General features: G+C 43.6%; 4 protein-coding genes across 6 annotated transcripts; 3 read left to right on the top strand and 1 right to left on the bottom strand.

Moving 5' to 3' along the window:
• The first annotated feature begins 12,645 nt into the window (after window positions 1-12,645).
• LOC115343408 (octopamine receptor-like) lies at window positions 12,646-27,212 on the top strand. 2 transcript variants are annotated; one of them, XM_030019300.2, is made up of 7 exons: window positions 12,646-13,023; window positions 13,733-13,941; window positions 18,241-18,324; window positions 18,920-19,041; window positions 19,165-19,453; window positions 24,824-25,000; window positions 26,093-27,212. In XM_030019300.2, the coding sequence occupies exons 4-7, from the start codon at window positions 19,023-19,025 to the stop codon at window positions 26,766-26,768; spliced, it is 1,161 nt and encodes a 386-aa protein (XP_029875160.1). In that variant the 5' UTR covers window positions 12,646-13,023; window positions 13,733-13,941; window positions 18,241-18,324; window positions 18,920-19,022; the 3' UTR covers window positions 26,769-27,212. The 2 variants fall into 2 exon arrangements, with proteins under 2 accessions (XP_029875160.1, XP_029875172.1); XM_030019312.2 differs by lacking the exon at window positions 18,241-18,324.
• A 3,627-nt stretch (window positions 27,213-30,839) lies between these two features.
• Window positions 30,840-75,259, bottom strand: EIF2AK3 (eukaryotic translation initiation factor 2 alpha kinase 3). 2 transcript variants are annotated; one of them, XM_030019279.2, is made up of 17 exons: window positions 74,891-75,259; window positions 68,183-68,312; window positions 53,096-53,290; window positions 51,011-51,141; window positions 48,708-48,942; window positions 48,277-48,439; window positions 46,814-46,951; window positions 46,181-46,303; window positions 45,363-45,583; window positions 44,904-45,016; window positions 43,719-43,841; window positions 42,310-42,459; window positions 40,523-41,288; window positions 35,842-36,009; window positions 35,176-35,277; window positions 32,750-32,812; window positions 30,840-31,659 (listed from the first exon to the last, which is right to left on the bottom strand). In XM_030019279.2, exons 1-17 carry the CDS (start codon window positions 75,154-75,156, stop codon window positions 31,483-31,485), a joined length of 3,264 nt encoding a protein of 1,087 aa, XP_029875139.1. In that variant the 5' UTR covers window positions 75,157-75,259; the 3' UTR covers window positions 30,840-31,482. The 2 variants fall into 2 exon arrangements, with proteins under 2 accessions (XP_029875139.1, XP_029875149.1); XM_030019289.2 differs by lacking the exon at window positions 74,891-75,259 and adding an exon at window positions 68,780-68,889.
• Window positions 75,260-82,204: 6,945 nt separating this feature from the next.
• On the top strand, window positions 82,205-98,641 carry RPIA (ribose 5-phosphate isomerase A). Its single transcript, XM_030016518.2, has 9 exons — window positions 82,205-82,475; window positions 87,005-87,065; window positions 88,998-89,053; window positions 92,133-92,192; window positions 92,809-92,873; window positions 93,216-93,284; window positions 93,806-93,947; window positions 95,173-95,272; window positions 97,441-98,641. The coding sequence occupies exons 1-9, from the start codon at window positions 82,293-82,295 to the stop codon at window positions 97,536-97,538; spliced, it is 834 nt and encodes a 277-aa protein (XP_029872378.1). The 5' UTR covers window positions 82,205-82,292; the 3' UTR covers window positions 97,539-98,641.
• Window positions 98,642-120,097: 21,456 nt separating this feature from the next.
• Window positions 120,098-137,556, top strand: SUCLG1 (succinate-CoA ligase GDP/ADP-forming subunit alpha). The gene is made up of 9 exons (XM_030019174.2): window positions 120,098-120,254; window positions 128,453-128,556; window positions 129,454-129,570; window positions 130,091-130,303; window positions 130,392-130,449; window positions 132,763-132,846; window positions 133,502-133,653; window positions 134,140-134,328; window positions 135,343-137,556. Exons 1-9 carry the CDS (start codon window positions 120,203-120,205, stop codon window positions 135,367-135,369), a joined length of 996 nt encoding a protein of 331 aa, XP_029875034.1. The 5' UTR covers window positions 120,098-120,202; the 3' UTR covers window positions 135,370-137,556.
• The last annotated feature ends 5,523 nt before the right edge of the window (window positions 137,557-143,079 follow it).

The raw sequence follows: 143,079 nt of genomic DNA, 5'->3' as shown, positions 1-143,079 counted from the left end.
GTAACGGAGAGAGAAGTCCTGCTTAACTCACTCTCAAATAGAAGAGAGCTAAGAAAGTCTTCCTGAAATTGCCTGGGCTGCATCCAGCTTCTCAGTTTGCCGCAGCGAGGGCAGATAACGGCTGCCCAGTCCTCTGACAGAGGATGCAGATGTACAAAGCAAATGTACAAGAACAAAACCTACGCTACAGAGACTGAGCTGGGTACCTCACAGCTTCAGAAGTACCATGAACTCAGGCAAACATCACCATGCAAACTGCTTTTTCAGCTAAGGAGACTTTTTAATGAGCTTGAGGAAGCTGAGATAAAGCAACCCCCCAGGTCCTCTTCCAAACTAAGCTCTGCTTATACCGGTCTTGCTGAACTTCAAGCACTCTGGTGTTCAGCCCAGTGAGAGGAGGGAAGGGCCCTCAGTGCAGAGCTGTGATTTCTTTGGGTTGGCTCTCCTGACTTTGAACGGGGGGAGTTGCACAGCCCGAGTGATAAAATGCAGGGAGCAAAGCTTTCCTACAGGTAGTGCTAGCAGTTAGACTTACACTTGACAGTGCCTCTCACTGATGTCCCGGCGAGCCTGAAGGTCACTCTGTCCTTAATATGCTTTTGTGGGTGTGCCTGATTTGGGAAATGCCAGCTTTGTGGCTATGGATCGTGTCACTTTAGATCTAAGGGGTGAATGACAACTTCATCATAATAATCAGAAAAGGGTAGTTTTGCGAAGAAAAGAAAAGGTGTCAGAACATCTTATAACCTGTGTCCTTGTTTATATCTGGTTCCTTTTCTATATTCAGATTTTACTTCTCTAACTTGATTAAAACTGATTCAGTAAAACTGCTAACATAAGAAGTCTGGATATCAATTCTTTGAATCCAACCTATATTTATCTAGCATGAATCATCTTTATCTAGCATAAGTCAGTGTCAAATAAACCACCATAGCCTGCCTTGTATGAAGGAATATTGTCCCTGTCTTTTGCATTGTCTAGCTGGATTAAAAGGGGATATCTCTGTAACCACCTTTGGAGATAGAAGAGGGGTACCTCTCACCAGCGACTGAGCACCTCTCTTCTGCCAGTGCCTGATCTTCCCCTCTCTCCAACTGAGCTATCTGTGAGAGCTTTCTAGGCATTTCAGTCAAAATTGCCAAGTCATCTTAAATGTAGCTGACAGGTCTGTATCTAGCAGCTGATTTTTGACTAAAATCGATATTAGAGTGTGGACACAGGCAGTCCTCTGGCGAACCAGCAAGAGATGTGGGGACAGGAACATGGGGCGCTGATCCTGTGCAACCCAACAAGGGCATCGCTCCCTTGGTGCCTCTGCTGTGAATACGGGCACAGCCTTTAGGCAAATACCTCCTTTGAGCAATAAAAGAGGCTTTATTTAGATCCTGATCTAGCAGCTACACTGGACATTGGAGCAGATCCATTGACAAAGATGGAGTTAAAGTGCAGCTTTGGCAGAATTTAAGCATTTAAGTACAATAGACCAAGTATTAAAACAAGCAGCCAAAACATAAAGAGGCCCAAGCACCTGAGATGCCACAGACACCTGTCCCAGGGAATTTCTACCAGGAAAACTTGCTTAGAAACCTAAAATCCTCCTACGTGTGCCTAGAAGAGCCCACGTCATGGCTTCAGGTAAACACCTAGCTACTTACTTATCTCTAGACTGATGCTGTCTGGGAATTAATAAATAAGGCAAGTCTGCACTTAAAACCTTTCCGAATCACACACAGCATGGTTAGGGTGCACAGAGAGGAGGGAGCAGCTGACTTTTGGGTAATAATAGTAAGAATTTAGTTCAACAAGGAGCAGTGCAAAGTCCTGCACCTGGGGAGGAGCAACTCTGTGCACCAATATATGCTGGAGGATATCCAGCTGAAAAGCAGCTTGGCAGAAAAGGATCTGGGGGTCCTGGTGATCACCAAGTTGAACATGAGCCAGCAATGTGCACTTGCGGCCAAGAAGATGGGAAGCTTTCTGTTGTGTGCAGATGACAGGATTTGAGTGTAGTGCAACCACAGAGCTAATACAGACACTAAATCATATAGACTTTTACTCCAGCACTCTGCTTTCCAAAGGATGGGAACAGAATTCATGGAAGAAAGCAGAAAAGGAGGAATATTTCTCCTTTTTTATAGACATCATAACTTTTGCTCTGTAATGTTGAATCCCGATTTCCCATGAAAGCAGTCCTTTGACTGAAAATATAACATAGCCACCCTACTCTTATTAAGCACAGAGTTTTCTTAGTGCATGCACACACATATCCATAAATATATATCACATCTTTGAATGCTCCATCTTAGATATGTCAGTGATAGAAACTAAAACACGAAAAGCACATAAAATGGAAATGGGAGAAAAGTGCATATTCTCTCATTAAGATGACAAAGGTGTTCAGCAGAATTGAAGATTTCCAAACTCTATTAAGATCAGATTTGCAGACCTGAAGCCAGCCATGAAAAATAGAATAACCAAAAAGTTGGTAAACCTATGTTTTAGTATTCCAGATCAGGCAGTGGAAAGCAGATTATTATTATTATTATTATTATTATTATTATTATTATTATTATTGTGAAAGGAGGTCTTTCGGGGTCCTTAGGACTCAGTCCGACACAGTTGTCAACAGAAATACATTTTTGGACTTTGTTCATAAGTTATTGGCTAGATAATTTGTGTTATAGATCCACACAGAGACAGCACCTGGTGCATTGCTTTATGTGAATGGCTAGGAGAGATTTATGGAGCTGGAAGATCGGGGGAAAGGGGAAAAAAAAAAGCAAATACAAGAAAGCAAAGAGATGATACAGAGATCTGCAGGGCAGGTGGAGTTCACTAGCAGGGCATTGTCGTTCCCCCCCCACCACCACCAGTTTCTGTTGTCCTCATCAATGATATTGTAAGTTTTTCATTCCCTTCTCCACTTTCTTTATATTTGTTCCTGAAAAGGATAGGGTTTTGATGAGATAGATAGATTTTTGTCCTGCTCCTGAAGAGCCATGTGTTCCAGCTCACAGTAGTTCATCTTCTTAGCAGACAAGATGTATTATTCTCTATTCAGCCTCTTTTATATCATAACTTACCAAATGAAGTTTCCCTCTCTCCTGCTCTTCTGAGACCCAGCAGATACCAGTGCGCAGTGGCAGAAGGCACAGCTGGGCATCCCAGCAGAGGTGCCAGGAGCTGCTGCTGCACTCCACGCAAGCTCTTAACAAGTACCAACATGTGCAATAATTCTTGCTGGCTCCCAAACAGTTTCATTTTTTATCTTCCTTCACTGACCTTGCATTTAAATTCTAGCCCTTCTCTTGCCATCCTGATTTTATGACCAAGTAAGATTCACACATCGTACAAAAAAAATCCTTGGAGTATAATATCTAATTTCCAACACATGCTCCTTTAATCTCCCCAGGGCTTACTTACCTTTGGAGCAAAATACCATTGCCAGAGTTTGATTCCCCATCGCAGTGAAGCAGCATGTTTCTCATCCTGCTAGTTTAAACACATCCTCATTTCTACAAACACTTCCACAGATATTCAGATCAGGTGTGTATTCTCAGCACAACCATGGGCAATTATCCCACAATTTCCGGTGGAACAGCAACGCTTTGACTGCTCTGTTCAACTTTCCACCCATGGAGCTGCAAGGCATATTACAGCATTAGTTAAGCTTAAAAAGACAAGTGATGGTATGTTTTTTATATGTGAATGCTCTATGGACTTAGCATCACCAAGTTACTGAAGTTAGTAAAAGTTTCTTCTATACTGGCAAGGGAATTAAGTTATGCAGCTCTAAAGTATTTTGTAACTCTAAGTGTGATTTTATTGAGAAGTACTGGAGGGGGAAATCATGTTCTTAATTTAAAAAAAAATGAACATGTGCTGCAAAAAATTGTGTGTAGATCAGGCTTTAAGGTTTGTAAATATTTTGAGATCCTCAGGTGAAAATCCATATTAAAATGTGAAATATCAACCTTGCCAGATAATATTTTATTCTTCAGCCATGAATCACATCAGTAAACAAGTCTCTCCTGGATTTGAGATAAAATGCCTGGGAAAAAAGATTATTAATTTTCTGTTGCTGTGCTCTTCAGCATAAGGTAGTCTACGTTATGTTTGTATTTATGTCCGTTCCACTTGATCTGGGTGGGCAGTGATAAGATTTGAAAGGAGATATTCAATTAAAGCTAAAAATAAACCACAGTTATATTTGCCCAATGACAAAAACGTAACGCAGCTGTTTGTAGAGGAGAGCACAATATCTCAATGCAGCATAGGATGCTCCGAGATTTAAACAGTCTAGAGCCAAAAAAGCATCATGCCTAGTTCTTTTACTTTCCACAATTTCCCTGTCTACCTGAGTATTTCTTCCTGATTTGTAATTTTCTACCGTGAATCTTCTCTGAAGATCAGGCACCACCATGCTGACATCACCCAGCGAGATAAAGTCTTTGCTCTAGGCATGTCAGAAGGAGCTGGTGGAGTGGAAGCACACACATTTCACAGCTCAGCAGCCAGCCTTGGCTCGAACCGTGCTGGGAAATGCCGTGCATGCGAATGAGACCGAGTGCTGCGCTCCGGGGATGGGAAATTAAAACAGCGAGGGGATGCATTTTCAAATGGGATTGTAAAATCAAAATGAGAATGGCTCTTGTTGGACCAGACAGGTCCTGGCACCAGGATCTGTGGCAGCAAATCAGTGCCACGAAAGCTGAGGAAGAGCACTTCAGAAACACTGTGTTTCAGAAATACACCGCCCACCTCGCCATGAAGGGATGAGTTTCTTCGAAGTTCTCCAGCATTTCAGAAGCAACTTTGATTTTTTCTTTATTTATTTGATTTTAAAAGCTTACCTATACCAGATTCATCATGTCTAATGCCCTGAGACTGAGACGTACTCTTTTGGCCCCATCTTCTACCCAGCCCAATGCACTTCTCTTTGGCTCTGCTCTGCCCCGACACATGTAGTCCCAGGGCAGAGGACAAGCTGTGCTGTACTACCTAGCGGGACCCCCATCTTCCAGTGAGGTCTGCAAGGAAATAAAATGCATTTACTGTGCAGCACTGTCTGCAGCCACGTGAGAAGGTGCACCCTGGTGAGGATGTCCGGGGTCTCACCACGGTCTACTGGAAACGCTCCTCCCCACCACCTGGTCCAGGGCAGGGCTTTCAGGCATCAGGAGGTGGCCATGAAGATGTAATCCAGAGAGGGGTCCACTTTTTGTTTTAAAGCAGAAGGCCCAAGTTATGTTTTCACAGCCCTTTATTTTAGATGCAAGGCTAAATTTGACTTCCTGGATTAGAACTGGACAGCCTGATTGAGGCAGGGCAACCCCAGAGAAGAACTCAGCTTGTGTTTGTGCTACAAGCGTAGTTTGTGGTCCCATTCGGCATGCTTCCCAAGCTCTATCCGGGGCGGGAAGTTCAAGTTATGATAGCAGAGACTCAGTAGGAGCAGGTCTGGGCTTTGGTTTCTGTGGCTGCCGCAGCAAAAGGGGGCATGAGAAGAAAGCCATTCCCAGGGAATGGTTGTGTTCAAGACATTGCTGTCCTTAGGTGTTGCCAAACGCGGGTGTCTCTTCTTCCACTTGGACAATGCTCTGTTTCTTCATGTCTTCTGGGCTGTACAAACCATAACGCCCTGCAATGGGGATTGCCGTTGAAAGCACTAGATTGCCTTTTGGTGGTTTATCTTCTGCAATGTTTCCAGCACACAATAATCTCAGATGCCCAGTGAAATCTTCCTCCCAACTTCTCCCAATTACTCAGCCTAATCCTTGCCAGCCTGTAATCAAGCCAAGCAGCCTTGTGAGACACTAATGTGTTTCGTGGTTGTAGTTTGCTTGCCAGCATTTATGACATTTGGAAAGACAGTGGTGAGTCATGCGAGACAAATGGTTAGTGCCATCTATTTTTTTATGTATGTATATAATTAGATTTTGCAGCATGAAGGAAAACAGCCCCTGTCCAGCTTGTCAGGAAAACAATAAAAAGGGAAAAGAAAATTTGCTTTGGCAACTTTTTTCAGCCTGTCAGGTGGTTTTGATGATAAGTTTCTTAGGTGCCTTTTTTTCCCCGAGTTATAAAATAAATTCAGCACTGTTGCTAGCAGTACATAATAGAGCCGTGAAACAGAATTGTTGGAAGCAAGTAAAAAAATGGCAGCTATTCAAATAGATACTGCCTCCTGATACAGTGTGTAGGATATACTGTCTTTTTTCCTCTGGTGTTTTTTTCTGTGGGCGTTTAGTGCTCTCCTCTCTCTCAGGACACTGTTTTACGTATCGCCGTGCCCACTGGTGGTCTTTTCTTCCAAGGTCAACGAAAGCCTTTGCAACTCCCCTTGGTGGTCTCTGCAGCAGATCTCTAGTGTCTGCTCAGTGGGATTTCTGACTAGATTTATGTTTTTCTCTCTCCCTCACATCAGACATGGTCTAATAGTTAACACACAGAACTGAGGGGTTTTGTTTCAGACCATGGTGTTGAGTCATTATGCAGTTTCTGGCGAGCAACGGAGGCTTTCAAAAACGTCCACTCATTTCTGATGACTCAGTTTGAGCTTCTTCATACCTCTTGGGCTTGAATTTTCTGAAGGTCTTTGAGAACTCAAAGCACACACAAGACTTAGTTACACAACCCTGCTGCAAACCCAGCCAAGGTATCCCAATCTGGATGCTTAGGAACGGAGGTACCCATAATTAGAGAGCACTTTGGGGATTTGTCTGTCTTACTCACTGGGTTTCGGTTTATTCCTCATTAACATAAGCATAAAAATACCAAGGCTCCTTCTTGACAATGGGGTTTTGTTTGCAAAACAGAGTTATCCTCAGGTGAAAGTGCAGTGGTGTAAACAAGGGAAAGGAGTGTGCCCATGTTGAAAACCTGACCATCTGATAACTAGGACATGCCCTTTTACAGGCAAACCCATTTTGCTTAGAAGTACCATCAAATTTCTGGAGAAATCTCCCACACAAATACAAGGCATCTGCCCAGCAGCTACAAGGAGATAAACAAGCCACTTCAGAGATGTGAGCAAGCAATTTCATTAGAATATATAGCAGATGCATGCACACTTCAATGCAAGCTAACCAAAGTTCACAGAAAGTCTCCTGATACGTAACAGCTGCTCCTATTGTAAAAATCTTGATTGCTTTCATGTAAACTCAGGGCTATTTTCCTGCCAATCTTCGATACCTCTATTTGAATTATAGGATATCTCAGGCATAACTATGGCTATTGGATTATCAGTCAGTGTGAAAGGACTGTGATCTGACAGCATTAGATCTACTGTCGCTCTATGGGATAAAATGCCCAAGGTCTCCTCAAGGTGTGATGAAGGTTCAGCTGAAGCTGTTCACTCCTTGTGAAGTAAAGTCTGTGTGTGGCTGAGCTGAAAAGAAGGCATAACAAATAATTCAAACGTTGAAGCAGGAGAGCGTTCAGGAACTGTCACCATTGTAAGTCATGGGCAGTGCTATGTGAACATGCTTTTGCAGCTTAGAAGCCTCAAACTCCTCTGTAGCTCAAGGGAAAATCATAACTGAGCAGAATTTGGACACGTAACTCCATGTATAAATTAAATTGGTTCAGTAGCTACAGCCTTGCAGTTGAGGGGTTGTGAGCAGACGAATGGGGAGAGTGACCACAGGTCCTTCTGGAAACTGCGCTTTGCTTGTTTGTACCAATGCGAAACCCATTTAGAATAACAGAATAGGGATTTTGAAACTCATTTTCATGAACAAGCAGCTACCAAGGATACACTGTCCTCTCCACGTGAGTCACACAGGCTATACTTTTGGAGTTCCCCTGCAAAACTGCCCTCTTCTTTGCCCTGATCTCTATTGCAGCTGTCTAATCCTGCTCTTTGTCAGAGATTATGTTTGCATCCTCAACACCAAGAAGGACTGAGATAGATCAGCGCTTGGATGGGAGACTTCTACCCCATTTTAGAGTTTGGTTTTGGAAGTTTTCAAATTACAACTGCTCTTCTTTCTCTCCAAATGGGATTTATCCAATGACCCCAAATGGCCCCATAAGAACAAAACCATTGAGCAATTCCATAAAAACCTCCTGATGCTTACAAACACTTGCTGCCTTGAGGCAGTTTAAATTTTGAGGATTGCTCTTCTTTTATTCTTTCTACAATTCCATAACTATATATTCATCTTCCTGCCTTGAATTAATGGGGGCTGTGATAACAAATGTCTGATAAACACTGTCCCAGGCTCCAGTAATGTCCCTGGATTTCAGTAGGAATGTTTTGGGGATTTCTAGTTTCCTTGAAAACCAGGAGGAACCTGATTTTTCAACAGAATGGCATAGGCTATGGTTCAGCTAGGGCATGAACAAAGACATGGAGGTGTTTGCAGAAGTGTATCAACAGAAACATTACTGGAAGCCAAATGTGGAAGGCCAGTGGGAGTATCTGTATTATTTACTTCCAGAATATAAATTAGATACAATTGAGACAGGAAAAATTAGGAGTGTACATCCCCTACACAGCAACTGGAGAAAAGTGAGACCAATTTTGGGGTCAGAGGGGCAAGTGGAAGCTGCATAGAACAGCTGAGCTGAATGCCTGCAGCAGGCAATAAGAGTAATCCCTCGGTGTTCATTTTAGGAGTGAATATATCAAGGTAGAAGGATTACAAATCCCACCTGAAGAGAAAATATAAATATATGGGGTCTGATGAGGGAAAATTGAAAGGGAAATTGTCAGATAGAATTCATCAAGTACAAGAAATGTCTCAAACACAACGGCACAGAAGATATTAAAAAAGCACAATCTGTGAGCACAGCAGGTATCGTGTGTCAAAGGAACTTCATTGCTTCAGCTGATGACTAACACCATTCATACAGAAATCAAGCATAGCATGCCAATGCAACCTGACAGAAAGCTCATCTCAGAGGCAGCTGCCTCTGATCCGTAGTGCTGCTAGAAAAGCAGTGGTTAGCAAGCGTCTTTGGTGGCTTCTGTTCAGAAACCCTGTCAATCAGCGGAGTTATTAAAGAGTTATTTAATGGTAGAGACAACTGGTTGTACAGTTTCACACCTGGCTAAATCAAGACAGACAGGGAAGCAAATGCTCAGTTCTTCCTTCTACCTTTCATGCAGCTGCCCTAAGAAAGGTGCTGAACATGGGGCAGTACCATCAGGACAGGCTCCCCCTCAAAAGACAGAGGAAGAGAAAACACAAAACCAAACCTGCCACTCCTATGGGCCTGTATTTACCCAATGCCATGTGATTTACAGGCCTTTTTATTCTCTTTATTCTCTGTGCATTTGGCAAATCTCCTTGTGTGATGGGGTTATCATATGTCATGGCTATCCTCACTGGCAAAGCCTTGATGTCTAAACCCCACTGTTTCCTTGTATCCTTCCACCTGGCAGCATAACACATTCGTCTGAGATCCTTCCCCCCTTCCCAGGGGTTTTAACAATGCTTTCCAAGTGGGTACCAAGTGTAAATGAAGCCTCAAAGCGTTTCTAAGTATTCCACACCCTGTACCCTCTTATTTAGCAGTTTAAGGAGATTTGTTGCATTCTACCTTTGGCTGTACCTCGGTGCCTGCATGAACACAGCTCTACTACTGTTCAGATTTTCTGAGATCAAGCTGCTTTTGATACGCAAAAGACTCTAGGTTGTGCATTTCCTATTACTCTTCTTGCTGCCAAGATCAGAAAGTCAATTAAATTCTATTTTTCCTCACTTCTCCCTTTCCAGATAACATTGAATATAATGTAAAAACAAAACTCCAGCAACCCATGAGACGATATCCTAGAAATTCCTGCTTGACAATATCTTAGAAATTCCACTAAATATTAAACCGTGCCATGTTTTTTGATGGTTTGTGACATGCTGACAGGTGATATCGATCACGGATGACATTAATACGAGTGGTTGACACAGCATTTGCAGCACTTTGTCCAAACCACGTTCTTCTTCTTGCTGTTATCCATCTTCTCGGTCAGTTTTTTGGGGGGGAGGGGATCGGTGCTATTACGCCTGAAGAGCTGCAGGCCTTTATTATTACCCTCTACTCTGTCAAAACTCTATTATTTGAGTCCGACAGCCTGCCTAGGTCACAGGAAGATAAAGAAAGCCCCAAGCAGAGGACAGTCGCGATGGCGGAGCGAGGCCGATCCGGTCCCTGCGCTGCGGGAGGGGCAGCGCGACCCGTCGGTACCATGGACAGCGGCAGCTGCCCCCCTCCAGCCACCCCCCGCCCACCGTAATGAGCAATTAACTCTAATTTAGGGACAGAGCTGAGCTCTTTCGGGGTTTTTTTGGGACTGGTTTTGCCCTATAAAGTCAAGGGAAATGCAGGAGGAGGAAAAGCGTGCTTTGGGAAGGTTCTTTAAAAAGAGAGATGAAGTAGGCGTTACTTAAAATTACAAGATTTTTCTTGTTTCTGTATTTATAGAGATAAAATATGCATGTATATATACAAATATCTATTTATATATGTATAAAATTGTAATGTATTATATATAAACACATATTGCATATATTATAAAATTTAATATATACACATTATAAATAATAGATATTATATGTAATATATACTCTATGTTATAAAATTTATATATGTATATGGACTTGTATTTATATGATATATTATATAATTTATTACATAATATATAGGTGTATATTATGTGTTGTGTCTAATGTATAATATATATCATAATTTATAATTTTATATATAATATATATATAATTTCATACTATTTGTCGATATTTTGTGGGCAGCACTGGAGAATTTACAGAGTTTGGTACAAGCTTTTTAATAAAACCCTCAACCCCTCAATTATTTTTATTATAACTTCTTCCCCTTTGTTTATCTTCCCTGGTCAGGTGCTCCCATTTGGCTCAATGGCATTAACGGTGTGAGGAAGAAGGTCAGAAAGTGGCTTCAAGAGTTTGGCTTGCAATGAGGGTTGGTGAACAGTGCACAAAAACTTTTCTTCAGGTTTGAAAATTTTTCTTTTTGATCAGAAATAAAATATTTTTATCAGATTCCAAGTTTTATAAAAGCCTTTAATTTTTTAAATTAAATGTAAATTAGAAGATAATTTTAAACACAATAATGTTAATGTATTTTACACAGAAGTTGCCAAAACTGACTTTTTTAGAAATACACAGAACTTTATGTTGACTAAAGCAAGGAAATCTGTCTAGATTCACAAAATACTCTGACACATCCAAAGCTTATTTCTCCATCTCTATAGAAAATATTTTATACAACTTTATTAAAGAAAATACAGAGATGAGATTGTGTTTGGCTGTGATACAAATAGTTTGTTTCTTTCTTTCTTTCTTTCTTTCTTTCTTTCTTTCCATTTCTGGAGTCAAAAAACATCATTTAAAGTAGATCTTATTATTTTCAAAGGGTAATCTGCTATTTCTGAAGCATATGATACAAAATGTTCCAAACATGCTCATCCATCACAGTTTGATTGTTAATGTCAAACACAAGTTTGAAACAAGTTAATTTCAAACACAAGTTTGAAACCTGAAAGGCCAATGGCCAGCCAAGAGCTGAGCTGTTCCAGGGAAAGGACAATAAATCTGGGTTTCTTTATTTTCCACCAACCCTCCTCAAGACATTTTCTCTCCAGACTCATTGAGAAAATGCTCCAAGGACATTTTTCCTGATAGGTCCAAAACCTTAGTGATTGTCTTTGGAAAACTGGTGGGAAAGGAGGACTTTTTGGTGATAGCAAGCAAGAGTTGATGGATTTGGGGGGGGATTTGGGGGGTTGGTTTAGGACAGGAGCTATGGACAGGGTTTACACACTCCCAGCTTCACATGTGACACTCATCCAAGCTCTCAAAGAACCAGAATTTTTTACCTTTTCTTGCCAAGTTCATTTTCTGCCAGACCATTTTGCTGAATCACCTCCCCGAGGAGTCCAAGAGGTGCCAGTTACTCCCTCAAGCCCAGACCTGCACCTGGAAGGAGGACATCTCCTTTCCAAGCAGCCAGTTTAATCATAGAATCATAGAAACATTTCGGTTGGAAAAGACCTTTAAGATCATCGAGTCCAACCATCAACCCAACACCACCATGCCCACTAAACCATGTCCTGAAGTGCCTCGTCTACGTGTTTTTTGAACACCTCGAGGGATGGTGGCTCCACCACTTCCCTGGGCAGCCTGTTCCAATGCCTGACAATCCTTTCAGTAAAGAAATTTTTCCTAATATCCAATCTAAACCTCCTCTGGTACAACTTGAGGCCATTTCCTCTCATCCTATCACTAGTTACTTGATAGGAGAGACCAGTACCCACCTCACTACAACCTCCTTTCAGGTAGTTGTAGAGAGTGATAAGGTCTCCCCTCAGCCTCCTTTTCTCCAGAACTTAGCCAGGTTTCCCCCAGGGACATGCCTAAACAACCCAGTGCCCATTTTCCACCCTCGCCAGCTCTGCTCTAAAACCCAACAGCTGCCATCCCATCCCACCACCCCATCGCACCACCTCATCCCTCCATCCCATCCCACCATCCCATCCCACCATCCCATCCCATCCCATCATCCCATCCCATCATCCCATCCCACCATCCCACTGCACTATCCTATCCCATCCCACCATCCCATTGCACCGAGCCCGACTCAGCCTCCCCGGCAAGGCAAAGAGGGGCTGGGCAGGTAACATCTCACCAACGCTGAAGCTAACAGGGTCCTCTTTAGTTAAAGTCTGGGATTTTTTAGCATTTTGGTTCAGTTTATGAACAAAGCACCCCTTTGCTTTTAGCAACAGGGAAGCCAATCCGATTGAATGCCTCCTTTTTTTTTTTTTTTTTTTTTTTTTTTTTTGTTTTGTTATTTTGTTATCCCGTTGTGCGCTCGCCGCGCCCGTGCAGCCGCTGTGTGTTATAGGAAGGACTGGTTTGAAGGCAGAAACAAAGCACCGTTTCCACGGGGAGCCAGGACCCCCCGGGGGGGCTGGATGAACCTTCTCCCGGCTGGGAGCGGGACTGAGGAGCGGAGCGGCTGCAACGGCCCCCCCCCCTGCTGCCGGTAAGTACGGCCGCCGGTATCCCCCTCCCCATCCCCGGGCAGGGCTGACCCCCCACACCCCCGTAGGTCCATCCCACCCCCCCTTCCCAGGCAGGTCCTGCTCACTCCGGGCACTACTCCCCCCCAAAGTGACACCCCCCCCCCCCCAAACACTGCTTTTCCCCAGGCAGGGCTCCCCCCGTTCCTTCCCTACCTCCGAGACAGACCCCCATCCCGGGCAGGACCCCCCCAGCCTCTTCCCATGCAGTGTGTCCCTCGGCTCCAGGCTGGTGCGGGGGGGGGGGGAAGGGGGAATGTGCCCTTCAGCATCATTGGCATTTTGCCCTCCCTGGAATTGGGGGATTTTGCCCCCCCCCCCCCCCGGGGGTTGGGATTTTTGACCCCCCGGTGGGTGGGATTTGGCACCCCAGCGCTGGGGTTTTGCACCTTAGGGGTTGGGGGTTTTGCAAGCCAAGGGTTGGGGATTTTTGCCCCCCTCTTGCCCCGGGGGGGCTGGGGTTTGGCACCCCGGCTCAGTCACCCCCCTAACGCCAACGGGCACCCCCACATTTGAGGCAGGGGTTTAACTTTGCCTTGAGTTTTAATGCTGCGCTCAGGCTTCCGTCTCTCCTCGCTCCTCGGAGAGGTGGTTGCAACAGACTTGCTTTTGCTGCGGAAGAGCGTGCAGTTCTGCTGGGGGGACATCTCAAAGGGCTGTGCTGGCTCATAGGTGCGGGTCCGCCATCCTGCACTGGGACAGAAACCATCAGCCTCGCACAGCCGGACTGGGAGCAGCTCCATGGGATGGGATCTGGGAGCCCTGCGAGCTCGCCTCAGTCCCTTGGACCCTGCTGCTGGGAAAAGCACCGTGCAGCCAGCTCAGCGGTACTGCCGAGCTGCTCCAAGCCGGCTGGCTGCGTTCAACGGTCAGTTTTGAAGGTAAGGATCGCACCTTGGCCTCTGCTGGGTTTCCAGACCTGGGGCTGGTTAGCTGTTGGAAAGGTTGTAGGAGTTGTTCTGCGCTGATTTGGGGGTGGAAAGAAACTGTGCCCTGAGAAATGCTGCCCTTCAAACGGGAAAGTTGGCTGGAGGAAGAGAGAGAGAGAGAAGGAAAGTCAGTGCAAAGGCTTTCTTGCTGCGTGGCCTCCTTGAATTCATGTTTTACAGGTGGAAGCATCCCCAGGGATGTTCCTCCTCTTTATCACGGCACAGCAGCCTTGCAGAGCAATGCACTGTTTGACAAATTACTGAGCTGCTGCCGCCTCGGCTCGCGGCAGAGGGGAGGAGGGAAATGTGTTTTGAGGTCCTGGGGCAGGTACGGTTGCATGCTGCCGTACTCTGATTCGTACTCGGTTTAGTAGAGGAGCAGAGTCTGGCAGCAAATATATTTCCAATTTTCATAATTCCTCTCAGATTTTAAAGTGCAGTCAGCCTTGAGATTGCAGAGCTTTTTTTTCCTCCCCTGTCATCAAAAGATGCCATTTAATGATGAAATTAACCTTTTACTTGGGATTTGTCTGCTGAATAAACTAGGTCAAACTTTCTGTATATTAAAGGAAAACTACTGAAATGATGGGGTTGCTTCACTCAGGTAGACTGAGAGCAGAACCTAGCCCATCAATTTTTGAAGGGAAGCAAAACTGTGATGTCCAAATGAGAACAATGCAAACCCTAAGGCATCTGAGATCCCCAGGGAATCTGGTATGATCCCACACCATGGTACAAATGGGCATTTATCCCATTGATTTAAGAAGGCTCCTTACAGGAAAGGCTGAAAGACTGATGTTAAAGAAAGACACTGTGCTGTATCAGCAGCATAACCACACGAGCTGCTGCAGCTCATAGGAGAACTTAAAAGCTCCAATATTTAAGTTGTGGAAGTACATCCCTGGGAAGGATGGCACACCCTGCTTTGTCCCAGAGATTTCCACAGAGATTGTATCACCCCCTGCTTTCCTGTATTAACAATTCTCCAGATGGTTCAGGAGTAGAACCTCTTCGCTTAGATAAGTTGCTGGCTGCCCAGTGAAAGGCAAAAAGGATGACGGACATCAACCTTGGGTGCTTGGCTGTGACACAGACTGCGGATGAGCTGCCAGGGACTCTCTGCCTGGGGATCCTTGAAAAGGAGCCAGGAGCAGCAGGACTCTGTTATCTGCACCCTGAATTAGACTTCAGGGCTCAAACCTGAAGTTTCAAGCATCCATCATCCCTTCTTTTTGTTGCCGGAGGAATGACGGATGTCAAATGAGCGGAGTCTCATTTCCAGCCCCTCAGCCTCTCTTTGTGTTGACCAAAAACCAGTATGACCAAGAGAGGGTTTCTCTAATGTTTCGTGAGCGTGGACACATTTGATGCCTGTATTTGTGCGTTGTTGTGTCGTGCTCCTAGATGTATCCTGCATTAAGCAACCTGCCGTTACTTTTCCACTTGGTAAGACCTTTTAACCCAGGCTGGTGGCTGAGGTGGTACTTGAGTAGCATAGAGAGCTTGCAAAGATGGACTCTAATAGCTGTGTCCTAATTCTACCTAAAGTTTGAGTGCAGTGTGTGTTCAGAGATCAGTACCAGAGCCACGCTGTGTAAGTAATGATATGCTTTAATCAGAGTTGTACTAACACTGATACATAGTTAACAACTGTGTAAGCACAGTCATTGTTTGCAGGAGAAGGAAGATGTGACTGCTAAATCTTCTTGTTTCAGTGTTACATCTAAAAAACCCAAATAACGAATCCAGCATTCTCATCTATGATTATTCAAGGCCGTAGACCAAAAATTTGACATTGATTTTTTTGAACCTTAAGACCTGATTTTTTTAAACTTTAAAATTCGACATTTTTTTTTTAAACCATTGATTTTTCATTAACCTGTTTTTTGCTGTTCATGTCTTGGGAGCCTATCTTAACGCTGCACGCTCTTCTGGGAGAACATAGGGCTGACTGGGTGGTGTTCATGTGCTTAAACTGGTTAGGGAGTCAACTCGAGGTGGAAATCAGAGGCAGTTTCCATACCTTGGAGAGGCTCCAGAGGTGTGAGGACACCGGCATCTCCCAGCAAGTATGGGAGATGGTGGATGTCCAGATGAGCTGGAGGATGGACGCGGACCATGTAACGGACCTTGCAGCGGCAGGTTCTGCAACTTGGCTGGCTGTGCGGCCAGGCGTTGTCACCACCTGGTTTTGCCAGCCAGCAGTCACTGTGCCATCTGTGCGGACCACGTCGGGAGGAGAACGGGCTGAACAATTTTTCTGCCAGAAAGTGTGGTTGCGTTGAAATCAAATTGTTCCGCAGGAGTTCTTCCAGTTTGATGACATCCTCGGCGGGGTTGTTAGAAAGAATGGCGTAGATTATCCTCTTTCCCGTCAATAACGTGAGAGCCGGAGACAGGACTTTTTATTTTATTCTTATGGGCTGACATCAGGATGTGAAATGTTGTCCAAGGAACATTTTCATTAAGACTGATGTACTTAAGACACCCTGTAGACTTTTAGCAGCGCCTGCTCAGGGGCTTGCCACAGAGCTTGATGTCCAGCAAACCTGCTTGTTGTCAGTGCTGGAGGAGCAGGAGAGCTTCAGATCTCAGCCAGCAAGTCCCAGCTCCGGTGAGGAGGGGCAAAGGAACAGCTTTCCTTCTTAATTTTTTCTAGACAGCCTTAGTTATTTCTTGATTTTTGTTTTTTAACCTGTAAGAAAGGAAACCACTAAATCCAGCAAGTAAACAGAAGTCAAGGGAGGGAGCTGAGGATTTTGAAGGATGAGTGGGTGCATGTAATACATGATTACATCCAAGGAAAAGGTCAGTATTGCTTTTACAAAAGGCAGCCCAGCCACACAATCATACGGGAGTGCTTGAAAGAAGTCAGCAAGTATGTGGATGAGAAGCACCTAGTTGGTGTAGTCTGCCTGCATTTCTGAAAGGGTTTCAATATGGTCCCTCACGGCGGGGGCTTTTAAGGAAACTTAAAAGTCCTGAGTTAAGAAGGAAGCTCCTTGTGTGAATAAATACTTGTCTAAAAGGTGAAACGCAGGGGGGAAGTGGATGGTGTTACCATGTGGAAGAGAGGTCAGCAATGCTCTTTCCAGGGACAGGGGCTGGGATATGTAGGGTTCAATACATCTCTAGCTGGAAAAGCTGTGAATCGTGAAGTGGTGATATTTGCAAGTGAAACAAAGTTTAATCAGGGCATGAAGGATAAGGCCTGACTTAAAGAATTGCAGAGAAGCTTTCATGAGGCTCGGTGAGCATTAAAATGGCAGAATAAATTCGACTGTGAAGTGATGGAGTTTGGGGAACATGGAGAGAACCTAATTTCCTCCTTTCATCCTATTTTCCTATCTAAAGCAGCGGGCTCTGAGCTGACTGTTACTGCTGAGGAACGAGCTCTTTGCATGGCGATAGGCAGCTCTGTGGAAAGGTCAGCTCAGTGCTAAGTGCCAATCAAAAGCAGCAAACCACATTAGGGATTGTTATGAAAGGGAAGCAGGACAAGAGAACATCATTATGCCCTTATATAAATCCACAGTGCATTTTCCTTTCAGAAATTGCAGCTTTGGTCCATCTCAGAGGCTCAGGAGAACAGGAGGGATGGTCAGGAGTCCTCGATCGCTTCTGTACAAGGAATGAGCAAGGCTCCTCAGCCTGATCAAGAGACGACAAGGGGGCTGGGGATGTGACAGATTAAAGAGCCCACCAGTGGCATTGAGAGAGTGGATGGGGACTGCTTGTGTGATGTCTCTTCCAATACAAGGACCAGAGGCCATCAAATGAAACTAGCTGGTGACAGGCTCAAAACAAGCAAAAAGAAGTGTTTCTTTGCACGGCGCATAGCTAAGCTGTGGAAGTTGTTGCTATAGGAGGTCATGGATGCTAAAATTTTGTGTGGGCCAAAGGGGAAGCAGGACAATGTCACGATATAGAAGTTCTTGAAACCATCTGCAGAAGTAATTCTGGATCATGGGCTGCTGGAAGGAAAAACAGACATTGGGGACAGACTACATGCTGTCTTGTTCTTTTAATCCTCTTAAGGCAAAGTTTGGCCACCGTGAGATAAGGCATGCTGGACTATATGGATGTTTATCCTGACCCATTCTCATGCTGCACTCAGTAGTGATGCCCTGGAGATGTGGGATTTACCTAAGGGTACTGTGGAAGCAGAGCCCAGTCACAGGACCAGTGGTGGTAATCAAATATAACGATTTGATGTCTGGAAATATTTCTATAATTTTCTTTTCCCCACAGGTTTTGTCTTTGTGTTCCCATTAGCCACATCAGTGCATTTTGAACTGCCGGAATTTTTGCAGCACATCATTCCCACCTTCCCAGGTACCCGTGACACCGCTCAAAGTCTGGGAACCGTGGACTGTGGACACAAGCACGTGAATTTCCTTGACTTGAAGTCCCCAATTGCGGAGTTGGGAGCATCCTCTCCCAGCTGGGCACAGAAGGGGACATAAATCCGAGGTCACTGCTGCACCTGAGACACCTCAATTACTTGCTTACTTGCTCCTTGTGTGGTTGCTGGCAGCTCTGCATGGCCATTCAGACTGTGGGATGGAGCTGCCCACCATGGGAGTAAAAAGCTCTTAACTTCAGAGCCTAAAAAAGTACCAGGGCAGAGCATATACTGAATAGTGGGGTTATGGAAGCAGCCAGCCTGGGCAAGCAGCCTCATCTGGTCTGTGGGTGGCAAAGATGATAATGAGAATACAGAATCATAGAACAGTTTGGGTTGGAAGGGACCTTAAAGATCATCTGGCTCCAACCCCCATATTTTGTGAACAGGGCATGCTCTGCAGTGGGGTTTAGCAAAGCTGCTTTAATTTTGGATTTCAGCTGCTTGCTTGTCCTCTCTCTGCTCTCAGGGCTTTTGTCTTTTTTTTGTATCAAGCTTCACCTGATGATGCATTTTCGTTCACAGGAGTGCTTCTAATTGCCATGAAGGACTTCAGCCAGTACCGCATATTAATCCTCACCCTCAGGATTTCAGACACTTCTAACAGACTGATAACCATGGGACAGTGATGGCACAGACACAGCAGGGTGTGTGGATTTTTCTTGAAGTAAAAGAAGCATAAACATTATTTCTGTACTTCCTTTCATAGACCTACAAGTCACGTGCATTAAAGTCCTTCTTTATTTTTTTCCCCCTTTCCTCTTTTTCAGATTTTAACGGTGGGAAGATGCTGATGGACAAAAATGAATCTTGGTTCTCTAATTTCTCCTCTGCTGCCTCCTCCTTTGTGAAAGGAGGTGGCAGCTGGGCAGGGATCGGCCTCCACGAGGTGGTCGTCGGGCTGATACTAACCATCATTGACTTGATCACGCTCCTGGGAAATACAATAGTCTTCATCTGCCCGGTGGTGGAAAAGAGGCTGCGCACCGTCACCTATATGTTTATCATGTCCTTAGCCATGGCAGACTTCCTTGTAGCCTGCCTGGTCATGCCCTTTAGGTAAGAAGTGCTTGAAAGGTAAGGTCAGACAGTGGTGTGAGAGTGCAACGTCATTTCTCCCTTCTTTGAGCAGGGCTGGCTAGAAGTTCACGTGCTGTGCTTAAGGCTGGGCTTTCCAAAGAGCTTAACTGTGCGTCGGTCATTTTATGTGCTTCTGTGCCTCAGTTTCCCTACCCTTTATAATGGGTCCGCTTATAATGAATGGAAAGAGACTTCCCAAGGGTATTTTTCCTGTTGGCTGCATAGGGACCCTGGCTGCTGGTCTGAACTAGCTATCCAGCATCTCGGGTGGCTCCGGTGCGATGAGTCCCCTCTTCCAGGACTAGTTCTGCGTTGCACACAGGGCCGACGTGGTTGCTAGATGATTTTGCACGCTCTGAGCGTTTGGGGAATGTGAGATGAGGACTGCCACTGGTGTGTCAGCACTAAGTGCAATGACTGCATTGGTCCTGCTAACTTTTCAAAGGTAGAGCAAATCACGGAGTATATTTTTTCCCCCATTTTTCTTAGTCAGGAATGACTATTGAGATCAGTGGATTTAAATTCTGTGCTTTCGATTTTACACTTCTTTAACCTTTTCTTTTATTTTCTGGTAGTGGGAGGGAAAAGTAAAATAGTTCCTTACTAGCATAAGAAAATGGATGATCTCATATTGCTGAACTTGACAGGCAGAGATGTTATTCTTCATATTCTTGGTGAAACACAGAATTTTGATTGCTTCTTCCAGTTCAGACAACATACCAGTGGAGTTCATGGGGAAAGCTGGTGACCTTGCAAAATAAATGTTTTGCTTGCATAAACAGACTAGAAGAACTGCAGTCTGCAGTGGGATAACAAATGGGATTCGCTGCCTTTGGGGAATTGTTTTGCCCCTATTACCTGACTGCATTGCACACCGATAACTGGCAGTGTTGACATGGGGACAAAGGCCATTTCCCCTCTCTCTGTGTAAATGTAAGGGTTTTATTTTAGTATAAGTAGGGTAATTTAGGATCCCCCTATATTTAATGGAGGAAGAGGCGCTTCAGACGGCAGTTGTCCCTGCATGAGGTTTATATTTACAGGAGCTTCACTACCTGGCTAAAACATAGTAAAACAAACCCAGAAACCAGTTTACTTGTAGGTTCTGTCTGTCTTGTGCTGCAAAAGGGCCAGAGGTTTGTGTAAAATGGGGGGCTGCACCCTATTTAGCATTCCTGGAGCAATATTAAGCAGCTGAACTCTTTTCACATTCTGTGCTTCAGTTCTCACAGGGCTGCCTACGCTTTTGAATTTGGCACCGAAAGATATTTTTCCAACAAGCACTTACAAACTGAGTTATAAGTTTAGTGTCAGGTGAAAAAAAAGCAGTTAATGACGCCCTTTAAGAAATGTTACTGCCAATTTCAATTCTAAGCTCGGTGAATTTTTAAGTTCAGGTTCTGAAATCATCCATCTGTATTCACCTGTCTCTCCCCTCCACCTGGTGCTACAAATACCTGCCCGAAGGGCTTGGATTGCAGCTCAGTTGAGGATGATCTAACCTCTCCTACCCTTTTAAAGCCGGTGGGAATGAGGGTAGTGACTTAACCAGGAGATTTGTATCGCTGATAGTGGGGGTTTTGCTCTGTGTTGGAGAAAGACGGGATTGTGGAAGCGGCTCTTTGCCAGGCAGGGGTGGAAAGGGTCTCCAGGTCGGCTGATCTTGTTCCCTGAGGATCACCAGTGGGTGTTTGGGTGAGGACCCGGCTGACGTGGCTGCAGCAGTCTGGCTCTCCGCTTCCTTCCCCATTTCCAGTTACCAGGCTAAACTGGGCTGGAGCTGGGCTGCAACTGGTGATGGTGGAGTCTGCAGGGCCTGAGCTGGGCTTGCCTGCAAAACAACGTGGCTCCCCCTGCCCTACCCAGAGGGGATACAAAAATGATCCGTATGCTCCTGTCAACAGCAGCACCCACTAATTTTTCCCAAGAGAAGCTCTGACGTTTCCCAGTGCATGGATGAGGTCACTGCAATAAAATGGGGCAGACAATTTCAGCCTCCTAGAAAGAGAAAAAGAGTGTGTCAATCACCAAAGATTAGCTAAAGCAACAATCTTTCTGCTACCTGGCATTTCCCTGGGCTATTTTTTTTCCTTTCCATGTTCTTGTTAAGCCCAGAAATGAGAGGTTTTCATCCCAGTTCAACCCGGGTGTCTCAAGGGCTCCTCTCTGGGAATGCACAGCATCACCTGCTCTTCCACCCATTCCAACCATCCCTCCAGGAGATCACCTTCTTCATTACCCCAGTCGAACCCAGGAACGGCAGCACCCCATTTGCTCAAAGAAGACAAAAGCTGAACAATTTCTGCTTTGGAGTGAGTTCCAGCTGATAATCTCTACCACTGCTTCCTCTCTGATTTTGTCTGTTGTCTACTTGATGACTCCTCTGGTGTCTCCACGTTCTGCTCGTGCTTGGCAATATCCTCGATTTCTTTTCTTCTAAATGGAGTTTGGGCATTTCTAGTTACCCAGCATCCTCGTTACTTCTGCCTCTCACCTACTGACATGGTATTTGCAATCTGGGCAATGGGAGGGAGAGGCAGCAAAGAGCGAAGGCAGGTGGGTGTCTTGGCAGCTGTAATTTCCCCCGTAAGATTGGTAGCGTTCCCCAAAACTGGAGTAAGACATCTTCCTTGGCAAGGGGAAAAAGGGAATTTGGCACTAGGTTTTGCTCAGTTAGGAACACAAAGGGGAAGGAAATTGGTCAATTCCTACTTCTAGGCTCCCAGGAAGGTATGGAAGGAATGAGAAGAAGCAGATGAAAATATGTTTCATTGGGAAATCTGTCTGTGGCTTCTCATGCCCAACAAGAAAGGAGAAGAAGGGCACAATAAGGATGAGGAGGGGACCACAGCTGTAAAGAATATGAGGGGAAAGATCATAGAATCATAGAGTAGTTTGGGTTGGAGGGGAACTTTAAAGGTCATCTAGTCCAACCCCCCTGCCATGAGCAGGGACATCTTCAACTCGATCAGGTTGCTCAGAGCCCCGTCCAGCCTGACCTGGAATGTTTCCAGGGATGGGGCATCGACCACCTCTCTGGGCAACCTGTGCCAGGATTTCACCATCGTAAGACATTTCTTCCTTATGTCTAGTCTGAATCTGCCCTCTTTTAGTTTAAAACCATTACCCCTTGTCTTATCAAAGGATGGTAGAGGGGGGGGAAGTCCTTCCATGGAAACCAATGGATTTGCTATGCAGCCAGAGAGAAAACAGCCCACCTAGGAGAGTGATGTCTTATTTCACAAAAAAAAAAAAACAAAAACAAAAAAAAAATTACGAAGGTGACCAAAGAGCAGAGCACGACTGATGCTTTGTGCCCCTCCTGGATGTCCTGGTGTTGCCTGGTGTGAAGACTTGCCAGCTCTTGGTGGGCCACGTGGTGAGGAACGGACCCTGCCAGCTCCATTGGGCGTTGTTTGGCCCTGCTGATGGAGTAACTGTTGTTTCACATCTTTCCCACTGTTTTGACTTCCTATCTATGTTGCTCTTTTGAATTTCAGTTTGCTCCTCAGTTGGCAAGTTAGCACACGCCAAAGAGAAGGGAAAGAAATTATCTTAGGAGCCAGTTTGGCTCAGGAAAATGTGATAGAAAGGAAAGACAAGGTTGTTGCCTGGTCCCTTAATTTCATAAGAGTAAGACTTCTGTTTCGTTCCTGGTTTGGTTTGTTTGCAGGAGCAGTTCAGCTGTGCCTAGCTTGTCGTCCGGGTACTCCAGCCAACCCAGTCATTTCCAGGCTGAATATTTCCAGCTACTCTTTTCTTTTGCAAGCATAAGTAAAACACAGAGGTGACCGCTTCTGCTCATACTCTGCGTTCCTTTGGGCTTTTATTATTCCTTTTGAACTAGCATCATTTCCAAGCTGCAGAGACCTTTTACATCAGAGGGGAGGGAACAGGTATCCTCTCCCCTGCACTGTGAGAACATCTGCTAGGTCGGGTGCATCCCACCAGACGCGTGCTGAGGAGAGCTAGGTACCCGCTCCGCTGGGATCCGTGTGCGGGGATGTTCACGACAGCAGCATGGTCTACTTCTGGAAGGCCACGGTGCTCACACCACAGGCTTTGCAGCAACTCTGGGGTTAAGGAAGGCTCCTGAGGAGTGGCAACAAGGCACCCAAGTCCGTTACTGGACCCGTGCTTCAACTTCTACATGTCTTGTTTCCCCATCTGAGAAAGAGCCCTGAAACCTGTCCATGTGTGCGCAGTGGGACCCTCCATGCTGCCCGTGTGGAGGCCACCACGGCGTAGGGACAGGTTCTGCTGTAGATTAAGGGTTGCTTGAATTTTTTGCGTAGCATCCCGCATAACAAAAAGCTGCCGAGGGCTGGGGCCCTTCAGCAGCACTGTACCCACCTACAGCAGTTGTCGCGCTCTGTAACAACTTTCACAAGCCCTTTTAATGAGTTGTTGCTAATTAGATGCAGAGCAGGCGTTGGTTTCTGACTCCTCGGACATCAGGTTGACTCCTTCTGCCGTTGCCGCACGGCAGAGCCCACCGGAGCACACTGCAGTGCAGCAGCCCTATTTTCACTGTATTTGACCAGCAACCTGTGAGGCTAGAGGATAATTAAAGCTTTGCAGGACTAGGTAGTTACTCAGCCTTTCGCATCAAATTCCCACACAGTGGTTATTTCAGCAGCACCCCAGGAGTCGCAGAAAGCTGTTGAAAGAAAGGGGAAGCGCACAGCATCTAATTGAATGCTATAGAAACAAGCATCGGCCTTCCTACAGCTGCCATATGTTCCTTCCTTTGCTGCTCACTTCTTACAGGTCCCTCTGGACTTTGTTAGAAATAATTTTGGCATAATGTCTGCTCTTTGCTGGTGTGTTTACCTTGCTGAGGCATTCGTGAGCTACATAACGTACAAGCCATATAGGCTTCCTCCTAGGATTTTTATTTTTTTTAACCAAGAGTTGAAATCCTCTAGTTTTGAAGCACGAGACCAGGTGAAAAGTGAGTTTCTTGGAGGAGGGCTCCTCTTCCATGCTGCAGGAATTGGGGAGAAATCATAAAAATTTGTGCTGCATGGAGCACTGGAAAAAGCTGTGATAAACAAAGCTGTGCAGATGTAAATTTGGGGAGCTTTGTGGGGCAAAGCACTTCTATCGAGGCACCTGCTTATAACAGAGTGCAGGCAAGAAGCATAGGTTTGGTCTTCTTCAGCCATGTCCCACCTGTGGGTTATTGCCGTGGGTTGCACTTTGAGGATGAAACCCTGCTGTCTAACTGAGCTGTATGCCCATCTTTAGTCCCTCCGTGTTAAAATGTGATGTTACCACAGCGAAGTCTTGAAAAAATGCATAAGATCGGTCCTTCTAGCTTTGATCTCCACCCGTTTTCTCTCGCAGTATCATTTACGAGGTGACGGGGATGTGGTTGTTTGGGAAGCTGTTCTGCAAAGTCTGGATCTCTTTTGACGTCATGTTCTGCACCGCATCCATTGTCACGCTGTGCTTCATTAGCCTGGACAGATACTGCTCCGTGGTGACCCCGTACCACTATTCAAGAAGGATGTCCCGTGGCAGGTGAGTGGAGTTGCTCCTCACTTTGGGTCCCTCCAAATTTTTCCTTGGCCATGGTCTATATTGTCTCGGGACCAAATGAGCTATTGACAGTTGCTGCCCAAAAGCAGAGCGATGTGGCAAAAGGATCTTCGCACCATTTAAAACTTTGCAGACAATTTTTAATGTGGTGCAGGAGAAATCGAGAATGCAGCTGAGCTGGTTTGATGGTGCTCCTGGGAAAGCACCTTTTGAGCTAAGGATAGATCAAAATGGGGTAGAAACCAGTGATGTGGGCTGACTTGTACCTACAACTTCTGCCCTTTGCAGGAATTTCATGGGACTTTTCCCAAGGACTAGGGGAAATGACACCCAGAAGAATGCATGTAGTGGTAGTCTTCCCCTTCTTAAATTCACAATGTTTTCCGAAGCGATATTCATGGGGGAAATGCGGAGAAAACAGGACGAGTTTCTAAGCTCCTGTCAAGGTTTCACGTGAAATGTCGCAATGAGGACTGCAGGGTGGGGAAAGTTGTCTGAGGGTGGGCAGAGAGGACGCTGCAGCTGCAGGGTGCTTTAGGAGGTGGTTTCAGGCTCTTTTGGGGATGTTCTTCCCACTGCAACCCTTGCTGCGTACGATTTGTGGAGCGCAGGCAGTCGCCGAACCGAGGAGGGGGCTGCGCAGCATGCCGTGTCGCAGAGCAAGTGCTGCAGTGGTACTGAGCATCTAGTATCCACCAGCTCCAGCCCGATCGCTCCTCAGAGGGTAGCGGCCAGATATTAAAGCTGAAACCAAACAGAAAAATCTACATGCTGTTGTTTTAAGTATTAATGAAAATCCTCTGTAAAGCCTTTCCTCCTCTTTCTTCAGTCAGCTCTGAGCATCCCTTACGCTGACGCCAATTTTGTAAACCGCAGACCCAATTACCCAGTTGTTAGAGATATTCATGTATGGACTTAATTGTACCCCAGCTTATTCCCTTCTCCAAGCCCTGCGGGACTGCTGAGCAGCGATATCCCACACGGGTTACCATGGGGATCGAATCGTACTGGATGTTCTCAACTCTAAAAATTACTCAGACCCTCTCTCCCCGCCCCGTCTCTTTCCTTTCGCAGATGCATCGTGATGACCTGCATGGTCTGGGTGTATTCCTCCCTCATTTCCTTCCTTCCCGTCATGCAAGGCTGGAACGAGATCCCCGGGGTGGACTTTGATGCAGGCAGAGAATGCATCTTTGTCACCAACTGGATTTTTGCCATTGTGGCTTCCGCTCTGGCATTTTTTGTCCCCTTCATGGTCATGTGCAGCATGTACTTCTTCATCTACCGAGCTTCGCGGCTCAAGGCCACTCGTATCATGTCTCAGACCCTGGAGATTCACTACCACCCCAACAGCAAGCGGCAGAACCATCTGCAGCTGGAGAACAAGGCCACGCGGACCATTAGCATTATCATTTCAGTCTTTGTGCTGTGCTGGCTGCCCTACTTTGTCCTGAATGTCTGGCTCGCTGCCAGAGGCACCGACTCCACCAGCACGGTCTTGGTTGACACCTTCAAGATCATCACTTGGTTAGGGTATTGCAACTCCACCATCAACCCTATGCTCTACGCTTTCCTGAACCGGGACTTCCAACGGGCCCTGAAGAAGCTGCTCATTTGCAGGCACAGGTCTCAGGTGGACATTGGAGAAGACATGGTTTCCATAGCCACGTTTTCCAAGACTGCTCCAGACCTAGAATATAGCGTTACGGTGCCAGTGCCTAATGGTGCCCTAAAGGGCAAACCCAAATAATCGGGATTCAGAATCAGTTGCTGGAGGTGGTGGTACAGAAAGTGCCAGAGCACATCCTAATGGAAAAATAATGGGTAGGAAAATCAGGGAAGGACGAGTTGGAGTATTACAGGTGGGGGCATAGGACAAAGATGCATTTCTTCTTCTTCCACAGTTTTACGGACAAGGAACTTTGATATTTTAGGGGCAATTTGTTATAACTAATGGAGCTAATTCCTTCCTGGGTAATTATTTTTTTAATGAGCATTTCCTAAGACAAAATCAACCTTCAAGCTGGGGGGGGGGGGGGAAAAAAAAAAAAAAAAAATCAGTGTGATAATGTGAACTTGTCTTTGTGTACATCCTGGTGATCTACAACATAAGGTGGGACAGTATTTCTTTCTTATCAAGCCACTGTAGCTCTCATCTTGCAGCTTACATTACAAATTTGACCAGTTTTGGTAACTCCACCTGTCAATCTGTGTATGGGAGTTAGGTGGGATGTGGTCAAAGAGCGGAGGTCACTTCTTTGCAAAGGCACCACTCTGCGGTCTGGGCTGTTGCTCAGGGTTCAACTCACTTGCTTCTGAAATATCGAGAGGTTCAGAGCTTTCAGTGGCTTTCCATGAACCATCTGTGAGTCTCCTTATTAATTCTGGAAGGGAATATCCTATGTGGCAGACCTCAGGAGACGAGCAAGACTTGCTCTAACACTGAGAGCACCTAGTGCCCAGGGGGTTCAAAGGGGGCTACAGGTGACCAACACCAGCCAAAGAGGGGCTGTGAAGAGGAATTATTACTTGTGTGTTTTGCGCTGTGATGTCTATGCCTTGATGCTAGGAGCGTAGCTATAGAGTATTGCTGGACCACACAGCCATAAAAAAAAAAAGATGATAAATAGGAATGATTATTTCTACCACTCCCAAGTGCTTGTCCGGACTTCAACCAGCATCAAAGAGCACCGGCTCCCCTCAGGAGGGCCATGGAGTAGCTCACTGAAGGATTACCCTGAAAAGGCAGGACTGCTCCCAAACATCTCTGCAGCATCGTAACAGTGAGTAAAAGGAGGAGCTGAGCCCCCAGGACCACAGCTTTTCTGTAGCAGGGTCATGCGAGGGCTGGTGACCGCTCAGGCAACAGCCATCGCTTCCCCCGGCACGGTTCTGGTGGGATCTCACGCTGGTTTACATGGGACAGTCACTGTGCTCAGAGCCTGCTCTTAGATCGGTCTTCTATGGACATGACACGCTTCAAGGATGGTTTCTAAAATAGCTTTTTCCGAGTGCTCAGTCAGCTACTGGGGACAGGCAAGGCTTCTGCAGCCTGGGAAGCAGAGCAAACACAGCAGAAAGATATCCAGGCTAACATTTAATGCTAAAACTACTGGACTGAAGCACTCAGAAGGGTTAAGAATGTCACTTTGTTAATAAATTAAAAAAAAGGGGAGGGTTAGTAAAAGTCCCGAGTCCTTCTGCTCTTCCAGCTCAAAGGTAGCAGAGGATTGTCCTCAGAGGCATAGCAAAAAGCAATTAGCTACTACCTGGAGCAGGTCAGCTACTGAAGACACTGGTACAAGGGTCTGAAGTTCTCTCTCAGGAGCCTGGTAGAAGAAACAGCTCTGACCTGGAGTTGCAACACTGGTACTCCTGTCAAATGACTCTTCATGGAGTGGGTTAGGTCTCCCAGCTCCTATGACTCCAGTAACACAGAAGCAGTAAGGAGAATAACTACACAATCCTGCCCTTACTGGGGCGGGGGGGGAAGCATTTCAGTCCAGTGGGCACAAAGGTGGCCAGGGCAGGATTCTTGCTTCTGCCACCCAGTTCATTTTGATAAAACAGGACAAGGAACTGTGTTTCAGCCCCAAGAGCTACGGGAGAGGGAGCTGAGGGATAGGCAACATCCTCTGCAAGAACAGGCTAGGACCGCAGTGCTGTGCGGCGCAGCAGAGCCTGAGACCAGCGCTCCCTTTTGCAGGGCTGTAAGCTGGCAGCTCTGCTAGCCTCCGTATTCAGGTGTTCCTCTGCAAAAAAAAGTTGGCAGGAAGGTACACACTGATTTTCGTGGCCGCAGGAAGACCTGAGACAGTCAGATAGTTGTTAAACTAACAGAAGGCAAATAAACTTGTCTATGAGCCATCAGATGTTCCTGCCACCAGGGCTGTCGGGTAAAGACTGGGATCTCACAGACAAGGTGGAAAGCTGCTGCTGTCATCCGTACAGAGCGGAGAAAAGCCTGCCTTCACTGCTTTCCCTTCCAGGATGTGAGCACAGAGCAAATGCACATTAGACCAAAGGCCTTTGGTCTTTCAGTCATGTTTGACCATTTGGTCTGAGTTGACCGAAGAACATCCTCCAGCAGAAGGACAGGGATAGAACATGGAAGTGTAGTATAATTAAAACGTGACTTAAAGAAGGAAAACAACACGGGAGGTGCATCCCTCTGGTTAGCCTGGTTCTGAAGAGCTGGTAAAATAGTCCTGGAGCTGATGGGGGTGTTGAAGCCCAGGTGGATACTTCATAGCACAAAGAAGTGTCCTCTTCCCCACTGGTGGGGCACAGCAAGTGGAGCTGCCAGAGGCAAGGAAATGAGTGCTTGAAGGCATGACCTGAGGTCAGAAGAAAACCTCTCTGGTTAAAGACTTTCTTAGTCAAACCCTGGAGCAAAAAGGAGCAAAGACAGCGGCAACACACTCCAGCATCCAGTGCTAAGAGAAGCAAAGACTCACTGACACAGGCAGTTAAGAGCTGAGCGTGGCCAGGTGCTTTTGTGGCTGGGCATGCACCACACAGGGTAGGATTCATACATGCCTTTGAGGATAACTGTAACACCCCTGAATACGTAGACACACCTACTGTGAACACGTATGCCATTTTTGGTAATGAAATGCTGCAGGGCCCTTGGAATAGGCTGCTACTTACATTCAGCACAGATATACAGCAAGTTAAAAATACCTTATTCTTAATTTCCTGTGCTCCACCTGTAATCGCTGAACTGGCAGGGAAGCTAGAGAGGCTTCAAACGTGGCCATTTAACCGTGCATTTATAGCTGATGCTAACAGGGAAATCCAAGGCAAGAGGATGCATTTAATTGTCTTCTGTTTTAACCCAGCTAAGCTCAATAAAGTTCTGTTTCTGACCAAATATTCACTGCAGCATTCTGGCTTCAACTGGACAAGCCGGTATCTAGGCGAGTTATCCAAGAGCAGAAGGAAGACAATCTTTGTAATCCACTTTTGCTTTATCATAAGGCTGCAGAGTGTCAGCTGGTTTAATTGCCAATCATAGTGTCACACCACAGTGCAGTGATCCCCAGAAGGATCTGAATCCAGCATCTTTTCTAAAAACTGATTTCAGAGCCTACAACTTCAGAAATTTAAGCCTGTAAAACGGGAAAACGCATTTATGCAAAACCAGTTCTAACAGTGTAAGAATTATCCCTTCAAGACTTCCCTCCCTGTTAACAGTTGAGATTGCCTCCATAATCCACTCAGTTTAGAAGAGCTCAGTTCCCTTCTTTCTTCAGATAGTATCTCACTTCCAAGCAGCATACGCATCTTTGCATCACCACGTGCGCTGTGGCAAGTACGAGACAGGAAAGCAAAGCAAGTTACAGAAACGCAGTGCACGTCCTCCCGTTCCAACTGTACAAGGCTGCCATCTGCAGCCTGCGCTGATGCAGGCTTTGAACAGAAGCAACTACTATTTTTTTTTTTTTTATAAATAAAAAAGTTTATTAAATCATTTAGACTTGAAAGAAGTCACAATAATTAATGCACTCAACAATTATAGCAAGTGCATTCTGTACACCACCAACCCAAATGGATTGATTCTGTATTTTATAAATAAAAATTAACATATTTACAATGAGAAATAAAAGCATGGCATTAGGCAGTTAAATTAGCAGATTACACAAATGCCTACCAGTTGATTTTTTTAAAAAGTACAAATCTACAAGATTACATACGACACGTATGACTTCATTAGGTTTAAATTTTCAGAATCACAACATTTTCGTACATAATTTTTACTATGGCTCTTCCAACCACTGCCTATAAAACCCCCTTTTTTAATGGCAAAAAGCTCCTTTTCTTTCTCTACAGGTTTATCTGTATAAAATGCATTCCCTAAGATCTACTTTAGTGCAGAAGTATGAAATGATTTCCTCTAATGACTGGCTATGGAGAGTGACAGTATGTACAACTGTGGTACTTTTTTGCTTTAAAAATAGTGCAGATTCCCAGTTTACCCACCAGGGACAAAAATGGAGTCATAGTTCATTTCAAAATCATCTTAATTTCACCAAAGAGCAAGTGATCCAGATAGATACTCACTAGGCTTAGAGACTGTAATTTGCTCTACAAAAATACAGTATTTTAATTCTATTTACATGTTACAGATCTCTCACTTACCCAGCAAGCTGACATTTACAAGCTTCTAAAAAACCCAATAAACCCAAAAAACCGATAATGGAGCACAGCATTGGTAAGCACAGTAGCTGAACCCATCCACCTAGGAGAGCTAAGGTAAGAAAAATGGAATGTGAAAAGTGTGGTTACTGGCTTTCGTTGGCTGTCAAAGTAAATGAAAATCTGTCCAACACGTCTTATACATTAAACATGGCAAAAAAAGTTTAAGTAAACTATTTCCAAGATAGACATTCTGCATCATAGGATCCTTCTGCTGAACAATCCCTGTAAAACCTGCCGAGTGGAAGAAGTCATCCTGAGGATAGTTATTTGCTTGGTTGTCTGGAATGCTTATTTCCTGATAAACTCATTGTCCGTGACCTCTGCCTAAGCACTGGTTTTGGTGGGAGTTCCAAGTCTTCAAATACAGGATTTTCGATGATTGCTGCAGCCTCTGGTCTTTCAGTGGGACTTGGAGAAAGCATGTCCTTCACCATGGTGTACTAAAAGAAAACAAGTGTTACATGAACCAGTTCATAAATTCTTTCTTATTTAATGTTCTGACTTCAATTGTGGCTGTATGAACAAGTGGAAAATGTCCCCAGCTGCTTTCTAAGTAATTCGGGTATTACTGCTTTGGCACAGCAGCTAGAATTGCATTAAATATTTGAAAATGTATCACTGTGCATCTGTTAGACTGTCTTTACTGTCAAGGACTCCAATCAATTTGGCAAGTCAAGTCTGACCGAGGATTCAATAGAGTTATAAAACCTTTACATTATTTGCAATGAAAAAGTTTTTAAAACATGTGAAGTAATTTATGAGTAATTTTTAGCTCCATGTTTAAGCTGCCATGTTTTAAACCACGCAATAATTCTTCACGGTGAATTAGACCTTCTCCTTTAAATATACAGGTAGTATGAATATTTGTCTCAAATTTAATCAGAATTAGTGTCCTGCTCCAGCTGAGTACAGCACATCACATTCCCCCAGGCAGCCTACAGCTGTGAAGCAAGAAAGGCTATTCTCCTTTAGCTGCTGGTCTAAAATTACCATGAACACCTGAAAACATCTCAGCTTGGAGGTTTTGTACATCACCTCCTCTTCATCTGCAACTGTACCACTTTAAAGATCTGACTAGTAAGAACACAGCACAGTTTGCTTATATGGTTTCCCACTTGAGAGATCCAGTTCTGGAGTAAGATCCCATGCGGCCATGGTGCTACCTGCAGTCCAGTCTCCCCTTTACCTGTCTAGAACTCTGCGCTTTCTCTTTGTGAATATGGATTTGCTGCAAGAAATCACGTCAGGATGTATGTGAAATGAGGGACTGCAAGTGACAAAGGGAAGCCAGGTAATATTGTATAGTTACTGCAGGTAAACTGTGTGACAAAAAGTTACCATCATCCACATTATTGTAATGTTATAGCTTTGAAATGTAGAAAAGTACAGGGATAGAGAAATGCATCTTAACACAAAAGGTACTTTTTTTTTTTCCCCTCCATTTTTACCTGCAAAGCAATTGGAAAGCAAAGAAAAAAAGCTACAATTATTAAAGAAAAAGCTACAATTAACAGCATCAGATATATTTACCTCTTGTGCATATTTCTGAGTGAACAATGGTGGAAACTTCAAATTTCTAACATCGCTTAAGGTCTGCAAAAATATTAAGAAACACATGTAACTTTTCCAAAATACCATTCTTTGGTAGTATTACTCTATTACTCTTCGAAAAATATGCAAACTATGCAAACAAATAAGCCTGATGGAAAAAAATACCTGGTTTAAAGTCTTGCTTTAGTGGTTAAAAATCACAACATACTTAAATGAGCAAGTTGCTGCTTTCCTAGGTATACAGACTGCAATAGGAGTCATGGTACAAGAATTCTGATCTCTGAAGTTTTAAGTCAGCCAGATACACAAACGTACTTTCTCACTTTGGCTCAACAAAGTCAACACATCTGTGTACCACCCATAATCCCCCAGATCATCTACACCAGTATTAAGACACATGAAATGACTGGCTCTGTCTTAACAGCGTAAGCACTAGTCTTTATTTAACGTCTATGGACTAAGGAGCCTATTTAATAGCAGTTCCGAAAGCAGCTCATGTTGTGTATTTCTGCGTCCTCACAAGGTAACTGGTCTCCTTTAGTGTTTCTTCCATAACAAGCACACTGGCTCCATCTAGTGACAGTAATTTTCCCATGTTCAGGCACACAATTATTTGCAGCAGGCTACCTTATGAATTTAAGTTCTGTAATTGCCAGCAACCCATGACCCATTTTAGCATGTTTTTAGCGCAATATTTAGCACTTAATTTCTTTTAGGAAGACACTCCTTTTGCAAAAGTTTGAGCACAAAATATAAGAATTCTAAAATTAAAACAAGATTCAATTCACTATCACTCCACTGAAAGTATAAACTGACCAGTTAATAGTGATGGGCAATAGTGAAACTCCTGTTCAAGAGAACTGAGTTTTATGACAATAAAATGCTTCAAAAAAGTGTTCTTCTCTATCAATTCAGTCTGCATTTAGTGATCTGTTTTCAAACATCTAATTTGGAAATAAATTGCACTGCCATAGACTGACTGCTAACAGCCTGACACAGAGGCAGGGCTCACACTCCTCATCCTCTGGGGGTTGTTCCAGCCCTTTGTCACAGAGTCCTAGAATTTGCTGGGTTACCTGGTCAGGCAGAGCATGTTTTGCTTCAGCAAGAAGTGCTAATGCTTGCTGTGCATGCTGATGCCTACGAAAACTTCAGTGTAAGAACTTGGAAACAACTACTAAAGTAGGTAAACTCCAGAACTTGACAATAAAGGGGTGGGGCTTTCTTTTGATTTTATCAAAAAGAGTGGTATGAAAAATCACAGGAAGTTAGGGGACTCTTTTTACCCTCTTATGAAGTAAAGCATCAGAGTTAGATGCAATTTAGGATTCACTCTGATTACTTGCTTTGCTTCTACGCTTAGGACAGAAACTGGAAGGGCAAAGCTTATAATCACTGCTGCAGGAGATCTTAAGAATCCAGGATAACTCTTTAGCAGCTATGTGTCTCAGTAAAACAGATTCTATTTAGGGAAACTGAAACTGGTTTCAGTGCAAGGGGTTCAAATTAAGCACTGTCATTCCTCCTCTAGACTACGCCCTTATGTACCATAAAAAGTCAGTGCATTTTAAGCAAGAGAATGCAATACCAGCATAGGTGAAACATTTGGTCAGGCGGCATTCATGGTGTGGTTCAAGTTGCTTCTTACATCTCTGCTAAAAGGAATCCATCTTCACATGAGAATTTAAACGCCCCAAACACACATAAATGATAAACACAAGCTATAATGACTCCTTCTTTCCTGCATAGGCCACTGGTCACCATATACAAGAGGAAAAACCTTTCTGGCTGTAGTCCCTGTTCTCTATGAACTTGTTCCTCAGCAAGATGGATCTTAGGTGCATTTTAACAGCAAGGAAGAGTCGTAATGCACCATCAAACCTCCCAAATTCACATTTGATGCAATGAGGGTCATCAATTACTGGGAAAATTGTGCTTGAAGTCAAGTGAGACTCACAGCTAAGAATTACTATAGGAAAAGGAAAGCGATTTTTCACTAAATGCTTTAGGTAAAGAAGCACTGCAGATGCAAATGAAGGAAGAAATCATAAAAATGCACAGCATGGTTCCAACTCTTGAACGAAAACCAAGCTGGCAGGCTTAAAGTCACAAGCTATATTTGTTGCTTGAGTTCTTGGATATCCTAGTTCAATAGTTTCTCTTACTTGGCTTGACAACAGAGGAGCTTTGTAAAGAAATTAAGGCCTCAATTCAACCGCACACATTAGGAAGACTGCAATTTATTTTCAATGATTCAGGGGGTCTGTACAAGGCTGATAAAGAAGTTGTGCTCCTAATTGCAAGGCTTTTTCAAAACTGAAAAGAACCTCTTGCAAGTGTTTCACCAAGCAAATAGCTATTTTAAACAAATGATCAAACTGAGGATAATCCAATACCATACATACCCTGACTCTCTCCATCTGTGTGCTGAAAGGGTAAAGCAGCTCAAAGAGAATCAGTCCCAGAGAAAAGATATCCACTTTGTGTGAATAGGTGTTCCCACAGATCTGAAAATTCAAAATGAGGGTTAGGTCAATCAAGCTACTCACTGTATGTAATTATGTACAACGTAAACAACGCCCTTTCAAGTCAACATATGGAAGTGATTAGCCCTGTGCAGAGCTGAAAACTACAGGACAGGCACATTGGCAAACTTCATCAAACGAGCATGGGTGAGCAAGGTCCTGAACCTCAGCTCCTCTTTGCAGACCCAACTTCAAAGCAAAATGTTTCAACTTGCTTAAACAACATGCACAACAGTGTGTCCTTGCTCAATTAACTTGAATATTATACAGTTATCTTTCTACTACATTAAAAGCATGATAAATGAATGCATCTAAGTACAAATCATTAGCCACTTTTTTGCTATAATAAATAAATATATATATATGTATATTAAAAAATATTAATTTTGGAATTCAATTTAGCTCAAAACTCTACTTTGGTGATAAAGAATTTAAGTAACTTGATTGCACCAATTTACTAGAAAGAGTGCCTGATCTTTGAGCTCCTGGGAATTCAGGCATCTTCCAGGCACTGCCAGATACAGCTGTAGAGCAGAGAGCACAAACCTGTTCTGGGCTCATGTAGAGTTTGGTCCCTACTTGTCCTGTGTGCCTGGCATAAGCTGGCATTGGGGTAAGTACTGATTCCTCCTCCTCATCTTGGTCCATAGCAGTTACCAGTCCAAAATCCCCAACCTTTACTATGTCATCCATTGTGAAAAATATATTGGAAGGCTAAGAAAACAAACAGGTGAAAAGAAAAAAACCACATAAGTAATAAACAAGTCTCTGTGTTTCAGTAAACACAACACTTTGTTCTAACTCAGATAAACCACGCTGTCAAGGCTAAAAACACTCATTAAACATCAGGTTAGCAGAACCAGCTAAGAATCTTAGCTCTTCAGGAAAAAGAAATTACTCCTGCATTAAACAGTCTCCCTTCCTGAAACTCAAACTGCTCATTTCTTGTCATCCAGTAGAGGTTTACTAGCACTACATAGGTCTGCTAAGTAACACAGACAAAAGTCAGCAGCTGTTGGGAACAGCACAGCTAAGTTATCCAATTCTCCATCACATGGCAAATTCACACCAGATGCTGGAGTTCTGACTCCTAGTCTTTTTTATTCTAATCTCTGAGTACTAAACTCATTCACCATATTATTAACCGGCATGTAGCACATCATCTTAATGTTAAGTTATAGATACATCAGAAGTCTGGGAACAAGATCTGCTTTTCAGTTGGTACTGTGCAGTTTAACTGTGGGAACAGCTGTTTGCATAACAGAATTAAAAGTTTATTTTTGACAGAAGTTTAAGAACTTTGCAATTCACAAGAGCAGCACCAGTGACCATTTGGCTTAACTCTCCTTTTGCTTGTTTGCCATGTACCGCCATCCTTGGCTTAACCTACTGACAAAAAGCTGGAACTGAGATGCCCCCTCGCTAAAGGTACCTATCTCAGATGGTTTTTCAAGCGATTTGCATCTCTTGATAGAATACCTGGCTGATAGAATAGCACACAGCAAGCGAATGATTATTTCTTTCAAACATAGCCCAGTATAAACCAGACCAGTAGTACTGCTCCACCTCAGTTACAAATACAGACAGACACAAAGTTTTGGGGGAAGAACAGACTGATCCTGCAAGGGGGAAGAAGCAGCAGTATTATGTACAGGGAGAGGGCTGACGCATGGTAAAGAGGCAGGTGGTGCTGGGCAAGCTCCTCTCAGAGCTTCTGGACCTTCAAGGGTGGGAGAACATGGTCCATGCTTTGTTGACGTAAGTCCTGGAACAGGAGGAAGCAGACAGATAAAGGGCAATATTTTTCCACAAGATTAAAGGACTACAAAGCTGACTTTCAAATAAGTCCACCCGACTTCCTCATTTAAGGACAAACCCACTCTGTGCAAGAGAGAAAGAAGACAGAAAAAAGGCTTCTTGTTTTTTTTTTAAGCAACGGACAGCTCTGAGATAAGCACTACAGAAACAGTTAGATATAACTTGTTAGTTCCACAGTGCCCACATCCTGCCTCTAAAACTGCCTTCTGAGCCAGGTCTTATCTCCTGCTATATTTTCCTGTAACGAACGTCACGCCCTTTGGAGTCACTGCTCATTTAGTGCACAAAAACTACTACCCTGTAAACCAACAGCGTCTCCAGGCTCTCTCTGAAGCATTTATATGGCACCTACCCTCTGATTGCACACCCACGTTGTCAAAAATCTCTGTATCAGATTTTTAATGCTCAAGGCACAAACGTCTCCATTAGGGATTTGTATCCCATTGCCTTGATCTCCATTCCCCTCCTCCTCCAATAAACATACAAGAAGTCAAGAAGATCTGTCTTGCTTTACAGAGCAAAACGCTTCTTAACAGAAAGTTTTATTTCTTGTACTTCTCTGGCTGAAAACAGACTGTCTCTGAATGGGCTGGTGTATAGTTTCTACAAATTAAGGAGAATGGCCTCTCTGCTATCGGAAACTGTCAGCAAAAATAAACCATCAAGTCCACATTCGGAAAGAGGAAGTCTAAGGCAGATGCACAGTTTTGATTTAAATCAGAAGAATACAACCACTCTCTAGTTTAGTTATCTTGCCACTTGCACAAAGAAATTTCTCTCCAGATTCTTCAATCAGAATTCCCATTTTCTTCACAGATATGAATAAGCCACTCACACATCTGGAAGACCACTGTTTAATTCAATTAATGCTGCAAAATGTTTCTAAGACTGTTCTTGCAGTTCTATGGAACTCAATTTCTTTTAAGCTGTCAAGCATGACCGACAACTTATCCTGGGAATAACAGTAAATTCACTTCACAGACAGACTTCTGTTTCTGTACTTGATTTTCTCCAAAAGAATTTGAACTGTGACCTATTCACTTGCCTACCTAAATTCCTGCCACCTTGCCATTATGGTATCTCTGATTAGTAGGAGCCTCATCAATGCATCTCAGTGGGCACTGTTGATATAAAATATTTAAAAGATCTTCTTGAATCTTTTAATATGCATGCATACAAATTTATTTTCACATAGGTCAATGAGTTTTTGCTGGTACCAATGGGAGCAAGAACTGGCCTCTGCTATCAGGTAGCTCTGCCTCTAGCAAAGAAAACATCTTTGCAGGTTATTTGCTTATTAGTGCTGGCACGAACTTAGAGTTGTATGACCAGTCTCTTGGACAAATTACAAGATTAGGTGAGATATGTTCCTAGGAGCTTCTGAAAGTTACAGAAAAACATTAAATATATTGGCTGTTGTTTTGACCAGATTAACACGTAACAGACAAATAAACTTCCAGGATGCAAGAATAACATCTATACACGCATGGGAAGTTTTCTGAAGCAGGAAGTTGTTCGTTCAGGGACAGCCTTTCCAAGTTGTTTATACCAAGTAAACAAAATGAAATCTCTTGTTCAAATTGCTGCCAATATTGAATTTTTAAGATGTTCCAACAAAACGCTACACAACTGCTGATTAAGACTAATACAGCTTTAAGGGAAGATCTACATAAGCTTTACTGAACAGTGATCTCAGTAAAGACTGTAGAGAGTTACAACTGACAGTATTGTTAAGAAAGGTTATTAATTAACATGTCTAGCAACATATTAGTATAGGGATTTAATTCCTTTTCTGGTCAGTTTCTCAAGCACTTAAGATTTTTCAGATAATTGGTTCAAGGTAATTGCTTAATGGTGATGGGAAAGAAAAGACTTGGATGGGTTCATGAGTTTTTCCAACTTTGACATATCCCTTCACTGTTGCTGAATTTGAGTCCCCTTTTACTGCCACATCTGAGATGGCATTTTCATCTTTTGTTTCTACTGATACCAAATGATTACCATCCGAGAAGCTACAACAATGGTTATAATCATTTCAGTATTTAACTCCATTGAGGTAGGTATTAATGCCTCCTCAAATAAGCAAAGAGAAACAGGAACTGCCTCTCCACTGTTTGGCAAAAGCAATCCATTTCTCAAAGCTTATAATACTAAGACTAACTTCACCTGGGCTCTTTAATTAAATTCTGGTATTTGGTAACACATACTGACACTTCAGTGCTAAAAGTTCCAGCAATATTAGGCACTAACATAGTATCAGAAGCAAAAATGAAAGAAAAGCTACAAAAAGTTACTCCTGACTTCAGTTAACGTTAAACGCCAGGAGGTGAAAATCAACATCCAGACAGTTAAGACTGGGAAAGGTATCAGATGTTAAAAAATTATGAATTCTTCAGAAAGCTACATTGTGATAGTTGGCACTGACTTGGAATTCAACAGTTTACATTTCAATCCTAGAGCAGTAATAACTTAATTTTTACTTCCTCCAACCAGGAGTAATGCCACCGCTCCTAGGCAGTATTGCTATAGAAAGAAGGAAAATACCAGAATTAGAATCATAGAACCATTTAGGTTGGAAAAGACCTTTAAGATCATCAATTCCACCCGTAAACGTAACACTGCCAATTATCTGCTTAACTTGAAACTGTAGAACAGGATCCAAAATAGCTTTCTCTGCCACACAGTTCAGCAATGAACAACCCTGTATAAAGAACCTGAATTAAAAATGCCATAAAACAAATGCAACTGATCTGTGCCAGGTGCAAGAAGTCTTGCTGTAAGAAAAACTTTAATTGCAATAATAAATGATTAATGTTTATTTCCTGGAGCACTGTACTTCCAGATTATTGTAGATATGTTAACTCAGCTTTTTTAACACGCATGTTGAGGTCACTGATAAGAGTCAACTATTTTAGCAGGATTTGTCTCCAGTGCCATATTACTGCCCCCCACAAAAAAATTTTACCTGTATCCACACACTCATGATCTGTCAGTTTGAAGCAGAACTTGACACTGAGCTAAAACAGCCTGGCACTGCTGTATTAGGAGCAGCCAAATTTGGGATTGCTGATGCTCAAGTTTGTAATGCAGTGGAGGGACAGTTACCCTGTGATGACATTTGAGTCAGTCCACGTGTTTCAGGAGTTTTACAGCACCAGAGACTTTTGTATGATACTTTGGGCACAAATAAATCAAGTTACGATAGCTCCAAAGATAATCTCACGGTACTAAACCAGAAAAAATTTGCCTATAAGACACAGCCAGTGAGATAACTAACCAGTTACAACCAGAATTTGGAAAGCTCAGGTATTCAGTGATGATCATGCCAATAAATAAATTAAAAAAAAAAAAAAAAAAAAACCCAAACAAAAAACCAACACATTTCCTACAGTAAACTAAGAATACAAACCTTGAGATCCCTGTGCATTAATCCTTTGCTATGCAGAAAGTCAACTGCTTCAGCTATCTGCAGAAATATCTGCAGACACTCTGTCCTTTCCCTCTCCTCTATCATGCATCTTCTGCTCATCCAGTCTTTAAGGTTCTCTTTCCGGCAGAGCTGCATCTGGATGTAAAGATACACCTTTGGAGAGGTGGGCTTGACTTTTTCTGCAGTATTTTTAGAAAGGTCCAGGCTTAAACTTGTTGGCCTTGGTGGAGAAACAGAGAGGGGACTTCCTGAAGCAGACTTCTTGTTATCAGATTCCTTTGTACTTTTTGCCTTATCCTCAGAAAGACTCTCATCATGCGAAACATCAGCTTTATCCTCCTTACTAGAAGCATTTCCACAACCAGAATCCTCAAACACAATAGAAGAGGAGGTCCCTTCCCTCAGGTGTACAACAGGAACAGCTGAAGAGCAAATTTCCAAGGAGTGATCCAGCTCGTTATTGTTGATAGTACTGTCTTCTACATCACAGCCTGTAAGGACGCTGTCCTGAAGGTTTAATAGCGGATCTTCTGACTGGTTGTCCCTGTTGTCCATGGCAGAAAATTCCAGAGGAGAAAACTGGCTTCCGGATGAATCGGACTGACCACAGGGTATTCCCACGGACCTTACCCTCTCTGATGAAGTGGCAATAACTTCAATGTGCTCCTTTGTAGAAAATGGCTCTGTTCTGATCTTAAATGATGGGACATCCATCGGACTGGGTGAACTGAGTGGCCAATCAGTGCTAGAAGAACAAAATCAGAAGATCAATACTACAGAACTTCATTCCACCAGAAATGCATTTTCAGAAGCCCAGGTTTTAACAACTGCTATCTCTGAGAACCATGTCATACCATAATCGTAAATGACTACCCAAGTGTGGGAATCACTAATAACCAGGATTTAGCATCCATTTTTCTTAGCAAGGATGATGTTTTCTCACTGAGACAAGAGTGTTGATAAAAGGAAAATTTAGCAAGCTCTACTGCCTGGATTCCCAATGTGCAATCAGGCTCATCTTCAGCTTGAAAAAATTCAGTCCTTTAGAACAGGCATTGCAATAACTATTTAAAGTGCCTTGGAAGAATTACAGCTGTGAAATGGTAATTTGATGCCTGAAATATAAAGGTCGCTGTATTCGAAAAATTGTTAGGCATGTTAAGATGTTATTATGAGACCACTAAATAGTCTTGTATTAGGCCTCATTCTTTAAATGCTAACATACACCCACTTTTTCCTTTCTCTTAACATCCTCTAACTCCTTTATCTAATTTTCCATTTTTAATCTACTTCTACCAAGCTTTATAAATCGTCACTCTGATTATCCCTCACATATTTCTGCTGAAATAAATTCATTGAAGCATTGCAGTACTGAATCAGATCCATCTAAACCAAGACAACAAAGAGGAGAAAAGCAGTGGAAAGGAACAAAGAGGACAAAGATGCCAAAGTTTAAAATTGAATCACAGTAGCAATGCTCCAACCTTCCAACCACCCAAAGATTCAATTACAGAAGTTAAATTAAGAAGTACAAGATGCTTCCTAAGTGAAAGAAGGACCTTAACACAACAGAGGACTCAAAAATCAAGAGACGCCACGCACAAGTGTGATACATTTTTACCTTGTTCAATTGAAAAGTTGACAGGCTAAGTTAATAACCATCACTTTCCTACATAGTCTCTCCATCTTCCTGGATCATCTACCAGTTCTCCCATTCTGTTGATGTACAATCTCAAATTCAGTTGTTAAAAAAAACCACGAGTTACCTTTCATCTTTTAACCACTGTTCATCCATCTTTTCCTGCCATCTCTCAGGTGGAGCTTCCAGCCATGCATTAAAATACCGAACAATACCTGGATGCTCAAGTTTAGCTAACGCTTTGACTTCCCGCATCACCTTTTCACGAGCCAGCTCCCTACAATTTGGGGTGAGGAGAACGACAGAGACATGGTCACATAAAGCAACAGCATAGTACAGAAATTTCTGCAAAGGAATTTAATCAAAGCTAGCCCAGTATAAACCAGGCCAGTAGTATTGCTCTTCACAACAAAAGACAGATATGTCTTAAATTCCCCAGAGTAACTCCTTTAGGTTAGAAGTGTGGAGGAGCAGTACGTGCTCATAAAGGCTAAGTATTTAGTTATCCCTTTTCTAATAATTACAGGCAGCAAACTGAGAAGAAAAGGTTCATCTTGCTCTCAACTGTTTACAAGGATAGAAAAAAGACCACTAACAGCAATATTCTACAGGGATGTAGAAGACACTGACACAAAAGAAGACAGACAGTAATACCTTAGTATTTCTTTTTTAATTGGCATAATGTAAGGAGACTGCGTAAATACTATCTCCATTCTATGGACAGGAAAGCAGGTAGCCTGGTATGTTATTGAAGTAAATAATCTCTCTTCATATGACCGTAACTGGATCAAATGAAGTCAGATGGTTTTATTTAATGGGTTTGAAGATGCTTGAAAAAGAAGAATTTAGGCTACCTTAAATGTCTGAACAAAACCTTTAATCTTAAATAGTCACGCTTATTTAACACATTAAAAAAAATAGTAATTCTAGATTTCATAGCTTTACCCCCTCCCTCTACTGGCCTGCCTGTTGCTGTTCTAACTTGAGATTTCCAGAAGCAGTGTCTCCCATCTCCCACTAAAAGGAACTGCTGCAAGCTCTGTGTAGGGTAATTCAGCAGCATGGCTTGACCACCTATGACTGAAAGAAAAGGTAGGGGTTGTGGGACCAGAAAATGAAACAAATGGACAAATGGAGTCAGAAAAGCTGGTGAAGGAGAGAGAAAAGAAAGAGAAGGTGGAGTAGGAGAGGTAAGGAGAGGAAGGAGAGAGGCAAATTAACAGCGCTACAAATAACTGGTCCTGTTATCAAAGGCTCTATTCATCAAGGAAATCAAAGGAGTTCCCATGTAGCCGCAGCATCCTCACGAGGGTCCTGCTATGCAAGTATTTTAGCCAAGCAGGTCACCCTTCTGCTGCGATTACATATGCCAAATTCTTGATGCCAAAACTAAGTCAGCCCCCCCATTAAAAAGTACGTCATTCATCCTAATGTGGTATCTGAGAAATCAGTTCAGGAACAGATGGTTCAGTGTAGGATGGGATCCCACCATTCAATTCATTACTCCTCCTATATTGCAACAAGCCCATTCATTACCTGTTAGGTAAACGGATACGTTTGATAGCATAGTTGCAGTCATCCACTTTATTTCTGGCTTCAAAAACTACTCCAAAACCTCCACGACCTAGACACTGAATTGGTTCAAAATCTGTCAGGTATCTGGGAGGAGAAGGGTGTGAGGAAGGGACAGAAGAATGGAGGGAGGATAGAGGAGAAAAATGCATTAGTATTGATAGAAAAATAAAGTCATTTAAAAGATAAAGTCATTTATGACTAAGAGTAAAATATTTCTGTACAGGCAAAACACAATGAACAACTCAAAGCGTTTCTTATCTTTTTTCCCTGCTTACCCACTGAGGCAATCAGATGGTTACCTATTTATGAAATGGACAGTTGCTGATTATGCAGTGTGTATCACAACCCAGCAAGATCCATTATGCATGCACACAACAAACTGAGGAAGTTTTTCAGAATATCAGGTTGCATGCTTACTGGATCATGGACCTTGAATCTGCAGCCCAAGTTTCTATACCCAAACTAGGTGGTGACAGCTAAGTATTTTCTAAGTCATGATTTGCCTTTAACCCCACCCCAAATAACTACTTTTGCAACTAGTCCCTCTAAGCATCCCTTCCGAAACATCACCGTTCTTAAATCTCACTATCTTACTCTTCCTCATTTTAAATACTCTAGTTCTTACTTTCAGGGAGTTACAAATGTACAGGAAATAGTCACATTTTCTTCAGAGTATCATGATATGACCCTACACACCCTTCTGTCTTAACCAACTCCTTCATAACAGCAACAAAGGTTTGTTCCAAATATAGTCTGCTTTTTCTGCAGAGTATATAAAACATCATCAGTTTCCATCTGCAATTGCCTTTCTCTGCTTTAATCCATAAACACAGAAACAGAGGGAGTAAAGACTGATTAAGACCTTCAAGAATCAATCTTCCATTTCACTTATCAGCAGGAAATACGAGAGCAACGTTCCTGATCACAGGTATCCTGTAGACTCTCCAAGACTGCTTAGACTAATCGTAACTGCAATCTCCCGTCAGTAATGGGGTGACAGGGTTATTTGTGTCAGCTGCCAATTATCCTGCGAAATCAGAGGACTAGGACAGGTAAGAACAAGTGAACACCTACTTCTTCCTCCAGATAGTATTAGTTGTCACACTGACTGAAAAGCCTGTACATGTTGCGTTGAACTGAGCTCACCTTGACACGTATCCAGAGTTCTTGACATCACTCCAGTTGCTGTCTTTAACATCTCCACAAGTGGGCTCATATTTACTATCAGTCTGACACTGTGTTTCAGATTCCTTCCGCAGCTAACAAAGGTTACCAAAACAAGAACAAAAACCAAACAAACAAAAAAATTCAACTCCTTGAGTACTTGAGACCAGTTTGTACCCCTAGATATGACATTCAATAATTTCAGTGTAAGTATCTCCAAAGATGTCAGATACGGTTGAAGCAGTCTAATCTGCTTGTTGAAGCAGTCAAGCAAATTGTACATGGCAGCTGACAGCCTTCACAGATAGGTTAAAGAATAAATTTAGACTTTTGATTTTGTTATCTCATTAGTTATTAACTTATTAATACTACTCATTGCAGACTCAAAACCGAAAGAAAAGGCTAGAATAATACCTTCTGTATTCAGAAAAAAATACTTACTCTGCTGTAAGGATGGGGATGGAAGAGTTTGCGTACAATAAAAGTTGTGGCCACAATGCAAAATATAATGGTGCCAACAATTTCTTTCCACCAGTGAAGCAGAAGAACAGGATCTTTTTTGCGAATGTTTTTGTAATTTGTATCATCAAAAAATCTGACAGTGATCTGGGTGCTACGTTTATTTCTCTCTCTTTTGTAGTAGGGTAAGTAATAACCATTATCTGTGTATAAAAGACAGAAAGAGGGCATGGGTTTACTTGCAGGTAATTATAAAACAATTTTGTCTTCTCATTAATAGGTTTCCTCAAGAGACCCATGGTATTTTTGTTTGCATGCCCCATGATTTTAAATGGCACATAAGCAAATTCAGTTCATCAAGGTTGTGGACTCCATGGCAGCTAGGCCTCCCATCAAAGTTTACTACTTCAGAAGGCCTGGCCACTGATAGCTTTAAACCAGAGTATCTTCCGTATGGAAAACTTTATACCTCCAGGCTGAGTCTCTAGCACTGTTAGCAAATTCTGAAAAAAGTAATTCACAAGCTTTTTCCGCTCGGACCAACTATCAGTGGCAATGGCAGTACACACAATACCTCTGCAGTAGGAATTTCTGGCACTCAGAAGTGCTTTGTGTGGCACTAATTGTACATACACCACAATTTGGAAATCCTAGTTTGGGCAATAATTTCCCAGTTCATTAAATGTTAAAAAAATACACATATTTAAGATCAAACATATGGCCTTTTATTGAATTTCACAGATAATAAATGGGCAAACCTAGCTATTTGAAACAGTTCAAAATTTGGAACTTCCACCTACCATATGGATACTGCAGAACTGAAAGTGCTCCATTACTGTACTCTTCATGAGAATACTTGTCATTGCTGAGACACTTATCAAACTCATCAGACCCCACCAACACTGGAGTCCTGGAAGGAGAATCTAAGCATACAAATGACACAATTTTCTGAGCTGAACTGTTATAAAAATTCTGTTCTTGTATTAATTTAATGAGAACTCCAATTGCATAATCTTAGAAAAGGTCTCTTGGACCAGATCATGAGAACCGAAATTAATCCAAGGAAACATTAAGAAGGCTATTTTAAGGTAACAGTTACTTAACACCTCTCCCCCTTGCCAAAATACTAGTTTTGGACAAGTCAATTCACTCATATTCACATCACTGCAAAAAACTACTTTTTTTTGAAAAATTTGATTTAGAAGACCCAACATTTCATTACTAAAAAAGACCCTGTCAAATCCATACTAAAAGAAAGCAGACATTAAACATTTAATTAGAAAAAAAATAAACAATTAATAAAGCACAGAGATAGTTCCTGAACTGGTTTACAGCTGGAAACATTAGACTAGTTTGAAACATATTGGAAATCAGAAAGATGTCCTGTCTTTTCAGAGCTAAGACAGTAAATGAAACTCTGAATTGTTACTTACGGATTAAAGGTTTCCATTTGATTTTGGGGAGAGGAATAATTGCATTATCGTTCCTGGATTCCAGAGCCTTTGGGTTGGTTGGGAATTTCTCAGAAATTCTGACTGATGACTGAAGATACAACTGGCCCCTGTACATACCTAAGTAATAAACCAGAGAGCGCATCAGTCTTAAGATTTCATTCTCTTCACTCCTGAATAAAATTGCCCAGTTAAAATACATGGTTAAAAACATTTCCGAAAATGTTTCTTTATATTCTGAGAATCTGAGATACTGATTCTGATTGCTAGGCTGGACGAATTCCAGTAATATGTTCCCTCTGTTCTACAAAAGCAAGAGACCAGGACATCTCATTCTCACTGTTGGAGAGCTGGTGCTACAGAAAAATGCCAGCAGTTTTTAAGAGCTATAAAGAGCTTGGGCTTTGCATAGGTAAGACTTCTTTCAAACTTCCTACCCTTGTTAATGCTGGTACAGATTACTCCTCAACAGCCATTACCAGGAAGGCTGGAACAATCTGGCTTCTTCCTAGTGTAATTCTTTATCTGTGTAACCACTAACAGGAAAGCTACAAGGTGTAAAGACTTATAGAAAAAGGCTAAGGCAAACAAAGTCTTAGAAAACCAAAGCACGTTTACCTCCCAGAGACAGACAGACAGCTGAGAGGAAGAAGGACCTGGGACCACTCTATTTCAAATTGTCACAAACCACATCAAATGAATTCTGACAGCTGGATGAAAACTTAGTCACATAAAATCTTAACTGAAATTTCTTCATGGTAAGTTACCATAATCAGTGTAGAGGAAAAAATGAATGCGACAAATTAGCGTGCTGGAGGGAGATCTTGCTTATTGCTTATAGAGCAGTAAGACTGCCTTGTTAACTATAAACCTATGTTTAAAAGTTTCAAGACTTGCAATCATCTCCAATGTACTGAAACTACAAAGCAGTGAACGTTTCAGAATCAAAATGGGAAAGATTTATGGTTTTGAAATGTTTTGGGTTTGAAAAATAAAAGGAAAAAAAAAAAAATCAATCTTTTAACTATCACTGTTTAGGCTAAACAGTCATAGATACTAAATTCTGCCATAGCCAAAGGCATGCTGTACCTTTTGTAATTGTCAGAATTTCTAAGATGGGTACACAGAACTCTGACTGTGAATGACAACAGCAAAGATGACCAGAGCAGGCTAGGAAGAGATGAGAACATATCTCTACCTTTTCAAAGTCTTTAAATCAAGTCAAGGTGCCTTTTTAGGATATATGTTATTGAAGCCTCAATTTTGGGGCTTTATAAAGCAATGCGGGTTGAATTTAACAGCTTTCATTATGCAGAATATCAGACTGGACATGTTAGGGCTCCTCTTAACTGTAATCTACCAGTACAGAAAGATCTGCTTTATTATGACCTCAACAAAGAAAAGAATAACATTTACTACAGAAAATGCTGCAGTCGGTGTCTCACCCAAATAGACACTGGATTCTGTGGCCCCTCTGGCAGCTTCCACAAGATCTTCCTCATCTTCCAATACTTCATTGTTCGCAGTATAACTTGTGTCATCAAATAGACTGATTGGAATGACTTTGCCATCCTTAACCAGCCATGCAGAAGCAATTGGAGTGCAAAACTGAAGAAGAGAGAGGTAACTGGAAAATTAATGTTGCATTAACTAGATATTATGTAAGAATAATGCTAAACAACGTGCTTAAATTCCTTGGTTTAGTTTTTGTAACAGATGTAGCAGCTCAAAGTCAGAACTTCAGTTAAAAAAACCCTACAAGTAGATGTGTGCTTCTTTACAAAGACAGCACGTGAAACCCAAGATGAAAGATATCATCTATGATGCTGCAAAACTTCTACTTTTGTAACATTTAATATTCTGTCTTTTCCCCTACCTGGTATTCCCATTCCAGATGTCCTCCTTGTTTGTTAAAAGCCATCACCTTCCAGTCAGCTACTGAGACCTTTATCACTGTATCTTTCATCATGGCTTCCTGCTCATCCACATCCGAAATAATTTTTGTTTCTTCCTTGTTCATATTTGATTTAAAATTGCTCTCAATATATCCTGCTCTAGTTTCAATATCTGGGACATAGCGCAGCTCAAAGTGACCAACGCTGAAATTCCACCTTAAAGAAAAAGAGAAAAACTTTATAGAAACAACTTACATATTCCAAGGAAGTCCCAAATCCCTTGTCCAGAAGATTCTTAAACTGAATTACCTATATTTGGCCCACACTTTCACAGTAAACTCTCAGATTGTCAGATGAACACAACTGTACCAGGAGGGGGAGTGCTACACCAGAATACAAACCAAACAAGCTGAGAAATCTTATCAACATGATGATGGGCGAGTTGAGAAAACAACTAGTGAAGTAGGGCCAATGGCATTAGAGGTTTAGTATATGGACAGGACAATTAAAATCATCAAGTAGTACAGCTGTGTCTGTTTAGTAGGAAAACGTTATTTAGCTGATGAAAGCAACAAGTATAAAACATTTAGGAAGCAGCATTCTACACAAGACATGTATCTCCATTAATAAAGCGGATTTAATTTGAGAGGGAGGGACAATGCCTTTTTTTTTTTTCCCCCCCCCCCCCTTTTTTTTAATCCCACACACAACCTAACACAGAATTTCTTTGACTGGTACTTCATGAAACCAGGACTGCTCATGTCCCATAGGTTAACACCAAAAAAAGACAACTGAATAAGTAACACAGAGTTGTCTTGCAGAGCCAAAAGCTCTTTGATTTTTGTAAACCAACAAATTAGAGCAGAAACTGAAAATCATTTTCAGAAAGATAAAGAATAATTATTTTCTTTTTTCCATGACATAGACCAATGCTCTAGAGAAGATACAGATGGGAAAGGATTGCAAGTTTGTGTCTTCAACAGCAAGAAGGGGGAAAACATTTCCTGAGCAGTATGTTTGGTACCCAAAGTTCCTTAGGACCAGTTTGGCAACCACCAGGAGCCCAAACTGTCTCCTTAAAGAATTTACAACCTTATGGTAAAAGTTTGGCATATTTTATATACTCAGTTGATCTATTAAAAATTTTTCTTTCTCTGGATTAAAAACCCAGATCTACCCTGTAAACTCCACAGCAGCCATACCGCATCACCAGGAAAGCACCTCTGTTTCTGACTACAAAGACAGGAGGATTCTGGTGCACAAGATGCCATACTATGTTTTTGAAAGAGATGTATGAAAGAAAAAGCATGTGTTTATGACATACCTCTCCCTGCCAATATCAGTCTCCAAGAACCACGGAACCCAAGATTTCTCTTTTCAGACATCTGATCTGCTAATCTATTGGAGTTTTAATTAGGTTATCTCTGATACACTACGGATGCACAACCTGTCAAATCCTGCTGTAAACAGAAGAGGGAGCAGGGGAACAGGGAATAACTAGTTCTCCACTAAATTGTTGGGACATTATTGTATCTATGTATGGCAACCAGTCTTTTAGACTTGTATTTTATGAAGTGGGCGTTGTTTGGGGTTTTTTTTAGTAGAATACATGTCTGTATTTTTATAGAAATCTTGATGTATTAAAACTTCAATGTGACAGCATTATGAAAGTCACAGACTGAACCAGTTTCTACAGCTTGTAAAGAACAGACCACCTACGTTATGAAATGAACAAAGTAGATTTAAGAATAGGACTTATAAAAAAATAAGACTGAAGACGTTTTAAAATATCAACTTAAAATGAAAGCTAAAGACATCAAGTATGAAAAAAACCAGTGACAGTTACCATGAGTAGGTAAAGAACTTAAAAGTGAATCAGTAGGTCATAAGAAGACTTTTAAACTGTCTCCCTTTGTACAAAAACCAACAGTTGGAACAAACATTAGTGACATTTGCCTTGTGCAGTAGAGCAGTGACAAACTCTTTTGACGTATGCAAGGACAAGGAAAACAATTTTCATTTGATTTAGAGGGAATATATATACGTGCACATCTTTTCTGTCTAATCATCTATAAAACTGAAGTTCAAGACATTTTTCAAAAGCACTGAAGAGCAAAGGGGTTAGATCCTAGCCAATAGTCTGATGCATTCCTTTGGTTAACAATCTAAACTCCCTTGTGCAATTCCTAGACTAATGAGAGTAAAAAGAAGGTAAAACCCTTAAAACGTTACATATTAAGAACTTATCTCTATTGGATTGTTTCTGAACAATTCTGATGCTTACTTTTCATTGCCACTGCGTGGTCCAACAGCACGGACTGTTTTCTGGGTTCGGTGTAATAGGAGTGTCTCTTCCTGTTCTGTTTCATCGTCATCCCACCGGCGACAGCCCATAGCTGAGCAGATGTACTTCACCTAAGGGACAAGGCAAGAGACTTGCACATGCTTTGAAGACAAACAAATGTAATCAACAGCAATATTCAAAGCTAACAATCCTTACAACATATTTTTGGCTCACAGGCTATTTGGAGCTCCGTGATTTTAGATGCTCAACTTGAGGGACGTTGAAAAGCCTGGTTTAAGAGATAAGGACTTTTCAGAACTCGAATTTTCAAAAGATTCTAGTAAGTCTACAGTTTGGGCTATTTTGACTACCTTTTGACTGTATTTTGCACGTATGCCTACTTCCAACAGAAAGAAATCTTAACTCTCTCTTTTCCCACCATTTCTATGGACATCGAGAGAACATTCCTGCAAGACCCACAGCATAATTCTGCTTTCGTGCCATATTTGTCTCAGCATAACTCTATTAGCTTCAAATGAAGTACTATCGATTTATACAAAATAGTGCAGAGCCTTCCACCTTTGCCTTGTCAGCTATTAAAGGGGAAAGAAGACCTTATTTAACTCTCACAGTGACACAGACTTTGCAAGAGTCCCGATCTCAAACAGAATTTGGATTATATGGGCAATTGTATTTTGAAAAGGGAATTGAACACACTTTCAGAAAGTCTGAATCAACATCATACTACCAAAGACAACAGACTGCCCAAACTCTTAACGAGGAAGAGTAAGGCACTATTTTCTGTATGAAGCACCTTTGCTACTGTGAGCATAAGCCAGGAATCAAAGCAGAAACCAAAATTTCCACTTCCTGAACACTGGGGGAGGAGCAGTCTGTTGGTACATAGTGCCCTCTGCTATCAATGAGGAAATCAAAATTATTTCATGAACTCTTGTTTTGGATCTATGCTCTTTATCACTACTGACTACTCTACACCATGCCATAGAAGTGTTCTACATTAAAATGTATGGTCAAAATGAAAAAACTGATTTTGTGGAAAACAAACATTGGAAGTTTAAAATTCTGAAACTTTTTAACTTGTTTTGAAATGCACCAACGTTTCTGATTTAGCAAATGTCTGTTCTTCACTACACAAAGTTTCTACAAGCATTTTAATGACATCTGACACTAACAAGGGGGAGAGAGATGTGAATTCTAGGACTCAATGCAATTAATTCCTGTGCTTTTTCCAGCCTTTTTTTCTTCCATGTTTTTTCAAAATATACAACTTTTAACCAATGGATTTTGGAAGAAAAATACGTTCTGAACTAGTCAGATAGCAAGTAGTTTTCAACTTAAGTTTTGCATATGACTTTAAAATGTAAGGAGAACTTCTAGGAGATAGTAAACTCACTGAACACAACTACAAGTCTTAAACTTTTGCATATGTTGAATGTTTTTCTTGTTTTCAACCAGCTATCTCTCATTAGTTGTGAAAAATCTGAAATTAGTTGTGAAAAAAGTGTATCACCTAAAGCCTTCTTTGATATGCAGTAAGCTGAACAGCAAAGTTCAAGCAGAGCTATATGATCAAGCTGAACTCCTCTCCCAGCTCAGTAGAGAAAGGGGTCATCCCTCTTTTTTCCCCCCTCACTCACCTCTGGTCACAACCGCCCCGTCCCTTCCCTTGTGCTAGCTCTGGCACTCCCCAACCCCTTGCTGAGCTGGCTACAGCTAACCCAGCACAAAACTAATCCAATAAAAAGTGAACAGTTTTCTGTTGGGTTAGCAAGTTGAATCAGCTTAGCAAAGTGTGAGACAAGTGTTAAAGCCAGCACAGGGGATACAGCAGGAGCTCACAGGCAGGAGAAGATTGCAGTGGGGGCTCAGCCATACCATCTAACTGCACCAGCTGTTAGCCTTACTCCAGCCCGCTGTAGCTGTTGCCCAGGAAGCTCAGATTCTGCTCTTTTGTGCCACGCAGTTGTACACTTGAGCTGTACTGCAGTTTAAATCTCAAGAGCAACCTATTTGCACGACAGTGCTTGAAACACACACCCAGAAGGCAACTTTTCAGGCTCTTACCTTCCCTGAGTATGAGCTCAGCCCATAGGTCGTCAAAGACTTTCCCCCAACTAAGACAACGTCCTCGCCAAATTTGTAGGATGACTCGAGAAGAGATTCAACTGTGAAAGGAACTGCTTCCATGCTCTCTCGATCCCGATCCCACTGGAAAAGGTCCCCATCCAAGGAAGGGATTATCATCTTATTTCCAAATACCTAAAATAATTGAATTGAAGGTTAGCTACCATTTAACCACAATTTTATCAAAACACACAGATCACAAATGGAAACAGAAATGCTGTATAAACAAGTACAGTGCATTATATTCCAGTATCCTATTTTATGGTTTTGTATCCCAGAGTCTTATTTTTCAAAGTTATACTGAAGACAGAAAACTTTCAGGCATTCAAATCAAATCCGTATTTCAGTATTCTTAACTAAAAAACAGTTCAGCATGTGACACTTCATCCACTTTAAGCAAAATATTTTAAAGCTCAATCAGTTGATAGATTAGTGTTAATCCAAACTGTAGAAAATATAATACTGGGAGAAGCATTCTTGAAGAGACAGTCACTGGTTAAAGTGCAAGTTTTGCAGATAATTTGTGGTAGTTTCAAGACAGTGGCATTGTAGGTAAAGTTCTACTTCATTTTTTTTTTTTCTGGAGCTAGTTTACTGCTAAACACAGAATCAATCACTGTCTCTAGATCAGAAGACTGAATTCAGTTTTAAAAGAAAAGCTGAGGCTCTTTTGCAATTAGTGACTACTCCAGAACATCTACTGTCCTGTAAAGCAGAGAGCGCAATTATCACTGAGATCAGAGCTCACATTTCACCTTTGCCTTCCCAGACAGTTAAATCTAACTTCTCCTCCCCAGAATTTCTTACGTTTTAGTATACCATTCCTTTAAAATTTGCCTGGCTTTTTGTTTAAACACGTAAGTTAAAAAAAAAAAAAAAAAAAATCTTCACCAGGATATGGCATTTCATCCATTAACACTGAGATTTTCAAGGAGATCCTAGTTCGGAAGTATGAGTCATTGTCAATGAGTACTAAGGGACTTATTAAGAAACTCATTATCAGCATGATAGACCATAACTAATACTGTGGAGCCACAGTGGCTGTGCCCATCAAGAACAGTGAGAAACTGTAGTCCACATAATCTTAGCTTTTGAGGATATGGATTAACATGGAAGATTTTAATGCTTTTTCAGAACCTCTGTCCATTTGGGCAGTATCCTACAACATAATTACATTAAATTCAGACACTTTACACATTAGGATTTAAAGACTACTTCTGGTACATGTATACTAGCCACTTCAAACAAAGTGTTCCTGCTCAGACTCTAAGGCACAGATGTGTATTACGAAGCCACACAAAAGATCCAGAAGGTTTCTGGTTATTATTTCTGGAACCACTGTGAGGATCTGAAACCACTTCTCCTTCATAATTAAAATTCTCTATAACATGAGACTTTTTATTATTACTAATTGGGTCACAGACAAGCAAACAGCATTAAGCAAAGTTGGGATTCACCTAAACAGGAAGGGAAAGACAGATCTTGTAAATGCGTGCATGTCATGACTGTTTGACACACCTCATTCAAAGAGAAAATTTAGGTGAGTTACCCAACAATGCTGGTGACTTTTTTAAGATCCCTAAAGGATCCAACACTGATGGTTTCTGGCTTTGAAAAGCCTCATGATGACTGACAATTAAAATAAAAACTCCTCTCAGGAGCACAATGTGTAATTGAAGGGATGATAAAAGTAAACCGCCGAGAGTAGCTGTGAAGTGCTTTACAAAGCAAAATGAGGTATGTTCTTTCCCTCCCAGATATTCACCTTATGGCAAAACAGGCCAAACATCGTGGAAGAAACATTGCATGAGATCTGTGATGCACAAGAAATGTTGCATTATGGCCTGCCATTGGGCAGGAAACATACAAACACACACAGGTCTATACATATGCTTACAGAAATAAACAAAAAAAAAAAGCAAAAATTTTATTTTGCAGGGAGGGGTCATTTGTAGAAATCACCTGATCAGTGGAAAAATAAAGTAAATAAGGTTTACATAAACACTCATATTCAAAGCAGCCTTGTGATCTTGAGAAACAAAGGCATGCAGATTTTGGAAAACACCTTTTTAAAAACAAAAGATGCCAGTGCCAAAGTTGCAGCTGTAACCATGTTAGAGTATCCTGTTAAAACATTCAGCACAGAAAAGTAATATCATAAAATGTTTTTGTAATATATAATTTCAGAAATGCATAATAATTTTGATGACAACTTTTAGACTGTGCAGCTGTTACTTTGCATTAATAAATCCTCTCTAAGGTTTCTTCCTGCACGTGGTCCAGATACCTGTAAGTAGTTTGGAGGCCCACGTTCACTTCCAGCAATATGAGATATTCCATATATAAATAAGAATGAACAGCAAAGGTTCTTTTTACAAGCAGTTTTCCAAGTATACAAAAGCCAAACCAGCTCCTGTACTACTGTTTCAGTACACAGAGCCCAAGCCCGGCAAACCTAGCCATCAACAGACTTCAAGTCAGATCCTGAAGAAATTCTACTGGCCATCAGTCAGCTGAATTCATATAGCATGATCAAACTACATGTGTGCCACTGGCAGCTAGACAGCCACTTGCAAGTTCAGACTTTCAGATACACTTGCTGGAATCCACAACCACAATGGCTTTGTAACGCAGCATGCTCCAAGGGCTGCAGACCATCCCATCGGTTTGTGGAGACAGGAGGCAGCGGTGCAAACTGCCCAGGAATCACTGCTGAGCAAGGGGGACTCTCGGTGGGTAACTCTGCAAGCTCCGGGGACAGCATAACACACATCACCTTAAGTGTTTCCCTTGTCCTGAAGCTCTTGCTCCAGGGCCTGAGTAGGAAATTTTCCACTAGCAAACAACAGACAAAATCTTGGCCATTTCTGGGAACCACACGCCCAAATTCCCAACACGCATGAAGCTCACTCAGCAACACGCACTTGTATACTCCCAAGATACGGGTCAAATCAGGTCATGGCTTGTGTGCCTTCAAAAATTCCCCAACGGTGGGGCACTGTCTGCTCATTGGTCCCCATAAGCTGCAGAGGACAGACGAGACTGTTTCGGTCATCTCTGCTGATCACCTGCCCGTGCTCCCAACCTTGAGGTTGCCTACAGGAGCAGCATGACCTGCGTGACATTGGGAAAGAAAGGCTGAGAAAAGACACAACTGCTGCCGGTGAACACATCAGGAAAAGGAGCACAGGCAGCAGAAAGAGCTATTGCATTCAAGGACAATGCCAGAGTACAAGCAGATGGGGTAAACTGACCATAAGTAAGTGCAAGCCAGACATTTAGGCTACTAACCATCACAAACATGGTATTTCACAACAGAAACTGGGAGGGGGGGGGGGGGAGGAAAAAAAAAAAATCACCGTCTTTTAAGATGAATCTATCTATAAATGGGATTACATGACATAGTGCTGACAAGGGACTGCACCTGATTACCACAAAGGTCGTCTTTTACTAAAATAGCTTTATTTGAAGAATGGGGCAGGTATGCAAATGTGCATACTTGCAGGTGCCCACATACACATGTAACAAAAGGCATTTGTGTCCACTTGTGCTGACATCTTTTAAAAGAGCAGTTTAGCCAGAGGCTTTAGAAGGACATTAATAATAACAACTCCTATACGAGTTATGCAGCTCATTCTCTAGTACATCAGTAGCAGCAAAGGGACTTTCCTTGAAAGTACTAGCAAGGAGCATCGGCATGCAGCTCAGGTAAAGGAATGACATCACCCTGTATCTCAAAAGCATTACCTCATCTCCTAATCCAAGGAGTGAGTCACCCAGGCAGTCAGCTGCAAATCTCTTGGCACAGAAAATGTAGGTTACCACGATGCACTTACACATTCCTCTGATCTGTCAATGTAAATAGCTATTTGTTCAGCTTCACTGGTCAGCAATATGGCACATAATTGTTAAGTGGCTTGTCTTTCAGAAGTAACACTTAAAACCCCCCCCCACATTAACTATCGAGCCCTAAATGAGACGCTGCTCTTTTGCTCATTAAGAGTTTGAAGCTGAAGTTCTCCATTGGTTCGGCGCAGGGTGCCGCAGCCCTATCAGCAGCGCTGGCTGCTCAATCTCCAGGCCGACGGGTGAGGTAATGCAGTTTCTAAAAAGCCTTCACAAAAAAGCAAAAAAGCATAACGATCCGAAATGGCATACGCTACCAGGGAATTTGCTGTCTAGACTCTTTACTGGAAAGGAGGGCACTGCACACGAGGTTCCACGGCAGGTTGATCGGTGCAGGAAGAAAGCTGCTGATTTGTAGCAGTGGAGAAAAGAAAAAAAGAAAGAAAGAAAATATCGTGTAAACAGAGATCAAAACAAGCTGAAGTACTAAAGCTTCCATGAGCTGTTTAACAGTAAGTGTGACATTCATTTCCCATGCCTAACACTCTTTATCACAAGATGCAAAAATCAAGCCTGCTCACATGCAGGCACATCTGAGACAAGTCTGGTGCCAAAACAGTCAATATTATCATTTTCAGATGGGCTGGACTTTCCAATAACTCTGAGGAAATAACTAAGCACAGGTAAAATCTTTTCCTTAGAACAGGAAATGTTATGTCTTTCTGTTTTTCTAACACTTCAGCTTGTGCTTTTCAAACCTTACTCTTACCATAAACTGCAAGAGCTTAATTCCAGTTACTAATTAACTAAGACTAACCTATATGATCTTAAACGATACTGGTAACAATTTTTTTTCCTCTACGGTTATCTCTACAATAGGATCACTGTAACAAAAAGGATCAAAGCCAACATCAGGCATGTTCTTAAAAAAGCTACTTCTCAGCAAGAACTATGTCTTTTAAGTCCCTTTAAAATTAATCTAGGTAACATATTAAAAGCCATATACGGCAGCTTCACTCTAAAGGGTAGAAGCAACAGTCTACACAAACAAATCTGGGAAAGAGAAAGCAATCATTATGTGTTCCACATTTTTTTTTTAAATTCATAGGTGTACAGTAATACAGGTATCCATACCATAAATGTTTACAGTATTTTCAGGAGATATATTATCTCTCTCTCTCTCTAAACACACACACACACACACACGGCAAGGTCTTGAAATGTCCCGAGTTCAGGCTGATCTGGAACTGATTTATTGTCTGCTCTTTTTTGGTATGCATGCAGGGAGGTATCAGTGGTTTATGACTTCCTTCCAGTATAAGAGGTTATTTCTCCTCTTCAGCTTGGATTTCAGGATGTCGATTCATCTGAATCTACCCTTTACCTACCTGCAGAAATCCTGAAGCACAGGGTACAAGGATGACAGCATGCTGTTTCCAAGAGGCAAACCCTAATCAAACAGGAGTACAATGGGATGAAGGGGCCAGCTAGAGTCTAAGGAGATATTTTTCTTCAAACTTTCTGCAAGGCGCAGAACATCACCGCTTCCTTAAGAAGAGAACAAAGACCCAGGCACTAGTACAATCTTTTGAAAAACAAAGGCTGTTGAGCTAAGCTACTCCACTGCCTAAAGCACTGGTAAAAGAGCAAAGTATTCTTCAGAGCATACAGTGCTGTTTAACCAGCCAAGGAAGAAGAAAATTGACTGCAAAGGGGAGTCCATGATTTACATCAGTAAAATGACCTTCTTAGACGTGTTCAAGGGCAATGAGGAAGCTGAAGCAGGAAATACCAACAGACAGGTGGTTGTTTTGTCTAGAAAAACTTTCCTTCTTGTGAATGCCATCACTTCTGATCTCACCACTACACTTGTTTACAAAGTGCGTACCTGTTCCTGACCACCTCCTGTTTCTGTTAACCAGCGTCAGTGCCCAGACCATCTTCGAGACCAGGACCGTGAGAAAGGCTGCACTTGGACATCTGATGAATCAGTATTTTATGGAGCAGTTTATGGAGGCAGGATTACGTGGCCTTCCTCCTCTGAAGAGGTAAGAGCCAGCCTGTGCCAGAGCGGCACATCAGAGAAGCCATGGAAATAGGTTTCATCTCAGCTGGGGTGCGACAGACCCAAAGGGCACACCAGCTCTGCACAGCAACAGTGAGTGTGGATGTTTCTCAGACCTCACGGTAACTTTCACCATCAGGCCGTATAGCTCACCCAAAAACAGTTCACGGGATCAGTCAAGTAACCAAACCTGGTCCCCTGCCCCTGCCCACATTAAGACCCGTATGACAAGTTTGTATCTATTACGGTCTTTCTTATCCTTCCACTAAACCCCACACTCCACAAGCTGGTAGTTTCTATTTCATTTTTCGTTGGTTAGAGAAGACTGCACCAAGTCATAAACAACTTTCACGGCCCGGTATTTTGCGTATGATAAGTACACAAAGTGATGCTGTAATCCTGTGCTGGGTGAGTACTAAAGAACTTGTCTGAATACTCCTTTTTCTCTCTCCTCAAAGCAACACCTGCAACGTCCTTCCAATAACTTCATTAAATTACTACAGTTGGTATCTCTGTCGTGATTCTACACTTCAGATGTTAAAATCTGATCGGGTGTAAGCTACCAGGGTCCTGACAAAACTACCTTTTACACAAACAGTGCAGAAAGCAACAGATGACAGCAGCACAGTAGCTTGAGAATTATACTCTCCTTTCCAGTGTCAGGGGTACAGCATCTTGTTCATCTTGAGTTTGCCATTAAAAGAATTAGTCCTACTCTGGCCTCTGCCCTCCCTTGAGCAGCCGTGCAGGGAAACGGAGGAACCTCAGTGTGTTAACCAGACCACCCCACCTTCAAAAGAGATTCAGGGCCCCAGTACTGTTTGCTGTGCAATCAAACAGACCCTTCTTCTGAAGGCTAGAAAACTAAAACACCACTGTTACTTTAATCATAGTCAAACAAGACTTGGGATTTTGACTACAGAGATGCCAGCCTGCTTTGCTGCCATGGTAACAGACTTTTAAAAACTGTTCTCCTTAATAATAATAAAAAAAAAAAAAAAAGGCACTCTTTAAGAAAGACTTTATTTTGACACTATTCCATCCCCCTCTAACATGGCAAGTTTTATTAACAAGAAAAGACTGCAACAGTCTTCTGGAACTTAAGAGCAGTCCTTTCTGAGACAAACCAGAGCTGCTGCTACTGAGCCCATCACTGAGCTCCTTAAAACTAATAGCACATTAGGGAGAAGATCAGTGAAGAAAATTAAAATTACTGAAAACCTTGCCTCTACAGAAACAGGCCCTATACAGAAGCTCATTGTCCACCATGTCAAAATCAGTACTGTTCCAGTATTGGCATGTTTGAAGATGGTGTTTTAACTCCACCACCACCTCCACCCGCCCCGCTCCAACCTCTCTTGCAGACTACCCGGGCTCCTAGAGCAGCAGCTGGGAGCTAAGCAACATGCTTCTCTTCAGAAGTGGGGAGAACAGGCAATAGCAGAAGCCCATGTCACTTCGGGATTTAAGCTGATCTCTGCCGGACCTTGCGTGTTTCTTCCCCTGGCCCTGTCTGGACAGGGTGTTTTTTTAGATAAGGACACAGAGTCCATGTGTCTTGAAAAATTAAGTCACAGAGCAACTCCTATGGAAAAAGAGAGCCCAATACAGGAGGAGAACAGAACACGGCAAATGCACCATCTCCTCTTTCAAGGATGCAAAGAAAGTAGAGTGCATGAAACATGCAGTGACTCTGACAGATAGATTAATAGTTACCTGCGTATGGAGGACAAAGTCCAGAAGAAATTCGGAAATGAGATGTCAGTGGCTGTGCTGCTAGAAGAATGATTTGCTAAAATAAAATGCTTACCGCTTGAAACAGGCAACTTCTTTTACAGAAAAAGATATAAGCTGGAAGTTCAAAAAGGCTTTAGGGCAGAGTAAATCACTTTGTTGTGTATTGGGCAGCTAAGCTCCAAATATCCAAGTTATCCATTCCCTGTGCTGAAATAGGTATTTGTCTAGGCATTGCTAGATTTGATCCATTTTAATATCTGTAAACACTAGAACTACTTAACAGCCAATACAAAACACTCAGTGTACCATATGTAATTAAATTACAAGCTACTATACAGATAACTAAACATCAGAGACAGTGAGCTGATGGTAAACGTCCTTTCCAAGATTTGCAGCACTTTGACCGTGTCTGTGAGCAGAAGAAAGGTGGTGACAAACACTAGCCCAGAGTGACTCTGAGAAACTTTCCTGGCTTTGTTCGAGGCAGAGCATCACTTGTGAGGAGCGGGCTTGAGAGCTCCGATATCATGCAAGCCACAAGATCTCATTCTGTAGCTTCCCACGTGTCTCATAAAGGAAGCTGTCATGCCCCCAAACATCCTTACAGTACGAGTGAGAGGACACATGTCAGCACTTTATCAGAGCTTTATCAGTGCTAACTACATCAAGTGTCAGCAAGAAAGCCACCAAGCTGCAGTTATAGGAAGTCTTTTGTTTCTTCAACTGAACAAGACATTGGACTAAGATGACTGAAGATGTGCAGTTTCGATAGATACATAAGACCACTTGTCTAAGCAACAGCCCTACTTGTCACCTTGACAAAAATCATGATGCTGTATCATACTAACCACTAACTCAGCTTGGGCATCCATCAGCAATTCCCCTTCTCCACACGTTTACCACTTCACATTAAAAAGTTTGGTTGCATTTCCTAGAAAAGGACAACTTCTGGCTATCTAAATATTTTAAAACAATTAGTCTTTTGCTGGTGACTTTTTGTCCACTCAACATCATTAGAAGTTTATTTTCAGGAGAATTATAAATTATATTTTTTAGTTTCACCAAGAAAGCAGCAAAGGTCTGTACTCGGAAATCCACAGGTCTCTCTAGCAATTCTCCCAAGCCTGTCACCTCTTTATACCCATGAACACTGTGTATGTTTCCAGCAACAGAAATGGAAAGAACCGCTTGTGCCACCAGGAATCATAATATATCGATGTAGTTAAAGAGCAGTCACATCTATTCTCTTCTTGCAAAACACAGGCTCCACTCCCCTTGATAGCCCTAATAAGCCTTCTCTGCCTCAATTGCAATTAGAATTTATCTTCCTTTGAAGTACAATTCTGGACACTCACTCCTTATTCATTATGAGCTTTTCCAGGAGCATTTAAGACACTAATATCTCTCTCTCTACCCACAGGCAGCACAGGATCACATTTCCTTCCCCTGCAGAGGAATCGAGATGGCAGCTGATAACCTGTCATGGGATCTCTTAGTACACAGTATTCTCAGTTTTAAACTGGTCACCTCCAACCTTCAACAAAATTGTTGTTATCAATCCCCACATCTTGTATTTCATTTAGTACAATTTAATTCCAGTTCTATTACGGCAAACCTGTACGATAGAGAACTGGATAATGCTCTAGTCCTCCTCTACAGGAGTGATACCTTCAGCTATCAAAGCATCTGGTATCTGGTGGTCCTACATCTGTCTCAGTAGTACACAAAAATAAGGATCAGCTACAGAACAGAAAGAACTCTACTAGAATACTCTTCCAAGCAACTAAAATTATACCACCATACCTGCAAGGAAATAGAGTTTCCCCAGATTAGTCACCTCAATAACAAGTCCACTGGTTTACACTCTGCCTGCTTGAACAGAGTGGCAATTTGGAGCTTACATCTGGTCACAACGTATTAGAGCTGGAAAGTAATTTTACAGCATTAACAGAAATTTTAAAAATTTTATTCTTCATTTTGTCGAGTAAAACTTTGATTTAGAAAGTTTTGTACACACTCAAAGGCTTAAGAGAACCAACTTGTTATTCTCTGTATATGGAAGTCTGACCCCATTGCACAGGATTTGCTCCTGCAAGCAGCCTGTACATTGCACAAAGACTCTTCGAAGTGCAAAGCAGGAAAGATTGCTTCTGTTGCTGTTGTGCCTCATGCCAGATGTTTTAAGATGCACAAATACATTAAAAGTTAAGATTAACACTAGTGAGCTAGACAGAGCCAGTTGTTTTTAAGCAGAATCCCGAGAGAAAGCCATTTGCTCAAAATGTTTGTGTAGTTTGAAACAAATCTCCTTTTTGTTTGTCCAGTGACTGTTAGCAGAGTCAGAACAGACTTATACAGGTTTAATAGAAATTGATAATATTCAGCACTGTATTCAACAGCTGCTATAATAACCTTTTAAGTGAAAATACTCAAACAAGTCTGACTGACAGTCTTAAGTATTCCCCACCCATGCCCAAAACAAACATATCTCAGCTTCTCATTGGATGATATTTACAGGCAGTGACTTAACTGAAAAAATAACTAAAGTAGAAAGCCATGGACCAAACAAAAACCTCATTTTTATCCAGGCTAATAAAATGCTGCTGCAGGGGTGCCCTAAGTGGTGGGTATGATTGTCCTAAACCTGATGTCACAAGATTCAAAGAGACTGTTAAAATTATTTACTCTCCCCTAACTTCTGGGAGGGCACATAAAAGAATCCAGAAACCACGATTTAAGCCCCTCAGAAGGCATTTTGACCTCTTGTCTTGCCCTGACCTTCTTCAGTGTGGGTTTTGCAATTTCTTCTACACCACAGCGTAAGAGGCCAAAGGATGAGAGCTGCTGAATTTCTTCCCGCATTCCCAAAGCAACCCAGGACAGCTTTTGGCTCTTCTCGGGCTTGACTAGGTACAGAGATTACCTTTTCCAATGCGCGGGGAAGTGCAGGCAGTCAGTACCTTAAAGTGACTCCCAGGTGCCTGGAACTTAGTATTTCTTTTGGGGAGCCAAAGCACTGAAAATTTGAAAGTGTTTATGATGCAGATAAAGGGAAGAAAAAAAAAAAAAACGAAACAAAAAAAGATACATTCATACTGTACATTAAATCCTGTCACTAGTAGAGCCTTGGAGATTTCAAAAATCCTCTCCCAACTCACTGCTCTAAGCATCAGCCTATCCTCTCCAAAGGGCAAAAAAGGAACAATCTGCTAAAGATTATGTATGGGTTCACTTTGCCTACAATGCAATTAGTTTTCAGCTGACTTCAGTATAAAACTTTGCATCTCCACATTTCTCTGGAGGAAAAAAATATAATACTGGGCTATTCCACAAAAACATGCCATTTTTATGTCCAAAAAAGATCACACAGATGTCTAAGTTTGTAGAAAAGTTTATTTTATGTGGCTATAACAATAAAAAATGGTAAGAATTTAAAATATATACAATGCAATTCAAAGACACTGAGACCCTTTAGAGGGATAAGAATGTTGACAGATTTTGTGACACAGCATAAGCCAATTATTTTATTTTTCCAGGATACAGTGGTATGTTTACTATGACTACTATAAATGTCAGCCTTGTGGACTGAAACTCATTTTGTCCCATGATCCCCAGTCTCTCAAATAAGGAAATAAGATGCTTACTTAGGGATTAGTCTGTAACAGCCAAATCATGAGCCAATACAGTTACTTTTATCGAGTACATCCCAGTGTAGCATCTGGTCAGAGCACTGAAACTACTACAGCTGGAGCTGCCCTGTCAGGCTGAACTCCCTGCAGCGTTCCTGGCAGTGCAAAGAAAAATTGCGTCACAGTCGTCAATGTATTTTTAAGCTGTTAGTCTCACATCATCACCACCAAGTCTCCCACTTATTCTCCCCTTTCTCATCAAACATCAGCTACCAGCTTTTTCACAGGAGTATCTCTACCATTTATCCAGCCCACGGCAGGTTTTTTTTTCTGTCTCCGTCTCTTCTCCAGCCTCCCACTGTCCCATCAGTCATGCTAGCCACTATTGGCCAGTCTTTTGAATATATAGGCAAGCTCACGCTTTCATTTCTCTCATTAACAGATTCTCATAAAAGAAAGATGCAGAAGCCCCTTAAGTAACTTAGTATAAAGGTGTGCAGGTAAAAGAACACATCACCCTCATTAGTAAATGACAACAGTCTCATAATGATGGGCTATGAACCATTTCCACTGCTTGAGAGGCAGTTCTCTATTTTCACTATGATTAAGCATCATTATTTTAAAAGGCTGATTCTCCCAAAAGTATTCTCTTTTGTCTACGTACAGACGATACATTCATTACAAAGCTAAATTTTAAAGAGTAAATTAAAGTGTTTTCATTAAAAGTAAGCTCCCTTTTAGAAAAGTTGAGATTCAATGACCTTACCCTGAACTTCAACAGGCAATCTTTATGTGCAAGTAACAAGAAATCTTGGAGTTGTAAACATACAGCTTTTATAGAGAAGGGCTTTTCATTTTAACACAATGGACAGAGAAACAAAGTTTTTAAATTCTTATATGCAAGACCAAAATGCAAAGTCATACCTTTTCAGCACTGGCACCCTGACCATGATTGTTTATGTTGGAGTTTAGAGCCAAGGAATGAATTTTACCATTTTAGTTACCCAGACACACAATCAGTAGTTCAGCAGCCTTTCCTTTCTAATTGATCCGTTCACATGACAAATGATGAACATCTCACTTGTCAGTGTCTTAAGCAGTAGTTTCAAGATCTGAAGTGTTTGACAGAGCTGCTGGAACATTTGAAATTTTACTACCTCGCTTTCCTAATTAACACATGAGCTCCAGACAGCCAAGTTCACATTTTACAGTTAGGCAAACAAAGTAACTACAGTTCTATTAAACACTGAAAGTTTGAAGATCTAATGTCTTTTCTTAAAAGGCACTTGGAAATTAAACTGATGCTTTCGCACCAGGACCTGGAACTACAGTTCATTGCACTCTCACCCAAGATAGCTAAAAAAACTTCATCAAAACAATTGAGACACAGCAGCACACACTTTCCTCACTCTGAAAGAACACAAACCTTTTAACACTGCCAAGTGTAACACAAAAAATTTCTCATCTGCCATTTCTTGTAAGATGTATGTTAACAGCTTACATAATGATAATGTTCTATGATGAAGATAATACTGTGGTTGAAAGCACAGAGACCTTTTTCACCTCAAAATGTTGGAAGAGGAAGAAAAAGCCTCAATAGTTAGTTTGAGAGGGTAAAACTCAACATGCTACATGCCCAAATCAGAAAGGAAATACTGTAGAGTGGGGAAATGACAGACTCTGAGACTTCAATAAATTTAATATTTTGACCCAAACCAAAATTGTCCCAACAATTTTAATAAGGCCAATTACTCACTCAAGTAGTGTCTATATTCACTGCATGAAGTCTTCCAGCTGATACTGACAGCAGATTAAATATTTAAATATTTATTTTAAACATTTAAATATTTAAATGTTTAAGTGTAGCTTATTTGGAGTATTCATCACTTTTGTTTCTTGTTAAATTCTGTCTTATCTTAACAGCATTTGTTTACATGACAGTAAGTCTATATTCATAACACTTAACGGCTTCTAAAAGGCCAGAATGAAGTTTTACTTCCAAAATTAGTTCTCTCGCAGGCTCTGCATCTTAACTGCCAAAATCCATCAGTGTCTTTGGCCACAGTTGTAGAAATGAAACAATTTGAAAATCCATCTGAAAACTTTCTATATGCATAACAAACGCTCTTTAAAATTGTATTCTTATGACACCCACAACCTACTAACTTGTAGCCACAAAAGGGAATTAAATATTGCACGGACAAACTACAATTTCTGTTGTCTAAGCACCAACCTTTAGTTTCTACAGTCATACCACATTGGAAAAAGATCAAAACTCTGGACAGATCAGTTGAGTGACAAAATCTAGATTTGCAAAACCACTTCTATAGTATTAAATGCTTGCATTCTTGAAATCTTTTAAAACCTGGGCTCATGTCTTAATTTGTAGTGAAAAGTGAAGTTTATATTTGCGCAGATTTCAAATGTGTGTTTTATAACCAGTGGTTCTATTTTCGCTGTGGTCATCAGAAACTATTTGCAGCAACAGATAACAGACCAATTTTTTTAAGTATCTAGCATTGAAAACATTTGTGAAGGACCATAGTTTATAACTGACACCTTCCTCTTTACAGAGCTCTTTACAGTTTTTGTATTCTTTTCAATTCTGCTCTAGAACATATTTTTTTGGGGAAGTTCTTCTTTCCTACAGTGTTTTTTCTTAAACACAAAAATACATCTGAACAACTCTCAGAGTTGCATCCGTAAATAAAATTCTCTCTCAGAAACAAAGGAACATGAGTTAACACTCACTTTTGCAATCCAAGATACCTATTACTAGCTCTCATACTTACACTACCACAGCAACAGACCAAATCTTTCCTTAGACTTCTTTATACCAAAACAGAGGTCATGTAAACAGACAGCAGCAAAGAACCACAAGCAGGAAGCTCATACAGTCCGAATACCCCTGAATTCAACTTTCATTCTCCAATGCTCATCACGCAAAAGCACAATATAGGACTGGTCATCAAATCCAACCATCCACGACAGAGAAGGACCGTGCACTTTGTCATCACCACAAAGTACCTCTTAGTTGGTATATTTATTCCTCCTAATCCTAGGAGAGAATGACTCACGGTTCTCACTTTTTCAGTTCAGAAAAAAAAAAAGCAAAAAACTTTCTTCTAATTTCTAGCCTAAGTTTATTCAAACTGATGGTGGAAATAGCACCAAACAAGAAATTCTTTAGATTTCCTTCTTACAGTTCATCAGCAAGAAGTGATGCAACCCTTTACCACTCAGTACTTCAGGGTGACCTTCAGCACTATTTCATTGCTAACACATTCTATTTCATAGGCGGCCTGCTTATCTGGGATAAAAAACCCCAATTCTTTCTTTATTAAGTCACAAGGACTTTTGCTTTTCTTAAGGGGGGAAAAAAAGAAACAGCCAGTACTTGCCAAAACACACTCTAGTAATACAAAGCAGATGATCCTTTCATTTGCTTCAAATTACAAGTAACTTGTTTTCAATCAGCAATTACAGACAATTCCCAAACTCAGTTACATCATCTAGTTTGATAGTTATCACATACGTCAATTGCAAGACTAAAATGCTGACACACTCTAGTTTGAAATGGCAACATGATGTAAGCACTCCAAATAAAAGTTTGAGAATAGCTGTTAAACTTTATCCATACTAACTTTGCTGCGTTATTTAACATCTACCAAATACGGAGAAAGTTGCCTTCATTTTATTACAGAAATTTCTGGTTTTAAAGACTTAGTCAGGAAAGAGCTTTAGCCTTACCTCTGGTTTACTGAGACTGGATGACACAAGAGAACCTGATCCCACATCCAGATCCCACTGTTTTCTCCCACTGTTTTCTGGATCCAGTGCAGCAATTCGTCCATCCAAAGTGCTGATAATTACTAGAGATCTGCAAGTTGGAAGCATTCACAGTGAAAACTACAGCCATATGGAGTTTATCTATTAGCTGCTTTCTATATTTAATAGAGTGCAACTCCAACTTTAAAGTTAAGTTTATATAGTCCGCACAAGAGCAATTTAACTTGGTAGCTCTACCTAGACCAACAAGAGAGAGTAGGAAAGTTGAAGTCTTTGGCTGGATGTCATAAACTAATTTACATGCTATAAGACACTTTCAGAGTTCAGTTTCAGGGGAAGATAGTTGACTTTTTGCTCCCACATGCAGGTGTTACCACTACACCACCGAATGAAATTATTTTCTTTTGAGATATTTACACTAACAGTATAGATCCTATTTTTTCCAGTCCCTTCCACACTGATCTTTAATATGTCCTTTCAAAACAACCTAAACCCGAAACTATTAACCCAGCAAATCAGTACGTAAGAAATATTAAGTCGCAACTAAGTTTTCAGTACCTCTGAAGGAAACATGGAAATCCTGGAGATTTGTCAAGTCTTAGAATAAAACAAGTCTCGCCTAAAGCATACACAGGACACTAGAAACAACCTCCAATGTCTGCAGACAACAAAGCAAGCAAACTGCCTTATGCAGCTTAGGCTTTAAGTAGCCTATCTGTCTGGGGATACATGGTAATGGCAGGCTAGCTGTTAATTTCTACAGCGCCTGAAGCTCAAGATTTACTAAAAATGATGTTTCTTACACAGCAGTACAATTAGAATAAGCTTTTCTGGTTGGGCTAGAATTCAAGCACTAAAATAAAAAACAAGCAAAAAAAAAAAAAAACCAAACAACAAACCAAAAAACTGAACAACACATCAGAGACAAAACACTGACAAGGCATTTTTGAAGGGCCTTTTTTCCTTGACGATTGATTGTTTCACTCTGACCTGAAAAAGCTGGGATGTGTTGGCAGTTTTGGCTTGCAGCAGGCTCACCAATCTTCAAAGGCTGTGGGAGTAAAGCTTGATCACTTTATAGACTGCTTGCACTGAGGGGTGCTAGATCTAGTGACCCAGAAAGACCTTTATAGACATTGGTTTCAATGAGAATAAGGAACTGTGCAAATAAACGTGATGGGTAGATTAACTATTTTGGGGGGGGGGGGGGGGGGGGGGGGGGGGGGGGGGTAGGGTGTGAAAGAGCGGCGGGGGGAGGTAGTGCACACAGAGACATGTATATGAATCATTACTTTAAACAGTAAGGGACACTATGTTGTGTAGCACTGAAGCCAAATATATTCACTTGTCCAAAGCCACCAGTGTAGTAAGCTGAAGTAGGGAGGAAATGATGGGGGCTATTGTTTTTCTCTGAAGAGGGAAAAAGTAAAATCATGATGATAAAAACATGTTCAAGGATGGCTTATTACATCACCTATAACAAAGGTCATGTAAAACATTGCCGTTTTACACATAAAAGTAACCCACACATTTTACAGGACCTTATACTGTACTACAGCACTACATTGTTAAAGAGAAAATTAAATACATCTTTCACCTGTACCAAAAATAATATAGCAGCTCCTACTTCTGAAGGTGGCCAAACACCACATTCCTCCAAAAGCTTAGTTTAAGAAACTGTTAGAAAAATACCAATTGTGCAAATATTTGAACAGTAGGATACATGAGGTTTTATAAGCTGAGTACATACAATTATTCCAACCGTACAGAAACCAAGACCGGGTTAATAATAAACTGGATTGCAGGAGACTATTCTCAAGCACCGTAAACAAGTGCTCACACACTAAAGGCCTTGGACACACATTTAACAGAATCTGTTTGCTTTATGGTAAAATAATTTATCTGAAGTCCTCTAGCACTGCATAAAGATATTATTCCAAGTGGGTCTATTTAAATTTAATGTTGAACCAGCTGACAACTAGGTTATAAAAAGGGTAGAAATATAGCTAGAACGGAGGGAATTTTGGCAGTAACACTGTAGAGAAGAAAAATCCTAAAATCGTACTGTGAAATGTTTCCTTCCCATCTACCCCCATTGTTTTCCTTTATCTAATTCCTCCCGCTTGACTTCTCCCTCAAGTACCAAACGTTTTATGCCTTTGTATCTTACCTTTGCGCATCTTTCCCCACAAGATGCAAACCTCAACCTTTCCCAAGGGTTCTCATTATTAAAGCCTCACCACTGCCACCCAGACGGTAGTTTTGGAATCTGTACCTCCATCATGACCCGCGGTCACCCAAATCATGGTGTAACCACACTTACGTTTTAAGTTTAGCTGACTGGGGGGGGGGGCGCACGAAACATGCCTTCAAAGGGAACCTTTGTACCAATAGCACACACTTTGAGAAACTGGTTTAACCAACCGCTTCTCCATACCCTAAAAATCCTGACTTTTCTTGGGTGCAATGGTACTCTTTATTAGTGCCCTTGGCCACCAGCTCTATAACGGACTTAGTTTCACAAACTCCACCTGCTGAGCAAACACTTCGGTGAGACATAGGAACAGGACCAGCTCGGCTGTACCTAAATCTTGCATGTGGCTACCTTTAGAACTGGAACTAGGCGCAAGAAAAGCACACATTTCTCTCTGCTTTTTTAATGAGTGACTGACTCATTTTGAACTAAACAATCATGCTTCCGGTCCCATCTTCATGTTGCTCTTCAACAATAATCCTGCGTGTCAGAAAAAAACTGCTAAAAATCCTTACTCTTGTAATAAATTCCTTGCGTTACTGACCCTATTTTTCTATAAATTAAAATCTTAATACCTGTTCTCCCCATCTCTGACCGACTCCAGTGAGTTAAAATCCTGTCACTTGAACTCTAATTGGTATAAGACCTGCAATTTGTCTACATGTGCCCTAGACCCGTGCCAGTGTTACACATTCTCACTCTCAGATTTTCCTTTTTTCAAGCTTCCTCCCTTTCTCTGTGAGATTCCACTGCTTGCAGCTTTGCATACTGAGAGTATGAAGTAGTAACAAGAGATCTTCCCATCTTTCAGGTAGTCTAATCAAGCACTAGATTAACACATTCTGATAAAAGCAATTTAGGCAACTACTTCAAGAAACTATTTCAGAGCTTAAAAACAGGCAGGCAACTTGCTCTTTGTCACCCCACAGTGCTATCGTAAGTTTACTGTAGCATATTATGCCCAATTCTTACAGCAAATTCTTATAAACACCAGTAGAATATGGCCACGATTCAAGAATAAAGAGCCGTCCTTTTAACCATCTCTTTGCAAGCCTTTGCTGGCTGAAGAGATTAGAGGTACCTGCAACTCCATTACATTAAACTGAAATAGTGATATTCTGGGTGCATCTTTGGGATACCTAATTGACAAGTTGCAAGGAAAAGGAATTCTGTGTTAGCTTCTATTTCAGTTAAACCTGATAAACTCTGTTATTCTCTGCAAAACGATACCTTATCACTGGCTTTATCAACACTACCTCCTGACTGGGGTAAAGCTTAAAGACTACCTTGACCAAAGAAGTCAGTTTCCAACAACATGCAAGTTTTCCAAGAACACTACCAAACTAGACCTCAATTCTGCATACCATCCCACACAAAACACAAAATATTACCCAACTTAAGGTCAAAGGTAAAAAGGTCAAAAGTCACAACTATAATGCCAAGGAAGAGAGGAGGATAGAGACAAACAGCACCCAGGCTACAAATTCTTGAAACAGCAAGACATTCGTTGAAAGTAAATCACTGGCTATACTAAGGAGTGAATCACATCCCACAGATATAAAGAAGGAAAAAACCCCACCAACGCAAAACCAGAATTGCAATAGTCTCTATAAGCCTGGACCAGAACAAAAAAAGATACAGAAAGGAATCACTCCAAACTAGGCAATTACTTAAATCCCAAGATCCATCAACCAGGCACCTGAACAACGAACATCAGTAAAATGAAGACGACACTTACGCATTTCACCTTGCCTCTAGCTGCTGCTCCAGAACATATTATGAACCAAGTGATGGAGAAGAAAATCCCTTCTGGGCCCTTACAGATGGCCTGCAGAAGGACTAAAGCAAGGGGCCAGTACAACATAGTGCATACAAAGGTATATGTAATCACAGCAGCTGGCAGAGACTAAGCTAATACTATATAGCCACGATTTTATTTGCACTTTGTCAATATGAAAACACATCTGGACATACTTCCCCCATCCCGACCACGTACAAACAGCCTCTACAGTTAAATGAAAATGTTTTCTTACCATTTCCTATTTTCTTTGACTCACAGACACAAGCTTGTTACTGAAGTGCAGTTATAATGCTCCCCCTTGAAACTATGCAAAATACCTACTACAAACTTCCACATATATTGACAAAAGGCCAGTCCTGGGCCTTAAAACCATTGTTTATATCCCATCATGAACACAGCCCACTTTTTGAGATCAGGTGGTCTAAGCACAGCTCTGTTCTACTTTACAGAAGTGAAGGTATCTGATTTACCCACCAACAGAAGAAAAGGGCTAAGATTGCAAGGGAAGATGTAAACAGGATAGGGGATGAATACTTATTTAGCTCATCTACACCCTTTCACTACAGAAAAACTTTGTATTTATTCAAATAAGTTGGTTTTGTTTGAAAAACAAAGCAGAAGTTATCATCAACATTTACCACTACTGCTGTTCCAATTAAAAAACCAAAACCCTAATAACCTCAACCCTCAAAAACCATTTGGGACATTGCAAATACGGTTGTTTGTCAAACTTGAACTCTAAACAGGTATTCCAATTTCAAAACCTGCATGTTTGTATGTAAAGAACACGGTAATTCACTAACCCTCACATTTTCTTCCAGGAAATTAAAAAAATCCTCAAAACCAAGATGATTACATTCATTTGCCTACAGCAAAAACAGCTGAGGTTTGGGTTTTGTTGGGTTTTTTTTCAGATTACACTGACCTGCTATATTATATGGATATTTTTATTGCTGAAGAACAATTAGCTGAGGTGAATAGAGATCTTGCAAACACAGATGAAAAAAATAAAGAAATGCAAGCAAATACTATGGCCAGGCAGCCATTCTATTTTATTTGATGACAGCAAATCTATTCCTATGCACTAATCAATTAGAGAACAGCTACATTTAATCTCAGGCTTAAATTACTAAATTGAACATCTTTAGTTTATTTTACTTAGTTCTAGTAGTCAAACAGAAAATTCATTTTTAAATATTTTCACGGCTAAATAAATGAAGGTCTTATTGAAAACTGAATACAGTAGAATTGTAATAAACTAGGTAGGATTTTGATGACCTGATACACAAAAGAACAATCCTGTTGCTAATACGTGAATAGATTCTCCTGAAAGAAAAGAGGATGCCAAGTTATCAGCCGGTTTCTTGCTCTAAGTGAATGCTCAGGTAAACTAGCAAAAAGCTTTGGGCTTTTCATTTTTAGAACAGGTCCTCAAATATAGTAGGGACTTAGTCATGCGCTTCTTCCTTTAAACTCTGGCTGTGGCTTATCACCTCATCTTTCTCAGCCAATTCAGAGACTGGAAACAGCTCAGTAACATTTCTGCACTTGAGTCATTCATTAAAATCTTCCTTTTGCCAGAGCTTCTGGCCACATGCGGTTATTCCCCCTCGTTATATTCCGAAACTTGTTCGGCAATTTGTCTTCCGTGTTTGGCTTCCCTGCAAGCCTACACCAGTGTCTGTGTTTAACAAACAATTAAGTAAAGAGGAGAACTGCGTTTTCTTTAAAAGAAAGAGAAAAGATGACAGAAAGGGGTATGATGCTCTGAACAACTGTGAGTTGCAGGTGTTGGAAAGAGTTTAGAGTACAGATGCAGTGCTTTTGGGTCTCCTTCCCGCAGGCACAGCACCGGCACCCGGTGACAAGTCAAGGAAGGGATCGAGACTTGATATTACCAGGGTAAGCACACCGGCCAGATGTCACATAGCATGACATCCGCCAGCTTATTTGTCTAAGAATTAAGGCACCCTTTCTTCTCACTAACAACCACAGAAAACCACAAGTACCTTAGCGATGGCGAGGTCCTGACATACCCTCTTACTGCCACAGCCTTTCCCTCGCCCCTCGGTCCAGCCCGTCCATCACTGCAGCGCTACGTCCAGCCGCATCACGAGATTCATCTCTTCCCCCCCCCTTCCCCTCTCCTCCCACCTTCCGATACTTCCCCGCGCGTCCCTACAGCTCAACCCCACGCACTACCTCCCAGCACCCTCATTTATCCGTGCCCCCCCCCCACGAACAACCCACAGCCCAACTCTCCCACCTCTCTTCCCACTCCAACCCTTCTGACCCGACCGAGTGCTATTCCCCCCCCCCCCCCCGCAGCGCAACCCCCTCCCTCACGACCCCTTCCCCACAACGCGACCCCCGGGACCCCCCCCAGCCCCGGACCCTGCCTCCTTCTCCCCTGAGGCACTGACCCCCGCCCCGGCTACCGGGACCCCCAAACCGGGCGCTAACCCCCCCCCCCAACATCTCCACGCACTGACCCCCCCGCCCAGAGGGACGAACGCCTCACAGCAGCCCCATTCACCGACACCCCCCCCCCCCCAGCAGTCCCAGTCACCGACCCTCATCCCAGTCACCGGCACCCCCCCCCCCCCCGCCCCACCTGCCGCCGGTGCGGGCCTCTCCGCTCTCCTCAGGCTCCTGCTCGCCGGGCGCCGCCGGGGCCACACCGGCCTCATCGTCCTCCACCGTCACGTCAGCCGAACCTGCCGGCAAAGCGGCGGGAGCGGCGGCCGCCCCCAACCCGAAAACGGCCTCCACGGCCGCGGCATCGCCCGGCGGCGGCGGCTCCGGGCCGCCCGCCGCCACCCCTAACAGCACCAGCAAAGCGAAGGCGGCCAGAGCGCTGCGGCACCGCGGCCCCCGCATGGAGGGGCCCCGCCTCGCCCGCCGCCAACCAGCCGTTAGGACATCAACGCTGCCGACGCCGCCGCCGCCGCCGCCACAGAATGGGCGCCCGCCGCAGCCCTCCCCGCCCCGCCCGGCGCCCCGCCCCGCCCCGCTCGCCCGCCACGTACCGGCACTCCGCGCGCAACCGCCCCTCGACACCGCCGCCCAGCCCCTTCGCGGCGGGGAAGGAGCCCATTGGGCCGGCGCCACGCCGCTCCGCCCGACGCTTCCCCTTGATTGGCGCGGCCGGCGGCGAGGGAGGGAGGGAGGGAGCGGTGTTTGTCAACACGGCCGCCGGGCCAATCGGAGTCACGCCGCTCTCTCCCCCTCCCCTCTACCCGCTGCTCCGACCAGTCGAAAGCGCATGATTCACCGACCTGCTCTGGGATTGGCGGAGCCGGCGCGCCACACGTGCTGCTGACTGGAGCGCCGGGCGGTGCGGCCCCGCCCCTTCCCGGCCGGCCCTCCGCCGGGCTGGAGACGTGGCTGTTCCCCCGTGTCGGCAGGGCGGGGCCAGCGGCGCGCACCACCCGGCGCGCGGGACGGGGGGGGGAGCGGGTAAAAGCCCCCTCCGGGGCGGAATGGACTCGTCGGGCGGGAACGGCGGAGGGCGCCCGGCCCCGCCGTGTCCCCCCGGGCGGGCTGAGGGAACGGCCGGCCCCGGCGAGGGCCCGCATACGTCGCTCGATAACCCACACCAACACATAGAGGCTCTGCTGAGGGGCCCGTAGCCGTCATCCCCCTCCCGAGGTCGGCGGTTTAGATTGCCTCAGGCACCTTCTCCGGCCGACGGCCCTGTCTCCTTCAGGAAGGGGCATGGCGGGATCAACCGCTCCCCTCAGGAGCTCGGTCCCCAGTTAATGGCTGCCCCGGCTGGCCTGGCTCTGGCGGACGAGCTTGGCCGGGTCGGTACGCACCTGACACAACGTGGTGACCGGTAGGCCCAAGAACGGCTGCCCCAGCATGTTGGCCAAGCGTCGCCATCTGTGGTACATTCAACTCGTGTTTCCTTCATGTATTCATGGATTTTGATGATCAAGCGGGTAACACCTCTGCATCCTTCAGGGGCCGTTTTTCCACCCCTTCCAGCAGTTACCATTCTCTCCTTTTCTCTGGAGAGCTGGAGGGGCAGCTCCCTCAGCTCCCATCTCCGAGGCAGGCTATTGCCCACACCAACTGCATGCGCATGGCCTGCGATCGATCATGCCGTGACTTGTGCTGCTACCGTGAGTCTTTTTGTGTCAGTGTTCATCCCTGTAGAGGTAGGTATGTAGTTATCAAGCCACACCTTTATCTTCTTGGTAACAAAGCAAATTAGTTACAAACTCTTCAATTCTGGCATCTCCTCCAGCCCTTAAATTACAGTTCTCTGTCCTTCCCCTTTTCCTTTTTTTTTTCAGCATTCCATTTCAGAATATGGAGATTAGGGTGCTGTGTTCATCTGTATCCAGGGCTAGGAAAGGCTCTAGCACATCCCTAGGTGTGCCTCCAAAGACTGACTGTAGGCCATTAGAGAGCACACAGCACGATGCTTTTCTTCCTCCACATACATACGCATACCTGAGATGCGTGGCTTTGCATTTGACTGTCTTACGTGGCAGTCCCTTTATCCAGACCGAGTTTGCCATGTTTTGAACAATGGCCCTTGTCATCCTGATTGTACCACCCTGCTGATGCGGATGTCATCTGCAAATTGTATTAGGAGTGATTTTGTATTTACTTCCAGATGACTAATGAAAATATTGATTATGGACATGCGTATTATAGCATACATGATCCTGGAGGGATCCCATTAGAAGTAGCCTTATTCAGTAATGATTCATAGCCAGTTCTAAAAAAAAAATAATTTATGTGGCCAGTGTTTAATATATTCTTAACTGATGCTTTATTACCCTGGTTTTTTAATTAAAATATTGTGCCATTCTAAGTAAAAATCCTTTAAAAAGTTTATTACACCTTCCAGAGGAAATTGAATTATTTGTTGTCTTCTTGAAGCATGAAATGTGATTTCTATTTGACCTCTGACTGGCATTAATAATTCTTTAATCTGAGTCACATACGAACTTTCTGTGGTCCTTATCCAGGAACTGTTCTTACATCTACATTTACTACATATGATACAACTGTTGTTTCTGAAGACAGATACCAACCTGGCACTTTTTTAGCTTTCTAGGATTACCCTAGTGTATCAAGGTTTACCAAGATGACTGTCAACAGACAAGGGGTGTCCACAGCCAGCTGTTTCAGAGCTACTGGGCCACAGTTACCCTAGAAGACAAGAGCTTCATTGGTTACTAATGGACTGAAATTTATCACATCACTGTTAAGTAATCCACCCACATATCTTCCTGCTTCTTTACAAACATAGATCATAAATGTTCAATGAACACTTCTGCATCATTATTGACATTTTAATCATGTCTATCTAGTAATGGGCCTGTAGCATTACTAGGGTTTTCTGGGATTTAGCCTTGCCAGCTATGGATTTCCTTTGATGTGCTTCACTTCCAATAACTACTCTGCTTCTCATAACTTCTTATTTATACCAACACTTTTTTATTTCCCGCTTTCCCCATTTTGGCTATTTATTTTTCATTTTTAATCACTCTCTCCAGTCCACTAATAAACCAGGAATTGTCAATGTATTTTCTCTCTTGATTTTGAAATTGTGGCTCTTTGCTCGCTCAGTGAACTGTTTTTAAAGAGCTTGTATTTGTCATTTTTAGACTTCTACCTAAATTTTTTCTTCCTGCTTGCACTCTTATTTTCTGATGAGTTGGAAATACGGCTCTTTTAAAGCACCAGATGTATGCAAAGTCAGGTCATGAACACTGCTCCCCAGACAACCACTGAATTGCAGTCCAGAGGTTTGGGGGTTTTTTTAACTTACTTCATTATAACAAAGTCCGAAAGAGTTTACCTTGTGCCACATGCCAAATGGCTCATGTCACTTTTAGCAACTTAAATGACATTTTATTATTGTACCCATATGGTCTTGTGCTAATATTTTCTTTATTTAGATAACTCCTCTCTCTCGAGTGTCTACCCTTTCATATGTTTATAAAGAGTAATCAAATTCCTTCTGTTTTGCTAGGCAAACCAAGCCAAAGGCTTTTATTCTTCCCTTACACTTTTAGCTCTCTGCTCCCCCCGTTCATCTCACTAGCCCTCCCCTGCACCTGTTCCCATTAAATTAATCTTTCTTGCATAGCAATGTTTTGAACAGTCATGTTGAAGGGTAACTCTAATGTATTTAAATTTTAAACTCCATTATATTTATAGACCATGCAGAAAAACTAGTTCTGTGCCATGGTTTTTACAGTAACTTATCTCTTGTCCCACTAGTTATTCAAGGGGCTTAGAGACCACAGACCCCAGCAAGTTTCAGAATATCGGAATACTTCACAAGTAGACTTGCACTTCTACCTTTGTGCTGGTTCATGAAGGTTTATTACGCTTAAGGCAAAGCAGTAACAGCCTTGTGCAAGTGTTCCTATCACACCCATGAGTATTACCTCATTTTCTTCTATTTCCTCCCACCCCCTGCCCCAGATCAGCAGTCTTCTAATTGCAGCCTTTTATTTTAGGAGGGCTCTAACAGTTTTCACGAGAGTACACTTTTTCTTCTAGGCTCCTTCTAGATGCCTTACCACTGAGGCATAAGGAATAACTATCACTATCTAAAAGCTTTTACTTTTCTGTTTTGGAAACATTCTCTAAGGCATGGACAATGTTATTCACAAATCCCTAAGACAAACACTGCAATACAGCCGTGTAATTTTCTCTCTGTATTAAAAATTTGTGCCAACAAAACCAAACTTCCTGCTTTTTGCAAAGCATGACTCATTCTCCATTCTGTTTTGACTGACTGACATAAGAGATCTATTTCAATCATATGACAATAACTTTAAATTTGACCAGCCATTTATGTGGAAATCAAAGCCTGTTCTTGCAGGATGGATGGATGTTAATAGGAATGGTGTTTTACGTAACACTGCTAAAGATCTGCCTGCTCTTCTTGAATAACTTGCTCTCAGAGCAGTGAGGCGCAGCGGCAAAAGCCCAGCGTGCCACCTCGTGGCTTCCCTGTACCAAGGGCCAGTCGTAGTCCCCTGCAAAATGATCATTTATAGCCTGCCTTTTCCCCCAGGAGAATTCAGACCATCAAAAAGCTGCGTATGTTGCAATTAGTATACCAGCACCCCTGCTGATGTCTTTTCACAAGCAGAATAAAACCAAGCAATTCTTCATCCAACAGACCAAACCAGAGACAAGCAGTGAAGCAGGTGTTATTCAGAAGAAATGTCACTGAACTGGAGTTTGCAGGATAAAAAATTAGGTAGCAAGAACGTAATTGCTGGAACATGACAGGCTTGGAGAGCCACTGCCAACCAGAAAGAGAGTTTACCCGGAAAGATGAGTTAGAAATGCTCCATCTTCCACTTGGTTTCCCCAGTGTGTTGGTGAAGTTTTACTTTCATAGGTCTTGTTGGTTTTTAGCTGTTTCATGCCTTACCAAACAACAGGGACATACAGATAATTGGATAGACACAACCGATGCCCAGAGGCTGCTGTGCCTTCACTAGGATTTCACTCAGGTTAGCGTGTGCTTTTCCAACAGGTTTAACCTGGGCTAAATCTGCCACAGAAGATGGTCCTACAGCTTTCCCACTCCCAGCTGATCGATCTTGCTGCCTTCCTCAGGAAAGGTCAAGGAAAGCTGACCTTGATTTTGTTCGCTGCTTTACGTATCAGGAAAAACAGCAAGAAGAGGCAAGAAGAAACTGCTTTTTTTTGCCTGTGTGGCAAGGTGAATCTGCACAGGGGCACAGGAATGCCAGAGCCAGCATAAACTCTGTACCCGGCTTGAGAGTGTATGGTGGGTGAAGGGAGTAAAGAGCAGGATCTTCCCTTTTTGTCAACAGCAAGCTGTTATCTCAGCTACCGTGTAATTTCCTAACATGTAATTTCAGCCTCAGATGCAGAATCCAGCACCCATAATCATGCAGCCACCCTTACCAGCCTGACGGCCCAGGCTACTCCGTTCATCAGTGTGGCACCTAGCTCGGGTTAACACCTCACAGTTACCACCCTGTTCGACAAGCAAAATGTCTGTTCAAACAAAGCAGTTTCAAACACCTCCCTCCGTACTGAAGCAGAGAAGGATAAGAGTTGGCTCCCGGAGAGGCTTTGACATGGGACAAACACAGGCTTGTACAAAAAGACTTTGAGCTGTTTGCAGAGCTGGTTGTTGCTGAAACTTAAAGAAAATCAATTTCTAAAATGTCCGACGCTGCCTTTTTGTGCATAGGCAAGGCTCAGCACACCGTAAGTGAAGGATTTTCCTGCTTTCACTGAAACTGTAACTCACCAGCACATTCCGATAAATTGCTAACAGAAAGCCCCATTATCTATAAGTGGAAATGTTTGTTTTCCTCCAGGCAGACGCACCACAAGATGTGTTTCAAGCCAAAGCCATCAGCCATTGCTGTGAGGATACAAACAGGTTTATCACCCCATAGTTAACTTCGGGGCTAACACTCCCCGCTCCAGTGGGATTTGAGAGATGCCCACATGTAAGGACGGGCTTCCTGGATCAGCGTAAAACCCCAGTGACTGTTTTTTGTTTCAGGCAGCAGTCAAACATTTAGGATACTGAACAGAATAACCCCAAACCCTGTCAGCTGCTCCTTCAGTTTTACCATTAATGCATCATGGAAGAACACAGTACTTAGGTCTGAATCTTTCCAAAATCTATATCCCACTAGATGTGCATATTTACACTTTAAAATGTGTAACTTGCAGGAAAGATCGTTGCCAGCTAGCAGAAAACACCGGGCGACTGTACAGCAATCACGTGCTGCTCTTAATAGCAAGTCACCTGCTCTGTGCAGAAAGGTAAGGCCTTACCGCACTGAGATAAGCCTGGGTAATGATAATAGAGTCTTTGTTGAAATACCACCCCATTGTTCAAAGACTGGTGTGCCGACACCGGGAAAACAAAAGGAAACGTTTCTAGCCCTTAAAAATCACAGCCAAATCACAGAGGTTGGCAACAAAGCAAGTCAGTCATGCACAGAATTAAAAAAAAAAAAAAAAAAAGCCAACAGCGGCTTTCTGTTGTGCAAATAATAAAAAAAAAGATTATTCTCTGTGCATTGTGGTCTGACCTTGGAGTGAGTAGTAAGGGGTAAATATCTGCAATTCTCATCCATCTTGGTGGGATTGCAGCCTGGAGAGAAACCGAGATGCCAGTGCATCGTCTTAATGTGGCTCCCAGGACTCAAAATGCTGGTGCAGAGGTACTTGAAGGTTGACCTGCCTCTCCAATACCAATTTTTCAGAAACGGTTTCAGCAGATGCCAACCCAGGATGGAGGGGAACAACAACAACAACAACAAAAAGGCTCTGTGTGCTCCCTGACAGCAAACCTCTGCCGGGTTTTATCCTGACCCTGCTGCAGGCTGGGGTAAGGACGAGTGAGTGCTGGTTGATAACCGCACGCTCCAAGAGCCGGCGTCTTTGGTCATGTCCACGTTCCGACCTGTGAGTCCTGCGACACGGCACCTCTCCCAGCTGGGGCAGGCTCTGCCTCGCCAGTCCTTAACCCCCCCAACACGCATAAAAACTTCCCAGCGAGATCGTGCTCCGAAGTTTTGAGTGAAAGTGCCAGAAAGGCTCTTCCTTAACACCTCTGGGAGCCCAGGCGGAGTTGGAGTAACCCCCCTGAGCTCACCGCACCGCCTGGCACCGTGCAGGAGCTTCCCCCCGCACTTCCAGGTGGAACATTTCCCCTTCCTCTGCACTTTAGGGGAAAGCCTCAACCCCTCCATCCCCGGCAGACCCCGTCTATCGGTCTATATGCGTGCATATCCATCGATAACACAAGTTGCTTCGGGCTTGCGGGTCGGCTGGGCGCAGCGGGCAACCCCTCTCCCCGAGCCGAGCCCGGTCGTGCATTGTGGGAGCTGTAGTTCGCGGCTCGCAGCACTACAAGTCCCAGCCTCCCGGAGGAGGAGGAGGAGAGGGAGAAGGAGGAGGAGGAGGAAGGGAGCGGGCTCGGCCCAGGCCTCCAGCCCGTGCGGGAGAGCCCCCCGGGGGCGGGCCGCGGCGGCATGCGGCTCCCCGGCCGGCTCGGCCCGCTCCGCAGCACGCCCCTGGCCGCCCGGCCGCCGGGGAGGGTCAGAGCGGGGCCGGCGGCGGGGAGACGCGCCTCGGCCCGCGGGCGGCTCGGCGGCACCATGGCAGAGGAGGCCAAGAGGCTGGCCGCCTGCGCGGCCGTGGACAAGCACGTCCAGGTGAGACGGCCCGGACCCCGGCCCCACGCGGGTGCACGGCGTGGCGGCGGAGCCACCGCTGCGCGGAGCCTCCCACTGCACGGGCGGACGGAGCCCGGGGTGCGCGGAGCGGCTCCGGGGGGCTCTGGGGTGCCAGGACACCCCCCCCCCCTCCCCTCCCCTCAATGCGCGGAGCGGCCGTGGGGTGTACGGAGCCTCCCACGGACGGACTTCGGGTTGCCCGGACCCCCTCCCAGTGCACCGAGCAGCCCCGAGATCCACGGACGGGTTGCGGGGTGCACGGACAACCCACCCCCCCCCCCCGGCTGTGGCATGGACAGTCGCGGGGTGCAAGGAGAGACCCTGGGGTGAACAGACGGGCCCCGCCGAGCCTCTTTCCTCCTCTGCTTTGGACTGCGCTCCTTTAGCCCGGAGAGAAGGGAGAAAACTGCTTTTCCCTTTCCCATCTCTGCGCTCGCCCAGCACGCACCTCCCAGGCAGCGGCTCCGTGCCTTGCACCTCCAAACTTTCACCGTGCACCCTCCTGCGAGCTGGGCTGCGGTGGGAGTTCAGGCTAACGCCGCGTCCTGCTCTTTTCTCCAAGTCCGGGGTGCTCTGCTGCTGCACCCTATTTCTGAGCACCCCAGCGAGGAGCGACAGCCCCTAACCAGGGGGTCGTGTCCTGTCCTCTGCAGGGAGGGATGTGCAGCAAGGGGCTTTAATCAACCCCTTGAAGGTCAAATAGGACTGGAGCTGCTTGAGGTTTGGCACAGCCTGAGCGCGAATGCTTGGAAGAGCAATGGTTAAAGTCGCGCGGTGGCTTATCGCAATGTTTGCTGTGCAGGCCCTTTTGCAACAGCAGTGATGAAACGGGCATAGAGTCGCTGCCAAGGAGGTAGATGTTAGCAGTCAGGGGGGAAAAAAATTCCCTTTTCCTTCCCGCTCCCCTCCATTGGGTTGGTGTCTTGAGGTTCAGTTGCTGATGGCTTCCGTGACATCCCGTAAATGTTTCACTTGTTTTGCAGCCTCCCTTTCCTCTGAGCAGCCTGTACCTGCCTGCAGAGAGCACAGCCACGTGCTGTTTGAGTCCTACCCCTCTGCCAGGCCAACGAGCAAAAAAGCGGTCTGTGGGATGGGGAAGCGTGGGGGATGGAACGACGACTGCATAAAACCCCCCTTTCTTACCCAAAGCAAGCCCCGTCGTTGCACACTGAGGGGTTGCAGGAGGAAGGACTTTGTGTCGCAAGGTGTGGAGCCGAGGCATGACTGCTGCAGCGGGTTGTCATGAGCTGGGTGCCTTTGATTTGGGCTAAAACGTGACACTCAATTTTGGACTTTTCGTAGTGAAACAGCTGGCCTTTGTGCTGTTTTATGGTCAGGCAAACTTAGGATAATGATTCTGGCTGTGTCCCAGCTGATTAAAGTTTTGGGCCTCGCTAGCGAGGCTAATTAAGTAAAATATCCAGCGGCTGGGGTAATATTGCAATGCTTGCCATGCAAGTTGGTTTGAAGTGATGGTAAAGCAGATTAGAGCCACTGCCAAGGAGCTGGATGGTCTCAGCTGTCAGAGAAAACCCATCTCCCCTTCATTTTGCACTGGGAGGGCACAGCCGCTGTTTGGAATGGATAGTTTTGTGTTTGGCTGTTAATTGCTGTTAACGGAGGGAGCAACATAGTCTCTGAAAGCAAAGCTGCAGAATCCCTCCCTTGCACGGTCGGGACATGTGGGAGACGCCACTGACTTCAGGGTTTGGTTATGCTGGGCAAATCTCTTCTGCTTAACTGTGCCATAAATCGTGACACCAGGGGCTTGGTACTGGATCAGGCTCCTTGCTTGGCATCCTCCTTCACACCCGTCCCTGTCGGTGCCAGCACAGCAGCTCCTCGTGCAGCCTGTGGCAGTTGTAAACCTGGGGCTGTGAGGGGGATTAGGATTTTTTCTCTTTATTTTTTTAAATTAAAGCCACACTGGTGTGTTTACCCACAGCACTTGTCCCTGGGCAGCTGTAGGAGCAGAGTTCCCCAGTACTGGAGCGGACACTGAGATGACCAACCTCAGAAGCCGCGGGCTGTGATGCCGTGATGGCTTGGAGGAGCGGGGCAGGCACGGGGCTTGGGGCTTTAGAGCCGTAAGCTGCTTGGGGAGAGCTGGCTTTGCGTTTATACAACACCTCCAAAGGCAGGCCCTGTTAGCGTCTCCGTTAGAAATGGAAAGATGGGTGAGAACCATAGGTCCTGCTGCCCCAGAGGGCTGAGGATTAATAAGAGGAAACTGGGCTTTACACTATGTTTATCTCCTGCTCTTAGCCCATGTAAATCCTAGACTTGGAAACTTAGTTGGACCGGCCAGCCCCTGTGGTGCTGCTGACGGCCACTCGATGTGCGTTGCCTTGTTGGCATCTCCAATGTTGGGCAGCATCCCTCGGCCCCTGGGTTAGCAGGGACAACGCTTTGGTCGCTGCTGACTCGGCTCGTGGAGTCCATATGTGGGTCCTCAGCTGTGCTGTGGCTCAGTGCCTTGGTTCCGCTTGCTCGGGTTTTAGTAAACAGGCTGAAAAGTCTTTTTTTTTTTTTTCTTTTCTTTTTTTTTTGCATGGGGTGCTGCTCCTCAGTGCTGTGACCTGGACCTGCCCCTTGCACACTGACCTTGTGCTCTGCTTCTCGCCAACGTTCGCCCCGTCTCTGTTTTTAAAAGTGGATGTTTTTTGGCTGGTTTTGCATCTGGTCCGGCTGGCATTGGAGCTGAGGAGGTGGGAGCTGCAGTAAGGCAGGGGTTGTGACATCACCGGTTTAGACTGGCTTAAACTGTTTTTCTGGGAAACCCAGTTAGCGCAAGGTCTTGCCACTGCCTAAGGGAGGGTGCTTCACCTGTCATCACTGATAAATGCCTTCAAAATTATTGCCAGAGATGGGCTGGGACCCTTGTGAGCTCTTCCCACTTCATTACGGTGGAGTGGCTGATGCTGAGGCTTTCCCCATCCCTTTAGGGCTGCTGCTCCAAGACGTTGTCCCACCCTCTAGAAATGAGGGCAAAGAGAAGAAACTGCCTCTTCCCAGGTCAAAACAAGTCTCTTGGGAACACCGGTACTGCCCGTGTCCTGCCAGCCTCTGCGCAGCTTTGCTTGCCCCTTCCTTCCTTGGCTGGCCGTGCTTGGCTCTGCCTGCCAGGCAGGTGACACCGAGAAACCTCGGGAGCTATTGGGTTTCTGCTGGCAACGGTGCAGGCGTGCAGCTGCGATCTGTTGCTTTCCCCATCTTTTGCAGAGTCACGGTGATTAGTGAGGGCCGGGGTATAAGCTGAGTCTCTGGTTGTACACTGGGTTTTGGAGAACTTTTGGGTTTTTAAACTTATAACCTGCAGAAGCAAGGGAAATCATTAATCCTAGGGGAGCGTGACCTGCCTTGAGCTCCACCTTTCCGGCAAGCTTGCATGCCGGTAGGATTTTAGCTGGTTGAAATGCTGCAGGTGTGGCTTTTTCCACAGCTGCTGAACTCTGGATTTGCTGCACATGGAGAAAAAGCTCCAGACCTGTCTAGTGTCCAAGAGATAATGCACAACAGCTCTGTGCCTGCATCTCTGGCTGGCTTGAAGTCTCTCTCATCTGAAGTCTCTGTAGTTATAGTGGGCCGCCTTAAGTCAATTTAAGCTTTGGATCCCATCCAAAGAAGGGGAAGTACATTGAAAATTGGAAATGTGCAAGAGGCTGCAGGTAGCTCTCAGAGGATGGGAGACCGAGCTGATAATAAACAGAGATTTACACTGCAGAGCATCCTCTTGTGGAGGTAACACAATTGCACCCATCCACCCTCAGCCTGCAGCACCTTTTAGAACCGTGCCTAACCATACTGAGAACTGTATTACTGATGAGGCAGTAGTGATCCTTCTTAAGCCAGACCATATGCAGAGAAAGGCTAGGGCTGAGCTGTGGTTAAAATACGATCCTCTTCAGCATATGCTGCCAGGCTCACCCACCTTTCAAATATGTTGCTGGACTCTCATATAGGTAGTTATATACTCTGTTTTGGAGAGCGGTTTTTATTATGCTCTAGGAATGGCTGCTGTGCTCTTTGCTTTGGCCGCTGGTGCATCCGTACTGTTTACTAACAATACCATTGGCAGCAAACCCATGCTTTTACTGTGCGGCTTCCTTGGGAGATGTTATCTTGAGGTTGTTTCAGCTTCTTCCTTTGTGGTATTGTCTGAAACTCCCAGCTTTCCGGCAGGAGAGGGTGCATGGAGTGCCAGCAAACAGCAATGAGTGTGCATTGAACACCCTGAGAGTCAGATCGTGGTGGTGTTTAGCAAGCACATGTCCTTTGAGGAGAGGGCACGTTGCTTAAAATCCCTTAGCCTCAGACGGTGGTCGTGCCCTCGCTGGCACAGCGTGTTCCCTTCCTTGCCTGCAGCGTGCTACGACGTGTGTCAGCATGCATCTCTGGGCAAGGCTCCTCTTGCATGTGTTTATAATGTCAAGTTTACTGGGAAAAGTGGACAGCCCTTCTTCCAAGCCCCCAGTAACAGCTCTCCTCTGTCTCTCTTTGATTTGCAGAACAATCAAGTTCTTGGGATTGGAAGTGGTTCTACGATTGTCCACGCGGTGCATCGATTAGGTAGGATGCTCCCCTTCGTGTCCCTCCCACCGCAGAAAGTCCCCTTGTGCAGCTGCCCCAACTACTTGAAAAACATGCTAAATCGTCTGGATGCCGACTTATTGCTGATGTGTCGGGTCTGTTCACTGACTGCTGTGTCCTCCTTGAAGCTGAAGGTTAAAACTGGGTCTTGTGCTCCAAATTTATGGCATAGAGAGCCCTGAGGAGGTAATGATTTGCCACCTGTTCTCCCCATACAGCCAGGCAAAGCGCTTTACTGGCACCCGCCACAAACTGGAGCTAAACCCCTCCGTTTCATTCCAGCTCTGCCCAGTCCTGACTTGCTTTGTGGCTGTGGGCCATGCAGCTGCTCTGCTTCCATTAACCCGTTTGTATGTGGCTGACGCTGCTTGCTCACATCCACGTTATTCACATTGAGGGTCCTGCTGAGATGTCATGAAAATGAGGAATGTGAAATCCTGCTGCTTTTTTTTCTTTTTTTTATACCCTACAGCTAGGTTTATCTGCTTGCCCCAGGTGCAAGTTTGCTCAAGGTGTGATTCAGAAAATTTCAGCAAAATACTCAAGTGAGGCAAATGCATTTTTGCAAAGTGAATGTGAGGGTAATTATCCTCACGCCTCATTACAGAGGGTGCAGAGGTTTAAAGTTGCCTTCGCAGGGCACTCTCGGCCCTAGGGCAGATCTGCTTGTGGAGGTGCCGTACCTTGTCCCGCTTCGCTGTCCTTGGATGCAAAACAGCACAGCCGCGTGTGACGAGTGGGAAGCGCGGCGTCAGCCCTGTCGTTCATAGGGGTCTTGCTCGGACACGGAGCCGGGGCTCCTGCTCAGAAGCAGAGCTCGGTGTGTCCCACCTGGGTGGCTCTGCGTGGCTGGGAAATCCCCGTGTGACGTCCAGCTCCCCGGGGCAGAGCCGTCCCCTGGCCCACCGCAGGCGAGCGGGGCTGAGGTCTTCGCAGGGAAACAGCAGAGATGGTGCTGTGCCTGCCCCGTGGCACCCACCTCACCCCACGCTGTGTGTGTGATACGCTTATTTGTCTGGGAGCTGCGGTTCAGCTTTCTGGGTTTGGCTCAGTATTGCAACCACTCCCGATTCTTAACAGAGAATTAGTCTCTAAATAAATGGGTATAGTATTTAAAGTGGAGTGCCTGTTCCAGGCTGCAAATTCTGACTTTTCATGTCTACTGAATGTGTTAGTGCTGGGGTGTGGGTTGTAACAACATACGGCCTCATGTATTGCATCTTCAATCCTTCCAGTAGCAGCGTTACCTTGAAGCATGTAGCCTGTGTGCTTGCTCTGGCGCGAGAGCTGTTGCTGACTCTCGGGCTGTTGGCTTATGCCTAAGTATTGTAATTACTAAAATAACATTTTGTCCATAATCATATCTTAGTAATAGATTTTAGTCATTTGAGGTTAACCTGGGGGAGGTAATATTTCCTTCCATTTAATGGAATACTGTATTTTATTAGTCCTTTCCCTGCCATATATTTAAATGTTCTATAATAAATGAATGTGATGTCCCCAAGGCAACAAGCCAGAAAACCTTTCAGACAGCTGCTGAAGCTGTCTGTTTACAAGGAGCGCAGCAAAACCTGTCTAATGGAGTGAGAGAGGGGAATGGGGCTAATTTCCCAGGTGACGATTTGCTGACAAGGCTCCTCTGCCGCTGGAGACACAAAGGTTAATGGCTCGTGGTGTCTTGGGCTGAGCCAGGGTGGGTGTTTAAACATTTCTGACTGTAGAAACTGAGCCTTAGCCTATGCAGGGTGGCACCTGTTTGCATTTTGAGCATGACTGAGTTATTTGCAAGCCAAGCAAGTAATTGCAGTGATTCAAAGGGGCTGCTCTGAACTGAGATTTATTAAAGTGAAAGTTGATGGGTTTTTTCCTTCTGCAATGAACAAACAGAGGCTTCTGCTTTTTTTCCTACAGCCGAGCGGGTTAAAGAGGAGAACCTGACAATTGTCTGCATCCCTACGTCTTTTCAGGTAAGCGCTTTCCTCCTTTGCTTTCCGCTAGTCCAAACACTCACACAGGGGATCTTCCCTTTGGCTGCGGGAGGCAACCACGCCGCTCTCTGGACTGGCTCGCTGCGGTGTGAGTTAACCGGTGAAAGCAGTCGTGATGCAGCCTGCAGATGGACCTCATGAAGCCAGCGGTGATGGTGCTGTGTTACCCTGACCTCAGCTGCAGGGATGCCGTAGTGCTAGGAGGTGTGTTTTGAACCAGTGTGGTAACGCTGGTTATGTTGGTGTTGGTGCGTGGCTTGCTCTGGGTCCTGCTTACAGAAAGATGCTCTTTAGTGGTGAACCAGACTCATAACGCAAAACTCATTAGAGACACTTAGTCTGCTTTGATTCTGTATCAAGCCCTGCAAGCTGTGAAAATCACGCTGCAAGCAATAATAGCAAGCTCATGTGTTTTCAGGAGGAACTTGAAACGCATCAACTGGCTTTTATGAGGAATTGCAGAAGAGAAATCAGCTTACTCTTTCTTTTGCTGTGCAGCTTTTGCAGGGATTGGTTCCTACCAAACTAGCTGTTGAGAGGTTTGCAGGGAGAGGGAGAATGCGGCTTGGTGGTGAAATGCAGAGCTGCTGGGAAGCTTCTGAGCTGCTTCCATGCCTTCGGGCAACTGGCATTGGTCTCTCTGCCTCTATTCCCTGAGGTGGGAACGTGCTGCAGAGGAGCAGCTGTCACCCTGTCCCCTTTGGGCAGGGAGAGGTGACGTGATGGGGACCATCCGTGGGGTTTTCAAGGCTGGGTGACAATTTCCCAGTCTAGGAATTGGGCATGTGTCCTTCTCACGGTCCTGGTGTGGACCTTGGGATTGTACTTTTGTCACAACTTTTTCACTGTGAGGACAATCAAGCAGTGAGGCAGGCTGTGCAGAGTCCGCCCTTCAACGTTTTCAAGACCTGAGTGGGTAAAGCCCTGAGCAACCTGGTAGCTGATCCTGCTTTGACCTGGAGATTGGATAGAGACCAACCTGAATTATTCAAAAATCTTATGAAAACTTAACATGCTCTTACCCTGCAGATGCTTTTTAAGTGTGAGTGTGGGGCAATGGGACTCTCTTTTTTCCTAGCTGTTGCAAATCACCAGGGGCCAACTGGGGTATAATACAAACTGCTGCAAAGGGCAAAAAGTGAAAACTAGATTTTTTTTTTCTTTTTTAACCTATATCAGTACTTCTGTTGCATATATAGACTGTGGTGAGAGTCTGTCTTTGATCTGTCTAAAATGATCCCCATCCTGAGATACCATGTCCCATTTGAACCTAGGAAAAGTGCTCTGAGTTCAGTCATTAGGTCTTACAGAAAATACTGATAAAGCTCTCCTAGGAGCCTGTCCTGCCTTGAAATGTTGGGATAGTTTGTGTAGCCCTGCAGAGTTTCTTACCAGTAAAACAAAAAGGTTGCTGTTAAAGGGAAGAGATCGATTGTATACCTGCAGGAGCCAAAATCCCCCAGACGTGGGACCGCCTCGTATCTTTTGCGGTCTCTTAGACCTCAACCACTTCCGAGTGAAGCGTTCCCAGGTCAGCAAAACAGCATCTTATTTTCGCTACGTACAGGTGTAAATGGCTGCCTGAGGTCACTGGCAAGGAAGAATTGGTTTCAGTAGGCTTTTATTGTCCTCCCTTCCCTGTTGTCAGGTTGGGTTATTCCATCGCCATCGGTAAAGCTAGAGCCGGAGTAAGTATCTGTCCCTTGGCTTTTGTGTTGTTCTTTTTGCCTGGACGTGTGCTGAGAGCACAGAGTGAGACCGTTCTTGGCAAGTGCTGCGCAGTTACCAACGCTTTTCCCCCAGTTGTGGGAGCTCTCGCTTTTGATTCCTGCTGGTCTGCTCCCATCGCCTTGCAAGCAGAGAGCCTGAAGACAGCCACCTCGTTTCCACACTGCTGACTCTAAGCCTGTTCAGGATCTGGCCTGCATGTGCAGCACAGTGTTTTTCAATGCTTTCAATTCCCAGATCCCTGAAATCTCTTTATGTGGACACCATGTAATGAATGTAAACCCACTGATTTTTATTCTTTTTATTTTGTGAGTCCTTAGGGCAATCCCAATGCACAGGTGAAGAGCCCACAGCCCATGGGTGTTAAAATTGCATGCTACGAAACGCCATGATAAACAATTCAAATCATATCTCATTGCCAGGAGTACTGCCTGCTAATCTTCTTATTGTTTCTGGGATGCCGGTACATGTGACTGATGCACTTTGTTAGCATTAGTGGGTAAAATTCAGGGGAATGAGCTGTTCCAGGCTACCGCACTGAGGTTTCTTGGTCTAGCTACCGCATGGTAGGAAGTTTAGACTTGAGCAGAGTCCGTGCAAGGAGGGATTCTCACTCAGGTGATGATTTGTAACACAGAAAATTCAACGAATTCAAGGTTCTCTAGGCTTCAACTTCTGTTTAAACTGAGGGACCAAGTGGAGGGCAACTCCAGGTGCTCTGTGTTGTATTGCCACTAGAGGGAAATACACGGCCACTTCAGTAAAAGTAGGTTGGAGCCACCAAACAGCTGTTTTGGGAGGCTTCCCACACTTCTTCCATGAGTTATGCTTTTCTTTTTTGCCTTTCTTTTTAATGTGAAAAATACTTTCATTGTTAGTGCCGCCTTGCTATGGTGTAAATATTTCATTTTCCATTTTTCAGCTGAAGGAAATCAGAGGGGCTGGATGGGTGCAAGGGAGAATGATGTCCAAGCTGAAACAACACAGGACTCAAAAATCCCGCATCTGCTCTAATGCTTAAATCCAAGTGATTCCTACCAAGCTGGTGGGGCCTCTTGCTATTTAGTATGAAGAGACCTGAACCCAGGAGTCCTGTTGCACCATCTGAGCATTTTAGTTCAAATCAGCAGCAGGGTTTTAATTTGATTAAAATAATCTGGTCTGGAAGCGTCATTTTCTTCTTGCCATGCGTTCCCGCTGCTGGCTGCAGCCTCTCCACCAGTCTCCCAGGGAGACTCCATCCTTGCCGCAGCCAGGGGAATGACACCACAAGTCTTGTTTTCCTTTCCTGCCGCCAGTAAATGGTGTTTGCTGTGTTCTTGGTGCACAGGCCCGACAGCTGATCCTGCAGAACGGCTTAACGCTAAGTGACTTGGACCGACATCCAGAGGTAAGTGGGACTGCGGAGGTGAGACCTCACCTGACCTTCCTCTAACCTGGTCCTTCATAACGCATCAGGCTCCTTTGTCCTCCCCTGAGGACGAGAGTTCAGGCAGCCACACTGCAGAACTGAGCAAGAACTGGCTTAGTTTATTTTTTTCCCCAAGCCTTAGACTTGACTTAGTGCTTGTCCCTTTAGATGGCAAGTAGGCTGCCAAGTTGTGTTTCCTCTAGGTGTTTGGCATCTCTTCCAGGCTGAGGCTTGCTGGCCCGAGACAGGAGTGTTACGTTGCTGAACTGCCACCGAGATTTTCCCCGGGAGTCCCTCGCTTGCGTGCTGGTCCTTAAGTGACGCTAGAGGCTAAAGTGGTGTGCCTTGCAGGCCAGCAGTTGGTTTTGGTTTTCCTTTCTCCTGCTCTCACATACTTGTGGTTTAGCGGGGGCTGGTATCCTTGGGTGGCTGATCAGACACTCATCTCTGGTCAGGCTGGCATCAAGGTGGTCCCAGCTCTAGGGACATTTCTGGCTGCTGCTTGGGACCTGACACCACCCGGAGCTGCGCCGAGAGCCGTGCCTGGATGCTGCGCAGGAGGGGTTTCCACACCAAGTTTCTCCTTTTCCTACAGCTCGATGTTGCCATCGATGGAGCAGATGAAGTGGACTCTGACCTCAACCTTATCAAAGGTGGCGGGTGAGCCTTGCTGTCTGTCCGTCTGTGTGCGGCACTGGTGGCGGTGGCCTCTGAGCATCCTTTTCTGGCTACGGCTGTCTCTGGGGTGGGCTGGAGAGGCTGATGGGATCCCGTGCAGGGCCGTGCGTGCACCTGCAGTGGGAGGTGGCTCTTGACGGGGAGTGTGTGCAGGGGACAAGGAGGATAAAGTGATGGGGCAGGGGAAGGAGCCCTGGTGTGGGGCAGTGGCAGCACCAAAACCAGCAAGAATGTGGAGGGGACTGGACTTCAAGGCCATCAGGCACATTGAGGAGCAGTCTGATGTTTTCTGACTTTTTTATTTTTATTTTTCCCCCCTTGCAGTGGCTGCCTGACGCAGGAGAAGATAGTTGCAGGATATGCAAAATGCTTCATCGTTATTGCTGATTACAGGTGAAAATATTACTGTTCATTATACCTCTCTGTCCCATGGGAGGATTTGGATGGTTCTGTGTTAGGCCATTATTGTCCTTCCAGTGGGTCAGGGGAGCAGGAATAGATGGAAATGAGCCTGGCTCCCAGTGCTTTAGCAATTCAATTTAGCTTTTTTTCTTAATTTTCAACTCAGCAGGCCTGCTTAGGAGTCAGCAGAGCTTGTGGGGAGATGGCTGCTCTGCTTTTTGAGCTCAGTGATTGTCAGCACAGAATAAATTTCCCCTTCTGTGCATACAACTGCGGGGCTGTATTAAAAACAACTCGTATCCTGCTTGTCCAAAACATGTCAAAACAGGGCTTATGAGTGAATAGAGCATCATGTATTAAACTGGTTCTTCCTACACGTGTGCACTTGTGAACTGACCGCTGTGCCCTCCAGGGCCTTATGCCTGAGGGGTTTGCAAGAAGGAATGTGATAATGTTCATGGGGTTAGCAATGTCATGTCTGATGCTAATCCCACCTCAAACTGTGTCCTCAGGAAAAAATCGGAGAGCCTCGGGGAGCGATGGAAGAAGGGAATTCCTATCGAAGTCATCCCCATGGCTTACGTCCCCGTCACCAGGGCCCTGACCAAAAACTTTGGAGGTGCCGCAGAGCTGCGGATGGCTGTTAGCAAAGCGGTACTTGTCCCTGATCAGCCCTGCATCCCCAGAGGAGCCACCCGAACGTGGGCAAATGGAGGACCGGAGTTCTGGCCTTTCACCTAAGCAAATCTGGGCTTTCACTCCCACGAGTGGCATCTTGTGTAATTCCTCCTAATTATATACACAGTTAATGAACTGTGTATTTAGGTGTTCAGGCTGCTCATTGAAAGCCTCTCTGGCTTAGGTCTCCTAAAGCAAGCATCCCTGAGCAGGGAGAAGAGGGATTGCCAGTCTGGGTCTGACCTCCTGCTCTGTGGGGATACTGGGGGGCTGGAAGGCAGGCTGCACTACCAAAGAGGGTCTCAAGTTGTGGGGGGCAGCTCATGCTCCATCCCAGGCTTCTCTGTTCCACACGGAGCCAGACTAAATTAAAACTGAAGCTGCTTTGTCTCCGCTGCCACTGTCCTATCCTGGCTTGGGCAGCGGGGCTTTGCCAGCCCATGTTGCATGGCAAGGGAAAAGGAGAGCTGTCTGCAGTAATGACTGGAGTTAACGCCTGAAGGGTGAATACTTGTTTTTAATGTGTCTAATCCCAAGAGGCTCTAGGGATTGCATTTGGGTGCCTGAGAAGAGCAAACCAGTCATTCTCTGTGAACGTGAGACCAGCGTCGCTCAGGGAATGCACATCAGTGCTGCTCCAGCGTGAGCCCTGTCCTTGGAGGATGCTGGTCCCTCCTGGGATGTATGGTTGCACACCCTGCTCAGCGCTGCCGAAACACCTTGTCCTCAACCCCCGCTGTCTCTGCTCTGTTGAAGGGAACCAATTGCTCCTTCTGTTGGGCTTGAGGGAGTGCTGGGCACATCTGGGATGCTTAAGTCCAGCAGTTCTTCAACTCCCCATGGCATCCAGCAGCATGCTGTTAGCACTGGGGCAGAGGGGTCTTACTTTGGCTTCAGTTGCCTGTAATAGCCTTTGTAGGACATTTATCTAGCTTTGCTCTTGTGAAGAGGCTCCCCTGTTGCAGTGATGTTTCCAACTTCTGCATGATTATCTGTACGCAGGAGAATGAGGAACGAGCAGTTGCTTTGGGTGATGGTTTTACTTACAGGCTTATTGTGGACTGCCCTGATTTACTTGAATGATGACTCTCTCTAAACTGTTGCAGTGGAGATGGCTGGTCCCGGTGAGGGCTGTGACAGTCCCTGGCTGGGCTCGGTAGACAAGGAGCTCATGGTGGTGACAAATGGGTTTGCTTCTCAGGGCCCTGTGGTGACAGACAACGGGAACTTCATCCTGGACTGGAAGTTTGACAAAGTTCATGAATGGAGTGAAGTGAACACCGCTATAAAAATGATACCAGGTAACGTTTACGATTTAAAAAAACCCAAATGCTGGCTAAGGCTTGGTCTGTGCTAGATAACCCTGACTGTGGGAGCTCTCCCCTGGATAGGAGGAAATGTGTGTGTGTGTGTGTGTGTGTGTTTGTGTGTGTGTGTATGTGTGTTCATTCACTGCCCTCTTATGGGTCCCTACATTTGTTTCTACTCGAGAGATCTATCTGCTGAATTAGTGCAACAGTACCCATGTGGCATTTCCATATGGTGTTAAAAACCTGGGGTGATGCCGGGTGACTTAGGACGCTGTTTCCCATTAGGCACACCAGTCCCGTGTTCTTCCTTGCTCTCTTTGTGCCCATTTGGAGAGGGACTTTTAATGGAAACACTGGCGGACTCTGGAGGGAGGGTTTGCACTGGGTTACAGTGTTTTCGAGGAGCTGCTTACAGCTCTGCATCCCGTTACCATTGTGTAGTCCTATGGGCTCACCTTGCTGTGGGAGTGCAGCGTATCCTAGCTATTGCTGTGCAAGAGAGAAGCAGTGACTGATCGCACTGTTTGCAAATGAAACAGCCTCTCTGCAAGGACTCCTGCCTTGCATGAAGACCTGCTGCCCACCCCAGAGCTGCTTCTGGACGATCCAGGTCTGCCCAGGGGCAGTGGCACTCTCTGGACTTCAGTGAATCAGCAGATAGACTGTCTCAGCCACATCTGGATATCTCTCTGGTTATATTGGCAAAGTCTGCTCTTGAATCTGGTCAGCTTTTGAGTACATGTTGTTGTATCTCTTTATCTCTGAGTTTATCTCAGATACCTGCCTGCCCCTGAAGTCCGTAACACAACTGCCTTCGCTGACTGTGCATTGTCAGAACGTGCAGGAATAGGTTGGGATCTTGTTGCACAAACCTCAAAGTCCCCACAAAGCAGCAATATATTGTCCTGGCACCACAATTAAAATACAAGAGCAGGCAGAGGCCATGGGTGTAGGCTGGGTGAAGAGTTGCCAGTAATTTCCAGTTGCTTCTGTTTGGTGGCTTTGCTTCCCTCAATGCTTCTTAGAAGGGTGATTTACTGAAAATACACCCGTTTTCTTTTTTCCTGCTCTAGGAGCAAACTGCTAGGATGCTACCTCTGCCTTGACTTGTCCCGGTGTCTTTGCAATCTGAATAATTACCTGGCACTTGCTTGCAGACAGCAGTAGATGGCAGGTTTGGACCTTTGGCAGGAGCAGATTTAACCGAACCAGTGACCAATCTAAACAAACCAGTGACCACTGCCCACCTGGGCTGTCCCAGGTGCAGCTCTCCATATCCTAATGCAGTTTCTGCCCGTGGCTGTACAAATGTCTACATCACTAGAGCTGTTTCTGTGCAAGAGAAAAACAGTGGCCGGTTACGCTGTTTGCAAACAAAACAGCAAGGATGGTAAACGATGGGACCTGCTCCGTTGTGTTGGTGTGGAGATGGTCTCAGCACCAGTTGCTGCTCAGAAATGGACTTGCTATGGGGAGAAGAGCATCTTCCCTACCCAGAAGTGGATCAGCAGAACTGTTAAAGCCTAAATACAGTGGTGATAGCAGGGCTCTGGCCACCTTGCCAGAGTGGTAGCCCTTGTTCTCCATTTCTTTCCACCTTTCTGGCCTCTGGCTGTGGCTCAGTGATCACTGTGAAGTTAGGAGCACCTCATAATTAAATGCAACCAAAAGTACATTTGCAAATGGGCTACAAATTGCAGAGGTAGCATCAGATCTGCTGAGTCTTAACATTTGAACAAGTGTTATCCAGGTGTTCTCTAACAGGATAGCTTTTCAGATTTGTTTAAAGGCAAAGTGAGTAAACCTGTGGCTGTGTGTAGCTTCCTCTTGCTCCCGTGGATCATCAGATGGCTAAAAATGGCATGCTCATGATTATGTTAGCGTAACGGTGGTGGCTGGCGTGGTGTGAATGTCAGGGGGAGCTTTGGGAGTTGTTTCTCCCTCTCTGGAGAGAGTTTCTTCTGGGGGTGGCAGCATGGAAAAGACTTCCCGCAGGCTCCCTGTGCGGCTGATTCAACATCACCCAGGTTGGACACCTCTCTCCAAACCTCTGATGGAGGCATTAGCGCCTTTTAATGAACAAAAACATGGGCAGAGCAGAGGATTCAAGCAATGGGGTGGCTGTGGCATTAACCGGCACGTGAACTCTTGTTCCCCAGGCGTGGTGGAGACGGGACTCTTCATCGACATGGCAGAGGTGGTGTACTTTGGCATGGAGGACGGCTCGGTCAGCGTGCGGGAGAAGCAGCCTCGCTGACGCCAGCACGCTGCCTGCTCTGCTTCGCCTTCGGCCAGTTTGATTCAGCTGTTGTAATGGTGCCAACCTGACGTTTTGCCTTAACGAGCAGCGGTTATTGCAGAAGACGGATGGGAAGTTGATCAGAATCCGCTGACGTGATACTGAATGTCTTTTTTAAAAACAAAACAAAAATTATATTCTATTTCTATATATATATATATTTTTACTTTACAGGAATGTTGTCTTTTTTTAAAGAATCATTTAAACAAATTGCTTTAATGTTTTTATTTTATTTTCTAAGAAATACTTACCAAAAAGAATACTCCTTGTTTTGTGTTTTGGGTTTTGGTTTTTTTTTTCGTTTTTCGAACAGAACTTGAACCCTTCTGGTTGCTCATAGTGCTTAGTGATTGAGGTCAGAAATACAATCCTAATGCATCATCCTAACCCCCCTGGCTGGGAGGGTAGTGCACGTAACGGGAGCGCATCCAGTCGGGACCTGCTGATGCCTTATTTGGAACCTTTTTGGTTCGGTATTTTATGCCTTTTATTTTTCTATACCACTGGTTTTTAATAGTTCAGGATGTCTAGTTGTCCTCTGTGCACATGACAATTCTCTGAGCCTAGGGTGGTCTCTACATCCCTCTGTCTGGAACATTAGTAAGGGCCTTTTTTGGGCCTCTGTATGGAGGAGATGTTCATCCTTTGAGCCAAATTCTGCTCTCCATTAATCCAGTACCTCTGATTAAAATCTGTTCCTTTAGCTGGAGGTGTTTGGGACTTCGTCCTTGTAAACCGAGAGCAGAACTGGGTCCTTGATAAAGTTTACAGAAGCACGTTTGAGCAGCTTAGGGCAGCGTGGAATACCGTTCAGTGGCAAATTATTTGATTAGGAATGAAGGTTGATTATCACCCCTCACAGCTGGTTGATTTGTGGAAGGATAGAGCGGAATGCACAGGAAAACCGAGTCTTCCTGCCTAAATTTCCCACATGTAGCAGGAGAGAGACACTCGTTCAATATCTTGTTCTCGGTGTATAGGTGCTTTGCATGGTTCTGATGTCAAAATGCAAGCCCTCTCTTTGTGTTGTAGACACTGAAATAAAGAACTGTTACACCAGATTTAGTGGTAATTCGGTTCTTAAAGTATTTCGTGGACAACGGGGCAGATTGTCGTCAGACTAACTTCTGCTGTAGTTTTCCCCTTACAAGGGCTCTTCACCCAGGCGAAATTCACCCTTCTGCATTTGATTTCCTTTCGCTTAAGGTAAATACATTATTTTAAATTACCAGATTATCTAATCAATGCTTGTTAGCTGCAGTGCTTACCTCGAGAGTGTCTTAAATTTGCATGTCTAAAACCTGTGCATCTAAATACAGCTCCAAAGGAGCTACTTCTTTAAATCTTCCCCTTCCTGTGCATCTCTTCTGTTAATTCTGAAGCACTTGTACTGAGCAAACTGGCTGCCATCCAGCCAACAGCTTGGTGGAAACACTGGAATATCTCTTCCCGCAAACCCGATGCTGCAGAAGCCATTTGCAAAGCCCTAGTTCTTGCCATGGGCTGTTTTCAGATGTGTCTTGGGCTCCTAATGTAATCCTAGATAAACAGAGAGCAATCGAGCAAAGCTTTGTGCCCAAGCGCCTCCTCACTCAGCATGCTTCTGGAAATGAGATTAGCAGGAGCGAATGTTGCTGTTGACTGTCTTCTCTCTCTCTCAAATCAAACAGCTCCTTCTCAAAAAGCTAATAAAACCATTACCGCACCATTACTTTCTGGCCCTGGACCAGATGTGATCTCATTCAGCTTTGTGCTTAGCAAGGGCTTGTTAAATCTAAGCCTGAAGGTGGCAGGTCTGATTCTTGAGTTTCTCCGGGCACTTGGGATGCAGGTAGTGCTGGTGGGTGCTTTGGCAATGGGTGCCCCTGCTGGGGTGGGACTTTGAGTGGGTCTTGGGCTGTGGGGTATGGGTACAGAGTTCACTGTACTAAAGAGGTGGAATTAAAATCTCTGAGGTGGAATTAAAATCCCTGAAGTGCTGGAGCAAATGTGGTGTCTGAACCAGGTCTGGAGCCTTTGCGCAGATTTCCCACGTGTAAACTGTCCCAGCTCAGATTTCCCGAGTCAGTGGATGGATTTTTGAGTTAAGGAGCTCTTAAGAACGGTCTGATCCTTTCCCTCGGAGGCTGCGAGGCTCCCTGACCTGTCATGACCGTCCACATCTTTGTCTGCCAGCATGTGTGGGGCACATCTAGATGGGGCGCAGGGAGTCCGTCCCCTCCCCGGGTGGCTTTGGCGTGCCGTGGCTCTGCCCTGTCACCGACACAGCCTGCTAACGCTGATGCTTAGCTGCCTAGCCACGAGCATGTTTGATGAAAATTAACTGTACAGGCAGCAGAGGTATTTCTGGTGCCTGGTCCTTGCTTTTCTAGACTATCACCGTTATCATTATGTATGTTTTTTGGAGAGAGAACAGTTTATAGGTGAGCATGCCATGGTAGAACTTCAGGTAGGGGCAGGTACCCACGACCTCCCTGGGTAGGGGCAGTTCAGCTGTGGCCACACCAGTGAGCTGCTCCCAACAGCTCTTGGGCTTGAGTTCGTTGAATTTGATTTTAACACCTTGGCTGGTTTGCACTGTGGCATTTGCTTTGGGCTTTCATTTTTCAAGGTGCTCTTCAAAAGAGCCTTAAGAAGCCTTTAGAAATGGGGCTGCCACCTCTATCCCACCCTGCTCCCTTGCAGGGATGTATTTTTAGAAGATGGCATTGGGAAAAAAAAAATCAAAAGCAAGTGGAAGGAGGTGTCCTTTTAAAGCCCAAGGCGTGTTGGTTGGGTGCATTTATTTAGGGTGCGTTCCCGCAGGGGGTCCTGTTACCCGATGCTAACCACAGTGAGACGATACAATCCAGCCCCTGCACACAAACCCTGGCGTCGCCTTTTGGACCGCGCACAGCGGGTAATGCACAACTGATTTACCATTAGTGCTAAATTATGGATTAACTTGGCCCTGGAGAAAACAAACGTTTCAAGAAAGAGCAACAGCAGCACTAAAATTAATGAGCATGAGAGGTAATGAAACACTAGTCCCGTTCCAAAAAAATAAGCAATATAAATATAGTAAGAGAGTGCTTCAGATTCAATTTAATTAACCTTTGGTTAATAGGTTAAATAATTAAGCTGAATTAATTAAACTAAGTAGAAAGAAATGAAGAGTTTAGTTAAAGTGAATCACCCTGTTCGTGTTATAAAGCAACTCTTACTGTCTGTCAGGTTTTTATGATTGTCACTGTAGGACGGGATTTATGATCTGACATAATTATTGTTCTGAGAAATGTGACATAAAAAGAGATGAAAAATAATTAAGCAGGCAGCATAGAAGATGTGTGCTCTGTGTACTAAACCAAACAATTATAGCCAAAGTGACAAGGAGCAAATAAGCATATTATAACCAGTGATAAAAATTAGCTGTAATGAATATTAGTAAGCTGTAACAAGTATTAATATCTTTTAAACATAAAGCCACATCCGTTTAGTAACCAGGTGGATTTAACCAAAAATTGCGTAGTGATGTTGGCTTTGGTCCAGCTGCACCAGGAGAGAAGGAGGAAAAGGAAAGAAATCCTCATTTTCAAAGTGATTTTTCAAATTTATCAAGCCTTGTGAATCCTCCAAAACTTCTTTGCAGTTTTATTTTGCTTAGTACATCAGCAAAAAGGTGATGCATTTCAGCTTGAAGATGATCTTAAAGACCTATAAACTGCCATTTTTTGGTACCTAAAACTTCTAAAGTTTATTCATTTCCCCTTCCAGTAACTTAATGGGAATTGTATCACCCCCATATCTCCATAACCCATCAGGATCAGAAGAGTTAAAAAGCCCCTATATAATTACAGAACTTGACAGATCCGCTATTTAGATAGCTTGAATCTTGTGTGGGATTTATCTCCTGACAGGGCACTATAAATTACCATGAAATTCTCTAATGAAAATTTTTCAGTAGAAGAGTTTTTGTAACATCATCTCTGTAGGAAAACTGATACCAGATATTTATTGTTTTCAGTTCAGTAGATTTTCCTGTTTGTATTTTTACAGCTACTGACACAAACATCTTTTAAACGCCCTTAATTACACTTACAGCCTTGTGAAAATAATGTCAGATTATCAAGGTGAACGTAGTGAGCAAAACAGTAAAGGATCAGTGACTTCGGTTTGACTATAAGAAATTACATAAACTACTTTTTTTAATGAAAGAAGAAAAGACTGTGCAAGAATGTCTTAGCATAAGATAAGTTTTCTAACAAATCATCAATCATGTTGGAAAGTTAAATGCTGCTACTGATTTATGTTGTTTCTGGAAGTCAGTAGCAGAAAGATGAAATTCAGTGGAAGAAAAAAAGTGACTATTAAGTCAACCATCTCGTATCTGTAAACCTCCCTACACTTTAATATCCAAGTTCACTTGGGGTGTTGAATTAGGAATATTCTTAATCACGCTACATTCTAAGTTCATCTCATGCTGTATTGTTAAAAAAATGTGCATGTAAGTTTGATCATGCAAAAAAAAATCACAGGAGCTGAAGTGCCTGCTAACCGGAATGGTCCTTTTATTGTGCACCAAACTCTAAATTCCTTCGTCGTGGTCTTCCAATGCAGGATTAATTAAAAAAAATACTAACATCAAGTATCCTTTCTACTTATGAATGTCTCACAGGCTTGTGTAATCTCTTACTGAAGCTATTACTGGAATGCCTTATAGATCAAAATCATTAATTAAACATTAATTCCCTTAAAACATTTTCAAAGCCTTAATTTCAGTAACTTGTAAGTTATTTGCCTGCCACAGTGCACTGTCTTCTTGTAATCAGTATTTAATAACCTGTACAGTTTAATCCCAATGTAATGTATTTGGTAATGACAAATTAAATTGAAAAACCCTGCTGTAAATCTAGACGGTACACTGTGATGCTTTTCTTACTACCTTAATTCCTTGCTGAAAAAGAGACAGCCTTGCCTTCCTCTAATCCTTACACGAGCATTGTTTTTCGAAGGGGATATTATAATTCTCTTCTTTACTTTTATGTATAGCTTACTGAGGGCTGGACCAGATCAGTGAAGAGTCAAATCCAACAGCTCATAACTAACGTACCAAAAATCTTGTGTAATTGAAGAGCAAGTAGATATTCACTGCTTCTCTCTCCTGAGATGGTCATGGGGCTTCAGGATATGATCCACTATCTGAGCATCTTGAGAAAACTCAGCCACTTTGCTGCAGACCGCCACTTACTTTTCTGACAGGTTACCTGCAGGTTTCTCAGCTGTGTGCAGAAAGCTCCTGGGGTCGTGGTTTATCATTTATGACAAGTTTCTTCCATCTTCGTTTGAGAGCTCAAGCAACACTTGTTGACTCTGGCCAGGGTTTTGAGGTCTGCACTGCATGTTTTTGCTGAGGCTCTACATTTTTCCTGTGGATTTGCTGATGTGACTAGCCCTGGCTACCTACAGCCTTGTCTTGACTCTCCTGGGCAGGAGGCTCCCCAGCAGCCCACGGCCGCTATCGCTCCCTCACCTGATCTTTGGAAGCTTGGCAAGGGCTTGCTGGGGGACAGGAGGTATTATTGCACGGAGGTCCATGTGTCCCATGGATTTACCAAGCTTTGGGAGGGATACCTGGGCTGGAAGGATTCACCGCTGAACTACCCCCCTTCTGTGCTCTCCTGCAATGACCTGGACAAATGTCCACCAGGGAACTGGTGGCATTCCGTTGTATAGCCCGTAGTTAACAGTGTTTCTCTACGCATGGTAGTGAAGTCAAAACGGCACTGGCTTCCCCATAAACAGCGTGAGGTCCCCAAGGATGGGGGTTTTGTATTTGGGTTGGTCTTCTGTAACCCAGCCCATCGTGCCTTCAACGTGGTGACTAGCAGTAGCTGGCAGAAAAACAAGCACGGCTGTGGCCAGATGAGCCTACAATTGTATCTTCGGATGCAGGGACTCATCCTAGGAGCCCAGGGCAGGATCTTCAACAAAATCATTGCCCTGATCCAGGATTTTGACAGTGTTGGTTGTGTGCATCTGGATACCACAGATAGGTTCAGCTCCGTGCACTAAGTTTGGGACAAGGCGTTGGTCATTCTGCCAGGGATGGAGCCCATTCCTATTGGAGGGCAATGGAGGGATTAAAGGAAGTGAAAAGCACCTACAGATCCTTTAAAGGTATTAATATCTCATTAGCAGTGACCTTTCTATCTAAAGAAAGGATTATCCTGGAAAACAAATTGGGGAATAGTAATTTGGAATATAGAGAATTATCTCTGTAGTTATAGCTTAACTGATTTGGAAATACTTTTAATGAGGAAGGAGTAATGTCAGTAGGTATCTGCAGAGAATCCACTTGAGTTTTACTTTACTGGAATATTTGAAACTCAAGGTGGCATTTAGGCATTTGCACTAGCTGGGAAAGCAGAGAAGTCCAGGCAGTGCAAAAGATGCTTCACAAATTACTTTGTTTTGAACGTTGTGTTATAAAACTGATTAATCCCTTATTTACTTAGCTATATCTCTTGCGTATCGGAAGTGGAAGGGTATCAGACAGTTTTATGTGGGGCTGGAGAGATGGCTTTTTACTAAAAAAATTTTGTTTTCAACTTGAGTAGGAATGAGTGTTTCAGAACTAGATCCTTCTTATTATTGTGTTTCTCTCCGACAGCTATTGCTGTAATTCATACTCCACGAGGCTCTGCCTGCGGTGAAGCCCCTGCAGCAGTATTTTCTGCGCGCATCCCTGCTAACTACAGAACCGGGGCCCCATGAAAGGTCTCCTTCCTCCTCCACCCCCTCGCAGCACCCCTTTCCTCCAGGTCAGAAAAATTGCTGAAGACCATTAAAAAAATTAACTTTTAATCCATAGGTTTGTTGTACGGGGCGGGGGGGGGGTGCGGGTGTGTGTTTTCCAGCACGGATCTCCGTCGTGGTTATTCTGGGAGAGCAGAGAGCTGCACGCTCTCCAGCCCGGCTCCTTCACCCTGTCCTCGGGGACACCAGCTCATGGGACAGGTTGGGTTGACGTGTCGGCACCTCCGATGCCCACAGGTGCCCGTCAGGCTTCATTTCCAGTTCCTCGGACGCTCTGCCCGACCGACACCGTTGTCTCAGCAGCAGCTAGGCTGGCCAAGGGCTGTCCCCTTTTTATCGCCTTTAAAAACAAGTCAGCAAGAAAATTTTAGCAGTTTGAACACCCTCAGTTGTAGAAGAACTATAGAAGAATTGGTATTTTTTAATCTATCCTGCCTGGGAAATTTCTTCCCTTTACTGTTTTTCAACCAAATTAGTTTGGGGTCCTGTAAAAAAATTGGAAAGATATGATGTTTCTTTTCTGGAAGTCAGATGGACAAGTTTTTAAGCTCCCAGGCAGGCAGCATTTCACATGGGGGTTCATATGCCATTTCTATATGCGTTTTGCGTTTTAACACAGCTCGCGTACTCGGCTTCGTAAAAGTGGTGCAGTCACTAAATACTTAATGTGAGTTCTTGTAGCTTATTTCAGTCATCCAGATTAGGAACATTTTGGTTATAAAGGAACAAATAAGCTTCATTCAGTCAACGACCACTTAGAAAACTTGCACTTTTCTGGATTAAATAATACTCAAAGTTCCAAACTGAATATTCAGTAAATGAGAGGGAAAATAAACATGATACCTCTCTGGTCTTCATTTGACTGATTTCAGAGAAATACACAAGATACACCCAGTGTGAGAGAGAGTCCACATTATGCAGTTACTCTGTGGTGGATGGCTGCCTTTCCCAAGAAAAATTCAGTGGAGAAATCCATGCCCTAAGGCCTGTATTTACTGCTTGAGGAGTAAGTTAGTTATTTTAGGGATGTCATTTTTTACAGGATCAATATTGCTATTTAGCCAGACGGCTGGCCGAGCACGGACAAATATTGTCTGCTATAATACATTTATCTGTCTATTGATCTATCTCTGTACCCGTTTTGCTGATCAAACAGACAGCTATAGCAGGACCAGGAGGAACATATTCCTAATTTTACTGCGTCGGTAATAGGATTTGTCTCACATAACTTCCCACTCCAAAGCTATGTGAGCAGTTAGCTTGAGGAAACGTGGAGCCTATGGAAAGAGCCAAATGGATTCACCCTGTCTATTTTAGGCAGGACCCATCACGTCCTGGGAGTGTCTACTCCAGATAAATGCAACCCACATCCCCTCCTGCCTCCCAATCTCTCAACATCAGAGAACCATGATAACCCTTTAGCAAAGTATTGCATTACTTAAAGCAGAAAATACAATTTTAGTACAGATGGGTCAAAGTGAAAAGGATGGATACAAAATTTTCCCGCATTCAGAATATTCAACGGAGGATGCAGAGAGATTTTTTCGGATCTACTCCAGAAAATACACAGAGGACTTCATGTCAGTCCAAGCTGTTGCTTACTTGCTAGGAAAGTGTGGTCTAGTAAAAGGCTTGTACTGATCAGAGGGTGATGACCCACAGTTCCTCACCTCCACGCAAAGCAGGAACAACTCCAGTGACACGGGTGAAGCTAATGAACAAGAAATCAGTGTTAGCTGCAGATGGAGCCAACGATGGAGAAGGAAAATGTTTTGAAATTTTGAGTCAGATGTGGTTTTAAAAATCTAGGTGATTCATAGAAAAACCCCTGATGTGACATATTTACTGGGCTTGTTCTACACCGAGGTGTGCTCAGGGGGAGGATATGGAGATTGATGAGCTGAAAAGTCCCACAAAACCTGGGTGGGAGCCGGGGATGCTTTCTGGGAACCGGCCAGGGCACGGCAGAAATGCCAGATGATATTTGTATAGTAAGACGGAGGGCAACACACTCAAATTTATGTTGTTTATCTCCCCATCTGATGGATGGTAAAATGTGGCTGTGCTGGGGACGGGGCTGCTTGCCAGACAGCCAGTCGCTCCCTACATCCAGTGCTTGCCACCCTACCAGTCCTGCCATTGCCTTCACCACCCGTGAAGGTCTGATTTAATGCACTCGGATGCCAGCGGCCAGGTTGCTAAAGAGCATTGCTGGGTTGCGACCAAACCTGACCAGCCATAGGGTTGTTTTTCTGCAATACAAGAAGACAAAAGAAATGAGGGCTCTCAGTTTTCACCTCACAATACTAGTCATCACCCTTGTTGATAAACAGATGGTTTGAAACCATCCTGTTTTTCTGGAAACGGGCAAGGACTCTCCAGACAAATATATGCAATGCTTGGGGAGGCCAGTCCACACAGCGGAGGCAAAATACACCATGAACCTTTGGTGTCTTGAAGATGATCACCTAGGGCATCTCTGATACAGCTCCATCCCTCCATGCCCCGAAGACAGGCTGGTCCAAGTGGCACAGCTTGGGCAGTACGCAGAGGGGAGGAAGCCTCCCGGGGTCTCACACGGTGCTTCTCCAGGCTGACGTGGGGCAGGAGATGGGCTATATCTATAGCTATGATTATTAATGTTTTCATCTAGGAATTGCTAGACAGACTTAGGAAAAGCTGGGCTATATATTGAGGATAGGAGGGGGGAAAAAAGTTTGGGTTTGTCTTTGTCTTTTTTCTTTTTTTTTCTTTTTCTTTTTCTTTTTCTTTTTTCTTTTTCTTTTTCTTTTTCTTTTTCTTTTTTTCCCCCTTTTTCTTTCTTTTTCCTTTTCCTTTTCTTTTTCTTTTTCTCTTCTTTATATCCTACCTGTGGTAAATTATGGCCTGCGTTTCTTTTCCCTCTGGACATGAAGGGCAGTTGGCACCAGGCTTGGGTGAGCTGTGATTTGGTATTATCTCAAAAGAAAGTGTCACTGACCCTAACAAAAATGCTCATTTAGCAAAGCGTGTAAGCATGAGTAGACCTATTGGCCTCAGTTGGTTTTAGTCTGCATCTGAAGTCAGACAGACAAAAAAAGCATTGCTTTAAAGTGCGGAAGAGGAATTTGACTAAAGCCGCCGTAATAAATAATCTCACGACAGGCAAGTCATGCAAATTAGGCTAATGTAGACAAACAGGGTGGGAACCATCTGGCCAAGCTTCGAGATGGGTGAGGCAGTTCAGACACCTTCGTGCCACTCTGGGTTCACGTTGCAGCCCATCAGTGGAGAGCCGTGGGCCACCTCCTCCCCCACGCTCCATCTCCTAACCCGTGGTCCATCTCCTCCTCTGCGGTCCACCCCGACGTGGAGGAAGCAGAGCCAGCATGGGAGAAGGCCGCTGTGGATGAGAAGGGGACACCGGGCTGCCGTTGAAGGCAACAGGCGAGTGCACAGGAGATGGACGTGGGGAACTAGAGCCAAGGGGAATACAAGGGCATTGCTCCAGCTTGTGGGGATAAAGGTGTTGGATGGGTATCTAGTGAGCAGATGACTTGGTCCCTGCAGCTAGGACTCTTGGTGGCTTTGGCCTCCTGCACTCTCAGATATCGTGTTCAAGGTCTCCTCTGTGGCTACACGTGCCTTTTCACATGTTATAATTTACTTGGCATCTTTGACTCGTTAAGACTTTTAAGATGATGACTACCTGAGATCAGATTACAACCCTAGCTCTCCTTTATACGGTATTTCCCTAATCTCTTTGGTCACAAGGATGGTGTAAACAACTGAGAAATTGGTCATTTTAAAACTTATCTTCTGAATGTCTTTGTGTGTATCACCACAGAAGGTATGATTTTCTTACTACTGCACAAGCATATCCAATCAAAATCATATTTTGTCACCTCCAGATGTATGATGAGCAGTGTTTCGCTGTGGCCGCCTTCAGGACTTGGGCTGGTCTAATTCTAAACCTGTGAATAATCCAAGCTATTTTCAATAACACAAATATTTCTGTTTCACGGCAAATGTCCCAGGGTGTTTCAGTGGAGTGCGAGAGCAGACAGCTAATAATCTTCTGCGGTACCCACTGAAGTGGTGTAACCAAGCGGAAACCCTACTGAGCCGAAAAATGCCCCTTGCTCAGGAAAAGCACTCTGCGCCTGCATGCTTCTGATGCTCCGTGGTGGGACATCTCCCAGAGAGGTGGGAGAGCCGCGGGTGGGAGAGCCTCCAGTGGCTTTCCTCTGCTACCCACTGGAGGTCTGATCCAAAGCTCATTCAAGGTAAAAGTACCATTTATTTTTGTGGGAATTTAAATCTTTTTCCTGTTAAATGCACTCAGCTTTCAGAAAAGGACGCTCAGGATATGAATGAATTTAGCTGAATAATTTAAGGTGTTGGACGTCTCCATTTCACCTCCATTTTAGGGATGAACTTAAACCAGGTTTTTCCTTGGTTTCAGCCTTGCCTTGGATGCAGAGTAAGAGCAGCCAGACGAGTCAAGCCTGAAAGACCACCCTGGTGTGTACACTAGGCTGGATGCTGATAGACGGTGTATGAAAAGCAACGTGGAAAGCTTATAGCAGGTCTATATGGGTGGCAGTGTGGCACTGCGTAGGTGTGAGCTGTGCACATCTGGTTTGCACAAAAATTCCTTAGCACCGGGCTGGAGAGGAGATGCCTGCAAGTTATTCTGGTAGACACATGGGAGCTTCCCTTCTCCGTGTGGAAACAACAACGGGAATTAACATTCCTCAGCCTTGGGCTCTCTAAGATGAACTCAATAAAAAGCAGGCGGTCGCTGCTGTGAAGCGACACGTGCAGCGGCGCTGGGCAGGGATGCGAGGCTCCGGGTGGCATTTGTCGAGAAAGCAGATGTGATGCTGTGGAAATGACAGAAAGTAGAAGCTGTGCAAGGTTGATGTATATTGTACAAATTCAGCACAATGAGAACACTCCCACCAAACTTGTCCACTGCTTTTCGTAAGGTGCAGTTGTTCTGATGATCACTTTTGCCTTCTTTTTTCTCTTTTTATTTTTTTTTAACTGTTTTTAGTCTTTTTTTTTTTTTTTTTTTTACCTTCAGGGAATGCTTTAATAGCAATTTCACAGGAATTCAGTTTTGGTTTTGTTTGTAATAAATGTTGTCATTGGAGTGAAAAAGGAATCCACAGGAGCAATTACTGGTCACAACAGAGTGAATAAAGGAATTAATTATCTTCAGCTTTGTTATTATTTTCATGTGCATAATGATGACACAGGCTGGCGCACTGACTACAGTGTGTTTAGAGGAGGAAGAAAAAATCTCTGAAGGCCTGTGGAAGGTAATTAGTTTGAACCTCCCTCCAAAAAAGGTGTATTTTAGTTTTGTGGTAACCTCAGTGCTAAGTCCTGAAGATGAAGAGGTTCCTAGGGATGACACCAGAGGAGACAGAAATCAGACTACCCTGGGAAGGGAGGAAGAATATTCTTCCCCTGATCTTCACACGGGCTAAAGCAACTGCGCTCGCTCCTTCACATTGCAATCATTTGCCTCTCTGCCAGAAGTTGTTAAAATAGGGCAGAGATACAGCCAACCTCTGTAGCAGTTTGACACTATAATTAGCTCCCTTCGACAGAAAATGCCCTGAGTTTGGCCTAATTATGTTCAGTTGATGTTATTGTTCTTAACTATTTCAGTAGGAGGAGGCAGGTGCTAATGCGTTCCAGGACCAGAAAGCATCAATAACCACAGCAACAACGCACATGCCATACCCTAACTCTAGAGAAAGTACAGAAAAGTTACTTTCAACACTGAAATTATCAGAATAAAGCAGAAAATCATATCCTTGTGGTCACTTTGAGTCCCTGCCTTCAGCAAAGTTTTTTGTGTCCCTCTTCAAACTTCTCCTCCTCCCTGATTTTCTGCTGTAGCTTCAAAGAGTCAGGGAGGTCCTGCAGGCTTGATTGATAGTTTCCTTCAGATAGAACAAGCTGCAGAGTCTTTTTGTGCCTGAAACCAGAGGATTTCAGAAGCGCATGAAGTCTTTGCTCAAGAAGGGTGTGTCCTAAAGCATCCCGCACTTTCTGAGGATAAAAACTTGGTTCTGCTTAATTGCATGGCCCTCGTTTTTTGCACTTCAGCTAAACCTGCAAAGGTCCTTCTCCAGCCAAGGCTGTGCAGTGAAACAGCCCTGGGAGAAAGTCAAACAGTGAAGCGATTGTGACATCTAGTGGTGCTTGTGGCTATTTCAGTACAGAGAAAAATACACACTATAAATATGACCATATATATATATGACCACCCTATGACCAAAAAGAGAAGCCTTCATGACCAACGTGCACTTTTTCTCTACGATGGGGCTCCAGGAAAAAAAAAAATTCATCATTTGAGACATGTGGTGACTATACTTTCCATGGAGGAGCAGGGCTGGTCAGCCATCCCCTGCTTTTCTCCACTGCAACTGTTGGAAAGGTTTCCCAGAATATAAGAATAGAAGAAATTGCTGTAAAAGAGAGATTTGAATTTCATTAATTCTGTGGGGTTTTCACCAGTGCCAAGGCAACTTTAGAGATGAATAGGAAAATATATATTAAACAATGTTAAGAATGTAAGAATAGGTATATTTAGTCAAAACTGATTTTGTGTGTGTGAACTATGATAGCTGAAGATGTGTCTGCAGTTTTTAAGGATATATAGCCGGAGGGATCTCACAGAGACCATAAGGTCTCAAGTGCTGTAATTGGAGTACCTTCACTGCTGGTGCTCCAAATTTAACTGCAAGTATGTGGAACGAGGATTAGCGCCTGTGTATTTAGTTTAGACATTTGTCTACATTTTGTAGACATTCAATTTTAAGAACTAATCCCGAAGCAAAGAATTTCAGTAGAACATTAACTTGGTCCTGCAGAACACTGCATGGTGAAATTGCTGACTTGGCAAGATTTCAGCGGATGGAAAAACCTCAAAGAAAAATCTTCACTTTACAAAGAAGCTGGGTACTTTTTATGTTGTCAGTTATTTTTGCAAGGACAAAGGTGACTCCAGTACAAAAAACCTCCAATTTGAGCAAAATACTTTTTTCTTTAGTGTAAGACAAATCCTGCTATGGGATAAATTTATATTTACATTTTATTCTGGGTTTGTTAAGCCTCCAGAAAAATGCTGGACAGAACTTCTACTCCTCACAATTCCACAATGCGTGAAAACAAGAGCAATTTTAGTATGAAAAAGTTCAATAGATGTGTTTGCGAAGCTGCTGTAGCCAACAGTGGGATCTCCAGACTGTGCAGGTGACCTGTCCGACTACTTCAAATGATCTGATGACATCCAATAAAAGAAAGTAAAAAGGCATAATTTGTCAGCTCAGCATTTCTTAAGGCTTCAACATATACTCCAAATTAAATAAGAGCGCAACTGAGCTTTGCTTTGTGCTTTCATACGTGTGTCGCCAGGGGAGGTAGGTGAACATCACTGAAACTAAGGGAATATCCCCATGAAACTGCTAGAGGCAGAGGTTTATCAGCTGGGGGTAATAAAAGCCACCAGTTCCTGCTCCAGGACCACACAGCCCAGCCCAGCCAAGTGGTCCTCCTGTAGCTGTCCTAGCACCTTCCCCATGAAATAGCAAATGATGAAAATGATGGGGGAACAAGAAAAGATGGAATTAGCTGGATCTGCTGCTTCGCGCGGTGAAAGAGCTTGTTCCATGTGTCTTGTGACCTCTGGGGACACAGGACCAGACCTGATCTGTTACAGGCTGTGCTAGATTTAACTAGGTTGAGACCTTCTTCTTCGATGTGACTTTCGGGCACGCAGAAGGAGGTTTTTCCCACTCCTTACTACTCTCTTGTTTTTTGATGCCAATTTTCAGAAGTACGGCTTGCTTAAACCCCCCAGGGATAAAAAACATAAAATTGCTCCATGCCTAATTAGGCAGAGGAACCAAAGTGTTTCAGGGCTGCTGAGGTCAAAGGGTAGGTGCCCATTTCCACCGCTGCAGCTCTGGCCCTTAGACATCAGGGTTACATCCACCTTCAGCTTAGCTCATGCTGAGCTGCACCCCACAATCCTGAAGCCTTAAAAACCAGCATGGCCTCCAGGGAAGGAGAGTTGAGTTTATTTATCACACACGGATTCATTGTTATTCAGTGGAAGTCTCTTTCAGGGCAAAGAATTAACAGCTAACCCTAATTCCTTACGACAGGTGGACAAGCCACGAGGAGAGGCTTTTCTGGGGTACACATTTCAAGGAACCTACATCCCATTTTGCTCCCGCTTCTTCCTGGATGGCAGAGGCTCTGCAGGACCCTGTATCCTGCTCCAACACCAGGAGAACTCCATGCAGGGTCGTTGAGAGCAGAATTTGCCATCAACTCCTGTTTTTCTTTTGTGAACCCCTCCCATCTTCAGATCTGCTCCACTCCTCACAACCAGCAGGACAACCTGATCATCTGGAAGAGCAGGTCTCCAAGACGTAAACATTTCCCAGCACCGTGGGGCAGTCGCAGGTCTGACACCTGTGTTTTTAATAAACTGGATCGTTGTGCTCGGCTGCCCTGTCTCCAGGAGGGAGAAAGGCAGTGGGACATGTACGGCTGCTCCGGCTGCAGCCCAGTGAACTGCTACAAAAGCCCATCAAATGTCAAGCTTTTCTTTAAGACCTGGAGTTGCTGAAGCGTTTCTAGCAAAATTTACTGAATAAAACGAGTAAGCTCCGATAAGCCCCTGATATGTGACAGAGCCAGACTTGCTTCAGATCACACAGCAAAGGGGAAAAAAAATAGTATTTAGATGAAGATGACCACAGGTCTTCAGCAGCATCTGCCTTCCTGGAGAAATCCAAGCTGTGATGAATCTGAAAGGGTCAGTCTGGGGCTGGCGGGCTGTGGGTACCACTTGGGTGTCCATCCTTGGGGACTTCCCCCTAAAGTGCTTCTGATGTTGATGTTGTGACACTGACTGGTGCCAAGCTGAAATTTGACCTCCTGTTTGTGAAGCACCGTAGAAATGTCAGGCTCTTTAGAAATAGCAAGCCATGGCACTGCTTAGGGAAGAAGGGGGTAGTGTTTGTGTGCTTATTTATTTTCATTTGGCACTACTAATGCTGAAAAAAAATATTAAAATAACTATACTAATGGCAATAGCATAAAAGTTTGCATGCTGTTTCAGAAGCAGAGAACAGAATATAAAATTCATTTGCTGAAAGCAGTATGGAGACTGCACAGAAAAGGAGCAAGCGAGATGATGCCACCAACACCCGCCTTTCCCTCACCGCCGTAAACTCTCAACTGGTCCTTGTCTCTGCTATCTGGAGTTACACCAGAAGTCCCTGTAAGCCCATTTCTAACTAGTTCCTTAGCAGATGCTCTGAGCCGTAGCTCTGCTACTGCAAAATCACAGGCGGTAGGGAAAAAATAAAGCAGGTTAAAGCACAAGTGTGGCTAATCCCTCCAGAGGGAATCCTCACCTCTGATTTTCTCGGTGCTCTTTAGAAAGGAAAGGAGAGCAGCGGTCCAGCTCTTCCTGGTGACTCTCCCAGGGCTGAAATGCTGGGACAATTTTTTCTTACAACCTGTAAATTAAAGTACAAAAACCCACAAACTAGTCTGCTATTAGAAGGGTCCGCACATTTAGCTGCTGGAAGCTGGGTACAGGTGAGGCCAGGGTTTAGCTTCACGCTTGGGTCCCTGCCTTCATTGCAGGGAGATGGGGGGGAACGACCAATTTGTTTGCACATTCCTAACTTCCAGTGATAGGAGGTGATGATTCCACTAAAGCTAACAAGATGCACGAGCATTTCAAGCTGCAGGGTTGTTTCAGTGAGGGTAAGAATGGGAGACAGTGATCAAACATCAGCTGGTGCCAGGAACGTAGGTCTGGAGTTATTGCTGATGTAAGGGCTAAACCAGCTGAAGAGCTTGTCCCTGGTTTAGCAATTATCTCCTAAATACAGGCTTTCCCTTGAAGGATGGCCTTCCTGCTAAACCCTCCCTGCTAGAACCTGCATTTGTCAAAGGGATGTCTTTTAGCTCTGGCCAGCACCAGGAGACAAACATGTCTGATTAGGAAGTCTGGGGTATATTTTATGCTATTAAATATCTTAAAGTCCATTTTATGGCTCTACCAACTGTGCTGTTTGTACAGCTGCTAGGCTGAATACAACCGTTAAGTTTTTTAATATGTCTGAGTTTACCATACGGATCAAGTGTATGACTCCCGCCATTGTCCCAAAGGATTTCTGCCTGGCGTGAAGTTCACCACAAAGTTTGTGGCGTAAGGGGCTGCAGTCCAAGGGCAGTGAGCAGCTGGGTGGGAAATGATGGAGCAAGTCTCTTGCTGGCACCAAAACATCCTTGAACAGAGCTCCAAACAGACCTTTTCTCCTTGCTACACAGAAGGGAAATGCCACTTCTTATTTCCTATTTAATATGCAATCACTGTTTAGAAAATTTTGAGGTTTGCTGTCTTTATGCCATGATCAGGCTGCATGTCCTGTTACAGAGAGGTCTGCAGGAGCACGACGTTCCTGACCAGCATTTCCTCCTGCTCAGAGGTAGGTGCTGACAGTCCAGGCTCTTCATATTCCTGGGAAGCTGTGCTGTAGTGAACGCTAAAGACCTTGGGGTGCAAGAAACTTGTTTCGGTTTTGAGATTCCTTTTCAGGAAGTGGCAAGAGGTTGATGGAGTCCTACAAGTTCCCACACAAATCAGTATTACAGAAAAAGATGGCAGGAGGAACTACTGGACTGGAGCAAAGAAGGCGGCATCCTGCTTTCTGCCGCTCTCTTACGATAACATTTAACAGAGACGTGAATGTTTTGATGGGCCAGCTATGGAAACAGCATCTACTGAAGCTGTCAGTCAAATGCAAGGCTCAAATCCCTAAGATAACTGGTGGCAGCATTTAACCTCTGGCTGTGCAAATGTAAACGTGAACAGCAAATACCGTGATACGTGCTGGCAGCGGGATTCCCCTGATCAATTTACATTGTCACTCTCTGGCAAAGCAGTAACAGGGCTCCAAGTCATTTGTCATGACTGTGAGGTAGAAAAAAGTGTTAAATGCTTTATTCAAGAAAAGAAACCACGCTTTTCAGTTTTGTGCTATAACAGACCACTCCAGATGGTCTGCAGGTCCCATTACTTCAGAAGTTTGGAACTGAACCTTTCCCCAACCTCCACATTAGCCTGCCTGTCCCTGCCTCTCTTATTTAGCAACACATTTCACTGGGTTCAAAATACTTTTGGGTGGGAGTCAGGTCCAGCTTCAAACACCTCCAGCAGACAGATCCACTGTTGGCTGCCTCCACATGGGTGGGTTTCTAAGCTCTCGTTGCAACCAGTGGAGATCATCCAGCACTGCAAGGGCTCCAAAAGAGCAGTTGAACCTTCTTCTTGCAGCAGACACCTGTAGACAGCACGTGAACTTCTCTCGTCTCTGCTGACTGCATGGACTAGGTTTCCACTGGCACAACGAGAGCTGGGACGGCACACACGTACACACCTGCCATGCAGACACCTTCAGGTGGTTGAAGCTGGACCTGAATTTCAGCCTTAGCTGCATACTGTTCAGACAGCAAAGACTCTTGTTAGGTGTCTAAATATAGGTGGCTAGTGCCATGTGGGGTGCCCTAGGGTATCTATCTGAGGCTTCTGGTGGAGGACTGGCTAATGGGATACAGGACTTACGGGAAACCCAAGTTTTCCTGGAGAGGCGGAAGGAAGCAGGACAGGGTGCTGCAGGGCAGCTCAAGCTGTACTAGATGCCAGTCCACAAGCAATTGTATTGAGCTGCAGTTCAAACACGTCTCCTGTGTTAATCTGCAGCAAGACCAAGGTCAGTAGGAAATCCAGAAGTGGAGATACATGGATTCACATATGGAAATGTGCACATGGAAAAGAGGATGCTGTGTGAGTTAAGGGGTGAGTTCCTCGTGTGGATGAAGGCTGAGACTGGCAGGCACTTGCTGTATCCATCAAGGCCTCGTGGAGAAGACAGACACGGGGAAGGGTTGGTGCAGGTGACAACTATATCTTGATGTTTCTAAGTGCCAGTGCCTAGAGCACAGTCAGTTTTTATTCTGCAGTATAATATCAAACCTGGACTCTGGGCTGTAAACAGGACACCCTGAAAAACCCAGATGTCTAAATTGTTTTTGCTGCTCTCAGTGTTGGTAAATCCAGACATTTCAGGGGTTGGTGATTTATTTGCATTGCGCATTTTTGGCTGATGATGCAAGTAAACAAAACATTAGCAATAACTTCTCTTATGGAGAAGAAACCGAGGCTGGGAGAGATTGAGTGATTTCAGTGATGATCCAGAGGAAGTGTGCAGCCAGCCAAGCACCACACCCAGGTCCCTCAGCTGCCCAGCCAGTATCTAAAAGAAGAAAAGAGAAACGTTTTACCACTAGTTTTAAGGAAGTACCAAAAGAAGTTGCATGCAGTGAATCCCCCTTTCATTTAAAGTTCTATGAAAGGGAAAATGTTAGCAGATGGTGTGCTTTTGTCTTCTGCTAGAGCTGGAACTCCTGGGATAGGTAAACATTAACATGATGCTCCTTTGGGTTTTTTGCTAGCAGAACGTCAAGTCCTCTGCAGAGGGATACTAAGCAGAAAGTCCTGTGTTTACTATCAGGAAGATCTGCTTTCACACAGCATTAAAGCCCAACTATGAGTAAGAGAGCAAGAAAAATGTTTTCACTAGAATTCAGCTTGTTCCTGCGTGTGTGATTTTCATAAGGTTCAGCTGCAGGATCTGTGTTGCTCTTAAAATGAAGTTGCTTACTTAAAAATGCATCGGGAGAGACTCCACCCCTTATCTGACCTTTGGGCTTTCTGCAGTGGTTGAAAATTATTGTTCTTAGATGAAATTCTAAAATCTTTCTTAATCCTTTGGCTACCCCACTAGAACTGGGTCTGCCCTGAACTTTGCAACGCACCCCTGTCATTGCTACCTGAGTGTTGCTAATTGCTCTATTGTTTCTCCCCTGGCCGAATGGTTTCTTTCTAGGCAGTTGATTAAAGCAGCTAAATTAATGCTGGTGGGACAGAGTGTTCTCTGACAGGAACCAAACCACTGCCTTAGAACAAATGAAAATAGGTTTAATTTTTCTCAATTCCATGTATGTCTGGCCAATTATATATTGTACAGCTGGTTTTCCCTGAAACTTTTAGTTAGGGTGATAATGACTTGCATCAATGTTAAGATTCAAAAGACTCTATATGCATTTAGGTTTTGAATGCAAATGACTAAAGAGTTGTTTCTGCTACTGAGATTTGGAAAAAAAAACCCAAACCCAACAACCCGAACCCTCATCTTACACAATCCTACTAAAAAACACTAAAAATTGCAGTTGTCCTTATTTGGTCATATTGTTTGACTTCATGCCTGAGTTATTTTAAGTGCATCTGATATCCAACAGATGGACTTCTGACACTACATAGCTCAACATAAAAGGGAGAGAAAGAACAACCCGCTGTGTAATTCAGCTGCGGTCAAAAGCTCCAGATGTCCCTGTTGACAGGAGTGGGACTCTTCTCTGACCCTTGGCAGTGGGACAGTCCTGCCTGTCACTGTCACCTATGAACCAAGGTGAAGGGTATCACTTGGAAACAGTTGGGGTTCTTATTGTGCCATTTGGCTTTCTGCTATCCAGTCTCACTCATTTCTTCTGTGTGTTATTTTCTAGATCAGCTTCTCTCTCTCCCCCTCTTGAAAAAAGGGTTTTGTTGAGAAACTGCTAAAAGCAAAATCTTCCTGTATACAGAATGATAATACAGTGGCATCTAACTCCAATTCTGTAATCCCCACAAGAGTCTTAGTGAAAGCCGCAAGTCAAGGAAAAATTGATTTGGAAATGGATCCAGGTATAAATCTTTTAGTGAGCGGGTTCCTTATAAAATCAGTGTGTATGTCCTCCTAGCAGGATCATAGATACCTCATAAGAAGCTGAACATTTGGATGCTTCATTTATTTAGTACAGCCTCATTCTGGCCTCAGTTTTATGGACATGAAGTGAATGAAATAATCAGGATGAAATCAGCGTATGACTTTGCAAGTTTATTTTTGTCCTGAAGGAATACTTTGTCTCTTCTTGCCCCGCCCCCCCCCAGGGTCCCCCTTGCTCCATCTACGCCCACAGGTACACAAATCTATGCACGGGTTGTTTCTGAAGGCAGCTGATGGCATAGGTGATGAACTGACCTGTGTCTGAAGCTCATGTGTAGAAGTTAAAGCATTTTAAAATCCCTTGTGGGAAGCCTCATTGTAGAGTTCAGTGGTTTCTTGTGACACTGATCTAAGATCAATTTACTCGCGGCTGAAAGAATTGCACATTTTTTAATAAGTGAGCGGACTTCACAGCTTTCCTTGGTTTTTCTAACTTTCCTAGAAGTCCCAGGTACAGACACATTCTCTGTTTGCTCTGGAGATGCCTCTCCGGTAATCACTGTCCCCGACACATGCTCTTCTTGTGAATGTTTGCCTAAACTCCCTTGTCAAAAAATAGGAGCTGAGCCTTTCTTGTGGTTCATTAACCATTTTCTCTTCCAGAACAAATGTCCCCTGAAGTTTAGCAGAAAGAAAATGCTGCTGTTAAGAATCTCTGTAAGGAGGAAAGAAAACACTAATTACTGTTTAAGAACTGTGTTGTTTGATTTATTCAAATACACTCTTCTTCCTGCCCCAGGATCAGCCAGGTAAGTAAACTGTCCATGGTGAATGAGAAGGAGGATTGGCAGTTTTCTTTCACTTTTTTTAAACAATTTCATCTCAAACCATTTAGCCCCAGTAAAGAGGTGGGTGCTCAGGACTGCCGCTTATCAGGCTGACCATTACAGCCGAGTTGCTCTTCCTGTGACCATTGCCTGTGTCCTCCTTGGGTCGTCCTCACGTCTTGCAGCATTTACTTAGCACTCGCTTGGCACGGTTGGGATGGGGGTTTTGCTCTCTTTCTACATTGCTTCAAGCAAATTACTAACAAATGAGGTCAGGTATCATAGAATGGTTTGAGTTGGAAGGAGCTTTAAAAGGTCACCTCGTCCAACCCCCCTGCAGTGAGCAGGGACATCTTCAACTCGATCAGGTTGCTCAGAGCCCCGTCCAGCCTGACCTGGAGTGTTTCCAGGGATGGGGCATTGACCACCTTTCTGGGCAACCTGTGTCAGTGCCTCGCCACCCTCATCGTAAAACATTTCTTCCTTATGTCTAGTCTGAATCTACCCTCTTTAAGAGAGGTAACATATTTCATTTGGTCAACCAGTTAACTTGTATATGGGTTTACGTTATCAGTTACTCAATTAGAAGACACTACCTTTCCCTGAAAAATGTGACTTTTTTTGGCATCTGCATGCCCCCGCAGCCACACAAAGCCGTGCAGCCCCCCATTCGGCTTTGTGTGGCAACGCTTCTCCTCACCTTTACCCACAACCTATGCCTGTACCAGGGTGGCTTTTCACGGGCAGCCGCAGCCCGCTCCCATCGAAAACCGGTCTTGGCCTGAATTTAGCACAAGTGAGGAGCTACCAGGGCTGGCTGTCGCCTTCCTCCCGCCCTGCGGAGCCGGCCGCAGGCCTGTCACAGCGCGGCCTTGTCCCCCATGTCTCCCCCTGAGGCCACCTCAGACTACAACACCCCACAACGCCCCGCGGCGCTTCCTCCGGTCCCACCCCGCCGCCTCATCTCTGACTGGCTGCCGCCCGGGGGGGGGGGCCCTGGAGCTGAGCCAATCGGCGAGCGGGGCTGCCCAACGCCGCGCCGGGGTGGGCAGTGCTCAGGCGCCGCGCAGGGCCTCCCGCCCGCCCGCCCCGCCGCTCTCCGCTCCGCTCCGCCGGGCCGGTGTCATTTACCGAAGAGGGGACGATGTCTCACTGCAGCCGCGCCGCCGCCCGCCTCCTGGGCCCCTTCCTCCGCCGTGAGTACCGAACCGCCGGCACGCTAACCCCCGGCGCCGGGCCGCGGGGCCCTCCCCGCTGCCTGGCAACCGCTCTCCGCCGCGGCCTGCTTCGCCCGCGGCGCCCTTCCGTAGTAGGGCCGCGGGGCCTGAGGGAGGTGGGCCCGCCGCCGGGGCCTGGTCCGCCGCCGCCTCTTCCTCCTCTTCCTCTTCTTCCTCCTCCTCCTCCTCTTCCTCCTCTTCCTCCTCTTCCTCCTCCTCCCGTCACTGGAGGGGAAAGGAGCCGGGCAAGGTCACGGCCCGTCCCCGCCAGGCCTCTGGGTGCGGCGAGGAAACCCTTCTCCCTGGGCCTGGGTCTGCTGGCGGAGCTGGGGCCGCTCAGCCTCAGCGCGGCAGGGCCGAGGGGGGAGCAGAGCGGTGTCGTCCGGTGGCGGCAGCCCCTCTTCGGGAGCGTTAGAGGGGAGGGAAGAGGGAGGCGGGCTCTTGGCGGAGGTGCGGGGCAGGGGGCACGCGTGGCTGCGAGGAAAACCGCTTTCAAAAGTTAGGGGAAGTTTTGGGACTAAGCGTGGTCGGCCGCAGGTATGGGGACCCAGAAAAGCTGTTCTCTCCGTTGTAATCCCCCGGAAATACTAAAAAAAACTCGGCAAGGCCTAGAGGAAGCTGGTGGAGTTGGATCTAGTCACTTCGAGTCGCCAGTGGTTTGGACTAGAGACCTCTTGAGGTCCCTCAATCGTCCTGTGATTTCGACACAAGTTGGTAAAGTTGTTTTTGGTGTCAAGAGAAACATTATTGGCCTTTAATTGTTGGAGGACACAAGCAGTCTGAGACTAATACTTCAGGTTACAAGTTTTTATATGTGTTGTTCTGAAGATCACAATAAAAAATAAAGTGCCTTTTTTTTTTATTTCTTTCTTTTCAGTGTGCTTTTTTTGTACAGTTAACACTGCATCCTCTACTGAAATCGGTATGGGTATGCCTAGGCACAAGAGCAGTTTCTTGGGATCTAAACTGAGGAATTGGTGCATTACTCTTGGTTCTTGCAGCTGAGAATGAATGGGCAGCTGTAAACCTACCTCGTTTCACTGCACACAAAGCTTTTTTGTCTCAGGGTGGTGGTAACTTGCAGGTCAGGGTCTAGTAATGTGATCCCGCAACGTTTTAAGCTGGTCCAAGTTGTTCCTGTGGCACACCCGCTATCCTCTCAGGTATCCGTTCCTACCTCTTGTCCTTCATGAGCAGGAACAGAAAACTATTTTCTTACTGTACCCTTAATTTCTGCTAGTTCAGCTCGTTGAATTGACTCCCCTGAGCCCAATGAGAATTGGTTCTGATGGAGGGGAACAGATGGGAATATAGCATCTCCAATTTAGCCTAATTTATACTCCCAGCAAAGCTACTCTTGGGTGCCGTTTTACGTGTTAAAAGCCCATGTTGTTCCCTTTACAAATAGCAGTAAGAGATTCAGGAAAGAGTGCTTAAAATGATTTTGGGGGGTAGAGGGGAAGAAGTGGTCTAAGCAGCTCAAGAAGTGTTCTGTTTGTAACAGTTCATGAAGTCTTTCAAAGAAACTCCTGCAAGATGAAACAGTCCTTCACTGGAAACCTTTCTTCGTTTGGTTTGATGCTCTTTCCAAAATGTTAAAAGGCTGCTGAAACCTGAAATTTGGACTTTGTACATACGTTTTCAGTAACAAATTATTAACATCTGCTTCTGTCGGTGATTTAAAATCATGAGTTTCTACTGTGCTCTGTTGCAAAAGAGATGCAATATCTATTCTTGTTGGTGCATTGCTGAAGCAAACATGCAGGGTGTGTATCCGTAAGGTTCAGTTCAGGAAGTTGTGAAAACATAGCATGAAATGTATCAATGAATGGCAAGTGCTTGCTCAAAGTTCAGCTCAAAGCACTGTTTGTATATGGACAGAGTCAAGAAAGACCTATGCTGGTCTATACCACACTTTGAAGAGAGTCTTTGTAGGCACCTTAACTGTGGTTGGAGCATCAGGATTAGGGATCTTATGTTCTGGGCATGTTAGAAGGCTTTGGAGAGCTCTTAGATTAAAAGATTACAGTAAATTATGTGAATAACCCTGGCAAATAATTGCTGCAGAAATAACAATCCAAACTGAAGAATTCATTAGTTGTTTTTATGTCAACAGTGTGGAGGGAAGAAAGCTCACAAACCTTTAGCTGCACGTGTTTTTAGTGGAGCATACATGGGGAAAAACAGTTTGTTGGCTTACAAGAAATAGTTGATTTGTGCTGAGGAGAACACGCTTGTTTCCTCAAGGGCCTGCAGTTTCTCTGAGATGCTTCACTTGTTTCAGCTTCATAAGTTCAGGAGAAAGCGTTTCTTTCAAATGCCGTCGTGTATCCCGTGGCCCGCTGTAGCCAGTAATGTCCATTGCAATGAGCGGGGATTTTGATTAGGAAAGAGATGTGTGTTGAAAGGACTGAAATTTTTCTGAATGTCATTTCCCATGAGTCCTAGTTTTGTTGTAAAGTGGTAGGTATAGTGTAGTCATTGCATCTGTCCTTTACAGCCTGATTAATTTACTTAATTCATCAACTCTATACCATGTTCATAGTTTGGGGTTTCCATAATTAACAGGAATTCGGCAAGGGAAGGGTGAGAGAAGAAAGGCTGGGGAGTGATACCTAGAAATCCTCTGAGTGCATAATCCTCTTAAAAAAAGGAGTAAGATATTTTGAGCAATACCTCAATAGCATGAAAAGGTCTTTGTCAATAAGAATCATCTTCTGCTAATGTAACTGATATCTTTAGGGGTTAATTCTGTAGATGGGTTTGGGGAGGGGAGAGAATTATCCAAATATAATTGTGTGTGTGAGTATATACATACAGCCTGATAATGAAGACTAAAACCTAATAAAGAACTAGGGTGGGAAACTGTGTGTGGAGTATTCTTGTTAATATCAAGCTTCTAGTCAGTAAACTCTGAAATTTGCTGCAGCACTTTGGTCTTTGCCAAACTTTTTTTAATGCCTATGCTCTTCTGTAACGTAAGAAGCTGTCTAGAACTGTTTCTGTGCTGTCCCCTTCAGGCCATGCATTTGTAGGCAGAGGAAGGAGAAAGGACATGATCATAAAAATGCAAATTAAAAATGTACAAAATATTGAAAGGATTTCTCAGAAACAAACTGAAGGTCTGTAACTGATAGAAAATAAGGGGGGGTGGTGGGATGTGTGTGTAGAAAAAAAACTTCTTAGCATTTTAAATAGTGCTCCTTTGTACTTCAATCCTTCCCTGAGTTTCCCCTGCACTGGCCTCCATTTTCCCCATTTGTATTGGAGCCCATATGATTTCTAAGGCTTTCTTCTTTCCTTATATAGGTAATAGAAAGGAAAAGGAATATTTTCTTTCATCTTCAAGTTCTCTGGCTATTTCAAGGAGTAATAGAGGAAGAATTTCACTTATTACTTTTCAGTCTTCTGCCAATGTAGGTATCTGCTCAGGTCCTTCTAGAAAGGAATTTCTGCTGTTTCACCTTGCTTTTACGTTGTGCTCATTTTATGAGCACCCTCAGATGCTACCTTAGCTTCAAAACTTTATTTTTTTTGTCTGGGATAAACGTAGGTAAGAGGGAGGCACTTTGATTGGATTCCTGTCTGTAGCTCTAGGAAGTCTTGCAAGAAGTCTTGAAAATAACAAGTTTTCAGCTTAGCATAGTTTCAGTAAGGAAGAGATTAAGCCCTTAGTATCCGTACTGTCAGCTGGCTTGCACAACCCAAATAAGCTGGGCAAATGTGGCTTGGGTTGTATCGTTTTAAGTGAGATTTGTGCTTGGGAGGTGTTGCTGCTCAAGGAGTGCCTGAAAGCTCATGTAAACAGTATTTACGTTCCATGTGTGCTTTAAAATACCTTGCAAGTGGGTCAGTTTTCTTTTTAACGTGTAAATTCATGTTTGGACTTCATGATTAATAGTAGGGTATATTTCTAGAAAGGCTTGTTAATTGTAATACACAAGTGAGCTTAAAGCCCTGCTCGAGGCTACAGATGGTGAGTTTTCTCTTAAGAAGTAAATGTAGCTGGGTTTTCCTGTTACTTGAACTGCAGTGAGTTCTGGCCTCTGCCCAGCGGCGTGTGTGTTGGAATTAACTCTGTCCCTTAGTTTCTAGTAACATTTCTTTACTGTAAAACAACTGACATTTTATAGACAGGCTTATACCCCTCTGCTAAATTTAGATCTTACTTTTCAAATCTATCTGGGGACAGCAGGGTTTTGGTATTTGAGCACTTTTCATAACTACTTGGTCATCCTGTAGAATGGACTAAAATAGGTTCTTGCCACAGTATGTCTCTTTTTAGCTATGTAGAAGCTAAAGTACTGGAAAGCCAAAATAAATGCATCTTGTTATTTGTATAACTTTTTTTTTTTTTTTTTTTTAAACCACAGGCTATGCAAAACAGAACAGGGGTGGGACAGAAGTGAAAGCATTGCCTGGGAAAGATTATCCAGTTTCTTATTTTGTTTTTAATAGTCTTTTCCAAAGGTCTATTACGGGCCTTTGCTGGACACAGCAATGCTATGTTAGAACTCTGATTTGACAAAATACAGTATTTCCACTGTGCTTTTGGTAAGATTTGGATTTGGTAAGACTTGTCCTTACGCTCTAGGACGCCATCTGGAGCCTGTACCTTTGTAACTTGGCCTGTAATTTAGATGTGTGCGTTAAAATAGCATCACCAATGAGTTTGGCTTTTACTGGTTCACGGCTAAAGAGCAAACTTTCTTTTTATTTTCTATTTCTTTTTTTCCCCCTGTATTCTTGAAGCAGCATGCTTTTACATGTGGGCACCCTAATTTGTTCTAGTAAAACTAATTTCCTGAGTGGGTGTTGGAAGTTGTGAAGCAGTATGAGCTAGTGAATGAAGGTCCTGAGTGGACACTGAGACTTGGATTCTCTTTCTGACTCTAAGTTCACATGCTGTGAACTTAGGCATGCCATTTCCATTTTCCACCTGTTTCCTTCTCATTTTGTATCTGTCTTAACTATTTAAATTGCCAGCTGTTTGCACCCGGGAGTTGCTGTTTGTGCCACATACAGCAGAACCTCATCTTGACCGATGCACCTGCTGCTCCTACTGTGCTGATAACTGGGGCAAACTTTTCTGCTTCAGACAGGGCCATGGGCAGAAATACAGAACTGTATTGTGTCGATTTAAATAGCCCCCAAAACTCAGACTCATCCAGCCCAGAAAGTGCAAGGTGACTTTTTTTTTTTTTCCCTTCAATTTCTTCAAAAATATATCGCTCCCCAGACGTGTGCCCATGCTAAGCTGCCTCTCTCTGAGGACAGCAAATGGCTTAAGCCTATAGCCAGGCTTTTTTGAACCAGCTGTATTTTCTCTGAACCAGGGCTCTTCAGTAATGTAAGAAGCACATACAGTTTTCAAGAGTAAATCCATACAAAGTGTGGAATTTAAGCTGTCTTTTAGTTATCGGGGGCCTAATTTTTTTTTTTTTTTTGGTACTTTGATAGCTTGGAAAATGCTCGAAAGCTTCTTATCCTTGAAAAATATATCTAGAGTCTTCTTAAAACTGCGAATTGACAAACTTAAGCTTTCAAAACCATTTTTTTGCAAGGTTATAAATATCTGAAAATAGATATGGAATGGACAGCTGAACTGGGACTGTAGAATTGCTTTTATGGTATAGAGAAAGGAGTGACTATTTGTCAATTTTTTTTTTTTTTTTTTTTTTTTTAAGAATACTGAAATCACTGTGCATGTGCTGTGTGTCTGGCAAGCTGCCCTCTCTTATTTTGCAGGTGGATTTGTCAGTGTTGTAGCACAGACAGTATGTGTAAAGCTTAGATTTGAATTAGTTTAGTGTTGCCTGTTTATTCTTTACCCTTGCAGGCCCATCAGAGGGCTTGCTGAACATGCACTCCCATACTTCTGGAAGTCCAGACCATTCTCCACAAGGCATTGCTGGTGGTAGGTCTTGACTGTAACAGCTTCTTCACGGGGTGATCGTCCTCTGCTTTTCTGAAGGTTGGGTTTCACCCAGCCATATGCTGTGCCTGCGAGGGATTGCCTGAATGTCTGGGATCAGGTAGACCGATGCCCTGTTCTCCTAACCAGTAGGCCAGCTGTTTCTCTGCTTATTTTGTCTCTCCTTCGCTGGAGGCAGGCTGCTGTTTGCCAGTTGTGCGTTTGAGTGACTTGGTGTTGCAGGTCGGGTACAGCCTGCGGGGTGTTACAGCCTTGCCTAGGAAGGCTAAGCTGTTGGCCAAGTACGAAGACCACGCTGTGCTGTCTTCTGTAGCTGTGGCACCGAACAGCAGGACGTTTCTCTACCCTTCCACAGACAGCCTTGTAACCCTGTTCATGAAATCTTAGCTTCAGACGTATTTTGTGCATTACTGCTTTGTGTTTCTTTCTGGCGTAACAAGTTCTGTAACAGTATTTGTGGATAAAGATGTGATTTAGGTTAAAACCCTGCAGGTCAGTAAGCTGACATGTACTTTTACCACTTTTCTTACAAGTTTACTGCATGCTAGTCTGTACGTTTCTTTTTAAAATCTAGCTGAATTTTACTTGATGTTGGTCTGAAGATGAGGTGCTGCCACAGCTCCTTAGGGAACGGCAGGAGGTGGTTGAAGTTGAAGTCCTGTGTGTCTGTCAGCACTTTTTAAGAACAGAGTAAGAACTTTAGATTTGGCAATAGTAATAATGTCTGTAGGCTTCTTCTGGCATGGCTTTATTTTTCTTCTCACTTTTTTTGAATGGAAGTAAAGCATAAAAGCAGTGTATCACTAAAATTTAGTTGGCAAAAGTACTTGTGAAAGAGTCCTACGTAGCTCTATGATAGAAATGTGTATATACATGGATCTTAAATTTTCTGCACTTTTTTTGTACCCCATAGAAATAGTGTTATTACAAGACAATAATGCATCTTAATAAATTCTGTGCATTAGCAGTTTATATTGAAAAATCCCTTTCTCCTTTTTTTCCACGTAATAGCTTTTACTTCCTTCCTAAAAATAGAAAAAGGAAAAAAAAAATCCCTCCCTTCTTCAGGCATGCCTGAGTAAATAAGTATGTGGAACATTCCAGGGGCTGCGATTCAGGACTTCTTATTTTTATTTCAACTTCACTTTTTACTTCCTCAAATCATAAGTGGTAAAGTGTTAAAAGAGCTAAAGAGCTATATAGTAACATACTGGTGTCAGTTTCTGTATTAAGATTGTACCTCCCATATTCACTCTAAGCACAAAATACGGTTTTTATCTGAAACACAGGGTGTAAATTGGTTCTGATCCCATCAAAGCTCTGGTATTTGAAAAAAACATATGGCAATGAATATAGGCAATGCGTGCATCCTTTTCATACCAGAAGACCTCTTTTTCCTCCTCATCTCAAGCTTTCTTGCATGGTAACATTCTGTGCATTTCTGTTTTAATAATTTGATGTCAACACATCTTTCCCTTCAGCAGAGATGCAGTCGTTCTCCTTGTCTTTTTGATACCAGCATGCACTGTGCTGTTTTTCTTTAGTTGTGTTGTTTTGTTTTTTCAGTACCAGAGTTGTGAGAACTAAATTGAAAATCTTTCTAGTGGAGTATCTGGAGAGCTGTGTTTCGTCACGAGCCCAAGCACGTTTCAAGCAGTGGTGCCTGGGCTCCCGTAGCTAGGCATCTTTTGGAAAAAGGTCTCTTGCTGTATGTCTTGCTTGGCATTAGGTTTCACCTGGGCTGAGGAACCATCGACCTCTTCAGTATCTCTCATTGTCTAGTACGGACTGTGCTATGTTCACAGGAGGTATAACATAGTACCTATGTTGTAACAGCCTCTGGGGTATTGGGATTTTTAGTTCTGCTTTGTCACTTTGCAGAATTTCTTAGAGGACAGAGACATGTTCATTCGCAAATGAAAATAGTGGTTAAGATGTTGTTTCTGTCTGTTGTTTGCCATGAGGAATTCTGATATTAAATACTCAATATGAGAAATACCTAGCCTGATTCCTAGCAAACTGAGTAATCACACCGACGGAGTGAACTACAAGCGTTTAATGTCTTGGAATGACAAGTACTAAGTACAGCTTTCAGAGCTACTTTTGAAAACATGACCTACTGGATCAATTAATCTTTTGATATAAGCATTAATATATATGGACTTACTTGGACGTTTCTTGACTTGGAGTCTAACAAAGCAGTGGATTAATGGTTTGCGCTCTCTTTTCTTTTTTTCTGTAGTGCAACAGAATGGAGTACGACACTGCTCCTACTCGGCATCAAGGAAAAATCTGTATATTAACAAAAATACAAAGGTTATCTGTCAGGGTTTTACAGGCAAACAGGTATGTATATGAACTATTTCTTCTATCACCCTTTCAGTTCAGAAAGTTAGTTGGCCAAAAACCATAATAATGTATAAAAGGGATTATATACTGGCTTTGTCTGTGTTGATAGGAAGCTGGACTTCATGATCAGGAAGGTAGTAGTAGTTTCCTTTCTTTGGTCCAAATAGACTTTTTTTTTCTTAAAGTCAATAGACTAGATTTTTTTTTTTTTCACTTGTGCAGAAGTGTAAAACTTGTTTTGAGTCATCTCTATTATATTGCTTTTGATTTTTGTTATTAGTTTTGGTCTTAAGCAGGCCTTTTTATTGTATACAACTGAAAGGTTTTTTTAGTAAAGGGAGATGTGCAAAAAAACTACAAAAACCTTACTATTTTAGAAGTGCTTCTTTCACAAATGCCTTTGAATGTCAATGCTTATGAATTAAATTTCTGTTTTTATTTCAGGATATTTAATAATTTTCGCACATTCACTCTTTTACACATTTGCAAGGGGAGAAGACTGCTTTTGCTAAAACTATCAGCTAGTCATGGATGAGAATGCTAATTTCTTCTATTTCATTATAGTGTCTGTCATCTGCCAGACTTGATGTGGAAAATAAAATGTGTCTGCAATGTTTGCAGGTGTATTAGCACCACACGACAAAATATCCTTTAGTGTGCAACCACAGTGCTCTGATTTAAAAGGAGCAGCATAGCATTTTCTGAATGCATCTAAAAGATGTTGATGCACTCTTCAAAATAGCTGATTGTATATATGTAGTGAAAACTTCCCTTCTCATTGTAAATTTAAGTACGATAAATTGCCTTCAGAATTACAGATAACGTCAACTTTTTGGGTGTCATTTTATTTGCTATGACATGCCTTTTAACTTCACTTTTTTTTCTCTCTCGTAGGGCACCTTTCACAGCCAGCAGGCGTTGGACTATGGCACCAATCTAGTTGGAGGAATTTCTCCAGGGAAAGGGGGACAAACTCATCTGGGTCTACCTGTGTTTAATTCTGTGAAGGAGGTAATTTGCAGCAGTGACTGGAGGGCAGACAATTTAATGCTGCTGCTCCTTATTCCATTGCTCACACTGAAGAAACAAACACTTGAGCCACGGATGTCACTGTGCAAGGAGTGAAATAGAAGCTTTGTAAAAGAGGGAGCATTCTGTGTGGTCAACCATGAGTTTGGCTTCCACTGTGAAGTTCACAGAGTCTGGATACACTTACTTTATGCATGCAGCTAGTTTCTGATTGATTCTGGTGTGTATGATGAATTTTTAGCAAACTATTATCTGAGGGTATTCATGATGGTGTTCATGGGGCAGATCCTTTCCAGACAGTGGTTAGTTCTCAGTTCCCTCGTTGTGCTGCATGTGTCCCATCTTCAGTGAATTTAACACTTGCTTTGATGATAGTAAATTAATACATATACATTTACTTCATTTATGCCTGTGAATGGACATATTTTAAATGACTAGTGGTCAAATGTTCTCTTCACCCCCACTAAATACTCGATATCTTTTTTTGTTACGTCCATTGTAGGCCAAAGAACAAACTGGTGCTTCTGCCACTGTTATATATGTACCTCCTCCATTTGCTGCTGCTGCGATCAATGAAGCAATCGATGCAGAAATGCCGTTAGTTGTATGCATTACTGAAGGTATTCCCCAGCAGGACATGGTTCGGGTTAAACACAGACTGCTTCGGCAGGATAAGACTCGACTAGTGGGCCCGAACTGCCCTGGAGTCATCAATGTAAGTGACTTCTGGATTTGTTCCAAGGCTGAACCATTCTTAGTGATGGTTTGAATGTTCCATCTGACTTCTCCTGCTCTTTCCTTAGCCTGGAGAATGTAAAATTGGTATCATGCCTGGTCACATTCACAAGAAGGGAAGAATTGGTGAGTTTTTGAATATTTATGCGTCATCTAAAACTAAAGTTTGGTACTTTAGTTTTCTTATTCATGAGGCTAGTCACATCCTGCCCTGAAGACAGTTGACATGCTGTATAACAGCTTGTCTGTCCTTCAGTTTGTAAGTGAACTTTGCCATTACCGGTTCTGAAGGCCAAAATCAGTCAGTCTACCATAACAGACACTGAGTACTGATGGTAGAGGCAAAGCAGTTGGAAGTTTCCTTAGGTGATGTGGTTGACTTAGTTTCCTTAACACTCTCCTTTGAGGATACCTCTATTTATCTTGGGATTTGAGAGCGCTAAGTTCTCCAGCTCTATTCCCTCCAACAGCTTGGCTCCTGAGGACTAGGATCCCACACCTGTAGTGAGCTCAGTATTATAGCAAAGAGAAGAGATTGCAGGCCAGTTTATAACATGATAATTTAGACAACTGTCCCGTGGCGAATAGAAGTGACAAATAGACCGACTTCTCAGACAGTGGAATTAAGGTCAGAAAGGCAGTAACTTGTTCATATGTTAGTTACGCAGCCTGTTGCTCTTGTCCTGAGTTCTGTTGGTTCCTTGTTCTAAACTTTAGAAATAACAACTTGATTATTTCTAAAATAATGCTTTTCAGGAGCTATAAAGAAAATTCTTCCAAAATACGCATTCATACTTAAACAGAGCTTCAGAAACGTTGTAGATGGCTTATGCTGCTGTTATCTGTCAGTGGGGTAACCAGTTTAACTGGAGCACAGTACCCTTCACAACGTTACCATTTTTTTTGATGAAAAGTATGTTTACTGTGGGGAAAACCTGTTCAGTGCTCTTGAACCACATGGACTCTGCAGTTTTTCTAGCACAAGAAACTATCTCTGCTATTTAACCACTTCTGACTTGAGAATAAGCTGTACCTAGGGAATGCTGGAGGATGCATTAACACTCGTGTTGCACCTCCAGCTTTCAGAAGTACCTGTAAACCTGGAGTTGAAAAATCAGATGACTGCAATTATGCCCTTTGTAGATGCCATTAAGACATTGCTCTATGACTGTAAAAGGTAACATCAACCAATGTAGCCCTGAGCTCCCTTCTGATCAAAGTTCTGTTAAGATTTTCTAAATATCTATATGAAATGTCTTGTAGTCCCAAGATACTAGAATCTGAATGCAAGGCACATCAAATGCATGAATCCAGTTGCCCCACCGTTGCTGCAAAGCTTTTCAATGGTGATCCAAGGATCAGGGAATAAAAATGTAACTTTGCCATCCTCCCAGCTTCGTCTAACACTTATGACCTTTGGTGATATGCTCCCCAGCTTTCTATTACTGTGAGGCATCCAAGAATCAGTTGATAATTTTGGGATGCAAGCTATAAAAATAGCCACAGTCTTTGGACCTTTATCTGTAGCTTCTCTGAGGCAATCTGATCTTAATAGTAAACAGGAAGCTCTTTGCAAACATAGCAAGAAAAAAACCTTTGCTAGTAGACATGTGAGCTGTCCAACAGTATAAACAGTTAATAACATGAAAGTTGTTAGTCTAGTGGTGTATTTTTTCCTCTGTTTGTGCGATGTACTTACTATATTCCTTGTTGGATGGCTTGAAGCAGATGGAAGATGGTGTCTGTTTTTCCTGGAAACCTTCCCTCTGTAGTATTAACAGAAATCTTGACTTGGAAAAATGAACAAAAACCCTTGCAAATATTTTGCCCCTGATTTAGGCTCTGTATTACCTTCCGTCCTGAGTTTAAAACTAGGGTTATGGTCTCTTCTAATATTGCAATGTAAATGCTGAATGTGTGTTGTAGAGTGGTGAGCTGCAGCAACAAATACCATAATGGTGATAACTTGCATTTGTGCAGCATATTTCTCTTCTGGAGGATCTCTCATGTGCATGGCCATACTGGAGATGTGATTAATACCAAATTCTTTTGTTAACTGTTGAGATGCAACTCTGTTTCAAGTTCAGTGCATCAGCTACTAGCATACAAGACAAGAAGTATATTCTTCTATTTCGTCTTCTATTTCATTTTCAGTTTTCTTTCTTGGTAAAGCTATAGCATGAGGAATGCTGTCTCAGTCAATATTACTGACTTTCTGGGCAGGTTTAGTCCTGACAATTAAGTGTCAAAAAATGCCAATAAACAAATAGTACGGATAGAATCTGATACAGAGTTTTCATGTTTTGGCAAGGATAGCTGGAAAACCTGGCATCTCATGTTTGGTTTATTAAGGTGATTTTCATGTATATATGGACAGCTGCCTCTAGTCATGCAATTAGCTTTGTTAGTGTTAACGTTATCTCCTTTTCTTTCCTAAAGGTATTGTGTCAAGATCTGGAACCCTGACGTACGAAGCTGTTCATCAGACAACGCAAGTTGGATTGGGGCAGTCTTTCTGCATTGGTAGGTCTCCTCAGAAACAGCCTATTGCACCTATACTAATCTGTTGGTTTTTTGTTTGTTTGTTGTTTTTTTTTTTTTTTTTCAAGAAGAAATCCAAAGTAATTTCTTTTCGTAAGCTGCTGAATGGCAATTATGTTGAGAAATGAGATCCCTATGTGCTGTGAAGAGTATAACCCTTCTCTATTATCATTTCCACATCAGATTTAAAAAAGCCTAAAACCCAGCTTTGAACAGAGAACTGCCAGCAAATACGATGTTAATTTGAAAACACATTTTCCTGAGAAGTTTATTATTATAAAGGGATAGGGCATTCTTAGACATTTAGTTGGGTGTGTTAAGTAAATTCAGTTTTCTTACAGCAAAATTCTAGAGCTGGGGTCTTGGTACTGCTGCGTCTTATACAGAGCCTCTGTATAAGGCATAGTATTTTGTTTATGGTTTGAAAGGTCATTATTCAGATATCAAAGCTTTCTGTAAATTGTGGGGGAGATATTTGGAGCAGGAATTTGGGAACAGCCTTCAGAGCTGTCCCTCTTATGAGCCTTTGGGAATACTCTTCATGCTGAAATTTACTTTGAAACTTTCACTGTAAATGCGATATCGTTATCTTGAGTTAGTCCTTTTTTTTTTTTTTGTGTTTTTAATTTTTTTTCAGGGATCGGAGGTGATCCCTTCAATGGAACTAATTTTATTGACTGCCTTGATGTCTTCTTGAAGGATCCTCATACTGAGGGGATCATATTGATTGGGGAAATTGGAGGAAATGCTGAAGAAGATGCAGCAGCATTTTTGAAAGAAAATAATACTGTAAGTCTTAAACAGCTTGCTTCCAGACACCTTGGTAGTTAGCCATCTTCTTTTGCCATGCCAAGGAAAACTCAGTTCAATCTCTAATCTCTCTTTACAAAAAACCCCCAAACAGTCATACTTTTATTAAAAAGAGACAGAGTTGAAATTAGGAGCTTTATGGAGATTAAATCTAACTGGAGAGCAGTGTCAACTTTAGATTTTTAGTCCTGTAATGATACTTGTAGTGAGCATTCTGGTTTTTGTAATATACATGGCTCTGTAGAGAGATGTTTTATGATTGCTTCTGGTTTATGATGCTTATCAGGAGAAAAAGTATTCCACACTTTTCAGACTCTTGGTTCTGTGTTGTCTGAGGTTTCTAGATGTTTAATATCTTTGCCTGGCTAGTTGATGTTTAAAAAAAAAAAAAAAAAATCTGCCATCTGGAATTGCTTTTCATCTTACCCTTCCCCACGTAACACAGTATCTTTTCTTTCTTCACAGGGTCCAAATGCCAAGCCGGTAGTGTCATTCATAGCTGGTCTGACTGCTCCTCCAGGCAGGCGGATGGGTCATGCCGGAGCAATCATTGCTGGGGGAAAGGGTGGAGCTAAAGAGAAGATAGCGGCTCTTCAGAGCGCTGGTGTTGTTGTCAGCATGTCTCCTGCTCAGCTAGGTAGCACCATCTACAAGGTTCGTTGCTCAGAAATTGGTATACATACTCATCTGCAGCAAGAAGCTACTTCTGAGGGAATATGAGTTGGGAGCACATCTCTTACCTAAATATTCTGTTGCTCTGAACTTGTTTAAACATAAGAACTCTATAGACGGAAGGAGCTGCAATTATTACCTAGATAATACGTGCATGTAGTTTTATATAATGTTGCCTTTATAGAAAAGTAAACACAGTGAAATAGAGAAGAGATGACTTTTGCTTTCAAGTGTAGCAACTTGTTGAATTGTGTTTTGTGGATGCAAAGAACCTGAATTAATTTAAAATATGAAAACATTCTTTGAAAGTAGGATGTTTGAGGAAGGAAAGCCTTGGCATACAGGTCTGTCTATTTAAAGTACTAATTCAGAATTACGGTTGAGTGCATACAGCTGAAAAACTTACGTATGGAATAGGATTATTTGCATTTTTCTTAATTCATATCCAGAAAAAGGCGTTGCTTCACAGCTAGAGGAAATGCATAATTCAGCTGTGCTAGGTATTTTTTTTTTTTTTTCCCCTGTGGTGACCCTATAGTATACCATCTTCACAGGCTGCTGTGGGATTCTTCCCTTCTGTTGTGTTTTTTCATTTACTAAAGTGAAAATCATGACTTCATTGCTTCCTTAGCTCGAATCCTTTACTGTAAGGATTCTGCTGCAGTTCTTGTGCAGAATTAAGTGGTTTTGAAGCCTGTTATGCGATGGCTGGGAGCAAATGGTTCCTTGACAGCATTGCAATCTGAATGTAGTGCACTGACTGCAGTCTAGCACTGCTGGTTTTTCATAGCTGGTTTGTTAATGTGAGGTGGGAGAATACTTATTCTTCTTTCCCCTATCTTGCACACTTTATGCATTTTATATTTTAATTTTTAATTCCAGTTTTTAATTCCTAAAATCAGGTTTGCTAAGATAAATACAGAGTAATTTAAATTAAATAGTAATAGAAGCATTTTCTTTTTTTCCCCACTGGTAATGTCTGTGTGCTATTTGCAGGAGTTTGAGAAAAGGAAATTGCTGTAAGAGAAGACACTTTGGAATACTGTCTCCAAAACATCAGTGCAGCACCTGGCCTCCGCTTATCTTTTGTCTGCTACTCTTCACTTGCCCAAATGACTGACACTGGTCTATGAATTTGACTTGGAAGCCATAAACCTCCTGGCTAAACCTGTTTTGATGTCTCCTTGGTTCAGACATGACCACCTCATTGTAAATCACAGAAATTAATAAATCTACTACTAAATCTGATTCATCTTTTGAATTCCTGAAGCAGAGCCATTTCTTCAATCATCATAAACAAAATAATCTTTTGTAACTTAAGCACTGCCCGTTTTTAAGGTAAAGTTGCTTATAGAGATGCTTTTAAGGATCAAGGCACTGACTTTATGCACATATCACACTTTGCTTTATTTTTAAAAAATCCAGTCTTTTGTGTTTGTTCCTGGCAAGTACGTTTGAACAATAGGCCAAAGTTTCCGTCCATTAAACCAAAGCTGCTGGATCTGAAGGGTTTGCTTGTTGATCCATGTAGCTGGATATGCCTGAAGTCCAGACTTTCTTCTCGAGGCTGATGAGCCTTGACGTGACTACACATGCACAGTGTAGTCGTCTACTGGCAAGGAATTCTGTTTGTTGTTTGGAGAGATGGAATTTTTATTCACTAAAATGAATCTAATTTCCCATGCGAATATATATTCAAAATTGTCTGTAACTATGAAAATGATTTGTTCTTTAGCTTACATTACCTTAATTTCCTCTTTATCTTAACTAGGATTGCATTGCTTGTGTGTTCTGAAATCCTAATAACGTTGGGACATAATGGAGGAGAATTATTATTCTCTGGAAAAGAATATAATAAGGTAACCTTCTTGTTAACCACTCCCAGCACTGTAATGGAAAGCCTTTTTTTTACTTTGGAAATAGCCCAAGCACTGTGCCTATAAATGAATGTTACAAGTTTTATCAGGATGGACTAAAACCAAGATTGCTCTCTTCATATAGAGGACTGAAAGTTCATGTAACGTGGCACTTGTCTAAAGATAACCTTGTGTTCCATAAAGGTGCTGTTACGAATACTTGTGTTGTTATTTGTTTAAAACTCTTCTTAGTTTTATTACTGAAATGCCTGTGGAATTTCTCTTCCTAATGCAAGCAGTAGGCAAGTATCTTGATACTGACATTTACAGTTCCTAGACCTAAGCCCTGATGAAATGCATAAAAGGACAGGTCATATCTCCACTGCACTGAATGTGTATTAATACACTTCATATATGGTCAGGCATCAGTCAGATGATACAGGCCGTAGGACACAGAGACCAGATGCTGTATCATTCACCTTGGTATGATTTACTAAAATGAACCTGACAACCTTTCACTAGACGGCTGAAAGCAGTATTGAGTGGTAAATCATTTGATAAAGCCTATGACAACAGATAGGAATTTTCTTACTAGATCTGCTCAGTTTTCTGGTGGTGCCTGATTTAATGTGGAGCAAAAAGACCGAACGGTGCCCTTTAACTAGAGAAATACCAGTGCTAACATGTCTCAGTCTGTGTAAGAGTGCAATTCTTCACCAATGAATGTCAGGTTATTGCAGCCTGTCTTCTTATGAGCCTGCTAATCAAAGTAACTCATCATAGTGGTGGGCTTCTCCACAACATGTCTTTTGAGATGGGTAATGCTTCTTGGTGAACTGCCTGAATTTCATCATTGCTACCAGTGTTATAACAGATGACCTTCCAGGACAACTGAGGTGTAGTAAGTTTCCTGCTAGGGATTGCTCTGTGGAAGCTCTTTTAGAGGCACCAGCTATTGAAGAAGGCGGCCACAAAGTCCAATGACTGTTGTCCCCTGAGAAAGTGTTTCCTCGTATCTTGAAATTTGAGGATGGGTTTAAAAATGTGACCTTGATTCTAATGTTTGCAGCAGTCATCTGGTGCTGCGCCTTAGTAGCTGCCCGGTTCTGTTCAAACCTGGGGAAGCAGTCTGTGCTAGCCTGGAACTGACCACCCCCTAAGGATGGGGAAGAAACTTGACCCTGCCTGATAGAAAGGCTTAGTTTTCGCAGTTTTCTCTTGCTGCCTGAAAATGTGCACTTGACAAATACCATCAGAGCCTCTTGCATTGCTGATGACCATGTCTCTTTGGAAAACGTGTTCACATCTGTTTAATACCATATGTACTTGTGAATAAATATTTTGAGTAATCTGATTTGGGAAATTGTTCATTTATTTTTTTTTTTAAAGGCAGAAGTTAAGTTAGGGTTGAGCCTTATACCTCTTGCTAATTTACAACTTAGTAAGTAGTTTTTATGTGCAAGAGAAATATTGCTAAAGTTACTGTTTGAGTTGTCATTAAGGTTTATGAAATAATCCTTTTTTTTCCTTGATCTAGACTTGGCAATGGTGTCTGTCCAGGAATCACTTGCACTTTTGAGGCATAAATTCTAGATGTTCATTTTGGGCAGGGGAAGTCATTGCCACGCTGATATTCTTGAACAAAGAGAAGAGGATGTAGATCCACTTAATGCTTTTTTTTTTTCTTATGGGGCAGTATCTGTCTTTGAAAGGTACCTAACACTCTCACTAGTAGGTGCTCCTTGAGTTTGATGATGGTAATAATCTTTTTGAGGTTGCTTAGAGAGGTCTGTCACACCTAATGAATACAATGCCTTTTGTGTTTTTTAGAATGTATTCACACCTGATTTTTTTTTCTGCTGTGTTTATGCTGTTTTCCAGGATGTATGTTTTGTTATGTAGTATTTTGGGGGAAGACAGTGGTGAGTTACTCTCTGTACCTTTGTACTTAAAATGATGCTCTGACGTGAGATTCTAGCAAGGGGATTTCTTAAGTTTCACTTTATTGAAGCTCACCAATTAAACCAAAAGAAAACACTGACGCCAATTCATTTGGTCAAATAAGGTCTCCTTTGTGCACTGGAGGTGGGGAGGGAAGGAGAGGCTGCTGAAAGATGGCCAGCTCTATACTCCAGTGTCAAGATGTTCTTAAAACTGTACGGGATTATCGAGATGACTAGTGGTGGATTTCTCAATAGCTATTGTCATAGTTTCTGAAGTTCACCACAGCTCTTCAAGCTGTCCCATGTTTTTGGGGTGCTACTTTATCTTCTTGCTTACCTGCTTCCTTTTGTGGTGGATTGAAATTCCACAGGGCCATAGCACAGTGCTAATTAAAATGACTTGGCTGCTGTATTGAGATGATCTAGGTGGTTTTAGTTGAATCAAAGATGCGACTTAATTCTTTGCAGATCAAGTGATAGATTTCAAGCTTTAAGGTGAGGAGAGGAGTGCTCACTAATGGGCCTCACTGGTGATGAGTGGATTAGAGGCTGCACTCTGGTATATGGCTACTAATTAGGTAGACTGAAAGTACTTACAAAGTCATGTTGTCCTTCGGCCTGGGCTGGTGACTGACCTCCGCTCAGATTTGGGCACTGGTCCCCAGCAGGTCTAGTGATTGGATCCCCTGGTAGCAGCCAAGTGAGGGGTGAGGGCAGAACAAATTGGGTCAGAAAATGCCAGGATCTGAGCCCTGAGAGACACAATAGTGGTTTCAAAAGAACTTCGGGGGCTGGCTTCTGTGCTGATAGCTTCAAAGTAGCGGCCAACTTGTGATGCCCAAAGAATAAGCTCTTAATTGTGTTGAAACTGTGGAATTAGTATTACCTGCACTAACATAATCATTTGCTTAGTTAACCATCAGCTTTACCCTCCCTTTCCCACTGCCTGTCACTGGTCAGGATTAGATAAAAGCTTTTCCTAAGAAGGGCTATGTGGAAGCCTGATAATACGGGCAGGAGCCTCCTGGTGATTTCTAAAGGCAGCCGTAGGAGGAGTTGTGCTGCTGTGGACACCTGGCAGTAGCAGATTCAGGGTGTTTTACGCAGTGGGCTGTTCTTCCCAGAGCATCTGTGAGTTCTGAGGCAGCCCCTGGCTTCATGGTGACTAGAAATACCTGGTGAAGAGGGGAGAGTCCAGGTTTGATGTTTTCTGCAGGAATTCTAACACCAAACAAAAAAAAAAAGTCTCTTGGACATCAACTTGCAGTACCCCACTAGCAGTTAAATGGGGTTTATGCTACATGTCTTTAGCCATATTGTTAAATAATTGATTCTTCTGAATTATTTAAAGAGGGGTTAAACTGTATTTCTCTATCAGAGATACATCCCGGCGCTGGGTGGTACATGGGTCTCCTGTAGTTAAGGCGTGTGAGTTGCTGTAGGCAGCAGAACATACAGGAATTCCTGTTTAACTTGCATCTAACCTTTGCTCTGTGTAGCCCAAAGCACTAAGGAGCTTTCCCAGGGGGTTGACCGAGATGGGTGGCAGTGGAAGCTAAGTAAGGTAATTCACGATGAAGAGTAAGTAATGCACTATTCTGAATTTATAGCAATAGCTCATCTGCCTCTCTTCCTCCTCTCCTGCCTGGTCTGTATAATGAAGCATGGGAGCCCTGTGACTGAGTATATAATGGAGATGATGCATACAGGAATTAAAACCTGATAGGTACCGTTTTTAGGGAGAGGTTACTTTGATATATCACCTTTCCTTGTATCTGTGAGAATACGGTTTAGTGTTGAATTGACCTGGAATCAAAGTTTACCAATTTTGGAAAATTTCTTGGCTCAGAAATGCTGAAACACTTTCAGTTTTCAAAAGGAAGTTGACAACTTGTTGCATTTGAATTTGAGATGCAAACAGGATATTTCCCTAGAAATGGAAGTCTGAGAGTTTTGCTTCAGTTAAAAACCTCAGGAAACTTTCTCAGAAGTACACTGGGGCTGTGTGTTTTTCTCTGCCCCCCCCCCCCTTTTTTTTTTTTTTTTTTGATGATTCCAGTCTAGGCTTTCTGGCACACGAGATCTTCAGCCTGATACTTGTCAGACCTGCTGAGCATCCATAGCTCACTCAGACCCTGACAATTTGCTGCCACTCAAAGCACCCAAAACTTCTCATTAAAAACTGACTTGCTTTCTGCAACAGTTACGTGATCTCAAAAGAAAAGGAAAGAGATCACTCTCTGTTTACACAAACCACATAAATTTATAGAACTGGGAGAAGAAATGTTTTTCTGTCCTATAATCACTAAACCACATACAGCAGTGTTTGTGCTGGGAGTAGGCACAACAGCCTATAACAATGTCTGTGCTGTGCAGATACATAATTAAGGGTCTCTTAAAATCTGTTTTGTTGCTGTAAAAGACAGCACAGCAAATTTATAGTTTTCAGCACATCTGTAATGTTATGAGATAGTTGCTTTAAAAAAAACCAAAACAGCCTACAAACCTCTTTTCATTTGCCGTTTTGCTCTCTAGGTGGCAGGTTTTGACACTAAAACATGGTTTTGGTTCCCGCTCTGAACTCAGGGGCTTAAAATGTGCTGAAGAAATAGAAGATGAAAACAAAACACTACTACTTTATCCTTTCTGGATGTTATATTGATTTATGATCATATCCTTTTATGCGAGTTGGAGAGATGTGGTAAAGAACCTAGCTGGTTTCCTCCCTGTGCTCTCAGTACGCCCGTAATGTTGAAATTTCTTCTTGTTTTTCAAGCTGGTATGAGTAATGTTGCCTGAACTGTGTGGCTTTGGCAGTCAAATGGGACCTGCCTTAGAGAAATACCTGTCTTCATTTTGAAGTGGACAAGAAATGGCTTAGACTGTTTCTTCAAGGGCTTAGCAATTCTGACTTTTCTTTTTTTGCTTTTATTCAATTGCCCAAGGCTGGAGGGCAGAAGAGGGGGAGAAGAGGTAGGGCTGTTAGGGAGGAGAAAAATGAATTGTCAGGACTAATTTACTACTTACAACAGGTCAAAAAAAAAAAAAAAAGAAAAAGTACAAACCCAACCAGTGTGTAATAAAAAACTCTATGAAATAGTCGCCAACTGCTGACTCCCTAGAGAGAAGCAGGAGGAGATTGAGCTCCTGGGAAGAAAAGCATCTTCCACACTGCTATGTCCACCAGGCTCTACGCGCTGAAGGTGCCCAGGGCGGTGGGTGAGCGGTGCCATTGGGGATTGGAGCAGTCCCGCTTCTCCGGGTGCGAGCTGTAGGATGAGACCGATTTGGTTCAGGGCCCTTGGTGTCAGCCCTTGCATGGAAGAGGCTGCAAAGCGTCTTGTGGGCTGGGACCCGTGTTTGAAACCAGCTGCTGTGTATGTGCTGTGTACGACAGACGCGTGCATGCGCCTGCGTGTAAAAGTGTCTCTGAAGGTTCACGGCCTGAAGGACTGTGTCTTGCTCAAGGTCATCCTCTCCTTTCCTCTTCTGCTTTCAGACTGCAAGTCTTACTATTAACCATAGCTCTAGCTGCAAAGAGGAGAACCAATAGGCAGGAGATTTAACTCCAATCATTTCAGTCATTTAACTGGATATATTTTATTTATCTTTCTGTAGGCAACTGTTATGTTTGTTCAAGACAGGCACTAAATTTTTTTTCTTTCCCACGGTATAGATGAATTGGGAGTAAATCCTGTGAAAGCTTTATAGATGCCAGCCTAAGCTCTGGTTCAGCCCTGTCCTCAAACATGGTATTTGGGGCAAGATCCACGTCCATCTCCTGAAGTTTAGACGCATGGCAGAATTGAGTGCTTGGGGAATGCATATGAGAAACAAGGCAAGGACAACAGAACCTCCAAAATGGTCACGTAGACATGTCTGATCATTGATCCACATTTGATCATTGATCTCTACTGATTATAACAAACTTAGACACCCAAGGCGCACACGTTCACACCTACGTGGAGACAGCTACACTGGCAGGACAACTAGGTTGGCTCTATCCGGAGCTGCGGTCCTCATCCCCTTGGCCAAGTGACTTATCCAAAGTCACGTTGAAAGTTTCTGCCAGGCCAGACAACAAGCCAGCTCTCCTGAAGCCCAGTGCCACGTTTCAAAAGTCACCTGAGTTTTCCTTCCAATTTCCAGTTTATACTATTTTACTCGGTACGCGCTGTGTTATCCTCATTTCTGATGCATTGAAACACAGCAGCAAATCCGTATTTTTCAATTTGTCCTGTTTATGGTATAGCCCATTTCTGTTGCAAAAACACTGTTAATAGGTTATTTAATGTGTCTTTTATAAATCATTTGAGTACGCTGAGATCTGATTCTTGTACAGGGAACAAAATCATACAGCATTAATCCACTCTTTCTTGCAATGATTCTAGCAATGACGGAAAACAATGTAATTAGAAGCCATTCTTTCAGCCTGGAAATTGTAATTGGATTGTGAATTTTATAGCAGCAGCCTTCAAAAAATAAACAAGAATTAGTCAACTAAAGAAAAATATGTTCAGCTTGTTTCCAGCAGGGGCTGTGTTCTGTGGTTACCTTTACGGGTTGTTGCTGTTGTTTGTTCTTTTTTTTTTTTTTTTTTTTTTTTTTTGCTCCCGGCAAATAGGGCATCCTTAGAGGCTGTGAACATGGATTTTTCCCTAGGGAAACCAGCTGCAGTGCCAGTCCCTCAGCCTGAAGTAGGTACCTGCAGTCCTCCTGTCCTCTTTGCTTTCCACCTTGAAGTTTGCTTGGAGCATCTTTGGATGTATTAGTGCTCCTGTGGATCAGATTTGCTTTGAGATTTGGTGGAGAAGCCAGTGTACCCTAAATGGGGGTGATATAGCAATGTGCAAAAATGAAAGAAAAAAACCCAAGCCATCATGAAACGGGGGTGTTGGCGAGCCTCAGAGACAGAAGAGGGAAGGCAGCAGAGG

The sequence above is a fragment of the Aquila chrysaetos genome, chromosome 1, assembly GCF_900496995.4.
Source record: "Aquila chrysaetos chrysaetos chromosome 1, bAquChr1.4, whole genome shotgun sequence".
Taxonomy (NCBI): Eukaryota; Metazoa; Chordata; class Aves; order Accipitriformes; family Accipitridae; genus Aquila; species Aquila chrysaetos.
This window is presented reverse-complemented; position numbering and strand designations above follow the sequence as displayed.

Coding starts and splice junctions, on each gene's coding strand:
- LOC115343408 (XM_030019312.2), top strand. Junction 19,454..24,823: donor TGCCTGGTCATGCCCTTTAG/GTAAGAAGTGCT, acceptor TTTCTCTCGCAG/TATCATTTACGAGGTGACGG. Junction 25,001..26,092: donor AGAAGGATGTCCCGTGGCAG/GTGAGTGGAGTT, acceptor TTCCTTTCGCAG/ATGCATCGTGATGACCTGCA.
- RPIA (XM_030016518.2), top strand. CDS start 82,293: ATGCGGCTCCCCGGCCGGCTCGGCCCGCTCCGCAGCACGCCCCTGGCC. Junction 82,476..87,004: donor CCGTGGACAAGCACGTCCAG/GTGAGACGGCCC, acceptor TTTGATTTGCAG/AACAATCAAGTTCTTGGGAT. Junction 92,193..92,808: donor ACTTGGACCGACATCCAGAG/GTAAGTGGGACT, acceptor CTTTTCCTACAG/CTCGATGTTGCCATCGATGG.
- SUCLG1 (XM_030019174.2), top strand. CDS start 120,203: ATGTCTCACTGCAGCCGCGCCGCCGCCCGCCTCCTGGGCCCCTTCCTC. Junction 130,304..130,391: donor ACTGCCCTGGAGTCATCAAT/GTAAGTGACTTC, acceptor CTCTTTCCTTAG/CCTGGAGAATGTAAAATTGG. Junction 134,329..135,342: donor TAGGTAGCACCATCTACAAG/GTTCGTTGCTCA, acceptor TGCTATTTGCAG/GAGTTTGAGAAAAGGAAATT.
- EIF2AK3 (XM_030019279.2), bottom strand. CDS start 75,156: ATGCGGGGGCCGCGGTGCCGCAGCGCTCTGGCCGCCTTCGCTTTGCTG. Junction 45,584..46,180: donor AGTTCTGCAGTATCCATATG/GTAGGTGGAAGT, acceptor TTTTATACACAG/ATAATGGTTATTACTTACCC. Junction 31,660..32,749: donor CTCAGAAATATGCACAAGAG/GTAAATATATCT, acceptor GTTTTCTTTTAG/TACACCATGGTGAAGGACAT.